Source organism: Balaenoptera ricei, chromosome 5, assembly GCF_028023285.1.
Source record: "Balaenoptera ricei isolate mBalRic1 chromosome 5, mBalRic1.hap2, whole genome shotgun sequence".
Lineage (NCBI taxonomy): Eukaryota > Metazoa > Chordata > Mammalia > Artiodactyla > Balaenopteridae > Balaenoptera > Balaenoptera ricei.
Window position 1 is genome coordinate 38,049,590 of NC_082643.1, and position 144,179 is coordinate 38,193,768.

General features: G+C 37.6%; 2 protein-coding genes across 2 annotated transcripts; both read left to right on the forward strand.

Moving 5' to 3' along the window:
* The first annotated feature begins 29,574 nt into the window (after positions 1-29,574).
* Positions 29,575-35,021, forward strand: LRAT (lecithin retinol acyltransferase). Its single transcript, XM_059923962.1, has 2 exons — positions 29,575-30,413; positions 34,496-35,021. The coding sequence occupies exons 1-2, from the start codon at positions 29,874-29,876 to the stop codon at positions 34,646-34,648; spliced, it is 693 nt and encodes a 230-aa protein (XP_059779945.1). The 5' UTR covers positions 29,575-29,873; the 3' UTR covers positions 34,649-35,021.
* On the forward strand, positions 30,399-108,664 carry RBM46 (RNA binding motif protein 46). Its single transcript, XM_059923961.1, has 5 exons — positions 30,399-30,413; positions 75,632-75,793; positions 76,623-77,090; positions 77,606-78,388; positions 108,465-108,664. The coding sequence occupies exons 2-5, from the start codon at positions 75,643-75,645 to the stop codon at positions 108,662-108,664; spliced, it is 1,602 nt and encodes a 533-aa protein (XP_059779944.1). The 5' UTR covers positions 30,399-30,413; positions 75,632-75,642.
* Positions 108,665-144,179: the final 35,515 nt, after the last annotated feature.

The following is a 144,179-nucleotide window of genomic DNA, read 5'->3' on the forward strand; positions in this document are numbered from 1 at the left end:
TGTGTGCCATGGGCTAGGGAAAAACATGATGGAAATGGTATATTGGCCCTTTAAATGTTGCCTCAGTTTCAGAATCTTAATATAATTGAATCATATGCCAGAGAATATTTATTAATGAAATGTAAATTTCTTTTGGTTGCTCAATCTAAGTGAAATGTAAATAGTCTAACTTTTTTAAAATTACAGTTTTTAAAGACATAAGAAATATATTAAAAATATGGGATAGTATATACACTTTAAAACTCTAAATTATATATGTATTGTTTGACATGATTATGTTGTTTTCTTTAAAGATAATATTTGCAATGAAAATATAAACTATACAATTTTTCTTTTAATCAGATTATGAGTTCATTATTATTTAACTTCATTTTCTGATAGCTGACTTTTAGAAATTCATATATCTTAGTTTAATCTAAGACTAGAGGATTGAAGTCTATATAATAGAAGAATAATAGATGAAATAATTAGATGAGTTTATTTACCATCTATGATCAACCATTAGAACATTCAAAGCTAAAGGTAGTATAATAGATGGTACTACTTCTATATAAATAATCTTTTCTGTAGTCTTTGATTTTGGAATGTGGCCCTACTTAAAAACATTGCAAGTCTTCTTTATTTTAGTTCATTAGTGTTTTATGCCTGACTAAAAGCAACAGGGAGGCTCTATATTATTTTTGGCACTGCTTCACCCCAAAATAAAGCTTGTTGGCACTCCTTCACAATCTAGGTGGGTTTTATGAAGTGCTCTGGCTTATATTAGATGTCTGAAAATGTCAGATAATTAGCTCTTGGGGCTGAAAAGTGCTGTTGCAGTTTGATAAACAAAATTAGAAGGCAGTTTATGCAAGAGTTTTGGGAAGATAGACAGGGACCAAAACCAGACAGGTCACCATCAGTGTTTTTGAGTGGGAGGAGAGTTTGAAATGGGCTGGGATTGAAGAATCACTGGGGCAAGTCTCAGTAGAGGACCATGACCCAGTAGACCGGGTCAAAACAGGGCAAAGCTGTTCACAGGTTGAAACCTATTGTCTTAGCCAAACAGCACAGGCTCAGGAAGGCTGAGGTCATGATCGGATGAGTTAGGAGGCCTACCAAGAATTTCTTAAGGAACATAAGACAGCCAGATAAGCAGAAGCTGAGGTCTAGCCTTGAGCTAGTACTAAGTATCAGTTCCTCTAAGTTGTTTCAGTGAGCTCTGTTAAACTTAGACCTTTCCTCTGTCTGGGCAAGGTCAAGTCTTCCATAGATGGCTCTGCTACTATGTCTATTTCCAGGACATGTTTGTTGGGGCAAATCAGCAGCTATATTTTCACCCCCAAACCCTGAGCTGGGTTTGTGTGGGATAGCAGTGTTCTGCCCGGAGGCCTCAGCAGGGATCCTCTTCCAGGCTGAGTCCTCTGATTTCCTTTAAGCCTCCTTTGTGGGACTTTTACTGTGGTCGCTCCCCACCCCCAAATCCGGGGCCAAAGGCCACACTTCTAAATCCAGGATTTGAATCAGGGCTTAGACATACGTTGCCTATAAAAATGTTTCTGAATTGGCAATAATTAATCTCCCGTGCAACTGTATTTGGCTCTAAAATGCTGTGTGTGTTTAGCAATTGCTCTAACTGGAAACAGATCTATGGCAGTTGGTCAGGGATGATATAAATATCCTCAATCAATGGGGGAAAAAGTCTAGGAGTAACTCTGCTACTGTCTCCTTATCAAAGCTTTTAAAACTACTGAACTCTGGGCTTCTCTGGTGGCGCAGTGGTTAAGAATCCGCCTGCCAATGCAGGGGACAAGTGTTCGAGCCCTGGTCCGGGAACATCCCACATGCCACGGAGCAACTAAGCCCATATGCCACAACTACTGAGCCTGTGCTCTAGAGCCTGTGAGCCACAACTACTGAGCCCACGTGCCACAACTACTGAAGCCCGCGTGCCTAGAGCCTATGCTCCACAACGAGAAGCCACCACAATGAGAAGCCCGCGCACCGCAACGAAGAGTAGCCCCCACTCGCTGCAAACAGAGAAAGCCCACGCACAGCAAAGAAGACCCAATGCAGCCAAAAATAAAATAATAAAATTTAAATAAAAAAATTAAAAACAACAAACAAAAAAAAACTACTGAATTCTGATCTTAGGTTTCTAAGTGTTACTGGGGAAGGCTGTATCCAGTGTGATTTGATTCTCCTGTAGTGTCAGGCCAGCTAATGTCAGATAAGGGATTCTCAACTCAGGGCATTAAGAAATTAATGGGAGTTTTTTCAGTTATCACAATGACAGGGGAACAATCCTGGCATTGAGTGGACAGGAGCCAGTGATGCTAAACTTTCTGTAATACACAGGACAGTCCTGCAAAACCAAGAGTTACCTCACATAGAATTCCCACAGCACACCCATGGTTGACAATACTTGTAGAGATCTCTGGTTGACTCCCAGCCGCATGCCCACTAGTAACTGTCCCAAACTTTTTCTCTTCTCAGAACCACTTAGTTACTGCCATAATTTCACATTCTTGTTTCCTCAGACTTTTTATATTATTCAACAAAACTTAGTCAAATTCCCCCCCTCTTCCTCTTACTATTCTCCATCTGTACCCACCCTGTTCTCCTGCTTGCCCTCTCAGAGGAAGAAATCTTTCCAAGGATAGCAACAGTTCCACCCAAGGTGTTGGTCCCACCCTACCCCATGCCATCCCAGTTCTGTCTCTTGCATCTTCAATGCCTTGCCAGTCCCTTCTTCCCCTTAGAAAAGTGCTTGAGTTTTCCTATCCCAAATGTCAAATAAAAGCAAAAACAAAAACTCTTAAACCTGCTACTTACCCCCTCAAATTAACATTCCATTTCATTTTTTCATCATCCACTGGCTCCCAAAACCCTCATAATCTGTTTTCCACTCCCCAGTTCTGCTCTCTTGAAGGTTACCTAAATAACCAGTTGCCAGACCACTCACTCTTCAAATTCCTTGCATTTCTCTGAAAAACTGCATCCTTGATAAACCCCTGACTAAAGATCATTCCTCCTCCCATTGCTTCAGTTGCCTCTCGATGTTCCCAAGAAGACTAGGGCCAACCACACCATACGAGCATCTTCATTTTCCTGAGCTCCATTTTAGTATTTCCCTGTCTATACATGGGCAGGATTCTGGCTGTTCCATCTTCAGGGCTCCTTTTCCTCATCCTTTTTCCATACACTGGATACAAGTGTTGGCTGCACTCACTGTCCTAAGCCTTCTTCTCAACTAAGTGAAGGATCTTGAAACCTACACATATAACTAATCATAACCCCCTCTCTTGAACTCTAGACTAGGCTGCCAGCTACCTGACAGATAATTCCATCCAATGGTTCATTACCACTCTTTAAATTTAACAAAATAAAATCTAAAACATTCTAGTGTGTTTCTTTTATAGCACCTTAAGTTTGGTGATTATTTTTATAGGTGACTGTCTCCACTACCAGCCTAAGGACTCCTTGAAGACAAGGATGGAATCTTATTTAATTTTTGCTCTAGTATCTAGTGTTTTAAAAATGTTATTCGATAGTAAAGAAATTGATGAGTGAGTGAATACTTAAAATTCTTTTAAAAAATAGATTATGTACTTCATATCTGTGGTCCAATGCCTAGCACAGTGCTTGGCACATTATAGGTACCACACAGATATTTTTTGAGTGAATTTGTCTCCTCTTCTTCCAAGCCAGCTTCTGCTATTTTCTTTCCTACCAATGCCAATGATACTACTATTTTCCTAGGAAGCCAAGGTGAAAACCTCAATCTTTTTGATCCTTCTGTGGTCATCAAATCCAATGAGTCAACAAGTTTGATAAGTCTCCCTCAAATATTTTATTTTTTAAAAATTTTTTAATACATCTTTCTTAAAATTCTTTTTTAAAAATTAATTAATTTTTTTTTTGGCCACACCACACGGCATGCAGGATCTTAGTTCCCCGACCAGGGATCGAACCCGTGCCCCCTGCCGTAGAAGCGTGGAGTCCTAGCCACTGGATCGCCAGGGAATTCCCTCCCTCAAAGATTTTAATTATCCCCTTTTATTTCATTTTCACTGTCACCATGCTAGTATGTGCTTCCACTTAGACCAGTATTTTCCAGTCTGCTATCAAATAGTCTGTCAGGGGTTGATAGAGGGTATGCTAAATAAACAAACACACAAATAACTAGCTCAACAGGAGCAAATGAGTTTAGGAGGGATCAGAATAAGTTAAGAACCCCCTTCTACTTAGCAGCCTCTCCGAACCTTTAATTGGCTAAAATATATTGTATCTTTAAAAAGCAATATAATTTATTATATAGAGTTTTGCAGATTTATTTTACCATGGAAACATCTTTCTGATGTTACATCAATTTACATCTCCTGAAGGAGAGTTCCATAGAGCATAAGTTTGGAAAATATAGACCCAAACTACCAAAATAGCATCCTAGTTGCTTTCCTTGACTTTAGCTCATCTTTTTTCCAAATCTATCATTAAAAAGAATGGTTAAACTAGTTTTCCTGAAATCCAGCTCTGATACATTATTCTCTTGTTTACTGCACCAACCCGCCCCCCCCAAAAAATGGTAATTCTTAATGGCTCCCAGTGATTTACCTCATAAACTTTCCAAACATCCAATTCTGTAGCATGGTGCAATGGACAGGATAAATTAGACAATGCTGCGTTAGCAAAGAGTTCACAAATCTCAGTGGGTTAAAACAACAAATGTTTATTTTTGTTCATGTTGTGTGTCCATCACATGTCAGCAGGGAGACACTGCTCATCTTTAGTGGCTCAGGGACTCACTGATGGACTCTTGCCAGAGGGAAGAGAGTGCTCTGGAGTGTCTTGTAATGGCAATTAAATACTTTGACCAGGAAATTACACATGTCATTTCTGCTTAACTTAGTGGCCAGAACTAGTCACATGGTCCCATCCCAACACAAGAGGGACAGGAAGTGCAATTATATGCCTGAAAGAGGGTAAAACCAGAAATATTTGTCAAACAACACTGACTACCACACATAGCATTCTTGCTCTTTATGATTTTCTCTAATCTATCTTTTTTAGTTTACTTATTTTATCATTCACCCTACATTTCAGTCAACCTAGGTCATTTCTGCCATTCATTCAATAACCAGTAAATGTTTATTGTGTACCTACTGTGTGTCAGGCACTGTGATAAGACTGGGAAGACAACAGTGAACAAGCTCCAGGGAGGGAGACAGACAATGAACAGTCAATTCCGTTACTGAGTGATGAGGGCCACCTGGGACTGGGGGATCCCAGAGGATAAATTGGCAACTGACCCCAGCCTTGTGTGTATGGGGACAAAGGGCTTGGGAGCAGGTGGAAGCAAAAGTGAGAGAGACCTGATTGACTCTTGAAGAACAAATAAGTGTCAATTTGCTGAGATGGAAGAAAGGAGGTGGCTTGGGTAGGAGGAGGAAATGAGAGAAAGGCATTCCAAGCTCAGGGAGTAGAGAGGAATTTGCAAGTAAGATATAGAAACAGATGAGGCTGAGGATGGGGGCCTTGGTCAGGACATGGAGGGCCTCTTTGCCACACTACAGAGCCTGGACTTTATCTTCCCCAAAGTGTAACTGGGGTTTTCCCAGCTCTGTGTCTTGGATCTCACTGTTTCTAACAACCTGCCCTTTTCCATCCATCTTCTCACAGCCAAATACATATACCTATCCTAACAAACCCTAGCTCAAATGATCCTTCCCCTGTGAATGGTCCTTAATTCTCTCAGACAGAAGCAATCTGCACCTTTTACTGTTTAATCGTTTTCTGCTTTGCTTTACTTGCCTGTCCATCTTGTAGTAAAATTGTTGGATCATCACCTTCTTGAAGGATTGGGAGTATGTTTTGTTCTTCCTCTACCCTGTTCTTACATTCTTTCCTTCTGGGCACCAAGCACATAGTAGATGCTCTACAAATATTTGTGATCACTTTTTCATCGATTTTTAGTTATCAATTTGTAAGCTAGTATTTAGTAGTGAAGAGAAAATATCTTTTTCAATAAGAAAATATCCTTAGGAAGGAAATTATTAAATGTACTTACTTCTTTTTTGACAGTTTTTTGGGGGGTATTTTAAAATACTTTGAATTATTAAATTGTATCATTTGGGGAATGAATTTTTGAAAATAGAAAGTAAAGTTATTGGAGGAAAGGTTAGAAACTTTAATTTGTGGAAGAGAATTATAAGGAATATGTTAAGATGTTTTAGTTCCTAAAGGTTTACTTTTTAAGATTTATTTTTATGTAGGTGGAAAGATTCATTCCACTTTTTTTCACACACATTGTGAATGTCTTTTATGAATAGTTATGTAATAAAATAAAAGCATTTTAGGAAAATTTACATTTTTCATGTTTCTAAACTTTTCAGGTTTCTGTCTTTAAAGAAAAACACTTCTGCCTCCAGGGAGATTAGTTTGCATCATAATGGAGGTATTCTGTCAGAAAAAGCAAGCCTTATACATTCTATTGCTCTTCAGTTTGTTTCAGTGACTATTCAGTATTGTAATAAAGTACACTCCCGAAGAATGTAATAGTTTCTTAAATATTCAGCATTAAATGAAGTTTAATCTTGTGTGTGTAGATTTATGCCCACATGGGGGTTTCTGCAAGAGACAGTTTACTAAAACACACTGTGTCCTGAAGTCGGAGTCACCTAAACCCACCCACTCTTTACCTTAAATATTTAAGCAGATCAATATTCATTGATCTCTAAGGATGTTGATAAGGTTTCTACTGGTTCATCCCCACCCTCTCACACTGCCTCCTTTCTTATTTGTAAGAGGTCCTGAGATTAGAGCCATTTGCACTAGGGACTGAAAAAATAATTACCCTGTGTAATTCCAACTTTGTGTTCATTAACAACTTTCCCTAATCAGGTCGGCAGTTGGGCTAAAGAGCACCAACAGCATAGGGTGTTGAATGTAAATATTAGTCCAGAATACACTAATTTAAAAATAGTATGGCCATTATTGGTATTTGGATAATCTTGGAATCTATACTTTGAAGAACCAAATTCTGGGAAACGTGTAGAGCTAGAAAAGCCATTTCTGATTTTGTTACCTAGACAAGCATGTGGCTACCACATGGCTTACCTTCTGGCCAACAATACCACAACCCACCCACCTCCCTCACCACACAGAAACACACACACACACACACACACACATGCAGTGCTGAAATTTTCCTGAGAACAAAAGACTTCGTTTGTCATTCTTCCTAATAAACTCACCATAGTAGAGTAATTTGGACATACCATACAAAACATCTCTTTGAATATATTTGAATAACTTAATGTTTAGACTGATTTCTAAAGGGCTGGGATTTTCTTTGTGTAATATCATTTCCTAGGTGTGCTCAATCATGATGAAATTGTGAAAGTTGAAATATATTTAAATTTAAGATTTTTATTTTTTGTATAAATAAAATTGGAGAAATACTGTATACTTTCCGTGGGGCCATCTGGTAACTTCACTAAGAAGAAGTAAATTGTTTCTAGTTGCTTTGAGCAAACCCATATGGTGCCAATTATTACTTACACTGGTCAGTGAGAGAGCTGACTTTCACTGCTGTGTTCTGAGATTCAGTCTGATCATCTGTTATTGCTATTCTAATTCTATGCAGGGACATTTTCTTTCTTGTGTTTTTATTTAATACTTTCCAGAAAGTAGCTATAATCAATTGATATATTCTATTTTTCCATATAACTCACCAATAATAATTTAGCCAAAACTAACAGGAAATTGACCTGGAAGTCTGATCTCTAATGAATACTGAAACCAAGCTCAGCACATTAAAGGAAGTAATTAAGAAGGCACCCCATTGTGTTTAGGTATGCTGGGTCAAGCCAACACAGAGGATTTTTCTATTTTTATGAGCTTTTGTCAAATTTAAAGTATGTTACATTTTAAGACAAAAATTTTAAAGAATTTGTTAGTAGCAATGCTACTCTATAAATATTTATTTTAAAAATTATCCTCATGTAACTTAAAGAGAATTTTTTGAAGCAAATGGCCTAGACATGCCAATAGAAGTACCTATTCAATTTGCAAAAATAAAAAGTAATAAGTACCACAGGTATTTCTAGCTAATTATATATACACACACTATAGTAAGTGTGTGTGTGTGTGTGTGTGTACATGCTGTATAACATACCAGTCCTATAATGACCATTAATTGTGAAAGACAGCAGAGGTCATCTGGTTCATCACCGTACTTCACAACAGGCTGCCCTCTATCCCCCCAGAACGCGGTGAGCTCATGTGGTTTCTTATCTCTTGCTCACCCACCTTGTTTCTCTTTGCCGCAGTCACGGTCATGACTAGCCTTTGACAGTGTCCACCATTTACCAAGCACCTGTGCTTCCACACGCTGACTCCTGTCACCCTGGAAGCAACTCTCTCACAAATCCCCCACTCCTTCTCCTTTTCCCTCTTATTGAAACCAGCTCTGACTTGATGTAGAATCTCCTCTCTTGCTTCCTATGTTCTCATGTTCATACTTCTTTCTTTTTTTTTTTTTAATAAATTTATTTATTTTATTTATTTATTTTTGGCCGCGTTGGGTCTTCGTTGCTGCGCGCGGCTTTCTCTAGCTGTGGTGAGTGGGGGCTCCTCTTCGTTGCGGTATGTGGGCTTCTCATTTCAGTGGCTTCTCTTGTTGCGGAGCACGGGCCCTAGGCACGCGGGCTCAGAAGTGGTGGCTCTCGGGCTCAGTAGTTGTGGCTCCTGGGCTCTAGAGCGCAGGCTCAGTAGTTGTGGCGCACGGGCTTAGCTGCTCCATGGCATGTGGGATCTTCCAGGTCCAGGGCTCGAACGCTTGTCCCCTGCATTGGCAGGCAGATTCTTAACCACTGCACCACCAGGGAAGCCCCATACTTATTTTTTATTCTGACTTTTTTTGAACTATTTCCCTATTTGGGTCACCACTTTATCTTCTTGCCATTTTTCCCTAATCTCTCTATCACATTTTTTTCAGTACTTTCGCTTTTCCCCAAACCCTTTCCTGGGCAGTGAGCTTTCAGGGTGAGTGCTGGGTGCTGGCGAGCTTGCTTGTGTCACGTTGCGGGGGTGGGGAAGCTGGATCAGGGGAGGCAGAGAAGTCTGAAGGGCTTGGTGAGCAGCACTCACAGTGACAGGCACAGTGCTGGGGTGGAGGTGTGGGACCCGAAAGACCCCTCAGTTAGTCAGATCGCTCTTCAGGTTAGCAATCTCCGGGGGAATAAAAGCCCACCTTCTCTGAGTATTTAAAGTACACACCCTTCCTAGTGAAGATCTTAAGAGACTTGAGCTCGCATCAGAGTCACAGAATCGTCTAGGGGCTTGTTAAAACAGATTGCTGGCCCCGCCCACACCCCACCCCCATCCTGATTCTGTAGGTCTGGGGCAAGGATTGGAACATGCAATTCTAATAGCTTCCAGGCTATGCAGGGACTGCCTGCCCACAGACCACTATTTGAGTAACACTACTGTGTAATGCTTTCCATTTTTCTGATCTCTAATTTAAATAATTCTGGATACACTTTACAGCAAGTCACCTGTATCCTTCTTTCTGTGGAAATGATCAGCAGGCAATCCCTGCTGAGTGACACTAACTCATTAGATTATTTTCTCATGGTTAAATAACATGAATTTCCTTAGCTTTTTTATAAAATCTATTCTATAAATCTTTCTTCAGTCTATTGCTCTCTTCATTTGTTCTACCAGTTGTCTACATCATCCTCCAGTTGTAGAAATGCAAACTGAATTTAATAATCTATATAGTATTGAAACCAACAGGACCCTGTGGGGCTCCTGGGCATGGAAGCCTTTCTGTGTGCCCCCATTCTTGTTTGTAGGGAATAGACTCCTCCATGACCTTCCCTGAGCTCCAAAGGGGAGGTTCAAACAGTTGCTAATCAGGGAAGGGAGGGGATGTAGAAACAAAGGAGGATCAGTCAAGAAACAATAGGGCAGCCTTGAGACAGGACCCTGGTTCCGCCTCAAGGGATACACATAACAGTATTTTTGAGCTCTTCTGCAGAATAAAACCCCCAACAAGTGGAAGATGTTAACTACTTGATGAAGCATTCTTCATTCCAGAGAGAAGGTCACAGTTTGATAACCTTGAGTCGCACAGAAACTCATCAGGAGACCACCTGAGGTCAGATTAAAGGAATGCAGGCCCTGCACACACCCTGATCCTTATCAGCAACCCCAAACTTGAACCACTGCTATAAAACTCCTCACCAAACCCTCCCAGGTTGGGACACACAGTTTTGAGGGCATTAGCCTGCTGTGTCCCCCTTTGCCTGGCAAAACAGTAAAGCTGTTCTTTTCTACTTCACCTAAAACTCTGTCTCCAAAATATAATTTGGCACTGGTACACAGAGACTGAGTTTTCGGCATCATTGTTTAAATTGAAAAGAGACTTGTCTAATTCACACTTTAGTGTGTGATTAACCTTTTTTGGGTTTCCATATATATTTATTAAATTTAAAAAATATATATATATTTAGCACCCACATATACTGTACTGTACAAAATGAACTAGGGACACACAAAAAATTAACATATGGACCCAGCATTCAAGTTACTTTGAAACTCTCTAGGAATTTAAAACAAAACAAACTCACAGAGAAATAGAACTTTTGGAACTGGAGTGGCCCATTTAAACATTAAGCCTTGAGTAGCAATATGAAATTGAAACAGCAATCCAAGAGAAAATAATTGTCAATCATGCTGAAATGAAAAAGAATGACCCTGATAATAACTGTTCATTTGTGTATTTGTACCCATACAAATGTATTTTCTGTCACTTGATACATGCCACCTTTTTGTAATCATTTGCTGTGTAAGTCCTATCTACTCTACTACCACTTAAAACCCTCTAAGGTGGAGTTGACCTGACATCTCTTCATAGTGTTAGCAAACCCAAGTTTGTGTGCCTGATGCACTGTGAGGCCAAACAAATGGAAACATTGGAGTTTGGAGCAGAGAAAGGTTTACTGCAGGGCCGAGCAAGGAGAATGGGTTGCTTGTGCTCCAAAACACTGAACTCCATGGTGGTTTTCGGGGAGAAGTTTTTAATAGGCAAAATTCGGGGTGAGGGCTGCAGGGTGTGTGACTTTCTTCTGATTGGTTGGTGTGAGCACAGGGCAGTGTTCCCAGAATCTTGTGCTCAGCCTGAAGTCACCATCCTCCACCTGGGTGGGGGCCTTAGCCTCTGCTGAAGAACTGGAATATATTGTTATGTATATTCCTTGTGGAGGAACCAGAACCCTGCCCCAGGGCTGCACTGTTGTTTCTCTGCTGCTCCTCCTTTGTCTCTGCATCCCCTCCCTTCCCTGATTAGCAACTGTTTGAACCTGCCCTTTAGAACATCATGAGCTTAGTTTGGTGCTAGTTTGAACAAGATGCTGGAATTTATGTTTTTCAAGTCTCTGGTAAAATATTTTTACAGTTTTTAAATATTAAGGTTAGTATCATGATTCATAGTTATCTGAAGTATGATTATCTGTTTTTGTAGATAAATTGTTGATCTCATTCACAGTTTCCCTCTCTGTAAGTAGGTGTCCCTCTCTTGCATTAGTTGGACATTGATGCTTCTAAAGCATGATGGCTTGTGTGGCACATGTGGATTTGGGGCTTTGCCCTGACCTAGCACTGATGTGCTTAAAGTGATTCAGCTTTGTATAATATGAATCAATCTTGGCCAACATTTCATCCTTCTTTGAGCTCATAAAGGACCTTATATTATTCTCTTGTCACATGCTGCCCTGGATTGTTATGGAAGACTAGCATACATCCTGCATAGAAATACTTGTCCAGTAAATCAAGAAATGAATGAAAAAAGTCTGGGGAGAATTCTGTATCACCTGAAATTCACTAGCAGACTTTTTTGTGAATATAATTTTAGTAATTATAGAAGTATGATTAATAACAGTTCTCATATAATTTTCAATCTCCTCATTAAGCCCACATTCCACCTGGTGTGTGTACATATATATTTTCCCCATGCTGTAAGGGCAATGAACACTGGACAGAAGATACAATGTAACTTTGTCTTGTGGTCATTAATAAATCTTCCCTGGAACACTCTCATGAACTGCCTCTTGAGATATTCTGACTTCAGCATATACTTCATGGTACCTGGTTTAGTCCATGATCAAAAGCTTGAAGGCAAAAAATTTCAGAGGAAAAATAATTCATCCTGATACCAGACTCATGATTAACACAAGATACGCTATATGTGTAGACTTCTTTTTTTCTACCACCAACTTTGTGTCCTGGTAAACAGTTTTCAGTTCTAAGGCTGAGAGCAGTATGCTATTGCTGGTGCTGAAACTGTAGTAAAGAAACTGGAAGGAAGTTTGTATATGTTAAAATGCAAGTTTTTCCATGGGCTTAAGCCTTCTTCAAACTAATTTTCAATGAAACAGTGGGAAAAAATCAATTTAAGATTGATGGAAGCCCGTTGCTGATATGAAGGTCACCATTACCATTGCTGAGACTTGGGAAGACTAACCAATAACTGTAGGGCAGTGGCTGGAAGAAACTATCACTTGACTTTCATCAGGGCTTTAGGCAGAGGGATTGCTAAACTCAGCACTGGACATTCATGTCCATAAGGACCATAGCATCCCTATCCTGTAAATGCCTCCTTGATTACAGTTGCCATTTTTGAGGGCATGCTCTGTACTCTTATCCATGATGCTTGAGTGTACTTAAAATGCAGTCTGACTCTAGAAGGACCCCTGCAGGATTAGATTGGAGGTATCAGGATAAACTCATGGTTTTTAATATATAAAGAGAAAGGAAATAGATGTAGAGTACAACATATGTGTGCATGAACCTATGCACGTGTGTGTATATACATGTATTGTGTATACATGTATGTGTATGTATATATAGCTGTTTCCTTTTTCTGTGGGCCAAGAGGGTCTAGAAGCAGTGACACTCCAGTAGCAATGAACATACCAAGTGTCCAAATTTTTATTTCTAAATATTATTCTACCCAGAAGTAGAACAAGGGCTGTGAGAAATGGTGATTGTAGGACTGGGATGGGGAAGAAAAAGATGAGCTTGGAACATCTTGCGGTGGCAGAGAGTAGAGAAATGCTCAAAGAATGACGGAGACAAAGCAAAAGAAGACCCGGGCCATTATGAAGGAGCTCCCACAAGACCAACTTGCAATAATTTGACCATCAAAATAAATTAAATGTTTATGGACTGTAATCCATTGAATAAAATAAAAATACAATGAAGTCAAAAACAACATTAATATGTAGGGGAGATTGGAAAGTTTTCCTTATGATAGAAATCTAACTCCTTACTATAGAAAGAATGATGAAAATAGTAATATTACTATTTGACAATATTTGGGGTTCCTGGACCCAATTTCAACTTGGGAGGGTGTTCCCACACCACCACCAATTCTCTGGACAACTGAGTGTCCTACAATTTGACTTAGTTCTGACACTATCCGCCCGCCCCTTCAGACTCCAGTCAGAAGTCCAGATTTTCACCTGTGCTTCTGACCAACCGGCTATAAATCAAAGGTTCCCACAACCCCCTCACTGAGTTCAATTAATTTGTTAGAGCAGCTCACAGAACTCAGGAAACCCATTTACTCACTAGATTACTGATTTATTATAAAAGGATACAACTTGGGAACAGCCAGATGGGAGAGATGCATAATGGAAGGGACACAGAGCTTCCCTGCCCTTTCCAGGTGTCCATTCTCCCCACATCTCCATGTGTTCACCAACCTGGAAGCTCTCTTGAACCCTGTCCTTTTGAGTTTTTAAGGAGGCTTCATTACATAGGCATGTTGATTAAATCATTGGCCATTTGGCAGTTGATTCCATGTCCAACCAACCCCTCTCCAATCCCTGAAGGTCAGGGAGATGGGACTGAAAGTTTCAACTCTCTAATCATGTGGTTATTTCCTCTAGTGACCAACCCCCATCTTTAGGCGATCTAGGAACATTCCAAAAGTCACCTTATTAACATAACAAAAGACACCTTTGTCCCTCTCAGCACTTCTTAAGAAATTCCAAGTGTTTTAGAAGCTTTGTGCCTGAAATGGAGAGGAAGACCAAGTATATATTTCTTACTGAAACAGAGCAGGATCCTGTGGGGCCCTCCCAGGTACAAATCCTTTCTGTGTCTTCTGTTTCTTGTTTGTAGGAAATAGGCTTCATTCAACCTCCTTGACCTTCCCTGAGTTCCAAAGGGCAGATTCAAACAGTTGCTTATCAGGGAAGGGAAAGATTGCAGAAACAAAGGAGGAGCAGTCAAGAAACAATAGTGCAGCCTTGGGGCAGGGTCCTGGTTCCTCCTCAAGGAATATACATAACAATATCTTTGAGTTCTTCTGTAGGAACTAAGGCCCCCACCCAGGTGGAGGATGGTAACTTCAGGCTGGGCACAAGATTCCTGGAGCACTGCCCTTTTACCACCAACCAATCAAAGAAAGTCTGCACACAGTGGAAGGTAACAACTCTGACCCCTTCCTCAAATGATTCTCCCTTTAAAAACTTTCATGTTCAAGCAGAATCTTTGGAGTTGGTGGACATGAGCCCACCTTCTCCCCAGCTTGCTGGCTTCCTGAATAAAGTAACTTTTCCTTCCCAACCAACACTCGTCTCTCAAGTGGCGAGCAGCCAAACCTGAGTTGGATAACGTTGTAAGTCACAATATCACAGGCAAACACCTTAGTGATAATTGATTCAGGCAAGAATCATCAGTGCATGCAAAAACTATGAAAGAAAGTTGGATATTATTACCAGGATATATACATAGTCTCAAACTATCCCCCTATAAGATACATGTTAATTATAAAAGGAAAATAGTAACTTACAATGGATAAACCAGGCAGACATCCCTTAACCATTTGATCAAAGTTATCATCACTAGAGTCTGTGCCTTGCAGTCTAAGACTGCCAGGAACACTCCTGTAATTGAACAAGCAGTGAGGGCAAATGCACGCATGGGAAACCCTGGGGCCTCTCAGTAAGAGGGTGTGAATAAGGACTCAGGATGTGGGCTTGTTAAGTCAACCCTTGGGAGAAGGGTTAAGGAAGTGCCTGGGGATTGGAAGCTGTCAGGAAGCCGGGGTAATTCTGTCTTGGGTATCTCATTAAATCTTATACAGGAGGAAGGAAGACTAGACTGAAACTAGAGCTATAATTGATAAAGAAATCACAGGTGCACATATCAGCTAGGATAGAGGGATATTTGGCCATTTGTATAATGATGACAATATTCATTGTTTTGTCTGTGTTCAGGCATGATAATGGAAGGGCCTTGTCACAATGTCACAGAGTGGCCTTGACTAATATTGACATTCTGGGAAATAGTTTATGTGCGATAGATCACCAAGGCCCAGCTATGAGTGCCAGCCCAGCTCCTAGCAACACAAAGGCCTAGCTGGTGGCATCCTCAGCTCCCAGATGTCAGGCACTGCTTTTTTCATTCTCACTAGTAATGGGACAGATCAACATCACATGCATACTGATGAGAAGGAAAACATCATCGCTCTTGTGCATTCCTGCCAAAAATGCAGAACCTGAATCTAATCATGAGGAAACATCAAATACAATTTGGTGGATATAGCAGGCCTGTATTCCTTAAAAATGTCAGTGTCGAGAAGGAAAGAGACTGAGGAACTGTTCTAGATTAAAGAAGACAACCAAACATGAGTTGACTGCATTATGATTTGGAACTTTATTTCACTGTAACAGACTTTACTGGGGAGATTGGCAAATTCTGAATAAATCTGTAGTTTAGATAATTGTAGCAATGTTAATTTTCTGATTTTGATAATTATACTGTGATATATAAGAGAATGTCTTTACTTTTAGGAAACACATTGAAGGATTTAGGGGTAAAGAGGCATCATACTTACAGCTTATTCTCAAACAATTCAGAAAAAAAATGTACATATTTGTTTATGAATGTGTGTGTATGTGTGTGTGTGTGTGTGTGTGTACAGAAAGAAAGAAAAAGAAAGGATAAAGCAAGATTCAGAAAATCTGGGTGAAAAATATAGGGAATTCATATTTTTGCAACTGTTCTAGAAGTTTGTAATTAGGTACAAATTAAAAATTAAAAGAAAAAAATGCCTTTCTCTTCCCATTTACCAAGTGCTTTTCTTTTTTGAATGAAAATATCCTGGGTGAATAGCCTCAGTGTTTCACTCATTGCATTCTTGAGTAAAATATCTGTTTACATTCATATTTACATTTAAGTCTCCAACCTTAATTTTTCATGGCTATCCAAAGGCTGACTTGTAGAGTTTCCTTGGAAAGTGGATAATTCCTTCAGCAGTTCTTGTATTTGGTAAAATTTGTTATAATTCATCTTTTCTTTTTTTAACTCCATAGATGTGAATTGCCAGGAACATATGCATTAAACTTTGTTTTGAAAAATTGTGTTGGTGGTGGAGGCACTGCCTCACTGAGAAGTGACTCACAGGTAAGCATCTAAACAGTGAGCGCTTTCTCTTTTGTGTATTTTCCCACGTGTTGTTGACACCAGCCTGTATCAACAACATTCTATGAAACATATACACTAATACGACAGAGCTCTCAGTTCAGAATGAGGAATAAAACAGGAGTGAAGTTTTTTTGGATAACTTCTTAGTGAAACATAATTGTTTTCATTTTAGTGAGTGTCGCTTTAGGGGATTTGAAGACCATATAACAAGAGAAAAAACTTAGCATATCTTGACGTTTAAGAAAATAGTTCATATATGACTTAATCTTGAAACTGAAGAGTATTTAGTATTCTATAGGTTAAGAAGAGCCATTATTTGAAGTAAAGAAAATTGTTATCTTATAACCATGGCGCAGAATCAGCTGATGCCAGATACTATGGCATTGGGTTCAAATATGCCTGGGTCATCCCAGGAAGGAACAAAAGTCCATAACTTTAACTCAGTCCAGTGTATCACTTAGCCTTAAATTTTGCCTATTATTTTGTAACTTTGCTATGGGCAGATCTTCTTATTATTGACAACTGGTGGTGGCTGTGTAATTTTTAATAAATGCATTGTTACAATATCTTTTTAGTGGGCGTATCTCTTAGGTTCTCACATATGTGTGTGGGAGTGCCTAACCATTTGGAATCCACTGTCAAACTCATCTGGCCCCATGACCTTTCAGCGATGACCCAAGGTTTGGAAGAATTGTAAGGAAGAAAAACAAGCTTCAGTGATTCCCAAGGTGTGAGGACTCCCTGCCTCAGAATCACCTGGGGTGCTTGTTAGAATGAAGATTCTTAGCTCCACCCCAGACCCACTCACTTGGAAGCTCTTGATGTGGAGCTCAGGAATCTGCTTTGTAAATAGCTCCTGAAGTGATTCTGAGGCTTCGAATATAGGAAAAATATTCTCAGTAGAACTGGCCTGAAACGAAATTTTTAAAATTGAATGATCTTTATCCTCCTCTGTATCTCTTTCATATTTCTTTCCACAGCACTTACTTAATCGATATCTCAGATTAAAATACATAAGAAGTCATAGAAATAATTTTATTCAATCCAAAATTTAAAAGGCCAGAACTACATAAATTATCCTCAGTTCAGCTTCTCTGTAGTTCTGCTGTCATACTTTTTTCATTTGTGCTTCACCTAGAATTCAGCTACCAAGTAATATATTTTATTTGTAACTGTGTTCCCTTAGTATGTGTTTTTAAAATTTCTTAATTGTCATTATATCAAATAAAATCTTATTTATCCAAATCATTTAAATAGAGGTCACTTTTTTAAAATGTGTGGCATGAAAATTAGTAACTATAATAGAATCCTCTAAACATTCAGTACATTTCTGTTTGTTTTGTTCAACAAGGCAAAGCACTTGGACAAATGGTACTGGACTTCCAGATAAAAGGTGTTCCTGATTTAAAGTCATTAGTAGATAGATAAAGAGCTTTGGCATTGGGAAACTTATTGTTTCTTAGTACAAATGAAAAATTGAATCCAAGGTAAAAGGACATAGAAAATACACATTATAAGTAAACACCCACTTGGGTGGATTGAATACCAGCATTAATAACGTGGTCACTGGAAAGTAGAAGAGAGTAGGTGATTTTTAACACAGAACTATAAACAATAAAGGTTTGACATATGAGACAGACAAGAAGACTGATAGATATATTCCCTAGGCATTTGATAAAGGTGTTCTTTTATTCTGCAAAGCATATACTTTAAAACCTTAATAAACTGTGATTTGTTTAATAATATGTTCACTTTTAGTGTATCTCTCTGATACCCAAATCCAAGCTTGGCTAATCTTGTGATTTGTTTAAAGAGTATCTTCCTCTTCCTTGTTGTTTAAACATCTTATTACCTATTCTAAATCTTCATGCATAAGTGTACAGAGTAAGTTCAGGTTCAAAGAAGCAGTCTATCAATTACTTACACAATTTTAACACATTCGTAGTATCCTCACACTGATTTTGAGAAAATAGAAAATATTTGAATATTTTATCCTTCTCAGTAGGAAAGAGTTTGAAGGTTAATAGTACACTGACCTAATACCTTGAACTCAAATTAAGTTCAAGGTTGGCCATAAAACTATTTCTGCATTTTAGTCCAGGGGACAAACCACTTTTAACTTAACTATAAATATTTTCTATTTGTAAATAGTTTGGTGATAATTTTGAAGCGATTTGACATAATAAAAATGTGAGTAAGAATTTTAATGAATTATCCTGATGAGTCTGATTTTCTTTAGTGTCCGTCATGACTAGGATTCCCTCATCAGCACCCCGCCACTCCTCTAATTTAATACTAGAGATTGACATCACTAAGGAAGAGCTTAGTGTTACTTGACAAATGGGGAGAAAAAAGATCAAGCTCCTGGGAATATGCTTGTAAAATGTACTGTAAACAAATGCTCTGAATAGGAATGGAACTCAGAACTCTCTCATTTTTCATTAAGATCTGTGCCATAAGCAAATGGCCTGCTGTCACTGTGTCAACTTATTATACACCCATCAACTGGCATGAGTTCCCTCGTTGCATCAAATCTTGAGGCATCTATGCAGACTTTGCCAGCTTTGGGAGTTTTCTTCTTCAGAGTCTACAGCACAAACTAGAGTGAGTGGGTGAAGGCAATGCCGTCTTTTTGCTTCCACTTCCAGATGTTTCCAAAGCTACATTTCTTATCTGCTTCCTGCTCTCCTGACTCAGGGGAACAGCAGTCCTTACTCATCAACAGCTCTAAGTCTCCTACCTGGAGCTTTGGTCCCATCGAGTCCCACTTTCTCTGGGACTGACTTCCATCAGCTGTACATTTTTCCTCTCCCCTGATTTCCCTTCCTTTTATGTACAGATATCCTCATGTGTTCCCCCTTAAAACAAACAGAAAGAAACAAACAAGAGACCTTCCATTTGATCCTTTTTCCTTTTCTTCACTGCAGAATTTTTGGAAATGATCATCTCCGTTTTTTTGCCTGGCCCTCCCCCTTGCCTAACCCTACTGCGTCCACCCGCATTAGTCTGGCCCCCTCCCCAGCACTAGGGCCCTCCTTATTGCCTCATCCAGGGGCCCCTTGACCCCCTTGCTAGCTTGTCTGCCTTGGACACTTCTGAGCCCGCCCTCCTCCGCGACTTTCTTCAGCCTCTCCTCCTGCTTCAGACACCTTGGCGACTCCTCAGTGCCCCTTCCCTTTCTGCAGAGCTCTGTCCAGGACACCCCTCCCCCATGCCGAGTGCCGCCCCTGGCAGCTCCCCCTCCTCCAAAGACTTCACTTGCCACCTGCATGCTTCTGACTCCCATAGCTCTTTCTCTTGGCTAGACTCTTCTCCAGAGATCTTGCTTCACCATTTATCTGCCTATGAATGTCCCCAATTGAAAAGCTGTAGACTCTAGAAACAACAGATCCCAAGTTGAACTCATTTTCTTCCTCCCACAAACCTATTCCTGCTCCTCCCTTCTTCCTCTCTGTGAAGGGTTTCACTCTTGTCTACTTGCTCCAGCAAGAAACTTCAGAGTCCCCCCTGGGTCCCCGTATTCCTCTGAGCACTCTGGCCACCAGCACTACATCATGGTCACCAAACCTTGTCAGTCTATCTCCACAAATACCTTTCAACTTTTCCCCTGCCCCTCCATCTCCTGCTCCTTATTCTAGCTCCTTCCCCTTATTCTAGTTCTCTTCCCTGGACTGCTAAATGGCCTTCTGATTCCAGCTTCTCTCCCTTCTCCCTCCAACCCAGACCTTCTCTTTCCCCTTTTTGAAAGCCTCTCACAGCTCCCTACTGCCTGCAGAATAAAGTCTGAGCTCCTGGCGTGGTCTAGGGGGCCTCCACGGCCCCCTCAAACCTCCGGGGTGGGGCTCTAGCCTCTGCTCCTAGAGAAGCATACACCTTATATTCTGGTTGAGCTGCATTATTGCTCTTTGTAAAGCATACCAAACACTTTTAAAACATCTTGCCTTTATTCATGTTTCCTTAGCCTGCCTGGCCATTTGGCATTAACTTACCTCTACTGTGTGTGCCTAACAAACTCTAACTCCTCACGGTACAACTTCGGTGTTATCCCAGCTCCCACTTTCCCTGCCCCAGTTAGAATGAATTGCTCCTTCATCCATTTCCCAGCACCTGTAGTACATGCTCCCGTTTCAGTACATCACACTGAATTACGGAAGTTTATTTAGGCCTGTCTCCTCCTGGCCAGGTTCTATGTTCCATTAGGGAGGAGACTGCACCTCATTCACTGTTGTATTTCTGAGCCCACACAGAACCTGAGACGAAATATTCAACAAGTCCTTATGGAGGTAGATTAGAGATTAGAATTCTGCCATCCCCATTCACAGAATTTCCTACTACTGTATGGATCTTTGCCGCCTCTTGCAAATTTACATGAGAGCTATGGATAATCTGCAGATTGCTAAATGTGTTCCAGAATGAAAACTATTATGTAGCCATCATTTCTTGAATAAGAACTAAGTATTGCTCTTAAATAATATATGCATGTTCATTCTTTAATCCTTACAATAACCTTGTGAGGTAAGCATCATATTTATCATCATACTCATTTTAAAGAGCAGATAACTGAGACCAGAGGGGTTAAGTAAATTACCCAAGGTCACAGAGCTAAGTAAAAGAGCCAGGATTTGAACTCAGGTGACTTGGCTACAGAGTAGACATTCTTAACAACTGCCCCGGACCGTTTCTGCTCGTAGTGTGCTGACTCAGCCTACCCCTTGGTTTTTACTTATTTGGGAGGAACAAATGTATGTGACTTCAGGAATACACAGATATTATGACTCAGCACACTTCGTCTAATCTATTTGGCTATTTGGGAATATTTTACTGTTATAAATAATTTTTCGATATATAATCTGTAATTTTAAAATAGTTAAATAAAATGTAAATTATGCTAATATTTTATTATCATTATGACTTGCTTTATAAATTTGACATTTGGCTAGCGGGAAAATACTAAAATGTACTACTTCCGTTTTTCTCAAAGAAGTGTGGAAGTTTAGAATCAAAGGGACTTTGAAGGTCACTCAAAAAGATGACCCTTTACCCAAGGCAATACAATCTTAAACACAGGAATAATTTTGAAATATTAGCCAAAAGATTTAAGATTCTTAACTAATCCAAATATGAGTAACTTATAATTAAAATTTTAAATACAATGGTTAAGATAAAATTGTAAGTAGGAGTTTTTATTGAATGCCCACCATGAACTTGGAACATTTATGAATACTGTTTTAATCAAGGATGATACATTTCTAGATAATATTGCTGAAATGAATTTTATTTATTTGTTTATTTGTTTATTTATTTAATTTATTTTTGGCTGTGTTGGGTCTTTGTTGCTGTGTGCGGGCTTTCTCTAGCTGTGGCGAGCGGGGACTACTCTTCGTTGCAGTGCGCGGGTTTCTCATTGCGGTGGCTTCTCTTGTTGCAGAGCACAGGCTCTAGGCACGTGGGCTCAGTAGTTGTGGCACACGGGCTTTGTTGCTCTGTGGCATGTGGGATCTTCCCGGACCAGGGAACGAACCCGTGTCCTCTGCATTGGCAGGCGGATTCTCAACCACTGCGCCACCAGGGAAGCTCCTGAAATGAGTTTTAAAAAGTCACAGTTTTGGTCAAGTACATTTATTAAAATAGCTCCTTGGCAATACATCTTTTTTACAATATCAATAATCACTCTTTTTGTAGTTATTCTTCCTTAATTTGGTATTCTGAAAAAAGAATAAACCTCTGCTAGATATTCTACATTGGAGGCCTCACTTTATTTTTTTTAAAAGGACAAAAAGCAGAAATTGTTATTTGAAAAGCAAATGGTATAGCCATAAAAGACATATAAGAAAATCTGCTCCCTTTCAACAAAAGGAAACACAAATGCAGGAGGAACCGTAGTCTAAGGAAACAGAGTTTAGATTTTGTCATCTTATACTTGACTTGGTGGTGAGGTGTGAAGGACTGTCTAGAGCTATCGCTACTTTGAATTCCAGAAAGTTCAGGAGAGTCATCATCGCCAGTAACCGCCTCTGTAGATGAGTGGACCAGGGCATGAAATGTTTAACCAATATACTTAGAATAACAAAGTAAGTTGTGACAATATTCTTGAGTGTAGGAAATCTAATGCTGATGCTGAGGTGTCTAAGTCTGGCTAAACCTCTGGGCCCAGTGCCAAGGTCACCCTCCAGTGGCTTCCCTGTTGCTGAGTCCGGCCTGGCACTGGAGGTTCTTGCCTGGTTGGTTTGGTTACTTACTGTTCTATGGGAGGCAGGTCCCTAGAGGATGAGGCGAGTGATCTAAGGGCCCTGAGCCCACTTCTGTGCTAGCTGCGAGCCTGCATTCCCAGGTTCCAGAACACACTTAGGACCCTGATTTTCTGGATGCCATCTGTCCTCCAGTGGGAATAGTGCCCTTAGAGGATACCACGAAAAAATATCAGAACCATCCCTTCAGGAATTAAATAAGAGAGGTAAAAGAATGAAGATGGGAAAAGAGAAAGTGCAAGACACGTGTTAAAATGTGAAATAATTATGACCAAAGGACGGATATCCTGGTTTATTCTTTTTGAAAGTTAAACCAGTTGAACATTAAAATTACAGTGATTTCTGATTTAAACTCCTATGTGGATGAAAACAATTTCATAGATTTTTAATTCATCTTTAAGGAAAAAAGTTATTGAATTTATTTTCTGTATTAATTCTGTGTGATCCAATTTCCATTCTGCTCACATTCTTTACAGGTGAAGTCTGGGTGTAAATAAAATGAAAGTAACTTTATGTAATCCAACATAAAGGTAAGTCATTTTAGAGGGTAACCAGGGTAAAAATAAGTGAACTTAATTCAAGCACAAAGTTTTGTGCCTACACTGGAGAACACAGGCAGCCTGGTTCTTCATGAGAGAGCTGCCCACTTGGAGTTCTCCCAGTTACGAAGTATGAGACAATTTAAAATCCAGTTTCCCTTTTTTATAACTGCTTGAGCTGTTTAGGTATGAATCAGCTTTAGCTGAACTACATTGAATTTTCTTTTAGCATGGGGTGGATAAGAGTAAATGTAATTACAAAAATACCAGAACGGTACACTCACTTCCCTTCAAATTAACTTTAGAAATTAAAGACATTCATTTCAAAAATCAATGGTATATATTGCTACAAAATATTGATGAAACAGTGTGTTTACATTATTTAAAATTTCTGTACGATTGAACAGATGTTATCAAAAGAGTCATTGATTTCCAGCATGAACTGCTGCCAAACCCCTGCTCAGTCTTTTCTCTCCTCCTTGTGTAATTACTGCTTCACTGGAGTATGAGTGATTTCTTTCTTATTTATTTATTTTTTTAATTCAGGGAGGCATTGCACTTTTTAAAGCAGTTATTGTGAACACTATTTAGATTTTCTAATTAGTAGACAGTGATTTATCTTCTTTTTCTGTTAATTTCTCCTTGTGAAAATTCACCAAGGACAACAGCTAAGACTCTCTGAAGGGCCTGAGTAATTTGATTTTCATAGGTCCAGGGACCATTCACACTGTAGGGGTTTAGAGAGCATCTCATTCTAATCCAGCTCAGCACACTTCACAGATGAGGCCTCACGAGTCTCAGTGACCTCACAAACCATCAGATATGAGTAGCAAAAGGTAAAACTGATGTTAAGAAAGTTCTGTATTCAGTTACCTGCCATTTTACCCTTAGGGTGTCTATGTATTTAGAAAGGATTTTTGAAATATAAATAATAACATGGCATTCATCACCGTTCCTGGTACTTAGCATTACTGGTAATCTCCCGTGTTTTCCTGTTTGAAGTGTAACAGTACCTGATTTCTCTGTACAGTTCCTATATGAATACAGTGGTGTGGTAATTGTCTTTTGAATATGTAGCCAAAGGTTATTAATTGTCACATTTGCTTTTGTTAACAAATCTGGGTCCCCCAATATTCGTATTTACTATTGCCTCATAATGGTAAATTAGAATCAAAAGGAAAAAAAGATGAATTTATAAGATAGTTGCTTTCTGCTCCAAGTTATTAGGAAGTAACATTGCTTGCCATTTATTATTTGTATTTTAAAGTGAAATGTGCTTTACATGTCATGGGCATCTCAGATATTTTAGTCATTCTTTGGTATTATGTCCATTTCTAAAATGGACCTTTGGGGGTTTTTTGTATCCTGTGAGATGCACTTTCGAACAAATGGCGGGTTTTTATCTTCATTTTTATGAATTATGGAGGACTTCCTTGGCAGTGAGCAGTGGGAGGAGCAGAGCTCCAAACACTTATGTGCCTACTTTCCGCTCACCCTTGTGGCTCTGTACTGAGACATCGGAAGGGGCCTGTGAGGAAAAGCATGTCCTTTGTCTACTCTGCATTCTTGGATGACTGTGCTGTCCAGGCAGAAAGGGAAAAGCACCTCTGCCTTACTCTGCTTCACTGGTGAATAATACAGATGATATTAGAGATGGGACTTCACGGTATGAACCTTCATACAATGCTGCAATATGTGTGGTTCTGCTTAATCCTCAAAACTGCCCTCCTAAATATCACTGCCATTTTAGAGCAATGAAGTTGAGGCCTGTGGGTGGCAAACGACTTGTCAGAGTTCACGCGGGTGGAAAGGGTGGCACAAGCCTGAGGCTCAGGGTTTCTGCCCCCTTCCCCCACATCGCAGCCTCCCCCACCTGTGATCACTTCATAGTAAACTGTGTTCATCTACAGGGGCGTGATTCTCCACAACATCAACTGTCAATTCCTTGTTGTGCTCAGTGTTCTTATTTTATGGTTTCCAAAACAACAACAACAAAACAACTAAATCCTGTCTGGGTGGAGCTGCTGCCTTTAATCTTTCTAAAGACTCTAGGCAGGATTGAGGCCCTCATAATAAGGTGCTAGCCAGCTAGGAAGGAAGCTGGGGAATCTTCCTCCCAGGAGGTAATGGAATCCTGCCAGAAAACACTCCAGGAAGTCCTGGGTTCCGAGGCTCCATGAAAAGGTGTCTGCCCTTTTTCCTCTGCCTCCAGAGGGAAGTTCACAAAAGCCTTTATTCTCCCTGTCTCCTTAGAGTCAGCTAGTTAAGGCCTGTTTGTGTCCATGGGGCCAGAGCTAAGCATATGTAAAGGAGCTGAAAGTAGATGGGCAGATAGTTCAGAAGAAAAACGTGTTAAGACCATCATTATTTATGTGTCCAATGATGTAATAATCTAAAAAAAATCTAAGAAAAACAACAAAATAATCCTGAAGGATGATAATTCAAAAACAGGAGGTTTAGAAAGCCAGATTTATCAGGTTTAGGGGAAAGAAGTTCTAAGAGGTAAGAAGTCTGGGACACTGCACTTAGGTTCTGCTCTGACTCGGTGTCCTTGGGCAAGATACACAACAACTACCCCGCTCCTATTTCTGTTTCTAAGGAGGGCATAGGACTACTGGCCACTCCAGTGCTGGTGCCTGCCTGGTGAGGGTATACTATTAACCAGCACCGTAACCAGATCTTTCTCTATGGCAATAAAATAACTGATGTTAAAAATTGGAATCCGTGGTACTAGAGAAGCAGGGAAATGAAGTCCAAATTAAAAAGAAAAGCTGTGGGATCTAAGTTTAGGGTTGGGTTTTTCATTGAGTTTCCAGGACTGGGCACAGTGCCAGGCATATAGCAGGCACTCAGTAAGTGAATGGATGACAGGTGGATGAACTGATGGGAGGTCAGACCTTCCCCAGTGGTGGTGGACCTGGGAGCAAAGAACCTGTGGTTCAGTCCTGATCCACACTAACACAGTGACAGAGACTGAGCTATAACACCAATTTCTTCCTGTGTAAAATGGAGAGGACACCTCATAGGGTTATGAGGACTAAGTGAGAAAATGCTTGTTAGTTCAGTGCCTAGCACATAGGAAGCACATGATACTGTGATCCTATTCTCCGCTCCAAAGACTTCTGAGGAAGAGGGTCTCCAGAGGTAAAACGTCTTTAGGTAGGAAATCCCTTAGCCTACCTGGCTTCTGCAGGACTCCGCCACCCCTTGTCCCCGAGAACAGGAGCTCTGTCTCCTGGGACCTTCAATGGGATCCATGGCGGGAAGGTGAAGCCTGAAAGTTAGGTGGGCACTGTGAGCCCTGATTCCAGGCTGCTCTGTGCAGAAAGCCAGTGGTATCTTGGCCTTCACCACTGGGAGACATGGACCTGGGCCTGAGCAGATGCTGTGGCTGTCTTGCGACTTTCCGTGGGAGGGCAGGAAGGGGTGGTCGAGGAGAGAGTCCACAGTGCATTGATGTCCACGTGTTGACCAGGACGGCCATGGCTCTTTCGCAATCCCCCGGCCAGACCCAGCAACCCAGTTGAGTGCATTTAAGGCATTTGCACATCAAAACTTGTTGAATGTAGCTGCCTTTCGTACAACTGGGGAACTAGGGGTCTCTCTACCAAGCCAGAATAAATGACCCCTTCTGATTTAGGAAGGAGAAAGTTCTGATGTTAGATTTCTCTTGGGCCTTTCCTTCTAATAGCAATTGTCTTCCCTTAGTTTGGCTCAAATTGATTCAGGCAGGAAAGTATTAGTGGGAATGTGAGCCTGTTAGTGTATATACATATTTTTATGAAGAGTGCCTCTAGGGAGCCATCAAAAAGTGACAGCTCACAGACATACTTATATGCAACTCTGAGAACGTTTAGTAGTTAGTTGCAAGGGAAGTTTTCCACGATTGCTGAATAGGGGAGGGCAATCAGTTCAGCCAACAAGAGCTCTTTTGACGCTGCATTTTCTCAGTTGAAAAGCAGCCTAATCCTCACTAACCCCTCCCAGCTTAATAAATCTGAGGAGACTTCAGAAATGGACAAATGAAGACCTTCCACTGTCTCCTTCGGGGTCCTCAAAGCCGAATTTCCGGCAGGCAAGCAAAGAGGGAAGCTTTAGGACAGTTTCAATGAGAAAAATTAATTTATTTAACGGCAGAACATTCAGGCAAAATATCCTTCAAGAAAGAAACTATGAGCACTCTCCACCACCATTCATTTCCCAAGACAGCAGAATTCCTACATCTTGAGCAAGGCACTCGGATGCATGCCTCATGTTAATCTCAATCTCCTTTTTTCTTTAAGTGACTCCCAAAAATTAACCTCACCGGGAAAGAAAGAAAAATCAAATGCAAATCAGCTTGGCTCTGCCTGCCTCTCACAAAACGCCCGTGGGGATGCGGCCATTGAGGAGGGTCTATAGGTGATTTCTCCTTAATATTTTTTTGCTCTAAAAGAGTTCTCTGTGGAGCCTTGAGGCAGTTCTCCATGCTTTTGTCTCCCGCAAATTCGCCGGGTGCAGACGGTCGTAGCGTTATAAGCCGGGTTAGTGACCACCAGGGACGGAAATCGCTAATTACCAAGTCCCCTTTGATCTCCCCGGGCAGTTTGGCTCTTGACCCTGGAGGCCCCGGTATCCGTGCTTTCCCAGAACTGGACCAGACCAGCGCGTGCAGCGCCTAAGAGTCGGACGTCTCTGGCCGGAAGGTGAAGCCTGAAACTTACGTCTGCAGTCCGACGTAACTGCAGTTACGGTGTACAGCAAGGTCTGGATCAGACTTGTAAAAATATCCAGAGACTGCCCAGAGTTCCCGTCCAGCCGCAGAGCTGGTGTGCTGGCCGGACGCTAACAAGCGCCTGTGTGCGGAGGAGTCTGATTAGTTTAAGCTACCTACTAATTGCACTTTTCTTTAAATTTTGGGGTAAGACTGGGGAAATGAATTTCTTAAAATTTCCTCATCCACTGCCTCTCCCCCCTTCCTCTTTCGATTCTTTTGTGGGAAATGGAGTTTTCTTCTCTTTGCCGGGACTATAAGGTGATTCGAAATCGTTTGTGAAATGAACAAAAGTCACCAGCAAGCGGGACGACTGGCAGATAGGGGGCGGGAGCGAAGGCCGGGTCTCGGAGGATAATGGGGAGCCGGACTCCTCCCCGTCTGGTCTCCATGGTCCCCTTCATCTTCCAGGTAAGATGAATGTCCCTTCATCCATCACCCGCCGGGAGGCCCCTCCCCCAGGCGAGCGGAGAATCTGCTCGCCGAGGAAACCTATTAGCCCCACACAGGGAGGCTTTGTGGAGCCATTCGAGGCTCTCCCTTGTGGCCTTTGTCCGAGGAATTCAAGCGTTTACTTAATGCGTTAGCACGGAACTCTGCGCAGGGTCGGGACACCGCGTGCCGAGCCTGGCGCGGACGCCGAGACCGCGGCTCCCTAGCCCGGGTGATCCCCAGGACCGCCTCGCCGGTGAGCCTGGGGCCCGCTGCGGGGCAGGACCTCTTCCTTACTTGGTCATCTCCCGGGGGCTGCGCTTTAAGAGAGCGGCAAAGTTTCGGTGGGTGAACCGAAGCTGGATCCATGTGACCCTGAAGCAGGAGAAATAAACTTGACATGAATCGGGCTTTCCAGGAGGACGTTGGGCGCTTCGCCGTTTTACGTGCTGACCGTTGGGAGCCGTACGCTCAACGGTCACTGATGCCTCTGAGCGCGGGGTCGCTTCCCACCCGCGCGGTAGCTTCCCACCCGCGCGCCAGCTGAAAGCTAGGGGCATTACTGGCATTTAAAGGGGAGGAGAGTGCGCGGTGTGCGGGGTCACGCCTCTACGGAGTTTAGGAAGGAGTCTGCAGGCTTACGAGGCGCGCACACTTCCCAGAGTATATGCAAATATTTTAGTAAGCCGCGGTCTCCGAGAACCCTTTAGAGGGAGGTGGTTCTGCTCAGAAATGTCGCCCGAGGGGACTTTCCACCGAAAACGTCCCCAACGTGCCCAGAACGCGCCCCAGTCTAGACAGGTGCAAGATGTTTTGTGCGGTCACGCCTCGGCCACCACTCTCCAAAAACGGCCGCTTAAAGGCGGTAAGTGCTAAGGTATCCAGCGCAAGAGGAAGCCTGCGTGTGGAAGGGGTTGCAGGGCGGAACTTAGAAGCCCAAGGCGGCCCACCCCTTCCAAAGAGCCTGCGGTCCCGCGCGACACCGCAGCGAGCGGCGTTTGCCGCCGGCGCCCAATCAGCTCTCTTCCTGGGTCTGTGACGGCGTTCGGCCCCGCCCCCTCGAGGGCGATAAAAGGCCACAGAAAAGGCGCAGCTGAGTGCACCGCGCGCGGCCCTGCTCCCCGGCACCGCCCCCACGTGCGCTTCCCGGCCTGGGGCTCGCAGGGCGGGTCCCACTGGTTCCGTGGCTAGCCGCCGCCAGCTCCTCAGTCGCCATTGCGGTGCGGCCAAGCCGATCTCCTGGCTTCTCCCCCTCCCCTTTTTCTCTCACTTCCTCCTGCGCAGACGGCGTGCCCCGTGGCACTGGGCGGCTGGCCTGCGGGTGAGCAGCGGCGCAGCGCCCCTGTCCGGCCAGCTCACCTTGCCCGGCCCGGCCGTGCCCGAGTGGCGACGGTCCCCCCAAGACACCCTTTTCCCTGCAGGATGAAGAACCCAATGCTGGAGGCGGTGTCACTAGTGCTGGAGAAGCTGCTCCTTATCTCCAACTTCAAGCTCTTCAGTTCAGGCGCCCCGGGCGAAGACAAGGCAAGGAACACTTTCTATGAGATCAACTCTTTTCTCCGCGGCGACGTTCTGGAGGTGCCTCGGACCCACCTGACACACTATGGCATCTACCTGGGCGACAACCGTGTCGCCCATATGATGCCCGACATCCTGTTGGCCCTGACTGACGACAAGGAGCTCACGCAGAAGGTGGTCTCCAACAAGCGTCTCATCCTGGGCGTCATTGGCAGGGTGGCCAGCATCCGCGTGGACACAGTGGAGGACTTCGCCTACGGAGCCGACATCCTGGTCAATCACCTGGATAGGTCCCTCAAGAAGAAGGCGCTGCTCAACGAAGAGGTGGCGCGGAGGGCGGAGAAGCTGCTGGGCATGACTCCCTACAGCCTGCTCTGGAACAACTGCGAGCACTTCGTCACCTACTGCAGGTTCGGCACCGCGATTAGCCCCCAGGCCAACAAGGTACCACGTGTGACTCCCCGGTGGGCTCGGTGGGGACGCCCCCTCCCATCCCTAACCTTTCCTATCCCCTGGGAGCAGAGATTGAGTTCTAGATTTAGTAACGAACCCTCTGGTGTTTGTCAGGGAAGCCAAAAAAATAAATAAACGGTGATGTGCCTTGCAGGATATCTCGAAATGCACGGTGAAAGAGTGTGGCAATGCAGTACCGCTGCCAGCGATGCCAGAGAGCTGCCCAGTTATTGCTGCAGAAGTCATCAGGGTGTCCATTCAGCGTAGTTGAAATGACAATGGGCAGGTGACTGAGAGGGTCACAGAAAATCTGTCGCCGTGTGCTTGCAACTTTACCCAAGAATTGCAGTTGGAAGGAAGGTGTCCAGAGTTTATATTTAATCCGTAACACTGTATAGTACAAATTGTTGTGCCTTTAAAACAAGGAAGCATGCTGTTTTCCCCATCTATAAGCTGCAGAGAGTGAATTCCCTTTGCTTAAGATAAACTGCCAAAATTTCCGTTAAGAAGACCTCCCTGGTAGATCCCTTACTCCGGTGGCTGAGCTTCAGAGAAGTCTTTTCCTTGGTATTCTGCATTCCTTCTGCGTTGGCTTTAATTCCCATCTAGACTTCACCATTGTTAAGCATCCTTTACACACTAGCCCCACAGGTGGGTTAGATTGTTTCTGGGTTCCCCAGAGATCAAAACAATTGGTTTTCAAGAAGAGCCATTAAATGTTGGAAGGTGATTTTATGGGTACTATAAAAAGGGGGGAAAAACTGTTAGAATTTAAGATGATTAAATTAGCTACAAACCCAAAGGAAAACAATGGATTTTTATTGCCTTTTGAAACCTCTTAACTTGTAAAAATCAAATTTTAAGCCTGCAACTTCATTTGCAATTGGAAGTCTTCTCTGCAGTTGCTGAAGAGGTATTGTTAGTGTGCACCCTTCACAATGAAAACCTGGGCAATCACGTAATAAGCTTCAGATTATACTCTTCATGTTTAGATATTTGGGTACCAAAAGAATCTAAGTCCATATAACCAATTTTTTATTGCTCCACATCTTAATTTTTTGACCCATATGTGAAAATCTTTCTCTCCTGTCGCAGAACATGAACGTATAGTGCTTGTATACATCTGTGTATAAAACTCCTTACAGATTGTTTATAAAGCCGCAACAGTCTCAATCTAGGGATTCTTTTCTAAGCAAAATAAAAATACAGTTAGAGCACTGTGCAGTGATTCAAGAATCACAGCTTCAGTCCATGCCTGTTTAGAAATGAACTTCACCACATTTACAAACACTGGCTCCAAAAGTGTTCAAAAGGAAACACGTCAGATTTACTTAGGACCCAAGCAAATCATTTCTCTAAGGAAAAACAGTATTTCCCTTCCATAATTAGGAGTTACCCTTTCATGGAACACATATAGCACTGTATTATACATTTCTCCAAAAAATCAAAAAGCAAAAAAGACAGTACAAGTGCTTTTTTAAGGTAGTAAAATATTAAATCAGCATAAATAACTAGTTGGAGTAGTTTTTCCTCTTTGGAAACTCTGTAGAGAAGTGCTTTAATTGCCGTTGCTGCATAGCACCTCTTGTGAAACTTGAGTTTTTGTCTTCACTTTGAATGGTCTAACAAACAATTTGACCACAGAGTAGATTTCCCGGGGGAAAAAAAAAATCCCCATCCCAAATTTTCCAATTCTAAGGACTGTGTTTTTTTTTGATTTATTTTATTTATTTATTTATGGCTGTGTTGGGTCTTCGTTTCTGTGCGAGGGCTTTCTCTAGTTGCGGCAAGTGGGGGCCGCTCTTCAGCGCGGTGCACGGGCCTCTCACTATCACGGCCTCTCTTGTTGCGGAGCACAGGCTCCAGACGTGCAGGCTCAGTAATTGTGGCTCACGGGCCTAGTTGCTCCACGGCATGTGGGATCTTCCCAGACCAGGGCTCGAACCCGTGTCCCCTGCATTGGTAGGCAGATTCTCAACCACTGCGCCACCAGGGAAGCCCTAAGGACTGTTTTTGAACATGCCCTGAGAGAAGTAGGTCATTAGTACTGAAGGAGGACTGGTTTCTATTTTTTGGAAACATAAGGAATGACAATTCTGGGACTGATTGTTGAGTTCTCCATATATACAACTATTATTAGCATAACATGAGAGTTGCAAAGTTGTCTCTCACTTAAATTTGTGTTTATAAAAGCTCTCAAGAGCACTTTCCCTCAGGAAAACACTGCAACTAATGTGAAAGTGAACTGGAAGAGAATCTTTTTTTTTTTTTTTCTTTGTAGTGATGCTCTTCTTTACAAGTTTAGAAATCATAAAATTAAACTTTTATATTACTGTTAACAATTTCAGTATTTCATAAACTATAAAGCCCTTTAATTAGTAACTGTTACTATTCCTTATGCTTTTTTTTCTTTGCTGATATTGGTTTGCATTGCCAAAATGAATACACATACCCCTTTTAATTTCCGGGGATTCAGTGCTCAAAAGTTCCCCTGTAGGCTTCTTAACAACTAGAACCTAGAGGACATTTCCTACTGTGGAGCAACACCAGCGGTACCTCCTGGACTGATGGCCAAATGAACCAGAACAGGACATTAGAAACAAGATGCTCCTTGTGCAAGTCTTCTTTTGGGGGAAAGAGAGTCCACAATGATTCTATGTTGGCCTTAATTAAAAATTATTTGAAAAAGATAAAAGAAGCATGACTGTATCAAGACAACATTCTTATTTACCTAAATGTATATCTCCCCATTATTTGCCAAGCAGCTTTTCTCATTGTCCTGAAAACTTCATTCAGTTTGATCCTCATCACTTTAAGATTGTGTATTTGTTACTCAATGTCTTGTTAGTTTAGTAAAAAGAGACAAATCATATGTTTGACATATAAAAAGAATGACATCTGGATAACCAACAGGAAATTTCATATTTGTTGAGATACTGTATAAAAATACAGACAGAGACAGCCTTGCAGTGAAGGTAGTGTGTTAAAATATATTGGACTTGTGCATTCATTCCATTAAGAATTTGGAAACCTAGCTCTCCAGTACTAAATACGCCACTGTAGGAGACCCTAAAAGCATATACAATGACACGTCTAGAAAAGGAGCTTAAAACCAGTATGAGTAGGAAACTCTTAGCAAAATGGAGCAATTAATTGCTAAATTCTGCCCCGACACTGATGAAGTAGAGATAATTGTCAACAGATCTAGCAGTGATAATAATCGTTGTAATACCTTACATTTATACAGCATGCAGACGAATACAAAGTACTCTTGCAAAAAACTCTCATCTGATCCTCACACAACCTCAGTATTTCCATGGAGGAGAAGAGGGTAGTCTGGACATGCTAAATGATTAAAAGGTGATCCAGGACTCAGACATAGGCCATTACTTCTAAGAAAAATTCGTTTTCTAAGGAAAAAAAATTATACATCTTAGAAAAATGCATTCCTCGGGGGGTAAGGATCCTGTTTAATTTATCTTTATTTCTAGCAGTCAATTTTGTGTCACATAATTGATTATGAATTTAATATATTTTGGCAGGGAATGGGATATGACAACAAAATTAGACTTTCTATGCCTTTAGATTTTGAGACATATCAGAATGTTATAATCAAAAGTATCACCAAATTTTAGAACGGTGAGTTGTAGGAATTGAATTCACCAATAATGATAGGCTAAATTCTATTTGTTTGAGATTAGAGATCCGTTTGCTCATTTTACGTTAGAATATGTTATTGTTATTGAGAGGCAGTTTAATGTTGTCTTTAACCTTTCATCCTGAATAACTTTTATGTGGTTACATTCTCTGTAGTTTTCTATAAATGTTGTGTATGTACAAAGGCAACTGTCAGTATTAACCTAGTTGCCTAAAGTATCATTTCAGCTACTATGGGATGTAGAATCAAGAAACTGAACTATTAACATCTTAAATTCTTTCCAAGGTCGTGAGAGAAATTCTAATTCTTCTGGTAGATAGAAAATAGCTGGGAAAGTTGTGCTCTACTATTTGGCATATGTGATTCTTCCTAGGTTTAGCCACCTTTTCTAATATTCTTAAATTTTATTTTCCAGTTTTGTGAGAATGTGAAGATAATTATTCGTGATCAGAGAAGTGTTCTTGCTTCGGCAGTCTTGGGATTGGCATCTATAGTCTGTCTGGGTTTGGCATCATATACTGCCCTTCCTGCAATTTTTATTCCATTCTGCTTATGGATGGCTGGCTAACTTCATACCCTCGTTTCAGTGTGTGTATTCTGTGTGTAGATATGTTTATATTTATAGAGCACAAATCAGTATAAGCATCGTTGAGAAAAATGTGACCTGTAATACTGCGTCCTGGATAAAAATGTGATTAAGAATCACACAAAGTGCTTACCGTGTAAGCCCAAGAACAATGGCTTTCTGAATCTTCCCAGGCAGTTCCATTTCAAAGCACTGCGAATCTTGGAAACATGACAGCTTGTGCTAGAATTCTCCATTACAAGAAAATCAGCCCCTAAGATGATGGCCGCAGGAGATTATTTGTGTTATTTTTTTTCTCTGTAATCATTGTTCTTCTCTGTTAAGCCTAAATTAGAAGATTGGAAAATTTACTGAACGAGACCACTAACTTTATTGTAAATTTATTCTGTTTCATTGAAAAATTATATTAAACTAAAAAAATTTCCCTTATCAAAACATGTTTGATGATTGGCCAAAAAAAAAAAATCACAATTTTTTCATGTATTATATATAATTTCCAATAGGTCAAGAATAACTTCATTACTTGAAACAATATTGGCAAAGGTAAGGTTTAATGATAAAGTAACTGACGAGAACTATAGAAATCTGTGTTTTCCTGCAGAAATAGCTACTAATGCTATAGTTTGATTTGATTTGGCTTTACTTAGTAGGAAACCTGGCATTCATTTTTTTTTCCTTTTATTTGTCACTAGTTACTGTAAACCACTCTGAGAGGAAAATGAACATAGGATTGAAGTAATTCGGGTACTTGGAGTGTGTATGTGCCAGTTAAATACACAGATATCCACATACACTCAGACTGATGAGAGACAAATTAAGTTAGTTCTTGATTGCTTTATTATCATACCAGTGTAGTTAGTATAGAGCATTGGTGGAGGTGAACGTAAAAGCATGTTCAATCCATTTTCTTATGCCCTTGCATCTGTGGTGTAACTTGCATGTATGTCGTCATTGGACAGTTTAATTTTAAAGCATTTACTAATGCACTGTATAATTTTTAAAAGCCCTGAGATTTGTTTCATTTGTTCCATTTCATTGCTAAGTCAGTATAGTTTACATCCTTAAAAGAATGATGCTTCAGCAATATATAAAACCCAAACAAGTAGGACCAAAGGAAATAACTGTTAGAAATCATTTTTAAGTGTCTTAGTACCACCAGGCATGTAAGTTGATTACACAGAGGCTGTTTTAATATCAGAGTTGAGATGTAGCAGTGTTAAAGCAAGCATGCAAGTACTTTTACAAAATTACCAAATTCTAAAAAGTAAGCTACAAGCTAGACTTGCATTTCAAGTATTAAAATTGCTTTATAAACTATCAAGAATCACAAAATAATGAGTCACATAATGAGTGGTACGAGGAGGGTGGGGTTAGTCACTCAAATCAAAACAAATTTAAGAGCAGATTTTAGTACATCACCACTAATTTACCTACAACAAATTCAGTTAGAGTTTAATAATAATTAAACTTTGTTTAATTATTTAAATGTCTTGAATAATTAAAGCATGAAATGACAAACACCACAGAATAAAGTGTTCTATGGGCCTATTCCAACCACTTAAAGTTATCTTAAGTGTGTATACATAAAAACAACCACTATGAGAACTCCATTGTATTAGTGGTTTTTCACTTACGGTATATTATTCATGTAGCAATTGTTTAAATAAATTCATTTAAAAAATATGGTGTCCTCATAAATAATTAACATCTTCTTCTGCAGACTTTGGTATTGCAGGTAGCAAAAACCACTGTGTGACGTTAAATCTGTGTTCAAAGATCATAATCCCTCATTAAAAGCCAAGGGAAGTACTTAAGGTTGGAATTAACATAATTAGTCTTGACTCATCCTTAAAGCAAGATTCAGTTCATCATTCGTGTGCTCATTATGTGCCAGACTCTGACCTATTACAATTTCATGCTCTAGAATTATTATTATTTGTTAACTACCTGTATTAGAGTATACACAGTGCTATGGGAAAACAGGGGTAGAAGAAATGAAATCTTCCTGAAGGGTCAGAGAAATCTGTGTGAAGGAGGAAGTGCCAGCATCAGGCAGAGAAATAGTAAGAGGGGGGTCTCATCATACCGACGTGTTCCACTACTTGTGGGAAGAAGGAACCAGAAGGAAGATTTATATTCCCTAGGATTTGTTGAACTACTAGAAGAAAAGGAGAGTTTTCGTTTTGTTGTGCTCGGTTTGATTAGTTGCTTAACAAGGTAGAAAGAGAAGCATATATCCTTGATTGTTGTTATGGAAGAAAGCCTGAGCCATTAATGTCTCTAGTGAATTCCTCTGGGCTTCATTAGTTAAGATTCATCCTTATGGTCCTGCAAATTTCTGTTCTAACTTGTGAAATGATAATCCAGTAGTGTCTGATGCAACTTTTGGTGGCTTATTTTGTTCTTTGCCATACCTCGCTAAAGGCTGAACAGGACTAGCCAGGGCTAAAATGAAATAATGCAAGTATCAGGTACTATGCAGGTGTTGGGGATGAAAAGATGAGACATTGACCTTCTCCTCAAAGCTGATGGTCTCATATACACAGAAGGATGTATTAAGACTTTCTGCAGTAGAGCTGATTGAAGGCACAGAAAGAGAAGTGGTTCGTTTTCACTGATAAGGTCAAAATTATAGGAACTGTATTGAGACTTGGAAAATCGGAGTGTTTTCCAAAAGGACAGATCTGGGGCAGGACATTCAACACACTGGGGACAGCATGAGCAAATGCACGAGAACTGCCCCCACCGTGCCTGGCACAGAAGAGTGAGGTACTTTCTAATTCAGGGACTGAAAGCCTGAAACTGCATGGGGCATTCAGGCAAGTGCAAGTGGTTCAGAGGCTAGAGCAGAGCAGGGCTGATGAGAGATGCCGGGAGAGTGATCAGGTGGTGCAAGTCTTGTGTAGACCAAGTTTGGACTTTATGAACGGGCAATGGAGACTTGGGGTTCAGAGAGGTAACTCCCAAAAGCATGTTGGAAGATGGAGGCATGGGGCAAGATGACAAGGGGATCTTAGGAGACTAGTTATGGTCCTCAATCTCTCAAGTAATGGCCTGTAATTGTAAGGGTGGAGAGCAAACATGTCAAGGAAATGTCAGCTGACTTTAGCCAAATCCTTATAATTGACTCATGAGTAACTCCTGGTGGGGTGTCAGGGAGGAGTCATGCATCCTTCTTTCCTGCCAGAAAGTTGGTTCCTGAAAAATAAATTAATGTGGTGACCGTGTGTAAATTGGATGCTCCACATCTTTGTTCTGCTAGATATGTTTCTTCCCAAGAACAAGCAAATAAGTATGGATTTGTTTTTTAAAAAATTATTTTTTTCAGAATATATATTTCATATTTTTCCATTTTATATTTCATACTGTTACTTTCAAGTATCAAAAATGTTTTCTGGCAATATCAAAGTTATGCCAATGGCAAAAGTCTTTTGTTATAGATGAGAAGACTGTAAGAAATGATGGCTGCTAATATTCTGTTTTATAGGATCTGTTTAGAGAGCTTTACCTAACTAGATCTGTCAGCTCAACTAGTTTTATATTTGGTATACATGCATGTTCAATAAAATCAATTTTACATACTGTCCCCTCTCATCTTTCAATTTGAAATACGTAAAAGTAGATAACAAAACACTTTTTTTGAACATGGTAGCCTGAAAGTTTTTGCCTCTCAAAGCTTCCTTTACTGAACATAGTTTTATATATTTGAAATTAAAATTTTTTGTGGATCTGCCTTCGGGTTGATATAATCTATGTTATCTACATCTTGAAGCCTACCTTGATTATGTAGAAAAGGGTTCTGTGTAATATTAAATAACAAATCCCTTCTCCATTCCACAAAATCAAGCAACAACAATCAGAGCCATGGGCATGAACTCTATAATCAGATGTGTAATGCTACCAAGGCAGCCTGCAGCTTTACACTGGCCATGGGTGTGGTGGGAATGAGGCATCAACGGGAACAAGTCCCAGGCCAGTCTTGAAATGCATTCACAGCATTGCAAGGACCACAGAAGTTACTGGGCTGAACCCTTAAACCTCTAACCAGATTTTAGAGGTGGAAAATCAGGTACAGAGGTTGAGATACTTTGTGATTATGCAAATAATTAGAGCCAGATCCCAACCTTGACTCCAGCTTTCTTTCCACTGTACCACATCAGTTCCCTGAGGCCCCCCATAAACTGGACAAGCTTTCCTCCAATGAATGTATTAATTTCTTGCAGACCTTCTGTGTACTCCAAGCAGGGCCACACAGAATGAACTAGTTAGAATCTTAGTTCTGTAGCTGCTCAGTCTAAGGAGAGAGAATGGCAAGTCAATAGATTTCAAAACGATAAGCTTGTAGAGGTGTCAGAACAGAGAGACGAGACCGGTCAGTAAAGGACAGGGATGATGGCAGAGAAGTCTTCACTGACACCTTAACTGAACTGTAAAGGATACAAATATTTAAAGTGAATGAGAACTCCCTTTTCCAGGCCATTGCAGGCACCTGGAGCAGTAAATACAAAGGCACAGTCATGAGGCCCCTCCTGCAGCTGGATTGCTGCTAGTCATTAAGAACAATCACCTGTGTTTATGTTGTTGCCTTGAGAAAAAGGTGCCCCAGTACTGTTACAAAGAACTCGCTGTTCCTTTGAGGAAGAACAGCTCCACTCAGGTGATGGTGGAGACAAGAGGCAAGACCATGGGGGACTTTACACTGTTAAAGTCCCGAGTACAGAGAAAATGTTTCCTAAACTTTCCAAGTGCCTCGGCTGAATCTAATAAGTGTGCAATTTTGTGAAACACATGATGAATGGGGGTGGGATCAGATTGTGAGGAAAAGAAACAACATTTTATGGACAGAGGTTTATTTAAGGTAGATGGAGAAGCAGGAAGTACAGGAATCTCCTCAAACAGGTGATGGGTCCCTTCTCCCCAGTCAGCTCACAGCTGCTCCCATGTCCCAGCAGCGACCCTGGTGCCATCATTTTCCTGACTCTAGATTCTGTCCCCAACATTTCTTCCCATTGAGCTTTTACCTGCTACTCCCATGGCTGCCTACCTGCTGCTACTAACACTAAGTGTGTCATTGCTTCTGATGCTTCATGGCTTTCCTTAAATCCTTTACTGTTTCTTTCACTTCTGCTTCACTCTACCAGGTCTCTGTCTCTCACTGAAAACTGCCAAAGGATCTAATTAGGCTGACTAATCATGGTGCAATATTGCTGCTTCCAGTGAACAAAGTTCTCGAACCAGGCTGCCTCATGGGCCCCTGGACCCTCATATCTTTTAGGTCAGATACCTTCAGATCAGGTGACACCCTTGGGCCAATCAGTTGTTGCCAAGTTGCACAACCATGGGCTCCAAGTCACGGTGGAGCTACTCTAAGGAGCTACTTGTAACTGATTTTCCTTTGCAGATGGCTATCAGCCAGGTTAGAGGGAGAGTAGTACCTGATCATCGCCTTCCAGAGCTCAGTCTGCAACAACATAGAGGATGGATTGCATGAGGAGATGTAACTCAAAGGACAGCCATTCTGTCACCAAGATATAGGAGAGAAATGATGAAGACTGGATAATGTAAGTCAGTGGCAGTGGGGATGGAGAGGAGAGAATGGAATGATTCGAGGAGTGTAAAAGGGGGAGGGTGTTTCATACAGTGTCCAACCAAGAACACAGAAACTTTTCTAAGTATTGTCTGGCAAGATGTGCATGTATGTGTGTGTGTGTGTGTGTGTGTGTGTGTGTGTGATACCTTGGTTTCTCTCTTCCACTCAGCCTCCAATCTCTTGTGAGGGGCTTACATTGGCCAACAAAGCCAGAAAGCAGCTGACAGGAGAGCCTGGGAAACAGCCTGCTGCGAAAGTCAAGAAACATATCTGAGGGCTAACAGGAACAATTGGGCACCCATCAACATAACTGGTTGTATCATGCCATACTGGCTAATTTAGGGGAGTGGGCCTTGGAAGAAGTAGGAAGAGCCTGGTTTGGTATATACAAAGTTTGAGTAGCCTAGGGTCCCATAGGTGGAAATATAAACAACTGGAAATTGGAATCTCACGCTCAAGACAGAGAGGTACTGGGAATTATAACAGTGGTAAATGTAGCCCAGGCTATGAATTAGACCATTTTGGGGTTTCTATGAAGATTTAAAATAAAATGTAATGATAGGAGACTAAAGTCACAAACAAGTAAGAGGGAGGAAGAAAGATCAAGAACATTTCCCGAAGGAGACTGAGGAATAATGGTACAAAGTTTAGAGCAGACCAGAAGAGACTGTGAGGAAGCCGTGGAAGGGTGAGCTTTAGAAGGAAGTGTATAAATAGCATCAAGATAGAGAAGAGAGAGAAGGGCTGAAGACTGTTCACATTGGACTTGACAAACAAGGAGACAGAGTGACCTTGATTGGTAAGCATCCCACTAACGCTAGATGCGGGGCGTTAGGAAGGTTAGGGGAGAAGGCAGATTGTAGGTCAGAATGTAAATGGGAAAGGAGCGTGGGCTTCTTTTTGTAGTAGTTTGGTGGGAAAAGGAAAGAAACAAAGCACAAACACTCAGAGAACAGTATAATATCTGACATGTCTTTTTTCACTTCATCCTTGCTTGGAATGAAACATACTGTGAACTGCTTTACGCCTCATTTAAGAACATAAATCAGAAGTTAATTTTCATAATTCTTTTCTAAGATACACCCTACTTGTAATATCATCAGAACAATACTTTTCTTTCAGAACAGTGATTAGTATCAGAGGGTCAGTCAAATCAATGAACGTTCCCATTTCTACTAGCTTCTTTGAAAAGAACACATATTCAGATAGAGATTCTAGCAGGGTCATCTTGAGATTATTATTCTGAGTGAAGTTAGACAGAGAAAGACAAATATTATATGATATCACTTATATGTGGAATCTTAAAAAAATGATACAAATGACCTTATTTACAAAACAGAAATAGACTCACACAGAAAACAAACTTATGGTCACCAAAGGGGAAAGGTGGGAGAGGGATAAATTTGGAATTTGGGATTAACAGATACACACTACTATATATAAAATAGAAAAACAACAAGGACCTACTGTATAGCACAGGGAACTATATTCAATATCTTGTAATGACCTATGATGGAAAAGAATCTGAAAAGAATATACATTTACATATATATTTATAACTGGATCACTTTGCTGTATACCTGAAACTTTGTAAATCAACTATACTTCATGTAAAAAAAATGAAAATAAAAATAAAAGAAATTCTAGGAGAGTCAGGAGAATTGGGAAGGAGTAGAAATATAAAACAGACTGCACAGGACTCTAGTCCTGGGCTCTTATTCCAACAACCTGTTGAGGGAAGTCCACTGCCATTTCTTCCCTTTCACAGAATGATGGAGCAGAGATCAAGACACAATACAAGACTCAGATTCAACTGCTTCTGGAAACTTTTTGAGCAGCATGACCTCATAAGTTCTTCAGATTCTCTACAATTAAATCTCCACAAATATTCATGAAAAAAATCATAATTGAAGGTTAAACAAATCCAAATGGCTAACATGTCCAACAAAATTTGTACAAAATAATGATTTCTTATCCCTTTGCCCTATGTTGACCCCAATACATGAAGAATTTTGAGACCATTTTATCTGGCACTTGACTGAGTCACCTATTCTTTGAAGAAGAATGTGTTAGCATTCTTGAGAAAGTCTCCTTGTTTATACTGAGTCAAACAATGAGCTGAACTTCCAAGATTTATCAGATAAACAGCTTTTGTTGGCTAAGCCTGGCTGGGCCTGCAGCTGCCTCCAAGGATCTGCTCAGGCTGAAGAACCTAAGCTCCACATTAGTTCAGACACCTGATCTGACCACGTGTCTCACTGCTGGGTGGAAACCAAAGCGGTAGCAATTGCTACATACTTGAGCGACATCAAGATTGATTTCCTCTCCAGCCTCCCTTAACGCGTCCTCCAAACTCCCACCTCTCCACACAAATCTTTCTCCACTTCACCTCTAGCAAGTCACAGACAAATGACTACCAGGGAATTCAACAACAGTAAATTCTTTTTGTTTTTTGTTTTGTTTTGGGTTTTTTTGTTTGTTTGTTTTTTTAATTGAAGTATAGTTGATTTACAATGTTGTGTTAATTTCTGCTGTACAGCAAAGTGATTCAGTTATACATATATATACATTCTTTTTTTAATATTCTTTTCCATTATGGTTTATTATAGGATACTGAATATAGTTCTCTGTGCTATACAGTAGGACCTTGTTGTTTATCCGTCCTATATATAATAGCTTACATCTGCTAACCCCAAACTCCTGGTCCATCCCTCCTCCAACCCCCTCCCCCTTGGCAACCACCAGTCTGTTCTCTATGTCCGTGATTCTGTTTCTGTTTCATAGATAGGTTCATTTGTGTCAAATTTTAGATTCCACATGTAAGTGATATCATATGATATTTGTCTTTCTCTTTCTGATTTACTTCACTTAGTATGATAATCTCTAGTTGCATCCATGTTTCTGCAAATGGCATTATTTCGAACAATGGTAAATTCTTTTCATTTCATACTACACCTAATTTTTCCTGTGTAAAAAAATTAATAAACAGAAACCTCAATTAAATAGAGTTGGGAGACCAGAAGGGGGAGCTCTCATGCCCTGTGAAGATAGCTGACCCCAATAGGAAGAAAGACTCCTCTTCTTTCCCGTGAAGGACTCAGCCACTGAAAAGCCATGGACCCTTGGTTTACTACAGCTCTCCCAACTTCCTTTCCTCTCTATAAAAGAGTCCTCTTCTGCACTTTTGCAGGGGACTTTCACATGGCTCACCATGGTTGCAGACCTCGAATTGCAATCCTGTGCTGATCCCAAATAAACCCATCTTTGCTGGAGAAATATCTGGGAATCTATTTGTTTCAGGTCAACACCTGGATGAGGATTGAAAGTGACAATAAAGTGACAAAAACGTTTGTGACAATTATTTTAAAAACTATAAAGGAATTGAAGACATAAGACAAGATGAGAGAAAATCTGAAAATGAAGCAAAGAAAGGAAATGGGTTTAGAGCACCACAGCAATCTGTTTGAGGGACAAGCTCCTCTGTAGGTGAACAGCTACACCTACGCTTCCCTTTGGTGCTCCTGCAGGGACTGTTACATCTCTTTCTGTAGTTCAGTCAGATTTCTTTACTTTGTAGTGCTCATTCTCATGACCACTCTGGAACCAAGTGCTATCCCTTTGATCCCAAAGTTATCTTCCCACCTAGATAGCAAGGCAGACTAAGAAAACTAGAAAAGGTCAACTTTTATCTGCTCCCCCCCTCACCGCCACCCCACCCTTGCTTGGCTCTTTCCCTGGGCAGGCTCAAGGAACTTTTACTGACGTATTCCTAAGTTGGCACGTTAGAATGTGCTCCTAAGCACACATTTTTTGCCTGGTATCAGGTAGACATGGTGGGGTCTGGGAGGTCTCTCCTAGGGACCCAGAATCTGTGAAAAAAATTAATAAACAGAAACCTAAATAAACAGAGTTGGGAGACCAGAAGGGGGAGATCTCATGCCCTGTGGTTACCAACCACGTTTGGCAATTTTTTTAAAAAATTATTTATTTATTTATTTATTTATTTATGGCTGTGTTGGGTCTTCGTTTCTGTGCGAGGGCTTTCTCTAGTTGCGGCAAGTGGGGGCCACTCTTCATTGCGGTGCGCGGGCCTCTCACTATCACGGCCTCTCTTGTTGCGGAGCACAGGCTCCAGATGCACAGGCTCAGCAATTGTGGCTCACGGGCCCAGTTGCTCCGCGGCATGTGGGATCTTCCCAGATCAGGGCTCGAACCCGTGTGCCCTGCATTGGCAGGCAGATTCTCAACCACTGTGCCACCAGGGAAGCCCCCACATTTGGCAATTTTACCAACCACTCCACATTTGTACTTTCAGGCTTAGGATACTAACTACTTCCTGAAGGCAGCCAACTCTTTCCCACAGCAAATGATTCAGATTCTGCTTCATTTCTTTCATGTGGCTCACATGTATTTAGTGTCCATGATATCCTAGGCACTGAACTTGGCAGGGGGGCTTCAGAGGTGGAAGATAAAAGTTTCTACTCTGAAGGAGCAGGTATGTTGCAACCATAGTATTGGAACTATCTGAGTTGAAAGTGACTTTAGAAAATAAAACATTTTTGCATTTGTTATTTTATAAAGGGCTTTCATATACATTCACTCATTTAATAATTATTACCCTATAATGAAGAAACTGAGCTTATAAATATTGAGCCTATAAATACTTATATATAAATAAAATATTGAGTGGTTTTTAACCACCAAGGTGTTATTCTTGTTTAACTGTCAAGGAATCTGAGGCTAAGCAGGTTAAATGCTCAAGAGACCATAGTCAGAATGTAGTATCAGGACTCAAACTACGGTATTTTTACTCTAAATTCTCTATTATTTCACACTGCCCTATTTGTGTGTAATCAAGCAAATGAAGTCATCAATTTCTTTCCAAGATCATACTGCTACATCTAGCCGGTGGTCACTCGACATGAGGAGGGGTTTATTTACTTTCCTAGTCCTTACCTGTGCTTTCTGGCCACAGAGATTGAACTTTAGTTCAATATGATGTAATAATTCTTAAGATTTTAAATCCTCACCCAAGGAAGTGAAACGGAAAGGTAGATTGGCCCCTGCCCCTGGAATCTGAAAGTTTAGCTGACACAGTTGATGTCTGGTTTTAGTTTTGTTAAGGTATCCATGCAAATTGCACCCAGTTACACCAGATGCTATTCAAGCTCAGCAGTTCTCTGATGGAGTTATGAGCTGACACCAGGGAACACTCTATATTCCACAGTGAACTGTTTACAAAGCAGCCTCCTTTTGTGAAGCAACGCCAAGATGGTATTAAGATGAAACAAAAGCCCGTCACAATAATAATAGGTGTGTCTGTCTACCATCTGCTTTTTGGTACACACACAGATGCACAGCAGCTTCCTAAGCTGGGCATCTTGGTGTTTGGGACTTATCCTCTGGGTATGTGAGGAGTCACTTCTGGGCAATGAAATTAACAATCTAAATCACAGCCCTGGAACTTAACTGGGTGAATACTGCAAAGCTGAGGCACAGGGGAGATGACAAGTGGACCATCCTGGCTCTCCACCAACAGGCAACCATGCAAATCCTCAAACAAAACTTGTAGGCCTATTGCAGGTGGTCGAATCACAAACAATGAGGGGCCTGGGTTACAGATCCAAGGGTATTATTTACATATGTGACATATGCAATATTTTTGATTCAGCAGAAATCCGTCTTGGCCATTTTCTGAGAACAGACAGGATTGATTATCCTCCTATATACAGTTCTAAACATTTTTCCTCTAGTCTCTATACCACTTGTGAACCAAGCCCTGAAATCCCTGTTGACAGGGGCCACTGAGAAACCAAGACAGAGCTGACAGTGGGGTCTGAAGGGTAAGGCCCTACAGCGGAAATTAGCCTAGGAGATGGGACAGAAGGCAGAGGTGGGAGCAGGCGGGGCAAGGGGCTCAGGATGGCCCTGTCCAAAGGCCAGGGGGTTGGCCTAGTCTCTGACAAGGACAGGACTCCCAGCTTCATGTGGACCCAGGAGTGCCTGTTAAGTGCCTGACAGAATTTTTGCAGCATTGTGAGGAAACAAAAACGAAGCTCACACCGGAGTGCCCCCTGCTGAGTGGGGGTGAACCGCTGGATGCAGGCCCAGCAGCTCCCTTTATCTGTGACCCTAAAATGGGGGCTGGGGCTGAGCACAAAGGCTGAGCCCACCCTGAAACACCTCACACTGTGGTTTGAGATCCTTGCACTGGCCTTGTTGACAGCGGGCTTGTCTCGCTCCCCAATTAACCTACAGCTCTTTTAAAGTGTTTCTAAGTGTGTGGGACAGTGCTCAATCAATTCTAAAGAATAAGTACAATTTCACTGTCCCACAGGTGGTTGTTTTTTGTTTTTTTTTCTATTGCCAGGCAGCCAAAGTAAGAAAGGTCTCTCGTTTCTAGTTCCTCGGCAGACTTACATTCAAACATCTAAACAGCCATCTAAACAACCCTTCGACAAGTATACACAGAGCACTTGGTGCCAGGGAGGCGCTGTGCCTCATTGGCTCCTACGTAGCCCTCAAGGCCGCAGAGATTCTCACCACCAGAGGGCGGCAGAGAGTGGCTCCGTGCTGTCTCCGTCCCCTGCTGGACAGTAGTGATGGTGACATTGTTCAGGCTGTGGTTTGTAAGCCACATGCGTAAACGTGGCACTTATCACTCTGCCTTGTTAATGTCCTTTTTAATCTTTTGCTTATCTCTACCATCGCATCTCATGGTTTAAAATCCTCATTCTTAGGACTTGGCTCTGGGTTTGTGATGCAAATGCTCTTTTCGGTCTTCCTAAATTTCTTCTGTTGCCCAGATAAATAACATATCCAAACATACATACCAAAAATTTGGTATGCACCAATTTGAGGTGTTTGTGACTGGCTCCGAGGGTAAAACGCTTTCCAGGGCTTGATCCCCCCAGGCCACCTGGCTGCCGGGCCGCACCCCGCCAGGGCTGCACATGGCTACATGACGTGCTGCCGGAAGTGCAAAGCAACCTGTTCTGTCTTGCAAGTTTTCCTCTTGCCCACCATTGTATTTTTTGTTTTGTTTTTGTTTTATTTATTTTTGGCTACGTTGCACGTGGGCTTTCTCTAGTTGCAGCCAGCGGGGGCTACTCTTTGTTGTGGTGCACGGGCTTCTCATGGCGGTGGCTTCTCTTGTTGCAGACCATGGGCTCTAGGTGCGTGGGCGTCAGTAGTTGTGGCTCGCAGGCTCAGTAGTTGTGGCTCACGGGCTCAGTAGTTGTGGCTCACGGGCTTAGTTGCTCCGTGGCATGTGGGTTCTTCCCGGACCAGGGCTCGAACCTGTGTCCCCTGCATTGGCAAGTGGATTCTTAACCATTGTGCCATCAGGGAAGCCCCTACCATCTGATTTAATGGGAGACTGTCAAAATCATTCTATTCCTTGATTTAATAGGAATAAAATCTATTTATATATATTGGAAATGTTACTCTTGTTTAATCCTCTAATTTTCTGTTGTTTCATAAACATTATCATATTGATTTGCTGTTCCTTATCATAATTTCACTTTTCCTCTACAAGTCTATTCAGTCTTCATTGGGGAACCTTTGTGATAAAATGAACACATCTAGCTTTGAATCTTGCTCTGGACCAGCTGGAGACTCTGGCAAAGTCTCACGCTTAATCTTCTCAAGTATAAATGAGGGAACATATTACTTACTCTCAAGATTATCATGGGGGCTTCCCTGGTGGCACAGTGGTTGAGAATCTGCCTGCCAATGCAGGGGACATGGGTTTGAGCCCTGGTCTGGGAGGATCCCACATGCCGCAGAGCAACTAGGCCCATGAGCCACACTACTGAGCCTGCACATCTGGAGCCTGTGCTCGGCAACAAGAGAGGCCGCGATAGTGACAGGCCCGCACACCGCGATGAAGAGTGGCCCCCACTTGCTGCAACTAGAGAAAGCCCTCGCACAGAAACGAAGACCCAACACAGCCAAAAATAAATATAAAAAAAACTAATAATTAATTAATTAACTTAAAAAAATTATCATGAAGGTTATAAAGTATGTTGAGCCCCCCAGTGGGTTGGCACATAGATATGCTTAATAAATGTTAACCAAGGGGCCGTATATTAGTATCACCTCTTGCATACTCTGAGCAGTATTTCTAGGAGGCTTACAGTTCCTTTGGTATCTACACATCAATACCTTCCGTTAATGTTTTTAAAGGGATTCTCTTGTCCTCCAGCTTCTGCACCACAACTTAGCTATCAGAAACAAGGCTGGTGCTTGGCCCTCCAGCTGCCACACGTTGTGGAGCATGGCCAGAGGGGGTCTGGGGCAGCCGCAGGGGGCCTTGATGCTGGTGGAGTGGAGGGCCCAAGGCCCAGTGGTGGTTTAGTCAGTCCACCCATTTGAATGATGTGCCCCAGCTGCTGACCTTTTGGAAATCCTAGTAGCAGCCACACTGGCCTGGCTCACAACAACTGGGTGTGCTGGCTCTTTTAAAGCAAGGACTTTATGAAGAGAAAGGGCCACGGGCAGTGAAGAGCTTTTCATGTAGAAGCTGGGTAACAGGAGGGTTTGTTTGGAAGCAGCCAGAGAAAGGAGGAGGGAGGGAAAATGGAAGTGTGGCCTTAGCACAGACGCCAGGAGTAGGAACCAGAGCTTGTATTGTAAATGAACCTCCTTTTCTGAAATTGGGAACTAAGAAAGCTAAGGTAACTGTACAGTTGTAATAGCAATCATATTGATAACTATGGGGTTTTACAGCATTCAAGATTCCACCTGAGGGGAAGATCCAATTGTGATCAATATGTGTGTGGGGAGGGGTGTGTGTGTGTGTGTGTGTGTGTGTGTGCACATGCTCAGTGTTTATCCTAAATATTTGGGAATAATAATCCATATATAATAATATGACAATACCTAGCCAACTAAAGTATTTTATTAATACCCACACGTCATTTTCTAGCATTCTTAATAAATAAATTTTCTTTTCAAGATATATATTTCATTAGCTTTGATTGCCTCCATCAAATGGACTGCTTTTTAAACCTTAATATCAGCCAATTATAATTTTCTCTTATTCTGACTTCCTATAGTATTGTTCCTTAATGTGAGCTCCATGGGTCACCTGCATCAGAATCACCTGGGAAACTTGTCAAAGTGGCAGGTTCCTGGGCAACATTCCACATGCAGTGTAGCAGAGATTACTAGTTACAACACCATTGTCTCTTTCCTCTTTAGTAACATGATCCTTATTTAGTTGGGGTTAGCAGTACACCTCAGAATACTACATTTCCTGGCCTTCTTTTCCACATGACAGTATTCTGACCAATGTAATGAAAGCAGAAGTGTTGTTGAGGAATTCCAGGAAGGCACCTTGCAAGCGAAGCAGTGCATTTTTTCTTTTCCTATTTCTCTTCTGCCAGCCTGAAAGTGAACACAATGGCTAGAGTGCCAGCAGCCATTCTGGAACATGAGATGACTTTGTGGATGGAACCCAGGTACCCAACCCAGGTACCTAAGGTGGTGAAGCAGGAAGAAAGAACCTTGGGTCCCTGTGGTAACACCTTATCAGATTTGGGCTGGCTTCCTCCTGAGGAAATAAGCTGCTACTTCACTTAGGCCATTGAGAATGTTCTGTTCTATGCAGCTGACCTAATTCCACTTGCTAAATCTGCTGATTCAAAATCTCTTGAAAAGCTGCATTTTTAAAAAAAATTTTAAGTCAGTTTTAATGAAATTCGATTCACAAACAGTACAATTTACCCATCTTTAGTGTGAAGCTTGGTCAGCTGTGACAAATATAAAGGATAATCACACCCCAATTGAGATAGAAAACCTTTCTATAACTTCAAAAATTAACTCCTTCAAAAAAAGAGTGGATATATGTATATGTATAACTGATTCACTTTGCTGTACAGCAGAAACTAACACAACATTATAAATCAACTACACTCCAATAGAAATTAATTAAAAAAAAAATTTACTCCTGCTCCTTTACAGTCAATCCCTCACCCCCAGGCTCTGGCAGCTACTGATCTCTGTATTTACAGATTTGTCTTTTTAGAATGTTTTATAAATGACCTGGCTTTTTTCACATACCAAAACACTTCTGAAATTAATCCTGTTATTCATCAGTAGTTCACTCCATTTTATTGCTCAACCCATATTTCTTTAGATCAATATGTCCCAATTTGTATATCTCTTTATAAATTGGTGGATAGTTGGGTTGTTTCCAGTATGTGGCTATAATGAATGAAGCTGTTATAAACATGCATGTTCAAATCTCTGTGCAGATATTTTTTACATTTCTGTTGGGTAAATATCTAAGACTATTCAAAGAGACTGCGCCATTGTACCCCATCAACAATGTAGAAGGGATCCAGCTCTGCACACTCAAGCATTTGGTGTTGCCAATTTTTCTTGTTGTTGTTGCTTAATTTTAGCTCTCCTAGTAGCTATGTAGTAGTATCTCATGGTGATTTTAATGTGAATTTTTCTGATGAATACTGATGGAAAGCATCTTTCTATGTGTTTGCTCTCCAAATCATTTCTTTTTGGTAATGCATCTGTTCAAATATTTTAATGAGTATGTTTAAGTTCTTTATGTATTATTGATACAGTCTCCCATCAGATATGTGTTTACAAACATTTTCTTTCTGGTCTGTGGTTTGTCTTTTTATTTTCTTTTCAGTGTCTTTCAAAGAGCAGGGAATTAAATTCAATTACCCAGTTTTTAGGGGTTCTGCTTTTTATATATGTTCTATAAAATATTTGCCTAACCTAAGATCTCAAAAATTTTCTCCTATGTTTTCTTTTATTTTAATCTTTGAATTTTATTTTATTTATTTTTTAATACATCAGGTTCTTATTAGTCATCAATTTTATACACATCAGTGTGTACATGTCAATCCCAATCGCCCAATTCAGCACACCACCATCCCCACACCCCCACAGCTTTCCCCCCTTGGTGTCCATATGTTTGTTCTCTACATCTGTGTCTCAACTTCTGCCCTGCAAACCGGTTCATCTGTACCATTTTTCAAGGTTCCACATACATGCATTAATATACAATATTTGTTTTTCTCTTTCTGACTTACTTCACTCTGTATGACAGTCTAGATCCATCCACGTCTCAACAAATGACTCAGTTTCGTTCCTTTTTATGGCTGAGTAATATTCCATTGCATATATGTACCACATCTCCTTTATCCAGTCGTCTGTTGATGGGCATTTAGGTTGCTTCCATGACCTGGCTATTGTAAATAGTGCTGCAATGAACACTGGGGTGCATGTGTCTTTTTGAATTATGGTTTTCTTTGGGTATATGCCCAATAGTGGGATTGCTGGATCATATGGTAATTCTATTTTTAGTTTTTTAAGGAACCTCCATACTGTTCTCCATAGTGGCTGTATCAATTTACATTCCCACCAACAGTGCAAGAGGGTTCCCTTTTCTCCACACCCTCTCCAGCATTTGTTGTTTGTAGGTTTGCTGATGATGCCCATTCTAACTGGTGTGAGGTGATACCTCATTGTAGTTTTGATTTGCATTTCTCTAATAATTAGTGACGTTGAGCAGCTTTTCATGTGCTTCTTGGCCATCTGTATGTCTTCTTTAGAGAAATGTCTATACACGTTTTCTGCCCATATTTTGATTGTTTTTTTTTTAATATTGAGCTGCATGAGCTGTTTATGTATTTTGGAGATTAATCCTTTGTCCGTTGATTCGTTTACAAATATTTTCTCCCATTCTGAGGGTTGTCTTTTCATCTTGTTTATAGTTTCCTTTGCTGTGCAAAAGCTTTTAAGTTTCATTAGGTCCCATTTGTTTATTTTTGTTTTTATTTTCATTACTCTAGGAGGTGGGTCAAAAAAAATCTTGCTGTGATTTATGTCAAAGAGTGCTCTTCCTATGTTTTCCTATAAGATTTTTATAGTGTCCAGTTTTACATTTAGGTCTTTAATCCATTTTGAGTTTATTTTTGTGTATGGTGTTAGGGAGTGTCCTAATTCCATTCTTTTACATGTAGCTGTCCAGTTTTCCCAGCACCACTTATTGAATAGGCTGTCTTTTCTCGACTGTATATGCTTGCTTCCTTTATCAAGGATAAGGTGACCATATGTGCGTGGGTTTATCTCTGGGCTTTCTATCCTGTTCCATTGATCTATATTTCTGTTTTTTGCCAGTACCATATTGTCTTGATTACTTTAGCTTTGTAGTATAGTCTGAAGTCAGGGAGTCTGATTCCTCCAGCTCCATTTTTTTCCCTCAAGATTGCTTTGGCTATTTGGGGTCTTTTTTGTCTCCATACAAATTTTAAAATTTTTTGTTCTAGTTCTGTAAAAACTGCCATTGGTAATTTGATAGGGATTGCATTGAATCTGTAGATTGCTTTGGGTAGTATAGTCATTTTCAAAACATTGTTCTTCCAATTCAAGAACATGGTATATCTCTCCATCTGTGTCATCCTTTATTTCTTTCAACAGTGTCTTATAATTTTCTGAGTACAGGTCTTTTACTACCTTAGGTAGGTTTATTTGTAGATATTTTATTCTTACGGTTGCAGTGGTGAATGGGATTGTTTCCTTAATTTCTCTTTCTTATTTTTCGTTGTTAGTGTATAGGAATTCAAGAGATCTCTGTGCATTAATTTTGTATCCTGCAACTTTACCAAATTCATTGATTAGCACTAGTAGTTTTCCGGTGGCATCTTTAGGATTCTCTATGTATAGTATCATGTCATGTGCAAACATGACAGTTTTACTTCTTCTTTTCCAATTTGAATTCTTTTTATTTCTTTTTCTTCTCTGATTGCCATGGCTAGGACTTCCAAAATTATGTTGAATCACAGTGGCAAGAGTGGACATCCTTGTCTTGTTCCTGATCTTAGAGGAAATGCTTTCAGTTTTTCACCATTGAGAATGATGCTTGCTATGGGTTTGTCATATATGACCTTTATAATGTTGAGGTAGGTTCCCTCTATGCCCACTTTCTGGAGAGTTTTTATCATAAATGGGTGTTGAATTTAGTCAAAAGCTTTTTCTGAATCTATTGAAATGATTATATGGTTTTTATTCTTCAATTTGTTAATATGGTGTATCACATTGATTGTTTTGCGTATATTGAAGAATCCTTGCATCCCTGGGATAAATGCTACTTGACCATGGTGTATGATCCTTTTAATGTGCTGTTGGATTCTGTTTGCTAGTATTTTGTTGAGGATTTTTGCATCTATGTTCATCAGTGATGTTGGCCTGTAATTTTCTTTTTCTGTAGTATCTTTTTCTGGTTTTGGTATCAGGGTGATGGTGGCCTCGTAGAATGAGTTTGGGAGTGTTCCTTCCCCTGCAATTTTTTGGAAGAGTTTGAGAAGGATGGGTGTTAGCTCGTCTCTAAATGTTTCATAGAATTCACCTGTGAAGCCATCTGGTCTTGGACTTTTGTTTGTTGGAAGATTTTTAATCACAGTTTCAATTTCATTACTTGTGATTGGTCTGTTCATATTTTCTTTTTCTTCGTGGTTCAGTCTTGGAAGGTTTTACCTTTCTAAGAATTTGTCCATTTCTTCCAGGTTGTCCATTTTATTGGCATAGAGTTGTTTTTAGTAGTCTCTTAGGATGCTTTGTATTTCAGCAGTGTCAGTTGTTACTTCTCCTTTTTCATTTGTAATTCTATTGAGTCTTCTCCCTTTTTTTCTTGATGAGTCTGGCTAATGGTTTATCAACTTTGTTTATCTTCTCAAAGAACCAGCTTTTAGTTTTATTGATCTTTGCTACTGTTTTCTTTGTTTCTATTTCATTTATTTCTGCTCTGATCTCTATGATTTCTTTCCTTCCAGTACCTTTGGGTTTTGTTTGTTCTTCTTTTTCTAGTTCCTTTAGGTGTAAGGTTAGATTGTTTATTTGAGATTTTTCTTGTTTTTGAGGTAGGCTTGTATTGCTATAAACTTCCCACTTAGAACTGCTTTTGCTGCATCCCATAGGTTTTGGATCATCATGTTTTCCTTGTAATTTGTCTTTAGGTATTTTTTGATTTCCTCTTTGATTTCTTCAGTGATCTCTTGGTTATTTAGTAACATATTGTTTAGCCTCCATGTGTTCATGTTTTGCATGTCTTCTTCTCTGTAATTTATTTCTAATCTCATAGTGTTGTGGTCAGAAAGGATGCTTGATATGATTTCAGTTTTCTTAAATGTACTAAGGTTTGATTTGTGACCCAAGATGTGATCTATACCAGAGACTGTTTTGTGTGCACTTGAGAAGAAAGTGTAATCTGTGGTTTTTGGATGGAATGTCCTATAAATATCAATTAAATCTATCTGGTCTATTGTCATTTAAAACTTGTGTTTCCTTACTAATTTTCTGTCTGGATGATCTGTCCATTGGTGTAAGTGAGGTATTAAAGTCTCCTACTATTATTGTGTTACTGTTGATTTCCTCTTTTATAGCTGTTAGCATTTGCATTATGTATTGAGGTGCTCCTATGTTGGGTGCATATATATTTATAATTGTTATATCTTCTTCTTGGATTGATCCCTTGATCATTATGTAGTGTTCTTCTTTGTCTCTTTTAACATTCTTTATTTTAAAGTCTATTTTATCTGATATGAATACTGCTACTACAGCTTTCTTTTGATTTCCATTTGCATGGAATATCTTTTTCCATCCCCTCACTTTCAGTTTGTATGTGTCCCTAGGTCTGAAGTGGGTCTCTTGTAGACAGCATACATATGGGTCTTGTTTCTGTATCCATTCAGTGAGCCTGTGTCTTTTGGTTGGAGCAATTAATCCATTCACATTTAAGGTAATTATCGATATGTATGATCCTATTACCATTTTCTTAATTGTTTTGGGTTTGTTTTTGTAGGTCCTTTTCTTCTCTTGCATTTCCCACTTAGAGAAGTTCCTTTAGCATTTGTTATAGAGCTGGTTTGGTGGTGTTGAATTCTCTTAGCTTTTGCTTGTCTGTAAAGCTTTTGATTTCTCCATTGAATCTGAATGAGATCCTTGCTGGGTAGATTAATCTTGATTGTAGGTTCTTCCCTTTCATCACTTTAAATATATCATGTGGCTACCTTCTGGCTTGTAGAGTTTCTGCTGAGAAATCAGCTGTTAACCTTATGGGAGTTCCCTTGTATGTTATTTGTCATCTTTCCCTTGTTGCTTTTAATAATTTTTCTTTGTGTTTAATTTTTGTCAAGTTGATTACTATGTGTCTCAGTGTGTTTCTCCTTCTCTTTATCCTGCCTGGGACTCTCTGTGCTTCCTGGACCTAGACGGCTATTTCCTTTCCCATGGTAGGGAAGTTTTTGACTATAATCTCTTCAAATATTTTCTCAGGTCCTTTCTCTCTCTCTTCTCCTTCTGGGACCCCTATAATGCAAATGTTGGTGTGCTTAATATTGCCCCCAAGGTTTCTTAGGCTGTCTTCATTTCTTTTCATTCGTTTTTCTTTATTCTGTTCTGTGTCAGTGAATTCCACCATTCTGTCTTCCAGGTCACTTATCCGTTCTTCTGCCTCAGTTATTCTGCTATTGATTCCTTCTAGTGTATTTTACATTTCAGTTATTGTATTGTTCATCTCTGTTTGTTTGTTCTTTAATTCTTCTAGGTGTTTTTTCTTTAATCTTCTAGGTCTTTGTTAAATATTTCTTACATCTTCTTGATCTTTGCCTCCATTCTTTTTCCGAAGTCCTGGATCATCTTCATTATCATTATTCTGAATTCTTTTTCTGGAAGTTTTCCTATCTCCACTTCATTTGTTTGTTTTTCTGGGGTTTTATCTTCTTCCTTCATCTGGTACATAGTCCTCTGCCTTTTCATTTTGTCTATCTTTCTGTGAATGTGGTTTTCATTCCACAGGCTGCAGGATTGTAGTTTTCCTTGCTTCTGCTGTCTGCCCTCTGGTGGATGAGGCTATCTAAGAGGCTTGTGCAAGCTTCATGATGGGAGGGACTGGGTAGAGCTGGGTGTTGCTCTGGTGGGCAGAGTTCGGTAAAACTTTAATCTGCTTGTCAGCTGATGGGTGGGTCTGGTTTCCCTCCTTGTTGGTTGTTTGGCCTGAGGTGACCCAGCACTGGAAACTACAGGCTCTTTCATGGGGCTAATGGGAGACTCTGGGAGGGTTCATGCCAAGAAGTACTTCCCAGAACTTCTGCTGCCAGTGTCCTTGTCCCCGCGGTGAGGCACAGCCACCCCCCACCTCTGCAGGGGATCCTCCAACACTAGCAGGTAGGTCTGGTTCAGTCTCCTATGGGGTCACTGCTCCTTTCCCCTGGGTTTGATGTGCAAACTACTTTGTGTGTGCCCTCCAAGAGTGGAGTCTCTGTTTCCCCCAGTCCTGTCTAAGTCCTGCAATCAAATCCCACTAGACTTCAAAGTCTGATTCTCTGGGAATTCCTCCTCCCATTACTGGACCCCGAGTTTGGGAAGCCTGCTGTGGGGCTCAGAACCTTCACCCCAGTGGGTGGTCTTCTGTGGTATAATTGTTCTCTATTTTGTGAGTCACTCACCCAGCACTTATTGGATTTGATTTTATTGTGATTGCGCCCCTCTTTCCATGTCATTGTGGCTTCTCCTTTGTCTTTGGCTGTGGGATATCTTTTTTGGTGAGTTCCAGTGTCTTCCTGTTGATGATTGTTCAGCAGTTAATTGTGATTCTGGTGCTCTTGCAAGAGAGAGTGAGCAGACGTCCTTCTACTCTGCTGTCTTGAACCAATCTCCTAATGTGTTGCTTAAGGCCTGTGTTTCCTTATTGATTTTCTGTCTGGATGATCTGCCCATTGATGTAAGTGAGGCGTTAAAGTCCCCTACTATTATTGTGTTACTGTCAATTTCTCCTTTTATGTCTGTTCAAAGTTGCCTTATATATTGAGGTGCTCCTGTGTTGGGTGCATATATATTTACAATTGTTATATCTTTTTGTATTGATTCCTTGATTATTATGTAGTGTCCTGCTTTGTCTCTTATAACAGTTTTTATTTTAAAGTCTTTTTTGTCTGAGATAAGTATTGCCACTCCAGCTTTCCTTTGATTTCCATTGATTTGGAATGGGAATCCCCTCACTTTCAGTCTGTATGGAAACAATTCCATTTGCCATTGTATCAAAAAGAATAAAATACATAGGAATAAACCTACCTGAGGAGGCAAAAGACCTATAATTCAAAAACTACAAGATGCTAATGAAAGAAATTGATGATGACACAAACATATGGAAAGAAATACCATGTTCTTGGATTGGAAGAATCAATATTGTTAAAATGACTATACTATCCAAGGCAATCTACAGATTCAGTGCAATTCCTATCCAATTACCAATGGCATTTTTCACAGAACTAGAACAAAAATTTTTTAAATTCATATGGAAACACAAAAGACCCAAATAGCCAAAACAATTTTGGGAAAGAAAAACAGTGCTGGAGGTATCACACTCCCTGATTTCAGACTATACTACAATGCTGTTGTAATCAAAACAGTATGGGTCTGGCACAAAAGCAGACACATACATCAATGGAATAGGGTAGAAAGCCCAGAAATAAACTTGCGCACTCATGGTCAATTAATCTACAACAAAGGAGGCAAGAATATACAATGGAGAAAAGGCAGTCTCTCCAATAAGTGGTGCTGGGAAAACTGGACAGCTACATGTAAAAGAATGAAATTAGAACACTTTCTAACACCATACACAAAAATAAACTCAAAATGGATTAAAGACCTAAATGGAAGGCCAGACACTATAAAACTGTTAGAAGAAAACATAGGCAGAACACTCTTTGATATAAATCACAGCAGGATCTTTTTTGACACACGTCCTAGAGTAGTGAGAATAAAACCAAAAATAAACAAATGGGACTGAATTAAACTTAAAAGCTTTTGCACAGCAAAGGAAACCATAAACAGGACAAAAAGACAACCCTCAGAATGGGAGAAAATATTTCCAAATGAAGCAACTGACAAAGGATTAATCTCCAAAATTTACAAGCAGCTTGTGCAGCTCAATATCAAAAAAAAACCAACCCAATCAAAAAATGTGCAGAATATCTAAATAGACATTTCTCCAAAGAAGACATACAGATGGCTAGTAAACACAGGAAAAGCTGCTCAACATCACTAATTATTAGAGAAATGCAAATCAAACCACAGTGGGGTATTACCTCACCAGTCAGAATGGTCATCATCAAAAAACCTACAAGCAATAAATGCTGGAGAGGGTGTGGAGAAAAGGGAACCTTCTTGGACTGTTGGTGGGAATATAAATTGATACAGCCACTATGGAGAACAATATGGAGGTTCCTTAAGAAACTAAAAATAGAAGTACCATGGGACCCAGCAATTCCACTACTGGGCATGTAGCCAGAGAATATCATAATTCAAAAAGACACATGCAACCCAATGTTCATTGAAGCACTATTTACAGTAGCCAGGACATGGAAACAACCTAAATGTCCATCAAAAGAGGAATGGATAAAGAAGAAGTGGTACATATATACAATGGAATATTACTCAGACATAAAAAGGAACAAAATTGGGTCATTTGTAGAGACGTGATCGATCTAGAGACTGTCATACAGAGTGAAGTTAGTCTGAAAGAGAAAAACAAATATCATATTTTAATGCATATATGTGGAATCTGAAAAAATTGGTATAGATGATCTTATTTACAAAGCAGAAATAGCTACCCAGATGCAGAGTACAAAGATATGGATATCAAGCGGGAAGCAGGGATAGGATGAATTGGGAGACTGGGATTGACATATATACACTATTGATACAATGTATAAAATAGATTAACTAATGAGAACCTACTGTATAGCACAGGGTACTCTACTCAATGCTCTGTGGTGACCTAAATGGGAAGGAAATGCAAGAAAGAGGGGTATATGTATATATATAGCTGATTTATTTTGCTGTACTGTAGAAACTAATACAACATTGTAAAGCAAGTATACTCTAATAAAAATTAAAAATAAAATAAAATTACCAGAAAGCTAAAAAAATAAAATAAAATAAAAAGGAATAATAAAGAAAACCCCCCAAACCCCAAATAAACAAACAAAAAAATGCAGACTGCATTGTGGATTATAATGGCATTCTATTTTCCCTTTAGAGTTCCATGGGCCCTGTATTCCCTGCATATGAGAAAATGCAAAATGTTCTTGGCACAAAGAAGGAGTCTCCTTCTGCTTCCTCTGCTGTGACAAGTGACAGAGTTGGATAGTCAGAGCTGTAGTCATCTAGGGAGGGCACCACCCATGGTGTGCAATAAAAGAAAAGTCATACCTGAGGTACTGCTTTGCTTCAGGAATCCTCCATGGCCAGGTTTACTAATGTCTCTGAGCCAAGCTGGCCTCAGCCAAAGTAATTTTCTTCATTGAACATATTTATCATGGCACTTTAAAAAAGTGCCATGATAAATATATAGAAGTTAAAAGTCAAATTTAAAAGTTTCTGTGAGAGCTAGTACATAAGATTGGAAGTCAGAGGTGAGGAGTTGGGGATCCAGTATTGCCGCTGACTGGCTCTGTGACGTGGGGCTGGCACTCCAGCCCCCCAGATGACTCTTAAGGTGTCAGTCAGCTCTGGTTCCATTGTACTTTGTTATCCAAGGAAGCACGCAAGTACACCAGTGAGCTAACACAGGAAAGAGTTCATCATGCTCTCTCCCCAACCAAGTGTTTACGTTTCTAATCTTGACTATCAGAAAATTATTTTTTACATGTGTCAGTTTTCTCATGTTATGAGTTAAGTCAGAGGGGGAAAATATTTTTTTTTCTGCATTACCTAACACTATTTCTAATATTGTAGTTGATTAAAAAATTAATTGGATGACTCGATTTTTTTAACTGAAAATGGGAAACCAGGGGCCAGATGATCAGCATAGCTCTACCATTATTGACAGACGATGTTACTGAAAGATGAGTTACTAGCATTCCATATTCTGAGGTTTATTGCAGTTTTTTTCTATACTAGAAAGGCCACATCAAATTAATTTGGTGATTCTAGCATAATGGTTCTCCATTCTTTTTTTAAATTATTTTAATTTTTAAAATTGAGGTATAATTGACATAACACTATGTTAATTTCAAGTGTACAACATAATGATTCAATATTTGTATATAATGCAACATGATCACCACAATAAGTCTAGTTAACATCTACCTATATATAGTTACACCTTTTTCCTTGTGATGAGCACTTTTAAGATCTGCTCTTAGCAACTTTCAAATATGCAATACAGTACTATTGACTCTAGTCATCATGCTGTACATTACATATTACATCCACATGACTTATTTATTCTATAGCTGGAAGTTTGTACCTTTTGACCCCCTTCACCTTTTGCCCTCCCCTCACTTCCTGCCTCTGGGAACCACTAATCTATTCTCTGTATCTGCAAGCTCCTTTCATCTTTTCTTTTCTTTTTTCTTTTCTTCTTTCTTCCATTTCCTCTTTCTTCTTTCCTTCCTTCCACATAGTTACTAGCATTGCATATTCTGAGGTTTATTGCAGTTTTTAAAAGTGAGATCATACAATATTTGTCTTTCTCTGTGTGACTTATTCACTTAGCATAATGCCTTCAGGTTCCAACCATGTTGTCACAAATGGCAAGATTTTATCCTTTCTTATGGTTGAGTAATATTCCATTATATAAATATATGAGCCACATATTCTTTATCCATTCACCCATTGATGAACAATTATGTTGTTTATGTGTCTCCAGGCCTTAGCTATGGGTTTACTCCCTGTGTAGACCATTAACCTATGTACAAAGATCCCAAAGATTTGCTGCCTTGGAAAGCTAGGTTGTTAATCATGGGAGGTACACTGAATGGATGTAAAGATGGCTTGGTGTAACCTATCACCAAAACTGGAAAAAGCGCTATTCTACTTTATAATCATCTTGGTACTGGCATTCACATCCCAGAGTCATGAAAAATTCAAATTAATCTGTCAGGCAGAAAGCAACAAGGGTGAGAAAGTAAGGGGCAGTGAGTTGAATTAAACATATTTAATGTAAGTATGGAAAAAGCTCCTATACTTCTGAAAGGGTTTTGAGATATCATTTAGATTTGAGAGTCACCAAATTAAAGGAGTTTCTCTAGCTCCCAAGCTATATTCATTATTTCTATAAACATGCAAGTAGTTGCCATGTTTTTGGTGGATCTGTGCCATCATGGCCAGATATGGATGAAGGAAGCTCCAACACATAGAAAACAAAGCAGACACAAGCCTCTTTTATATAAAACTGTTCACTTTTTACTCCTTTTATTAGGACCAAGCTGGATTTTAAACATTTATAAGGACTTCTCATTGCTTTTATTTCCCTTTTGGGGTTTTGTATTTTATAGAAGGTATGTGAAGATAACTTAATCCAAAAAGCTTGCATTTAATATGGGGAAAATACATTTACATGGTATCCAGATCCTTTATCCAATTATATTTTGCATACTCCTCCAGTTTTTTATTGGTAACTTTTTCTTTCCATGTTCCACAGTATTATTTATCTTTCTGGCATTTACAGAGCTCCCCTTCTATTTTCTCCCTCACCAATAAGTATCTTTCAACTTTTGGCTCCTTTTCAGTCAAAAACACCTCTACATAGCTTATCTTCTTTCTTCCATTCATTTGGATCACATTCCCCATAAACTTGCAAATAAACTTCTAATAAACCCTAATTTGGGATCTATTCCTGAAAAATAATTCAAGTTGGTATAAGTGTTTTAGATTCTCTTTTCTAGGAACCTTGAGAAATAAAGTTAAACGTCATTCCTTCAATTTTACATGTAAAGAATATAGTTCTAATAGCATTTGAGAAATATACCTATTTATAGGCTATGGATAATAAAAGATTTAGAAGGAATCTGACCAAAACGACATATAATATAAGCAGCAGAGGGGTCTTTAAGTAACACTGTCTTATCTAAAGCAAAGTTCTTTGGCCTGACTCTAATGCCTATTGAGGAATTTTTCTTTATTTGGTTTCCTTTATACTTGGAGTAGAAGAAAAAGGAAAAAAGAAAACTGGAAATGTAAAACAACCCTTCAGTCTACTTCCAAGAACATCTTGTGCAGCTCACAAGATAACATCTCCACCTAGTGTCATTTTAAGGATCCTACAGCAACTCCTTAAAAAATGATTAAACTTTTCAGACTAATATGTCTAACACAATTTTAGTTAGTTTAACCTTAAACATGTGTTATTTAGAATTAATTAATTGGAATTGAGGAGGCATCAGCATGAAAATTAAGAATGTAAGGAATCTTTTTCTTCAGAGAAATAAAAAGAGCAGCCACAAATAGTAATCAATATGATAGAACAATTATCATCCTTGTAGTTCCTGAAGTGGAGAAATGACATGTTTAAAAAAAAAAAAGCTAAGTAGGTGTATCCCATCAGTCTAGGTTTTCTGGTTGCTGTACTTTGAATGCATGCAGCCTATATAAATGAGATTGGTACTCATTGACTGAAAGGCAGAGAGTTTAGGGAAGAGTATTTGTTGAGCTTCTAGTATGCATTGAGTATTATGCCACTTGTTTCTGGACACACTTTGAGACAGTATAACATAGTGGTTTTGTCTGCAGGTTTCAGAGACAAACTGGGGCTACTTATCTGCTATATGACCTTGAGTAAACTACTTAAGCTCTGTGTGTCCCAGTTTCCCCAACTGAAACGTGGGGCTACAGGGGGCTAGCATGTTTGCCAAAGTTACTGGGAAAAATAAATGAACTAATATGTGAAAATCCCTTAAAGTTGTTTCTGGCACATAGTAAGTGCTCATTATTAACATCATCATTTAAACCTCATGAACCCCATTTTAAACTGGGGCTCAGAGAAGTTATTTCTCCAGGGTGTCATAATCACAAAATGGTAACATAGGGATATGAGCCCAGATCTGTATGACTCCAAAGTTCATTGCTCATTCCTCACTGTTGGAGTATGTTAAAAAAAAAAAAAAAAAATTCGTTAGTGCCTCGAATATATGGAGACAACAAATTGAAATCACAAATTAGTGTAGAAGAAAGCAACACGAGGTTGGGAATAAGGGGGCCTGTGTTACTGTGTTAACTCAGTGGATTATTCTGGGCATCAAGTTCCTCCTTTGTTAAAGGAGAAGCTACATGATCTAGGTTCTTTCCAGTTCTAATATTCCATGAATCTATGGAGTTGGTTCCTAAAGTCATCTTTTTCTTTCGTTGTCTGCCATATAAACCCACGCTCTATCTTTAAAGGAGGCAAAATTCAGGGTTATGCGTGCAGAATGCGACACAACCGTATCCATGAAAGCTGGTTTTACACGAGTACAACCTGGTTCTTCAGCTCCACCACCGCCAAATCACTCTCCCAACTGATTAGCGGTAGAGTCCGACCTGTTACTACTAAGTCTCCGATTCAGCCCAACCTCTTGCGCACTTAAACTACTCAATCTTTACAAGTCTAGTCTATTGCAAATCCTCCTTTTCGGCTTATACCTCCCCACCCCCACCCCCACCCCCAAGTCCTTATTTAAAGAGGTCCATAGTTAGTATATATGACTGTCTTGGGTCAGACTAGCAGTTTAAGACTTGAAAACGCTGAGAAAAAGAACCTTTACAATGCATCCACATTCCCCCCAAGTAAGAGAACTACGGAAGTTCAAATCACAGCCCTTGTTTTTAAACGTCTCAACAAAACACGCAGGACCCTTTATTGGTATCAGTCTCTGCCCAACTGCGCCGACAACTGGCTCTTCTCGCTCCAATTGGCTAAAGCGTCTGTCACTCCAAGAGTTTTTTTCTTCCCTTCCAAGAGCCACCTTCGGATTTAAACCTTGGTCCCGCCCGCTCCCCCGCCCTCCCTCCCTGGGGCTGGTCACTGATTGGTCGAGGCGTCATTCCGCGTGGGCTGCCAAGGCCACCAAGCGCTGCGCCAGCTAGGCGCGAGGACCGCGCGAGCTCCTCCACGTGGGCTCCCCTCCCCCCTGCGGCGACCACCGCTCCGACCGACTGGCTCCGAAACGGTGGCGGCGGTTTGTGGTCGTTGGTCCCAGGGATTTAGGACGAACATTTGAAGACTCGAGGGGTGAGGAAGGGATGGGGGCCGCGGGGACACTGCCAAACCGCTGGTAACGGCTGGAGACCCTGCCTCCTGGCTGCAGAAAGCCCTGTCTGACTCCCTGCCCCGGCAATTGCGCAGCGTGGACCCAAGCCCGGCGGGAGGCGGTGTTTGCGGGTTGCCCCAGCCCCGTCGAGCAGCGGGAGGGCAGGTGCCCTCGGCGTGGCTTCCCGCCCCAGGGGCATCTTTTGAGCAGACTAGTCCCGCCGTCGCCGCTCGCCCCGCGTGGCCCCGCAGGCAGTCCGGCCCCAGCCCCGCGGTCCCGTCGGGGCCCCTCTGCGGCTCCTTCCGTCCGCGGCGCCCTGCCCTCTCTCCGCCTTATTTCCGCTCTCCCCCGCCGCCTTCCGGCCGCTTCCCATCCGCTTACCTCCATGTTCTTCTCCTAACACTCTTCTGTCGATCGCCGCAGGTCCGGGCCGCCCGCCTGACCTCCCGGCCGTGCAGCCGTTGTCGCGCCCGCGCGTCCCCTCTGGAGGCTTTGGGACGACTCCCTGGGCGTCCGACTGCTGGGTGAGATTTGGCAATTACGTCGTTCTTTTCATCGAGTTGTAACAGGGATGAGCCTCGAAGTTTCTTCTCTGCCTTGGACTCTCTTCTGTTCCTCCCCAAGGGCTCTCTTGTGTGTCGCGTGTTGACAGTGGCGGGCTGCGGGTGGAGAGGGCGATACCGACCCCTCTCCCTCGCGACAAGCGGTGTGCAGCCATGGACGGTGTACACGCGCGAATACCCGCACAGTATCATCTTTGTTTCCTAACGCCAGATGATTTAAATTACTAAGTAAATAAAAATATTTTTTGGAGGTACCGGAAAGACCGCTGAACCTGGAGTCAGGAGACCTGGGGTTTCATCCTTGCATTGGTTTGAATTCTGAGATCCTTGTGAAGCTGCTTGGTTTATTTGGGCACCGTTGCTTCATATGTGAATTTAGTTTAGCTAATGTTGACGTTTCTTTAAGCTGTCTCTTTACATTCTTGATGAATACTCTATAGCCTTTATCGTATATGGTGATTCTAATATAGGCCAATATCATGGAACATCAGCAGGTGCTTTTAAAGACTTGCCTTTTACACATCTGTACCACTTTGTGTTTGAGTATGATGCTGTAGAACCAGGAAGCAGGATATGTTGCATGTATAAGTAGACTAACATATAAATAACATTCGCGTGTTAATAGAATTTTGCTAATTTAAATAATTAGAAGGTATTTTCCTTTGAAGAATCACTGCAGTGTATAGTTGAGGAGTTCGACAAACTTCCATTTAGAGCTTTTCAGAATTAAAGTTCATCATGGGCTCTAATGATGTATTCCTTTCCAGAGTACACATTAAAGATATTCTATTTTAAGAATAGCTTGTTTGCAATTATGTGCCATTATAGACATAAAGATTACTATTAGTGCTGCAGTTATTAAATATTAGCAGTGCCGTAATTAGCACTGCTTCAATTGCTAATTTTCACTTAAGAAGATGGAGTATTCAACTTGAACATAATTACCTAAGATTATAATACATATCAACACTTGAAATATAAAGTGAAATGTAAAGTATATTTTATTGAAAAATAAGATGTAGCATTACTAGATATATAATGAGGTAAAAATTATTAGTAACAAGAATATGCCCAATTTGTGGACAGAAATTAAGCCTTATATTTTTAAGCGTGTCATTTTTGTTGTTAGGAAACTTAGACATGCTAGTTTAAGGAGGGTTTGGTGTAAAATCTGTCCAGATATGCATATTAATGCTGGGTGTTGTTTCTCATTTTATTACCTGAGAGTTGGTGAAGCACGAAAATGAGGGAAGAAAATATGATCTCTGTGTTCAAACTGTAACAGATTTCAGGTGACAGATTATAGAAAACCTTATGTAAGCAATAGTAATGCATAATTTTGTAGTAGTGTACAAGAATTTTGGTCCTATCATGGATAGCTTTATCCGAAGTTCAAAGAGCATATTACACTTTTGTATCCAAAGCACTATTGTAAAAATTTATTTTTAGTTACAATTATTTTTTAAAGTAGTTCAATTTTTAAGTCTTTTCTGAATTTAAACCTGCCCTCCACAGTATTGCTAGAGGTTGTGAGACACCTAGTACTAAAACTTTTTATACTTTATGTATTTAGCTTCTAGGAATAAAAATGTGCTCTCATTCTTTTATAAAAGTAATGGAATTGAACTGATCCATTTATATACCCTTTTAATGTTAGACTTACACATCCATACATTTTTGACTAATCCTTCTCATTTTTCCAACCATGTTCCTATAGTGCAGTCTGTCACTAAAATGAGTTGTTGCTAAAAAACCTCCATTGACCTGCTAACCATGTACCATGTACCACACTCAGTAACAACTGAACAAGTGAGGAATTTAATGCCATGTAATTTAAGGGATGCCTTAAAGATCTAATGTGCTTTCTATAAATGTATTTTGTTATTTTCAAAATTAATACTTTTTCACTATTGCATTCAGTTTTTAAAAATCCAAATAAAATTTATAAAATGTTCATTTTCACAACTTCATAAATTTTTACAGTAATTCAGAAGATGAAGTTTCAATTTAAGTAGTTTGAACACAACTGACAAGTTCCTTTAGATGAATGATTAATTTTCATTTATATTTTGCTAAAATTGTGCTTGTTATTTTTTCATTAATATATTTTCTATTTTGAAAGGCAGTAGGAATTTGAAATTTTATATTTTTGTTAACTTATTAAGATGTTTAATATTAATGAAGATATAGTTAGCATTTCAAGCTAAAGGCTTGGTTCTTGAATATCTATCTTGAATATCTTGAATATCTATCCTGTGATTGCCTATGCTATCTTGGACTTTTGCTTTATAGCTTAGTGGATTTTTTTTTTTCTTTTTCTTCTACTTTTGAAACTGAGATGGAGAGGAATCTTTGAAAGTCCAAAGTTTAGGAAAAAAAGATTTAGCTGTGAAAGCTAGAGTTTATAGGGTACAACAACTTTTAATCTACCCTTCCCACTTTTTTTTTTTTTTTTTGCATAAACCATGTATGCCATTCTCATGCTCAGGACCCTCCTTCCTTTACTCAGATTCCTTGGGTCAGCAGGGTAGGAAGAAAGTTTGTAAAACACTTAGGACTATGAATACACAGCTGAAAGTGGCAGAGGACTAATTGAGCCTTGGAGGCTTCAGTTGGTATGTCAGCTTTGTCATAATGTATTGGACTGCTATGCTTCCTTGGAATTTTGGTAATTCTCAGATTGATTCTGGAACATTTTGGAATGAATATAAAGATATTGTATGCCTGTTTTAGATTTGATTTATAATTCTCTGGTTGAGGTTCTTGAATTCTGGCTCTTTTAGAAATGTATTTTGGTTAAATTAAGTATGGTCTTCATGTTAGATATTTTTAAACTTTCTTAATTGTGACTTAGATATGTGTATATGTTACTTGTGTTTTGGAGACTTTAAGATAAGAACATACTCCTTTTTAAAGAGAGGGTAGGATTGGTGACTTTCCAGTATATCTTATACTTCTGTAATTTCAAGTTTTTATATTTTGATTGAGATTTCTTGAAATGTACTGAATATAATGTACGTTTCTAGTATTTCTTTAGTGAAAAGAGTCTTTAATGTGGAGTCTGGCCTATTGGGGGCTTTAGATAATGTCTTTAAAAATATAACTTCAGTGACATGGATTAACCCAAAATATATGTCTATAAAGTAATTGGAGGGGTGAGGTGAGTTGCAGAAATCAGCCATTTAGAGCAGGCTATGTATTACAGTAAAAAAAAAAAAAAAAAAAAAGTCCAAGACTTCTTTGGATAAAATGGAAGCAGAAGCAGTATTTATCTATTATGTTTATAGGCAGTAAATTTCATGTGTAAGGTAGCATATTAAACTAGAGTCTTTTTTTCCTCATCCTTCTTCTTGCAGCCTGTTTTAAAAATGGAAATCTCACACTTTGCTTTTCTCCACATTGTATCAACATGATGTCTTTAGTGTAGTGGGCCAGTATGATGTCCTGTGGGATGTTTATTCCATTAAGGTTCCTGTAGACTAAATGATAGAAGAGAGCCAGAGTTTATAAATCTCTGAGGGCTTGAGCCTCAGGTCTTTTCAGTTACTAGTTTTGTGACCTTAAGCAAATTTCCTTACCTTACTTTTGATTTTCCAATGTATAAAATTGGAGGCGGTTTGAGGTCCACTTGCAATTATAATATTTTCTTACTGTAAAGTCTTCAGTGATGGTATAATGGCAGAACGTAGAATAAAAACCATCTTAAACGGAGAAAGGTAGTTATATCATTTAAAATGCTTTTGATTTTAAAGGAATGATAGTAGAAAAAAATTGTGTTTAAAGACAAAAGGTTGGTTAACTAATCTTTCTCTCATTAATGATTTTGATTGTCAAAGAGTAGCATCTCTTTTATAAGAATCTATTAATAATACATTGATTTATTTATTGGGATTTGATGTCACATTAATAAAATATATTCCTGAAGTGTAGTGTAAGGTACACAGCTGAATATACAGACTTAAGACTTTTCCCTTGATAAGACTTCTTTCCTACTTCTGCCATTTAGTAAATATATGAGGCCAGTAAATTAAAAGAATCTGAAAATTATATAAAGAGAAATGAGACGTTACTAGCCATGATGAAATGAACATGGAAGGAGGAATCGAGGAAAAGCTGAACAGCTTTTTACCTTTTCTGGAGATGGGCCTTTACAATGTAGCTTTATTATTTAAAACAAAAGTTCTTTAGGATATCACATATACCTGTTCTTCAAGTGTAAATACATTTTAAAAATGAATTATCAGTACCCAAATAATATTAATGGGTGGACATTCTGTTTTATTACAAGGATGACAGAATGTTGACTATTTAAGCCAATGTTGAATTCTGTTACTATTCACTGGTTAGACTAGGGCAGATTTAAGTTGTTTTTTTATTATATTTGGAAAGACAGCTCTTAATTAAGCTTGGACATATGTGAAAGTTGTGTCTTGGAAGAGGGGGATAAGTTAGGTCATTTCATGTATGGAGCACCAGTTGGATTAGAGAGGAGGGTGGGAAGAACTGGTGGGTTAAACCTAAGAAGATGAAATTCAGTATGACTCTAAAATCTGGTTACGTGATATAGTCTAGGACAGATTTGGGTTTTTTGGGTTTTGTTTGTTTTTTTGACAGTTTGCTTAATTTGAACTGTGAGTGTCATGCAGCTGTGTAAAACATGTAATCTTTCTCTGTACTGGTGGACTTTTCAGTCTTGGCCATCATGCTTTCAAAGGAAAAAGAGGATAGTGAGGGAACATGAAACTATACAAGAAGCAGTTAATACAACCATTTTTCCAAATGGCTCTATAGAAAGCTAATAGAGGTACTAAGGAAAGTTAGGGTATCATATTGAAATGTTTGGAAAACACTGAGTTAAACAAAGCTGAAAGGTTTGTTTAACTAAAACTTTTTGTGGGCTTAAATATGCTGGTGTTCCTTGTGATGCTCTTAAGAGGAAGGTATAGTGATTCTCAGATGTTTTTAGGCATTGAACACAATTTTGAGGCCTATTTGTTAATAACTCCTGGAATAATCATTTTAGGGACATCAATTTAGAAGATGTTGGGTTAAAGAAACTGATAATGTTTAGCCTAGAGAAGAGAAGAATCGTTTTTCAAATGCAGTTGTATGAAAGAGGCATGTTCAGTTTGGCCAGAAGAATAGAGTCAGAACCTATAGGTGAAAGTTACAAGGAAAGAGATTATGATCCATTAAAAGGAAGAACTTTCTTAAAGAGTTAGTTAGCCAAACTTACGTTGCTCTAGTGGATAGTGAGTCTGTTGTAAGAATTCAGGAATAAGATGGATGACTGCTCTGCAGCAATATTATAAAGAAGATGTAAACATCAGGTGGGTGGTTGAATTAGATGATTTTTAAGGTCTCTGGTAAGTTTGAAATTATTTTATTAGGGGTTTTCCAAAAAGTTTTTGTTGATGGATTTTTTTTCCCTCTAAGTTTGTACAGTGTTGTGGTTTTTTTTTTTTTTTTAATTGTATTGTAGTTTTTCAAAGAAGGCATGAATAATTGATTAGTTATTTTAACCTTTTTTTTTAAACTATTCTGAAAAAAGTCTGGATTCAGGTACTGGTATTGCAGTTTATAAGTTATATGATCTCCAGCAAATTATATCACTCTTTGGAGATCTCAAATTATTAAATAACTAAAATGAGGGTAATATAAAGTAGGGGTTTAGGAGTCCAGTATTTAGGCAGACGGGTCTCTAATTTGCATATCTACCCTACAAGTGCTATGACTTTTGTCTCTCTTAGTCTTAGTTTATTTATTTTTAAAATGGAAAAGAATACTTACCTCACAGGGTAAGTACTAAATGAGATAATGTGTATAAAGTGCCTGTCGTCATGCAGAGTATATAATGTGGTAAATAAATGAGTGCAGAAATAAGCATAAAATGGAATTTCAGAAATTAGTAAAAGTGTAAAGTGATTTGTCAAAGGTCTGTTGACTGAGAAGTAGAACCCAGGTCCATTACTTTTAGTTAAACCACAATGTCTCTCCCTCCCTGCCTCATTCATTGAGAATTAAACATATGCCAGGGAATGTACATTGTGGTAGAGATATGGAAATAAAAGACTAGACCCTTCTAAAACCCTGTCGGGGGTCGGAGAGGAGGAGCGGTAGGGGTTGACAGCCCAGCACTCTGAGATGGTAGCAGTACAAAGGAATACAGTACCTAATTTAGTGTTGAGAAGGGAAGGTCGACAGGGGTTTTTTTGGAAAATATTAAGAGTGGGAAAGGCAAAGAAAGTGAGGAAGGACTGTGGGAGTAGCCTATGCAAAGGCTGGTATATGAGAACATGGCACATTTGCGAAATTGCAACTAGATAAGTGTTGTTGTTGACATATAGTAAGAAATGAAGTTGGAGAGGGGTAGGTGGGCCAGGTTAGGAAAGGACCTTTATGACTTTTCTAAAAAAGGGTTTAGATTTTATCTTTACGGAAGAGTGGGAAATCCCTGAAAGGGCTTTCTGCTTTTAATAAAAGTAGCATACTCTTGATATTCACAGAAAAGTGACAAATTAAGGTCCCTTAACTCCTCATTCCTACTTACCAATGATAACTACTGTTAAAGTTCCTTGTAAATTTTTCCAAAATTGTATGCCTTAATTTTTGTATTCACAAGCATCTGTGAGTATATACATATATATCTTTAAACAAAACACACAGTTGATATATAGTAAAATGTATTGTTCTCCAACTTACTCTCATGTGATATTTCTTGAATATTTTTCCATATCAGCACACACAAATCTATGACATTCTTTAATAACTACATAACATTCCATTGTGTAGTTATACCATAATTTTTAAATCACTCCTCTATTGGTAGACAACTAGATAGTTTTTAGATTTTTTATTTTGCATACAATGTTTCAGTGAACATGCTTGTGCATATATCTTTATATACTTGTGCAACTATACCTGTAGGTTAATTTCTTAGTAATTGAATTACTGAGTATATGTACATTTTAGATTTTAATAAATATTAACAAATTTTCCTCAAAAAAATCATTACAATTTAATGCATACCTGCCCAAAGTGTATGAAGTTATGTTAAGAATTTTTTTGAATTTTCTGTTAGATTCTTCATCCAACAAATAATTACTGAGTACCTACTGTGTACCAAGCACTGTGGTGGGTAACAGGGAAAGTGTTCAAGGCAGGTGGGATCTCTGCTCTTATGCAGCCCAGAGTTTAAACCACAGAACGTCTGCAGGTATTTTGTTTGGTCTCTACAGTTTTTATTATTGTTTTTTAAATTGAATTTCCAGTTTTTTTTTAAACCCTGCAACATTTTGTTTTCAAGGAACTATGAATCTCTTGTAGAGATAATGCCCTCTGAAATGCAGGCTTAAAACATAGAAGGCACCTAACTGGATGATGATGATGATATTACTCTTTCCTGGATTGTAAGTCCTTTTAAGGCAGGGTCTACGCGTGAACTCTCTTTGTACTAAATTTTGGAAGGAACGTTAAAAGCCACATGGTCCAGCAATGCACCCTTTGTTTGAATCTCTCCATCATGTCCAACCTGTATTTGAATACTTCAATTTGGCGGGAAGATACCTTCTGTTCAGCCCTTTCCAACTTTGTGCAGTTCTCTCTGCTTAGTAGAACAATATAATAGCCAGGTGTTCCTTTTAAAATGAAAGATCATATTACCCTTGTGCTCAGAATCTCCAGTGGCTCCTCATTTACTCAGAATAAACCCTGAAGTCCTTCGGCACCTGACTTGCAAGGTCTGTGGGATGTGGCAGCTTGTTACCTCGCTGACTTCATCTCCCACTGTTCTTCTCTTGGCTTTACCATACTGGTCCCCTTGCTGTACCTTATATGAGCCATGCATACTTCTACTCTTGGGCCTCTGTCCTCATTTTTCCATTTGTGTTGAATGTTCTTCCCAAATAACTGCAATGGCTAGGTTCCTCAATGTTATAGGGAGGCCTATGCTGGTTATCTGTTTAAAATTACACCCTGTCTTCTGCAAACCTCTTCCCCACCCATGTGCCCTATCTCTGTTCTTTTTCCCCCTACTGTTATCTTTTAACATATATTATTTACATATTACTTGTATTATCATTTGTTTTCCTTACTGGAGTATAAGCTGTACAAGGGAGGAATTTTGGTCTTTTACTTACTGATGTATCCCAGACATAAGGAATAGTGCCTGGCACACAGTTGGTCCTTAATAAACATTTCTTGAATAAATGAATAAATTTGAGTTTGCAGTCCCTGGTCAGCAGTTTGTTTTTTTATTGTTTTATTAATTTATTATACAACAGTATTATTTTATTAGAAATTACTATTAATTATATATTGTATTATATTAATTAGATAGTAAATACATTTATAGTGCTTATATGCAAAATACTATTTTAAGCACTTTATGCTTAATCCTGACAATAACTCTATGAAGTAGAAACTGTTACTATCTACCTTTTAGAGACAAACTGAGGCCAAACTTCCCCAAAGTCATAGCTAGTAAAGGGGAGGAACCAGGGTTCACATTTAAGCAGTCGTTTAGGTACCTGAATTTGCTCTCAATTATGACACCATGCTGCTCTTTTTATGTGAAGGAAATTAGCCTTTTATTATGTTGTGTTGCAGATCATTTTCCCTCTTTGTGATTTTCCATCTTAGTTTTGTGGTATTTTTTGCCTTCAAAATAGTTAATACTTAGGTAGTATAAATAATCTAGTAATATTTTTCTTTGAGGCTTTTTGTTTATTTTTTAGCAGGGCCTTCTTGACTCTAAGATTTAAAAAATAAATTTACCCATTTTTCCCCTTAGTTTTGATTTGTAGGAGAAGCTTAAAGTAGTCATATACATATTTTATATCATCTTGACAGCATTGTGGAGATTTTGTTTGTAAGAGACAAGGCTAAAACCTGGAACAATGGTTAGGAACCTAGCATAGTTGGCCCTCCGTATCCATGGTTCCACAGCTGCAGAGTCAACCAATCTTTGATCAAAAACATTTGAAAAAAGAAATTTCAGAAAGTTCCCCAAACTTGAATTTGCCAGGAATGCTGGCAACTATTTATATAGCATTTGCATTGTATTTACAACTGTTCATATACCATTTACATTTTATTAGGTGTTCTAGTAATCTAGAGATGATTTAAAGTATGTGGGAAGAGGTACATAGGTTATAGGCAACTACTATGCTATTTTATGAGACTTGAGCGTACGTGGGTTTTGGTATCTTTGGGAATCCCCTATGGATACTGAGTAATGAGGAACGACTATGCTAATTCAAGTAAGCGATAATTGAGAACAGGCTGTGGGGATAGACAGGAAAAGACTGATTTCAAGAAATATTTAGGTGGACACAAAGCACCAAGCTGATCTCCCTATGCTATGCATCTGCTTCCCACTAGCTATCTATTTTACATTTGGTAGTGTATATGTGCTTGTAATCTCTATATGGCAGTTGCCTCTCGATGAGAACCAGTTCTTGCTGGTACATTTACCAAATGCATTTCATTTTTGAAAAGTAGAAATTAATTACGTGCTTCATCAGCTGAAGGAAAGGAGGTCAATTTATTTTGAAATGGTAGAATTTACATGGAAAAATTCAGCCAAAAGAAGTAAGAAATATGTATTGTAGGGTTACATTCAAGGTCTACAGTTGGTTCTACACGATGTTCATGTCTTTATTTTTACAGCATTCTTTTTTTTTAGATTTTAAAAATTTTATGTTGCACATAATAGAGTTATTTCAAAGTTATTGAGAACTGTTAAATGTGATAAAAAATAAAAATTCTTTCCTTCAAAAGAAAAGAAAAAAAATATTTAAAAGGGAAAATATGCAGGTCTTTGTGACTGATAGCTGTGAGTCAAAGGAAGGACTCAGGGTTAAGTCCCAAGTTTCTGGTTGTGACAGTTTGGAGAAGGAGTAATACATACTCCTTGTGGTGCCGTTTATTGGTTGGATGGATGAATTGACGGAAGTCAGGTAAAACAGGAAGGAACATGTTTGGAAGATAAAATGACATTCAGTTCTGGATCTCTTGAATTCAGGATGCCAAATGAAAATCTCATTCTCAGTGCTCGTTAGGCAAACTCAGTAGGCAGTTTGATAAATGACTTTAATAGTAGTTTAATAAAGTAGTAGTTTATTAAGTTACTTTATAGTAGTTTAATAAAGAACACTGGGCTACTAAATTTAAAGCAATGAGGTAGATGGCAGGTAGAAGCTGTATGGGTGCATGAGCTACTCTCCTGCTGTGTTCAGAATTACATCATTGGATGCAATAGGATTGCTTGGAAAGAAATTTAAAGACTGTAAAAAGATTGTGTGGGTGTGATATGTATGATATGGATGTGTTTGTAGCTGTATTCCTCATCACTCAGAAAAACTCAGATATTTTAAAACTAGGAAGGACTTTGGAGGTCACCTAATTTTAGCTCTATCACTTTATAATTTCTGAATACTTTGTTACTACTTCTGCTTGCTTTTTTCTCCTCTAACTCCCTTTCAGTTACTTATGTTTTCCCACTTTTGTTTTTGTTGTTCCCTTTCTCTTTTTCACTTTTGACTTCCTTTCTTTGTAGCTTAGGCCTTAAAAAGGTACTGCTTAATTGATCAGAGACATTAAGAGGTTTCCAGCTTCCACTGTAGCGAAGAACTTTGGGGGCAGGGCTACAGTGATAACCAAATGTAGCAGCCACAACTATCCTTGGTTTTTTGCTACTCAAAGAAATGCTTCATAGATTCCTCCTAGTGCTCCATGTCATAAACACTGCTTTTAAACTTTGCTTTAGGAGCTGCAACCATGAATGAAGAAAATACAGATGGAACAAATGGATACAGTAAAGTCCGAACTGGTACTCAGAATGAAGCAGCATTACTTGCTTTGATGGAAAAGACTGGATACAACATGGTTCAAGAAAATGGGCAAAGGAAGTTTGGTGGTCCGCCTCCAGGTGTGAATTTGTTTATGTTCAAAAAATTGAATCTTTAATGTAGTCATTTACATCAGGTATATATCTCCACAAGTATCCCAAACAATAGCTCTTTCCTTGTAACCGCTGTAAGACGTCAGCAATCATTTTTACTGTTGTGAGGGAAAAGAGGTAGATCATATGTGTTATGCATGTCTTTCCCTTACATTTTTTAACTCTCCTCTTGGTTTAAGAAGCAGTTGAGAAAGAAGTCAGGATTAGGTCAGTCAGGAAAGGGTACTCTAGCTATGAAAGGGGAGGTCATTTGGGGAGGAATGTGAGAGTAGTGAGTAGAGGAGTGCTGTTTATACTAGATGCAAACAGGTTATTGGATATAATGTTTTGCCTTTCTACCAATAGCCAGTACAATTTCCTTGCTCAAACCCTCCAATTAACTTTCTGTCAGACTTTAAAGAAAATCTTGGCCTCTGACTGCATTGATGGCTACCATTTTACTCCTCCCTCAAGTATGCATTTCCTATACAGACCTGCATGCTCTGGTTGTTCTAATATAACTAATATAAAAAGCACTTGCTTTTCTTTTTTCTGATATATCCTCAAGGCTCATTCCCTCATTTCATTCAGGCTTTATTTTTCTCCATAGCACTTATTACTCGTCTCCTTTCTCTGCTGAATATAAGCTTCATGAGGGAAGGGGGCTTCTAGTTTGTTCACTGTTGTATCCCCAACACCTGTAATAGTGCATAGCACATAGAAGGCTCACAGTAAATTTGTGGAATGAATTACTGAATAGTGAACATAAATATCTTATTAGAATTTATTTGTCTGTTTATTTATTTTTGTCTTTCAGGTTGGGAAGGTCCACCTCCACCTAGAGGCTGTGAAGTTTTTGTAGGAAAAATACCTCGTGATATGTATGAAGATGAGTTAGTTCCTGTATTTGAAAGAGCTGGGAAGATATATGAATTTCGACTTATGATGGAATTTAGTGGTGAAAATCGAGGTTATGCTTTTGTGATGTATACTACAAAAGAAGAAGCCCAGTTAGCCATCAGAATTCTTAATAATTATGAGATTAGACCAGGGAAGTTTATTGGTGTGTGCGTAAGCCTGGATAATTGCAGATTATTTATTGGAGCTATTCCAAAGGAAAAGAAGAAGGAAGAAATCTTGGATGAAATGAAGAAAGTTACAGAAGGAGTTGTAGATGTCATTGTTTACCCAAGCGCAACTGATAAGACAAAAAATCGCGGTTTTGCATTTGTTGAATATGAATCTCACAGAGCTGCTGCTATGGCTAGGCGAAAACTAATTCCAGGTAAACTTATACTTTTTCAAAGGTTATTTTTCTGTGTTAACCTTACTATACATATGGACAGACAACAGTACCTCATAGATCAATTTATGAAAATATGTAGTGCCCTTAAAGAGGAATGGAGATTGTTTAAGGAAGTAAAATAAATCAAGTGATTCCAAAAGACATGAAGCTGATCTTATGAGTCATTATTTATAATAATTTACTGATTTACTGAATGTATACATTTTAATTTAGCTGTTAATTGTTGTTGGATAAAAATACAAAGGACAGTACCTAATTCTTCTAATAAAGGTCCATCTTTGAAGTGGTTTTGTTCTTTTGACTCTTAAAATTAATTTCACCATAAGTTCTGGCTAGGTTTGCCTTAGTAAAAACTATTTTGTGAGTAGGAAACTAATGCTGACCAATTATATCGATATGTATTTGAGTTTCTGCTTCTTTGGAGAAACAGTTTTACTTAATTTTGACTTTTATTTGTTTTAATTGTCTTCAAATTAATTTATTCTTTTTTACAGGAACCTTCCAACTGTGGGGCCATACCATTCAGGTAGATTGGGCTGACCCAGAGAAAGAGGTTGATGAGGAAACCATGCAGAGAGTTAAAGTTCTCTATGTACGAAATTTAATGATCTCAACTACAGAGGAAACAATTAAAGTAGAATTCAGTAAATTCAAACCTGGTGCAGTTGAACGAGTAAAGAAACTTAGAGATTATGCTTTTGTTCACTTTTTCAACCGAGAAGATGCAGTGGCTGCTATGTCTTTTATGAATGGAAAATGCATTGATGGAGCAAGTATTGAGGTAACACTGGCAAAACCTGTAAATAAAGAAAACACTTGGAGACAGCATCTTAATGGTCAGATTAGCCCCAATTCAGAAAACCTGATTGTGTTTGCTAACAAAGAAGAGAGCCACCCCAAAACTCTAGGCAAGCCACCAACTCTTCCAGCTCGTCTCAATGGCCAGCATAGCCCAAGCCCCCCTGAAATTGAAAGATGCACTTATCCATTTTTTCCTGGAACAAAGCTTACTCCAATTAGTATGTATTCTTTAAAATCCAGTCATTTCAATTCTGCAGTAATGCATTTGGATTATTACTGCAACAAAAATAATTGGGCACCACCAGAATATTATTTATATTCAACAACAAGTCAAGATGGGAAAGTACTCTTGGTATATAAAATCATTATTCCTGCTATTGCAAATGGATCCCAGAGTTACTTCATGCCAGACAAACTCTGTACTACTCTGGAAGATGCAAAGGAACTGGCAGCCCAGTTTACATTACTTCATTTGGGTAAGTTTAAAAGAACTTTAAACAATATTGTAGAATATGAAATTAGGAAGTATTATTATAGATTATTTATAAATTCATTTCGTTTGAACTCAACATTAGTGGTGAGTATTTAACATAAATTTTACCTCAATTTTGTGAATTCATGGTAAATTTTGTTGAGACTTTTCTTTTGTATAAACTTCCTATATTTAGCTATTTAAACATTACTTACTTGGGGGAATCATTTAGTTTTGATTTACTTTAGAGTTCATGATCCTGTTTCATCAGTTTACTGTTTTTGTAATGACTAATCCTCATTTGAAATGATTTCTATATAAGTTACAAGATTTGTTACTTAAACCAATTTATAAGAGTGTTACTGCATCTTTGGTGAAGTCTACACAATAATCTTTTTTTGAGGGCAGGGATAGGGAGTTGGTAAAATCAGAGGCATTTCAGATGGGTCATGTGTAGACACAACCTTATGCTCACCAATCTGGAAATCTGTCATTATTACTCATGAAAGGCAAAAAGCATCATTAAGAGATGTTTATGACCATTCTCTTTAATTTCATGCTTTAAAAAAAGTAAGTTTCTCTAATGCATTTGAGGGATAATTAAGACAAGCTTTGGGCCATATGCTAACTAAATATTTGGCATTGTGAAGGAGGAGATGTAATATCACTCTGGTGTTTTCCTACTGCCTGTTTGTTACTGTGTTAACCTCTCCCCTCCCCCCGCACCAGTTTGTTTCATTTTTTAATGCAGCTATAGATTTCAGTTGGTTATTACTTCATGCTCAAAATAATATTTATTAGAAGAATATTGGCTTATTGAAAATTCCAATAGAAAGAAAAGGTCTCCTACTAAGGATTATACTTGATTCTTGATTATAATTGTCAAAGTCATAGCTTAAATTGATTTGTTATATAGTTGCAGAATCATACTACTGAAGCTTATATCTATTTAAAATTGATATTCTCAAATTTGTTAAGAAAAGGAAATTGAAAAGGAAAAACATTGTCAAAAGGGAGAGTAATTTTTATACACTATATAGACTTGCTTATCCATCATGGCCACTCCCATGGTATTATGATGAATATTTTTAGGAGATTCTGATTAAGAGGTGGAGTCAGAATTTTAGAGCTGAAGGGAGGGTTCCCTACAAGAAACTTTTCAGCAGTGTCCTCAATTATTAGTTTGGAATTTGGGAATTTTACAATCATCTAAGTTAATAAAGTCTTAGGTATGATTTCTGTTAATTTACAAAATAGAAATCCTTCCATTTTTCTTTTAATAAAGACAACTGAGTTAAAGATAAAATTAGGTGGATAGCAAATGATTAACATTAGGGTTCTTAGAGCAAATTGGATTAAATTATTCTTTTGGAGTGGAATATTAGGCATTCAGTTGCTGAGCAAGATACTTGTGTCTGATTTAACATGGTAATGCTGAAACATTTTATTTCTATATCCATTCATTTCCCTTACAAATTTAACATAAATTTCCGAGATTCTTAAAACTGTTTTTAGTTTGTCAGATTTTCTATTTAAACATGGTTTACCCATTTGCTTTTTTATTTGTTTATTTATTTATTTATTGGCTGTGTTGGGTCTTTGTTTCTGTGCGAGGGCTTTCTCTAGTTGCGGCGAGCGGGGGCCACTCTTCATCGCGGTGCGCGGGCCTCTCACTATCGTGGCCTCTCTTGTTGCGGAGCACAGGCTCCAGACGCGCAGGCTCAGTAGCTGTGGCTCACGGGCTTAGTTGCTCCGCGGCATGTGGGATCTTCCCAGACCAGGGCTCGAACCCGTGTGCCCTGCATTGGCAGGCAGATTCTCAACCACTGCGCCACGAGGGAAGCCTTTACCCATCTGCTTTTAATTCGATTTTTAAGATGTTTTTTACTTGAGTCGTAGGGCCATAGTTAACTCCTATTCACTTGTAGTTCCCAAAGAAAACCCCTGTTCAGTTATAGCATTTCCAACTTGATTATGTTCATTAGGGATACAGTTAGCTTCAAGAATTGAAATTCTTAGAGGGCACAGACAGTTTGCTTTAGTCATTCTATTTCAGATTTTATAAACTTTATATCAGAAGTGCTTATAATAAAAAATTGAACAATTTGTGTCCTATATATTTTTTCAGTTTTAGTTCATCATCAGAGGCAAAAGCTAAGATCCACATATAAGCCAAAAATTTCAATTAAATACTAGGGCTTGTAAACACAAGGCTCGAGGCCTTGTCTACAGACAGTACCACAAAAATCGTTATTGTGATTGACTAGAAATATGAGTGAAGCTTGAGTTAAGAGGCAACTAAGCAGGAAAAGAGAGAGAATTCAAGGAAGTGGAAGAATCAGAGATCAGGGGTCTAGGAATCTTTGATAAGAAAGCAAATATCAGATCTTCAGAGGTCATTAAAGTAGGGGCAGGAGCTATAGACAGCCAGGAAGTTACATATTGCCACAGGGCAGGTTAAGAATAGATTGAATATTGTTGGCAGTGTTTGGGCTTACCTTTTCCTTTTAATATTGGATCCTCTGGGTTTTAAAGAGCTGATGCCTTTTTATGTGCAGTTTCCTTTAGATAAAGGTTGTAGGGTTTCGCTGGATGGCTCAGGGTTGAGATCATTTGGTGGTAGTGATGTGTTTTTAGAGGGGAAGGGGTACTGTGTTACTGATATATCCTGCATGTTTCAAGCATTGGATTGTTTTGAGATCTTGAGAGGTTGCTACTGGTTCCTAGAGTCCCTTAAATGCAGTTCATTAGATCATCCTTTGCCTCTGTTTTCTTGAAGAATTTGAATCTAATTTTCTAGATAGTGAATTTAACTGCTATTTTAAGATGTTTTCTTTGGGTGTAGTATTTTTTTTTTTTTAATTTGCTTTGACACTCTTCTATTACCCTTTCAGTTTTGATGCTATTTCGAGCATTACTATCAAATCTTACCTTAATGATCTTTTGCTATTGTATGTGATATAAACAGTCATTTACCTTTTTATTTCAGAGCTCTTTAAGAATGTGCTTTTACTTTCCACATTGTTTTGGCATTACCACGGCCATTTTTCAAGTCTGAAAAATAAAAGAGAAAAAAATTAGACTTTATTTAGATAAATGACGATCATTGGTGTTGAGGAAAATAGAAGTTTTTTCCAAGGGAGAGCCGACATCTATATAAGTACTTAAACCCAGAGTACTTCTGGTGACCATTTAGTGCTCTTACTAGAATCCCAAATGTTCTCATTGCATAGTTCCTTAAAATAAATTTTAAAAATATTTTTTTTTTGGTTCCATTTATAGCAAGCTTTATTTTAAGCAAAATATTTTAAGAAAAGGTGAAAACTGGGGTTAATGCCAAAATTACCCCCCCACACACACCTTTTTTTACTTCAAAGATAGAGACTGTCTCCATCTTCAAAATGTCAGAGAATAACCTCCCTAACCTCACTGGGAACTCAGCACCCAACCAGCAGGGTAAGAAATTATCTATCACCTGGTTATATTAGGAAGCTGTAATAAATGGGATACTTACTGGGTTTAATGGGTAGAGTACAGGCTTGGGGGCTAGGAGATAGGTTCTATACTAAATATTTGATGTATGGAAACATCTTAGGTCATTCAGTATCACGTCTTTTTAAATAAGCCTTTTCTATCTCATAATTTTGTATCTGTTTAATAATGGAGCAAACTATCAGTGTGAATAATCCTGCTTTTGCTAAAATTTTGCCTCTGTTTTGAATCTGGGCCTTCTAATATTGCCACTGCTTTCCCCTGGAGGATTCTTCACCATCTAGGAGATCAAAATCAAGGAGATAAAGGAAAGTCTTAGTTTTGAAGAAGAAAGTCCTGGAAAATATTTAGTAGAAGGAGGGAGGTAGCCTCAGTGTGTGATCATAATTCATTTTGTTAAATAATTTATTAACAAATAACTGTAGGCAAGGCATTTCTTGTCTCATTTCTGTGTTTGTGTAATCCTGTTGCAAGTGGTAGTTTTTTACTTGAATGACCAGCTAAAACTTTTAAAACAGAGGTGAAGAACCTCTGTCACAAACGAGCTTGTGCCATTGATTTAATTTCATCTGACTTTTGTACTGTTGTTTTGGCCATGACTGATAAAATTTAATTAAAGAACAAATCTGTTTTGAATGCCTCTCATGTGTTAATTGTACTTTCCTAAGCAATCTGGAGCTAAAGATAAATAAAACATTGTTTTGGCTCTTAAGGAGTCACAGTCTGCTGAAGAAGGCAAAGACACAAACTCTAAGCATAGGTTATTTGGGGAGTACAGAGGAAGGGGACACCTCCCACCTGATCTGGGTTGTAAATCTTGAGGAGAGTTTATGGGCAGAAAGGGGCACAATATGAGCAAACACCTATTAGAAAAACGGCGTGATGGTGACTAAATGGCAAACAGTTCTGTATAGCATTTGCTTTGGTGATTTCAGTGAGATTTTAAGAATTAGAAATTGAGAAGATGTGGACTTTTAGTTAACTGAAATTTTATCAGTCCTGCTTTTTGAGACTTTGCAGATTTTTTTTTTTTTTTAGGACAACTGTGTTGACTGTGCTTACTTTTTCTCTAAGTAATTTTTTTCTTAGATGAATCCATTCTGATTTGTGTGGACCATTTTATGTGTGAATATTCATTTTTTTATATCTTCTGTACTTTCTTCAGTATTCATTTTGTGTCTGACTTGCATATTGCTTCTCATATTTTGACTTTGTAATGACAAACATCATCAGAAACTTTAATTTTTTTCTCGTCATTGAGTGCTAAAATATTTAATATATATATATATATATATATATATATTCTAAGCATGATAGCCATTGTGTTTGCTATCCCTTTAATATCATTTAAAGATTAGGGGATTAGGTTTTGATTTCTGTTATCACTTGTAAGTTGGTTGAAAGTTATTGAAATAGAAGACACAGCAGGATGAAGGTATACTATTCTGAGAAGTTTTAATCTGAAAAATAATTGGTGCTTTTTTCTTATGAGCTATCATTATTTCCAGATTGATGGGCAGAAATGCAAAAATAAAATTTTGATTTAAAAAATTTGCCAATAAATTGCTTTGAAACAAAGAGAAACCTCTAGTTTTTTTTAAATTTAAGGAATAATTTTAGAAGACACTTAAGCTAAGTATAATATAATGGTTATAGTGAAATTTTATTGTAAATAATTAGAAGAAAAATAATACTTTTAGAAAGTTATTCTTTTCTTTCCAGTTTTAATTATAGATCTAACTTTTATATTGTTTCAAACTTACATTTTAAAGAACAAAAATAATTTGCTGAATTTGCTTTAAAATTCACCTAGTTATGTAGGATGAGCACGAGCATTTTATACATTGATTTGTTTTCATATGACCAAGTGGTGAGATGAAAATTCCATTAACTCAACTATGTTTCTTTGACCCTCTGAGAGGGCCCAGTGTTCATGAAAATGTGTTTCTATTCCTCTTGAAACTTACAGGTTTTTTTTCTGAAAGATCATCATCTGGTATTACTCATAATTCTTATCTTACTAGCACTTGTATTAACGGACCGTAATTGTTACGGAGTTGCTGCTGTGAGAAGCGAAGCTTAACAGAGTAATGAGTAGTCAAGTAAAAGTAAAAGAAGCTGTAGTCTCAGCTGCCAACAAATTGTGACCTTGAAATGGGCAATGAATCATTTACTCTTTGTGGACCTCAGTGCCTTCATCTCTAAAGTATCAGGGTTTTACTTGGTGACCTCTAAGGACATTTTTATCCCCCAAATTATGGTTTTGTTTAAAATATGATAAAAACTCTATGAAGTACCAAAAATAATACTTGAATTTTTTTTGTGTGTGTACTGAGATAGATATTTGAATTAAAAATAGTTTAAAATCAAGAGCTACTTTTGTAGGAATTAACTCTTCTCAGTTTAATATTCCTTTCTTCATATATAATAATTCAAAGCTTATATTTGTCCACTTCATAGCAGAACAACTAGATAAAAAAAAATGAATCAGTTACCTGTTTCATTTTCATGATGACAAGTATTACTTTTTATTTCTTTCCCTGAATTTATCAATTAATTATAATCAAAACCAAGATTTTATAAAACAACCTAATTACTTAACAGTTCGGAAATTAGTTTTCTTTTTGTAAGAGAAAATCTAGGAAAATAATGATGCATATTAAAACATATCATGTGACCAGTATTTGTTCCATAGTTATGTTATTAACTGATGAATGTGATCATGTGATTTCATTTACTTTATACATTTATTTAGTCATGCTTGATCCTCTGTCCTACAATTTCTTAGTATCTTTGGTTAATACATTCCTAAAATATTTGTTCTAATACCCTAGTTTTAATAGTTGCTACTGCTGTTTAATTTATAAATTTAATGTATGATATTTTTATTTAATATTTTAAAAAATCATGGTTTGTAAATTTTCACCTATTGTATCAAAGGCCACACAATAAATTTTGCATGTGCATTCTTAGATGTCAGCAGCAATTCATAATTTGCCACATGATGTCCCCTAAAATATTTTTCAGTGTGGCTTTAAAAGGAATTTCAATGTTGTATTGATTTTTCTCTCCTCTAAGGCTTACTTATTTTGGGGGGTTTAGAATAGTGAAAATCTATGTAGAGGTTGCACTGTTGTGCCTTTATTTCTGTTTCCTGTTATATTATTTAGTAGACAGCAATTGCTTGTGCTATAGAATGAATGGACTAGTGAATGGAGACAGAAAATGTTTTGGAAAGATGGTTTTACTGTGATGAATTTATTCAAGTGATCATCTGTGCTTTTAACCATTTTAAGATTATTCAATGTGAGTTGCTTCCAGGCCTTTTGGTTAAGATTAAATATAGTATCTACTTTTATTAGTTAATTTCAGATATATTATCTATCCTAGAGCAATTCATCCTCTATCCTAGAAGGATACATCCTCTATCTAAGATCTGGTAGTGGGTTACCTCTAAGAGGAGTGCACGTCCCTCTGGAGATTCAAAACAAAAGCAAACAAAATTTAAAAAACTCTAATTAGAATCTCTAAATTGACAAAATGTTAATAACAACTTGGATTTTCTTGCCCTTAAATTTGTAATATTTGGTTAAAGATCTATTAGTTACATGTGGGCCATTCCTTACAGCAAGTGACATTTGAGCTGTAAAAATGGCCTGTATATTGATTTTTATATGTATATAATAATTAATATTTTAAGAAAATGATTTATTTGGCTAGCTGTATACCTTCCTGCATTGCTTTTAATAAATATAATCTTACATACCACCCTGATAATGATTTCTACTATTTATAACTTTATGTTAAAAAGCATATAGGAATGCAGTCATTAGAAAACATGTCTGTTGTAATTGTATTGCCTGATAATTTGATGAGTATATTCTGAACTCCCTCATTTCTTACATGTTTAAACAGTATAGCTTGATTTTTTTTTTTTAACTGATAGTTTTGAAGAAGGGAGTGCTTTTTTTTTTTTAATTTTTATTTATTTATTTATGGCTGTGTTGGGTCTTCGTTTCTGTGCGAGGGCTTTCTCCAGTTGTGGCAAGTGGGGGCCACTCTTCATCGCGATGCGCGGGCCTCTCACCATCGCGGCCTCTCTTGTTGCAGAGCACAGGCTCCAGACGCGCAGGCTCAGTAGCTGTGGCTCACGGGCCTAGTTGCTCCGCGGCACGTGGGATCTTCCCAGACCAGGGCTCGAACCCGTGTCCCCTGCATTGGCAGGCAGATTCTCAACCACTGCGCCACCAGGGAAGCCCTAGCTTGATTTTTATACACAGATTAATCAAGAATAAACGTGAATAGATAAACATTGTAAACTAGGATGTACAACTCCAGCTTCTTTTATACAGTAGTTATGTTGACCTTCACTTTTTCTTTTGCATATTTGATTTCCTTTCGTTATATTTTCTAAGGATGTTATTTCTAGAGATACTTCACGCTTTTTTTTGTAATCCTGTTTTATAGGTGGATTGTTGTAAGACTACAAGCCCATGAAATTAATTTTTTTCTTGTTACCTTTGTTTCAGCATACATGTTCCAGTCTGCTTGTTTACTGGCCAGATTAGGGGGTAAACAGATTTACAGCAGATGTGCCGTATGTGTCTATGGCTTTTTCTTCTTCTGCTGCTATGTCAATTTTTGGTCCAAAGGTGACCAAATATGTAGTTCTAGATTTGTGAAAGTACAATTTCCCCCCAGTATCCAAGTTAGAGCGTTCCTGTGAAATCTTTTGTAGGCTGCAATGGCATAAAGCGAAGAAGCAGTTACCTTAGGACACATCTTGCTAACAGATGGACAAAATAAATCAAGGTAAAGCACAAATGCTCACAGACACAGTTCAAAGCTATGAAGGCTTGATGCTGAGGCACTGATGTAGTTCTTGGGGAAGGATCTTGGCCATGCCAGTCTGGATGTTCAGGCTGCATGCTGCCTTTATAACGAATTTGCTACAAAACAAACCCTGAACGCTATTTTTGCTTTTTACCTTTTTTCATAGAAGGGAAAATCCTCTTTGGATTTCTTTTGGTTAGCAAAAACAGATACTAATGTATGGTGTAAAGTGAACTTTTGAAAAGTGGGGGATACCTGTATTGGATAATTTGGGGCACAGAATTTAAAAGGTTCCAAGTGAGCCATTATGATTCTTTGAAAAACAGGTTTAAAATTGTATTCTGCACTATAAAGTTATAATTTTTACCAAAAGCAAAATAATTCAAACAGAAATGTTTACTCATTTAAATGTCTCACTTGTGTGTATTAGGTGTCTACATATATTTCTTTGAGAGATCACAAATCAAGTTTCCTTGAGGGATTCCTAGGTGTAAAATTTAGATACATCAAGTATAGAAATAATGAAGATATCAAAGCATTGGAAAGTTAATTTCTTTTCTCTTAAGAACTAGAGGGAAAGAGGAGGTACTGAGCAAAAATAGGATTACTTACCCTGTGAAAGCACTCTTTTGGCTTCTGAGGGGGATTTACAAATATGATGAGATAGCTGTGATTGTTTTCCTTCTTTATTTCTTAAGTCTATGATTTACTGACTTAAGATTTTTAAGTACTTGTATTGAAATGTGTCTAGGATATCTGTGACTCTGTAGGATATCTGCTCTTTTTTACAATCATCTATTTCTCATTTGTGCACCAGTGTCTTTTTTAAACCTCACTTTTCCTGATTTTTAAAAATATTTGCATTTTTATTTATTTACTTGCTTATTTATTTTTATTTATTGTGGTTTATCACAAGCAGGGAGTGGCTTGTTACTGAACATGACTTGTGAAGGAGGATGAACAGCCTTTTTCCATCAGTCGTATTAGGTTTTGGCAAGTAGACTGATGTCAGCCAGTCTTTGATTTAAATTGGTAAATAAGGCAAATTTCATTGCCTTGAGATTTTATCTGAATTTTTAGGCAGGAATAATTTTTATTTTCAGTTCTTTTAGTCTGATGTTCTATTTTTAAAGTTTTTATATGAGAAGAAAAATTTCTATAGTCAACTAACAAATATTTATGTTTAGATATGAGGTATAAATAAATTGAAACTAAATAATTCAAATGTCGTTGCCTCATTTATCTAATTATATTTATCCTGGGATGCTCTTTAAATATGTAGTTCATTAATTCAGGGAATTTACATACATTCTAAAGCCCTATTATAAAATCCAGGTTAGGAGTAAGATTGAAAGATGTTCAACTTCCCCTCAGCTCAGTTTCTTTTTGGGGAGAGATAGCATTGTCTCATATTGATGGGGCAGGCTGACATAAGCAAAATATTAATCTTACCTTTATCTTTTTTTTTTGCTTGTGATGGGCTATCCACTGTAGTCCCTGCTTCACTCCCTGAAAGATATGAGGTGGCTTATTAAAAATAAGTAAAATACGAAAAGATTCAAATCTTACATTGAAGGAATTGAGGCAATGGGAAATTATGAGTAGGAAAATAAAGCCAAGCAAAACTAAACAATATATTGTTTAGGGATGAAGGAATATATGACAAAACTATAAAGGAAATTAAGAGAATGGTTAACACTTAAAAATTAGGATCATGATTACTTTAAGGACTAAAAGGAGAAGTTGGAAAGGATACAAGAGAGACTTCTAAAGTATTGATAATCTTCTGTTTCTACACCTGAGTGGTGTGTGCATGTTTTTATTTTTAAAATTACGTTGACTGTACATCTATATTTTATACATTCCTCTGTTTGTATAACATACTTTTATAATAAAATAAATAAGGTGAAAAAGAATGAAAGTCAGCCAACCAACCAATAGTAAAAACCTGAATTATTTTGTCAAAACCAGAATGAGAGTCATTCTACTCTAGAGATTGTCAGATTAACATACATACCCTGGAAACAATATGGGTTTAAATTGTGCTGCTCTACTAATTTGTGGAGTTTTTTCAGCAGTAAATGCTACAGTACTATGAGATCCAAGGTTGGTTGAATCTGCAGGTGCAGAGGGCTGACTATAAGTTATATGCGAATTTTCAACTGCTCAGAGGCTCAGCACCCAACCTCTGCATTGTTCAAGGGTCAACTGTAACTCAAGGCAAAATTGGAAAGTTATGTAGTATTCAGACCAAATAATTTTATTCTGCTCAGCCTATATCTGGAATGTTTTGTTTGCTTTTGGGCACCAGCATTTAATTAAACATTGACAACTAAGGAAGACTTAGAAACTCTGTAATAAGAAGTTGGGACAGTGAACAACTGAAGTTTGTAGGTCTGTTTGGTCTGTAAATATTAATGCAGTATTTACACGAGGAATATGATTGCTGTCTTCAAATGCTTGAAGAGCTGTCACATAGAAGAGAGACTTCAATATGAAGCTCCAGGGGTTGGAATTAAGTCTAATAGAGGAAAGTTTCAGGGAGGTAGATTATGATTGAATATAATGCAGAACCATGTAAGCTTTTAAACTACTAAAAGCTCTGTACAAAAAGAAAAAAACCTTTACTTTTTTAACATTTATTTTAAAATTTTAATTTTTTAATTGAAGTATAGTTGACTTACAATATTATATTAGTTTCAGGTGTACAGCATAGTAATTTGATATTTTTATAGATTATACTCCATGCTAAACTGTTAGAAAATGCTGCTATATTCCCTGTGCTATGCATTACACTTTTTTAAACATTTGTTTTATACCTAGTAGTTTGCGCCTCTTAAACCTGTTTACATTGTTAAGTAAATGTATGGAGGCAAAGCAAGATTCTTTACTAGACTATTTTAACTCAGAATTATCTTCTTTAACACCACGTGGAGTGTATTAGCCTTGTTATTTTGATGCCCTCTGAAAAATTTGCCCTTTTGCACACTTTGATTTTAGAAAGTTTATTTTTAGAATCCTTATTCTTATCATATGAATAATCTTTTTGTTATTATTCAGTCCTGTAGGCTTAATTATTTTCATTTTCAGTTTATTAGCTGGCTGATGGTTAATCCTTGTTAGCATATATGTTCATGCAACAAATATGTATTGAACACTGTGCTTTATATGAAGTCCTGAGGATCACTGTAGTGAATCAGACACAGTTGCTGCCTTCATAGAGTTTACATTGTATTGAAGGAGACAGTTATTCAGTTACAGTTCTGATAAACACTCTAAAGAAGTATGAGGTGTTATGAGAAAATATAATTGCATGACCTGACCTAATCTGAGATGAGAGGGTCAGGAAATAGTACATTGCATTTTAGAAAGAATTACAGCAAAAGGAAGTTCAGTACTTTAAATTTAGTATAGAGTACAGGCCACATTGAATAAAAGAGCATGGCATTCAGAGCCAGATTTCCTGGATTCACATCCCAGCTTCATTACCTACTTGGAAAAGTTACTTTAACCTGTCAGTACTTCAGTTTCCTCATCTGAATGTTAACAGTATTTATCTCATAGGGTAATTATATATATTAAATGAGTTAAAATTGTAAAGGGCCTACAGCAGTACCTTTTATATTAAAATATGCTATATAAGTATCGAAGAATAATACTTATTCAGAAAACAAATCCAAGACAACAGATTTTTCCAATTATTTATAATAATGAATTTTATTAGTAATAATAATAGTTAAGATTCTTTGAGCACTTACTGTATATTAGGTACTGTGCTAAATGCCTTTACATGATACTACATTATTCTGTCAATTCTTTGAGGTACTATAGATATTATTTTAATGTCTTCACTTTCTTTTTTCTAACAAATGAAGAAACCAAGGCTTCAGTAGATTGAATAATTTGCCTAGGATCCCCCAGTTGGCTAAGAGGCTGTGCTCTTAACTGCTCTTCTTTGTTAACTTCACATGATCCCAGTGAAAAACTGACCTTGGCTAGTGTTAAACATTTGATAACAGACTGTGAACTTGTGGAATATTATTGGCAAGTTATTCTTCTAAAACTCAAAATATAGTGTAATGGGCTTTTGTTTCATACTTTATCTCCTTTTCAGAGACAGTTTTATCTCCACTAGTCCAACAAGCCCATATACCAGACCACTCCAGGTAGTGTGGACCTAGGACATCTGTCTGAATCCTGGAAGAATCATTCTGAGCTACAAAGACCTTGCAAACATATCTTGTTTACATTGTAGCTTTGAGATTTTTAAGTTTACTCTAGGATTAGCATTGCCAGCTGATGGTATATATGTCAGGGTGGCAGAAGATATGTGTCTTTTTCCTCCATCAGATGCTAGACAGAATTTCAAATAGGCAAAGTTTGTTTACATCTATTTCATGGTCTCTTGTTGCTTGGTATTCTCATTTTACTTTTTGATTATGCTCCAAACGTCTTATTTTGTAATTCAGCTACATAATTTATCACTCCAGTTATGTCTGATTATTCTTTTTCATTGTTATTTCCTTGCTCAGGAACCTACAGTGGCTTGCTATTGTAATGTAATAAAGTCCTCTCAACTCCACATTCTCCTGTTCAGGATGCTCTATTGTTTGGCCCCATCTTACCTAACCATAGATAATACCTCTTGCTTTGATTATCTGAACTTGCCATGCTCATTGGTGTTTCCAAGCTTTTCCTAGTGCTGCTCACTCTACTTGGAATATTATTCTACTTTTATCTACTTTATCTGTTATACAAAGCTTTTCTTGGACATTGTAACTGAGAATGATTTGTTCTTTATAATATTACTCAACAGTTTAGTAATTTTTATATTACTGTTTATTTACTATTATAAAGTTTTGATCCATTAGGATTATAAAGCCAGGGGACTTTGTACATATATTTTTTTTAATTGTTGTTATTATGTCCTTCATTTATTATAGGTCAGTACTATCTCCTCCTTTAATACTCAGCATGTGGTGCTTTTCAAATAATTGAGAGTGATCTACATTCTGTAAGATTAAAAGATAAAATTCTGAGGAAAGATTAAGTTTGGCTGTGCTTTGAGCAGAAAGAAGAAAGGATTAAAAAAGAAATATCTGAGATATAGAGTTGGTAGGTGCAGACACACAATCAAATTATGAATGGTGCTTAACAGGATGATATATATTTATATCTCACTGAAGTAGAAATGAACAGTAAATAATTTTTAAAAGGCTGATAAAGTTTTAAAATAGTGAAACCTTTGAAATATAGACTGAGTCGTGGGTTATTTTGAATATGTTATGTGTTATGAACATATTGAATATGTAGATATGTATTGTGTGTGTGTGTGTGTATGTATATATATGAATGAAATTTGGATATTGGAAGAACAGGAGAGTATGGTTGTAGTAGTTGCTTTTAAACTATCTGAGAAAAACTTCATGTTTTTATCTCTGTCAACAAAATGTAGTATAGAATATAATGGATTGTATTATGTACAATATTATTATTATTTTAATGAACATTATGATAGCTTCCTAAGTTCATTATGTAATCCACAGTTCTATTTAGTGCCATTTGTTAGGACTTCACAAGTGGAAAATAATTGGCAATAGCTTATTGTGTATTATTTCTAAACTTAGTTTATATTAGCATTGCATTTCTTCATTCTTCTACACAGGTATAGACCTAGGAGATGGAGTTGTTTCAGTTTAGTTTCCTAAAGGCAGGAAAAGCCCTGAAAATTCAGGATGCTAATATAGCAGTCTTATTTGGAATATACTGGAATCCTGTGCATTTAGTCATTTTCTATTTTCAGAAGAAGAAATAGCAGTATGACACATCCGAGAGTCTGAAAAACAGCTTTTCATCTTCATACCATTTACTATAAAATGTATATGGAAATCTTCTTCAAACTGAAACCAGTAAAATCTTCAAAGATACAGAATATACTTGTAACATTTAGTTTTAAGTGACTTTTTAAAATAAATTTATTTATTTATTTATTTTATTTATTTTATGGCTGTGTTGGGTTTTTGTTGCTGTGCGCGGGCTTCTCATTGTCGTGGCTTCTCTTGTTGCGGAGCACGGGCTTTAGGTGCGCAGGCTTCAGTAGTTGTGGCACGTGGGCTCAGTAGTTGTGGCTTGTGGGCTCTAGAGCGCAGGCTCAGTAGTTGTGGCACACGGGCTTAGTTGCTCCGTGGCATGTGGGATCTTCCCGGACCAGGGCTCGAACCCGTGTCCCCTGCACTGGCAGGTGGATTCTTAACCACTGCGCCACCAGGGAAGCCCTTAAGTGACTTTTAAAACTTTTCATCACATCTTTATAGAACAAGTCATAGTTCTACAGTGTCATGTCTTCATGAGTATAATGAAAATTAGAATCCTAATTAGTGGAAATTATACGTAGTTTATCTTTCTTTTGACTCTTATTCCTACATAGCAGAAGAGTAAAATAACATATCCAATTATTTCAGTTTTCAGAAAACAAGATCCTGTCTCTGACCTTTGAAGTTTAATGTATCCTGTTCTTATTCTTGACTTTCAATATACCTTTTCTTTTCCTGGCCCCTTTCTGTGCCTTGATTACTGAATAATCTCATTCAAAATAATTTATCAGAATATATCAGTCTTTTTTTTAAAGGAACGACACTAATAAATGGCAAATTAAACTGGACTAAAGCACCAGTAGTAACCTTGTGTTTGATATTAAATTGAGGTTCTGCTGATAGGTTTTCACCATCTCTTCTGTGTATTTATTAACAGAGGTGTAATTGTCCTATATCAGTAATTGAAATCCCAGCATTTTTTTCCTGTTGAACTTGATTTCATTTAACTTAAAGATTAACAGAAAACTAATTCTTAAAACTCCAGGTCCAGGTGGTAGTCTGTGAAGGCATTTTGGAAGGAAGACTTGTTCCATATTTAATAGTAATTCCATTTAACATCTCTACTGAAAATCACCATTATAGTTTTTTAAAATTACTTTGAATCATTTTTCTTTTATATGTTATTCTGTATTGATTGTAACTTTATTAAGTGGTTTAATTTTTTATAATTATAAATGATCAACTTCTCTTTATGTGTATGTTCTAATTCCTCTTTTTTATAACTTACTACATTACATACAAACAGAAAAGTGCACAATTCATAACTGAAAACTTTGTGAATTGCCACAGAGGGACCACATCAGTGTAACCACTAGGTGAAGACATAAAATATCAATACCCTAGAAGCCTCCTTTGTACTCCCGCTCAGATATTACTCTCTCTGTTCCCAAGGAAACCAGTCTTCTGACTACTTCTGTTTTTGAAATTTGTACAAAATTTTGTAAACTTTTGTCTGGCTTATTTTGACATTATGTTTATGAGATTGGCCCATGTTGTTGCATGTAGCAGTACTGTTCATTCACTCTTATCAATGTAAGGATTCAATCGAAATCATAGAATTTATTGCTATTTCTGTTGTTAGAAATTTGAGTACTTTCGGTTTGGGCTGTTTGAGATAATGATGCTGTGAAGATTCTTGTACATGGTGTTTTTGCATGTATTTCTGTTGAATACATAAGAGTGAAAGTGGTAGGTCATATTTTTAAAACTTGAGTAGATAATGCCAAACAGTTTTCCAAAGTGATTATACCAATTTACACTTTATTAGCAGCACATGGGTTTCAGTTGTTGCATACATATCCCTGCCAATACCTTGGGTATTATCAGTCTTTTAATATTGAATATTCTGGTTAGTATATATTGCTGTCTCGTTCAGATAATAACTTCTGTATCACTATTTAGTAATGATAGTGAGCATCTTTTAATAGGGTTATAGGGCATTAAGATATCCTCTTGATGAAGTGTCTCTTGATTTAAGTCTCTTGTCCCTTTATTGTATTGGGTCATCTGGTTTTTTTCTTTATTACTTAAGATACAAGCCCTTTGTTGGAGATATACTTTAACAGATACCTTCTTCCACTTGTGGCTTACCTTTTACTCTCTTCATGATACTCTTTGAAAAAAACAGAAGTTGTTAATTTTAGTGTGGTTCAATTTATCAGTCTTTAAAGTTAGTACTGTTTGTACCCTGCTTAAGAAATCTTCGCTTACCTTGAAGTGATAAAATAGTCTCCTGTATTATCTTTTGGAAACTTTTTTTTATCTTTCAAATTTAGTGAGGTTGTGAAGTATATATTGTATGTATGTGTGTGCACACACATACACATACCTATATACACATACCTGTGTATAAGTCTTACTATACATTCAGTATTCTCTTCCATTGATCGATTTTATTACAGTGTGTTAATTATGAAAATCTTAATATTTGGTAGAGAATATCTTCCCAACTTTTTTCTCCATAATTGTCTTGACTCATCATAGCCCTTATATTTCCACATGAATTTTAGAATCAGATTGTAAATTTTTACCAAAAAAATCCTACTGAGAATTTGATTGGAATTGAATTGAACCTGTGGCTCAATTTGTGAAGAAATGACATTTTTATAGTATTGGGCCTTCTGATCCATGAAAATTATAGATCTATCCATTTATTTAGACTTTCTTTAATTTCTCTAAACATTCAGTAGCTTGTAAATATTTGTGTAAATATCTCCTACATTTTTTATTAGATTTATTCCTAGGTATTTAATGTTTTTCAATGCCATTGTAAAAGGTGCCTTTTCTATTTTTGATTGTTCCTGATTATATAAATACAATTTATTTTTTATGTATTGAATAAAACATTTGAGTATAATGGTTTGTTTTGGCTCTACATTATTTAAAATTTTTCTACATACACAGTCATGTCAATTGCAAATAATGAGAAATTTTTTCTTCCTTTCTACCCTTATACTTTTCTTTTTTCTCTTGCCTTATTGCACTGGCTAGAACCACTTGTCCAGTCTTGAATACAAATAATGATAGAAGGCATCCTTGTATACTTTCAATATTTCTCCATTAAGGTATGATGTTTGCTGTGGTTTTTATTATAGAAGCCCTTTATCACAGTAAGAATAGTCCCTTCGAGTCCCTTCCTAGTTTTTTAAGAGGTTTTATCACAAGTGGGTGATGAATTTTTTCTGTATCTATTTAGATAATTATATCATTTTGTCTATTATTCTTTTAATGTGGTGAATTGCATTGATTGATGTTTGAATGTGACATCAGTCTTGCATTTCTGAAATAAACCCAGTTTGGTCATGGTACATTATCCTTTTTATGTACTATTGATGAATTTGATTTTTGATACTTTCTTTAGGATTTTATGTCTATGTTCATTCATAAGATTGGCCCATACTTTTCCTCATAGAAACATTAGGAAGTTTTTTCTCTTTTACCATTCTATGGGAGAGTTTGTTTAAGATTGGTGTTGTATATTTTTTGGATATGTGGAATATCATTTAAGAAGCCATCTTAGTTTAGAGTTTTCAGCCTTTCTTTTATTACATTGTATGCATTTCCAGGCTACAAATTGATCTCTTAAGTATGGTTATAGCTGCATCACATACGTTTTGATGTACTTTATTTTTATCATCATCTTTTTGAAAATATTTGGATTTCTTCTCACGAGTATAAATTTCTAAACATATGAAGATTCTTGTAGTTATATTTTTTTTATTTTACTATGATTGGAAAGTATATTATGTATCATTTCAGTCCTTTGTCTTGTTTTTTAATGACCAATTAAAGTAAATATTTCATGCCTGCTTAAAAAGGATGTGTTTGCAGTTGTTAATTGCTGTGTATTAGTTTGCTAGGGTTGCTGTGGCAAAGTACCACAATCTGGATGGCTTCAGCAACAGAAATTTATTTTCCCACAGTTCTGGAGGCTAGAAATCAGAAATCAAGGTGTTGATGGGGCCATGTTCCCTCTGAAGCTGGTAGCGGAGAATTTCCTTGCCACTTTTAGCTTCTAGTGTTTGCCAGTAGCCCTTTAGTTCATTGGCTTATAGATGCATTATTCCAATCTCTGCCTGTGTTGGATATGGTTATCTTCTCCCTGTGTGTCTCTGTGTCTTTACGTGGCATTCTCTTCTCTGCGTTTCTCTATTCCTATAAGGATATCAATCATAGTAGAATTAGGGTCCGCCCTACTCCAGTATGACCTCATCTTAACTAATTACATTTTGCAGTTACCCTATTTCCAAATAAGGTCACATTCTGAGGTACTAGGGGTTAGGACTTCAATATATCTTTCTGGGCACACAGTTCAACTCTTAATATAAATTAGGCCAAGTTTACTAATTGTATGTAAATTTCTTTATCTTTCATGATTTTTGGCCTGCTTATTCTATTACTATGAGAGGCTCATGAAAATCACCTACTATGACTACAAATTTATCTTTTCCTCCTTTTGGTTCTGTCAGTTTTTGCTTTTTATATTTTGAGGTTGTGTATTAGGTGCATAGAAATCTAGAATTGTTACATTTTTCTGGTGAAGTGTACCTTTTATTATTATACTGTGTCATTCTGTCTCTATCATGCATTCCTGCCTTAAAGAATACTTTTTCTGATATTAACATAGACTTACAAGCTTTCTTTTGATTAGGGTTGCATGCATATATTTTTCTATATTTTAACTTTTACTTTCCCTGTATCTTAGTCTTAAGATGAGCCCAATATATGGTTAGGTTTTGTTGTTGTTGCTGAAGTTTGTTTTTGTTGAAAGTCTGTGTTTTGAGTTTGCTCAGCTTGAACTGAATATACTTATTGAAATGCATAGAATTAAGTCTGTTGTCTTGCCATTTGCTTTCTATTCCTTATTCTGTGTCCCTATTCTATTTCCCTTTTCTCCTTTCTTGCCTTCTTTTGATGGATTATTTATTTGCCCTTTTCTCTCTTCTTCTTTTAGCTGTATTAGTCATAGAGTCTTTATTATCCTTTTAGTTATTACCCTGTAGACTCCAACATGTATTCTTAACTCACTGAAATCTAATATTAATTAGTGCTTTTATTCCATTCCAGACAATGCAAGGACCTTAGTACACTCTAACTTTTTAAATTTTCTCTTCCAGTTTTGTGTAGTGTCTTGATATTTCTGTATGTCTTTAACTTATATGTTTTAACTCCCCACATACCTAATTATAATTTTTAGTTAATATAGATTAGTATTCATTTACCATTTATATATCATTTCCTTTGCTCTTTATTTCCTCCTATGCGTCAGCTATGATTATTTCTTTATTCTGCTCAAAGAACATTCATTTGTGTTTTCTTTGGTATGAATACACCTATGACAGGTTACCTCAGTTTTGTTTGCCTGAATATGTCTTTAATTTACCTGCCTTTTGAAAGGGTATTTTTACTAGATCAGCAGTTACTTTCCTTTAATTCTTTGAGGTTATTAATTCCACTCACTGTCTTCTGGCTTCTGTTGTTTCTGTTGAGCAGTCAGCTATAATTTGCTTATTACTCCTTTATTGTAAACCTCCCCACCCCCCAGCTACTTTTAATATTTTCTCTTGTGATTTTCACAAGTGTTACTGTGATAGACTTATGTGTAGTTTTCTTAGTTTTTATCTTAACTGGGACTTTCACCACTTCTAAAATCTGTGGATCAGTGTTTTTCACTTGTTTTAGAAAGTTCTAAGTGGTTCTGTTTTCATATATTGCTTTTGTCCCATTTTGTCTATCCTTTCTATATGGTACTCCAGTTATACATTTCTTAGACCGTTTTACTGTATCCCGTTTATCTACTATGTTCTTTCTGTTCTTTTCCATTCTTTTGTATGTTTAGTTTGCATATTTTCTTCAGACCTGTCTTTTGGTTCATGAATTCTTTTTTTCATCTGTGTCTAACATGATAAAACCATTATTTGAATTTATTTCTCAGTTCTAAAATTTCATTTGACTTTTTTTTATGATTTTCACTTTCCCTCCAAAATTTTCAGGTTTGTTTTTTATTTCCTTGAGTATATTAGTCATAATTATTTTATTATCTAGTTCTGAAAACTTTATCTACATTTCCTGTAGATCTGTTACTGTTGACTTCTGTTTCTTGTGCTTTTAGGTCACATTGTTTTATCTCTTTATTTGATTGGTTCTTTTCTGAATTCCAGATATTGTATATGAAAAAATGTGGAGATAATTTGAAAGCGAACATGCTGTTAACTTTATTCAGAGAGGATTTATTTTTGCTTCAGAAAGGTGACCAAAGGACTGGCAATCCCAGATTGTCTTAATCCAGGCAGGGATTGAGAAGATTTGAATTTAGTCATCATTAAAGTTGGTCTACTTCTGGTTCAGTTTTATTCACGGTTCCAGACTTGCCTCATCAGTAGCTCCTCAGTTCCAGTTTTTGTCCTCTTATCCTCAGAAATTTGTCTGTCTCTTGCCATCTTCCCTTGCCTTTCAGATTCTTTAGAATTGGCCAATCCTCCTAGGCAAAACACACCTCCAGAAGATGTGCACACCTCTTTGGGTTTCTTGTCTAAGATCACAGTCCCACAGTTCTTCAGTCTTGGCCATTCTCAGTGCTTTCATGTAGGTAGTTTTGCTTTTAATAATTGTCTAGGTGTTCTAGTTCTCACTGGGGGGAGTTGATTAAATTACCTGTTTTGTTATGTAAAAATCAGAAAATATTGTGACTCTTTTTTCTGCTGAGTTATCTTCAAGATGGGTATTTAAAAATCTGTAGTTTTATGTGGATCATCAAACATTTTTCATTTGTTCATACTCTAATGCAGTTTCTTAGCATAGCTTTGGATATACATTCCTATGAAGAGAGATCCACCAAAATGGATGGATGTCCAGAGTTGTACTATATATGGCTAAACTAGGCTTCTAAAGTTTAGCTGTTAATAAGCCAAATATTTTTTATGGTTTGTATTATTTTGACCATTTATTTCTTTTTAAGGTGAAAAGAAAGGATATTGATATTTTTCAAATTCACTTAGATTCTTTGGCTATCTTCTTATCAAAAATTGGGCAATCTCAGTTGTTTTTAAAATTCTTTTCTTATTTTATTGGTAGAGTAGTACTTCTTGGAAAAACCAACTAATAAGGACTTAATTTGTATAGAAAGATATGTTTTTTCTGTTAATGTATTAACTCATAATTTTCATTCCAAAATCAAAGTACTGTTCTCTTTGTTCATCTTTGCAGAACTTCAGAAATAACTATCACTTTTTTCTTTTCCTCTAAATTTATTTTCATATTTACTGATCAAATAGTTTTTACCTAAAGTTATCAAGGATTCCATGCACTTCCAAGATAAGGGGTAACAACAATCTAAAGACTCAATTATTTTCTGTCTTCACTGCTTACAGACAGGGAACACAACCTCTTCAGCCTGGACCTATGTAGAAGAATTTGGAGAAAATAAACAGGTAAGAAAAAGTCTCTTAGGAATATTAAGTGATATATTTAATTTCCAGAAAGCCAGTTATAAATTATTCTTCTTATGGTTTTAAGAAGAAATATTTAAAATTGTTCAATGAAACCTTGTGAAAATTTTTAATTATTATAGCTTTGTTAATTATAGATGCATTAAGCAAAGTTTTAAAAAGTTAAACTGACTTCTATGTTTCAGGTCTTCTGAAAACTTTTAACATGCTAGTGTGTACATTGTGAACCACCAGGATGGCAAACAGTATTAAGGTAGATGTAGTTGGAATGAGTGTATTATAAAGTAGATTACCCAGAATTTCTCAAACTTATTTGAAAATGAAACTCTAGTTTTTTCAAACTTACTAAACCAAAATTATTATTGATACAATTTAGAATAAAAGTTATGTTTATTAGGATTCACTGTTTAGTTTTTCCTACATGGTACTGAGAAGGATAAGTTTTAGTAGGAAGCTAAAGGTAGTTTATAGTTTGAGTAAAGATTATTACTATCCAAACTCCTTTTTACATGTAGAGGCAAAAAGAATGTTGTAGTTCCCTGGGTAGTAATCCATGTGTTCTTGAGTAGGTTACAATCCTAGTTTGCTATAGCTTGGATCATAATTTTCCCTCTCATAGGCTGCTCTTTTATTCCTCTTTCCAAAATGGTATAGAAACTAGCATTAAAAGGAATTTGACATAATTCAATCTCTTAATACAAAGGTAGCAAACTGGAAGCTCTTGATATGATTTGTTTGGTCTCTTCAGTTTTTTGAAAGGAAAGCAACTGGGTTTCATTTCAGTACAAATAGCTGGACAGCATTTGTTTTATATTTGGTCCTTTTTGAGTTCTTCTTTTGTTTGTTACATCTTGGCCTCTGAAGGCATTTGAGTTTGTAATTGCTGTGTTTAATGTATTTTAAGAATTTTTCTGATTTGTTTTTAATGTTTTCCCATTATATAGTATCCCTATTAAAAGTTCTTCCCAAACTGATTTGCCAACTTGTTGAGTGAAATAACTGTTTCTATGGTCAAGTTTGGGAAGAACCATGTACTATATATACTCCCCTTGGAAATCATAATGCATGTTAGCATCCTGAATAATTGTAGTAGCAATTTGTTTAGCTGTTAAACCCATCTTTCCTAAAATTTTCCCAATGTTTTTTGGCCTAAGGGATTCTTGTTTTGACAGGGTACTTGAATTGTGTGGGATGTCGTTTGAGAAACATTTAAACTAACCTACAGAAACACTTGGGATTTCTTTATAACTTTTTTGAGGTATAATTGAAATACAATGAAATGCACATATTTAAAGTGTACACTTTGGTCAGTTTTGCTTTATGTATAAGTCTGTGAAATGACACCATAATCAAGAAAATAAACATTTCTATCACCTCTACTATAATCCATTCCTCCTTCTACTGTCTTTCCCAGGCAACCACTGAACTGATTACTGTCACTATAGTGACATTAGTTTGCATTTTCTAGGATTTCAAACCCTTGTTTTTGAAGGTTTAAATTATAATCTTTAGAGATAATTTAGAATGAAACGGCTGTAATTTCTTAAAAATAAAAGTACTGATATCTGACAAAGTATATGTTTATGATTGTTATACAATATCAAAGTTTCAGAGTAAGAATTTAAAATCCAAATCACTCTTTCAAAATTATATGGGAAAATACGTTGTAAATTAAAAAAATAATTTAGTTGAAAACAGAAATAGATGATTTTTCCCCCAAAATTGAATCTGAAAAATATAATCATCTAGTAAAATCAGAGAACTAATTAATTAGAACCTTATAAGGAAACAGTTATAGACAATAATTTTCTTATCCAGCCACCTGTTACTAAGATTATCATACTCAAACCCTCCTATAAATCATCTTAAAACAGAAATAGTGGCCTGAGTTACCCTGTGGGCCTAGTCTTAGAAAAAATATTGGTCATTGCACGTCTACTTTTTGCCCTTTGCTGTCAGTCACCTGATAGGAAAAATTAAGTAGACAATAAAAATACTTTTTAAAAATTGAATTGAAGTAGGGAAAGTAAATGAAGTAAGAATGCCAGTAAATTTGATAATACTAGTGTATTCCAGCCAAAAGTATCACTTAAAAATTTATAGTTAATGATTTTTAAATATTTCATAGGTTATAAGTTGCTTAATAATTACCAACTCTGAAAATTCTTTCCTCTGCCTTATAGTTAGCTCTTGGTCTTCTGTACTAGGAGAAAGTACAAAATAATAAATGATAAATGTTAATATTCTAATACAGATGATTTTTGTAAATCTCTGTCTTTGTATGTATAATAAATACTGTTACCAAAAACTTGTTTTGCAGATGAAATTCAGTGGTTCAGTAAAAGAAGGTTATTGAGTTATTATAGTTATGGCTCTTGGAATGTTAGAAATTGAAATAGTAAATAGTAAATAGTAAAATGAAATAGTAAAATAGTAAAATGAAATTTTACTATTTTAGTAGTAAAATGTAGTAAAATAGTAAAATAGTAAAATGAATTTTTTTCAAAAATTTTAATAAAGATCTCATAGAAATCTAAAGAAATGCTTAAAATATGTATTAAGGTGGGAAATGTATTTCATAGGTCAAAATATCAGGTGCTTCACCCTTATCCATTGCTGTTGGGAGTGTTAAAATGGTACAGCTGCCTTGGAAAATATTTGGCAATACCTCAGAAAGTTAAACATAGAGTTTACCATATGACCCAGCAATTCCATTCCTAGTTATTTACTCAAGAGAATTGAAGACATATGTCCACACAAAATCTTGTGCGTATTATTCCTTAGCGACATTATTCCTAACGGCCAAACGGTGGAAGCAACCTGGATGTCCATTGACTAATGAATGGATAAACAAAATGCAGTATCTCCATACAGTGGTTATAAAAAGGAATGAAGTTCTGATACATACTACATGGATGAACCTTGAAAACATTATGCTAAGAAGCCAGTTAAAAAAGACCACATAAATTATGTGATTCCTTTTATATGAAAAATCCAGAATAGGCAAATCTATAGAAACAGAAAAATTAGTGGTTGCTGGGTCTGGCAGAGAGGGAATGGGGGGCGATTGCTAGATTGTGCAGAGTTTCTGTTGAGGGTGACGAAAATGTTCTGGATAGTGGAGTTTGGTTGCACAACTTTGTGAATATACTAAAAACCACTGAATTGTACACTTTAAAAAGGTGCATCAAAAAGAGAGGGGGTGGGTGTGAAGGTAGAACTCAGAGCTAACAAGGAAAAGTAAAAAAACCAATTATGAAGAATTTACTTTCTAATGGAAAATCAGTTTAAAGAATATCTGGTCAGAAACAAACTAAAAGAAAAAGATTAGTATGAGAAGACACTTTCAACTGAACTCACTTTAAAGTCTCTATTAAGGGTTTCCCTCTCCATATGAAACAAAAGCAGCTAGAGAATCTGTGATGTTCGGTCAAGAGGTGTAAGAGAATTAGAAACAAAAAAGGGACAAACAAGAAGAGAGTAAATCAGTATATATCTATTGCTTAGTTTTCACTGAGGAACATATTGGTGGTATTCGTCTCTTGTGCTGGACAGAGAAAGGTAGGAGACCAAATTATAATCGCTGCAGAGGCGGGACTGGCAAGCAGGTGATGAATGTGCTGCCAGGCTCTGCTCTTGCGCCCATGTCAGATGTGGCGCTACAGTTACTACTCACTTTCTTGCTCATTCCAGACACAGCTTCAGAATCTTTTGGAACCCACAGTCCTTTTAGCGATTACTGCTTAATTAGAATTGTCACTTAAGGTTAAGCCTATTTACTAGTCTTAATATAGGTCAAAGTTATTCTGTAAAAATGTATCCATTCAACATATAAATGTGAAATTTTAGAGGATTTGATCAAAATGTTATCTCTAATAATTATATTAAAGCGTTATATTAGAGCAAGTTACTCTCATACGTTTTTTATTTTTGTGCAGAAGGGTCTTTTCTTCAAATGAAGTGTTACATAAAAGTTTAGCACATAAAGCAAGGGAATGCAGAGCTGTGTGAGTTGAAGTGGGAAGTGTGGGCGTGGGTAGGCTCAAGCAGAAGCCAGGTAGCTTAGAGCGCCCTCTACTTTATTTCTCTCCCCCTACGCACAACAACCTTTTTTTTTTTTTTTTTTTTTTGGCTGTGTTGGGTCCTCGTTTCTGTGCGAGGGCTTTCTCTAGTTGTGGCAAGTGGGGGCCACTCTTCATCGCGGTGCGCGGGCCTCGCACTATCGTGGCCTCTCTTCTTGCGGAGCACAGGCTCCAGACGTGCAGGCTCAGTAATTGTGGCTCACGGGCCCAGTTGCTCTGCGGCATGTGGGATCTTCCCAGACCAGGGCTTGAACCCATGTCCCCTGCATTGGCAGGCAGATTCTCAACCACTGCGCCACCAGAGAAGCACCACAACAACCTTTTGAAACGCTTTCTCTCAACCCAGTTTTGAGAAGATTGCCAGAGTAAAAAAGCTTGATCAAGTGGAAATAATACTTTCCTAGGAACTGGGAAGCCTAATTTTTAATTTGTTTTTTTCTCCATTTAACTGTGGGAATATGGAACAGTCACTTAATCAACCATCTTTTGTCTGTAATATTCTTCAGTGAAAGAGGTGGTTTGAATTAGAGATTTCCGAGGACTCAACCTATTGCTATTTAATATTTTGATTTAGAGAATCTAATTAGTCAAAAACTTTATTGATATCAACGGTAAAAAGACAAAGCTAGTAAGAATGATCAAAAGGCTTGAACAGGGCTTCCCTGGTGGCGCAGTGGTTGAGAATCTGCCTGCTAATGCAGGGGACACGGGTTCGAGCCCTGGTCTGGGAAGATCCCACATGCCGCGGAGCAGCTGGGCCCATGAGCCACAGCTACTGAACCTGCACATCTGGAGCCTGTGCTCCGCAACAAGAGAGGCCACGATAGTGAGAGGCCCGCGCACCGCGATGAAGAGTGGCCCCCGCTTGCCGCAACTAGTGAAAGCCCTCGCACAGAAACGAAGACCAAACACAGCCAAATAAATAAATAAATAAAATTAAAAAAAAAAAAGGCTTGAGCAGATACTTTACTAAAGATGTTCAAATGGTCACTAAACACATTATTAGTCATAAGGGAAATCCAAATTAAAGCCAAAATGAGATACCATTCATATCACTGGAATAGCGATGATTAAAAACACTGGCAATAACAAATGTTGGTGAGTGTTTGGAGCAACTGGAGCTCTCATATTTTATTGATGTGAGTGTAAAAATGGTCAGAGTGCACTGTTCGGCAGTATCTATCTCTAACCTACCACCCAGCAATTCTACTCTTACTTATTTACCGCAAAGAAATGAAAATATGTATCCACAAAAGGACTTGTATAAGAATGTGCATAACAGCTTTATCCATAATAGTCAAAATTTAGAAACAACCTAAATCTTTATCAACAGGTGAGTGTGAGCAGATAAAGAAATTGTGGTATATTCATTCAATAGAATACTACTGAACAATAAAAAGGAACAAGCTACTGATATATACAATATGAATGAATCTTAGAAATTATGTTGAGAGAAGACTTAAAAAAATACTTTAAGAATACATTTTATCTGAAGTCCAAGAACAGTCAAAACGAAGCTATAGTGATAGAAATCAGAAAGTGGTTGCCTCCAACAGAAGGGCTCTTTTTTTTTTTTTTTTTTTTTTTATTGTTAGCATTTAACAAGTTAGCACTTTTTTTACCCCCAAATTGTAATGCCTAATAGTCGTATTTTTCAGGATATATATAATTACTGGATTTATTTATTTATGGCTACATTGGGTCTTCGTTGCTGCGCTCCAGCTTTTTTTTTTTTTTTTTTTTTTTTTTTTATGGCTGTGTTGGGTCTTCGTTTCTGTGCGAGGGCTTTCTCTAGTTGCGGCAACCAGAAGGGCTCTTGACTGGAATGGATAATGGGAGCTTCTAGATTGATGGACATGTTTTATATCTTGCTTTGGGTGTTGGTTACATAGGTTTATACAGTTATCAGAACTCACTGAAATGAACACATAGGATGTATGCATTTTATTGTATGTAAATTGTACCTCAGTTTAAAAAGTGTTAATTAAGACAGTTGAATAATTCTCAGTGTAAAACTTAAATTCTGAAATTGGCTCTGTATCATTCCCTTAAGAAGAGGGGGAAAGGGGAGTAATATCCCAGTCTGAGGCAGAAACAGTGGGATTGAAGAGCTAAGGATGTTCATTGGGAAGAAAAAGCAGGGGTGGGCAAGTAAGTATATGTTAGGAATATTAATTCATTTGTTAATTTGTTAATCAGTGATGTTTTCTGATTTTTATTGTCTGTGATATGTAAGTTGTATGTTAGGGGAAAACATGGTTCATCTAGGTTTATCTCACAGTTATTGTCTCAAGTTTGACATGTATTATATTTTCTAATCACCCAGATTTTTCCCAAATATATTTAGATTCTTAAATTGTAAAAATTTATTTTTGAAATGCTTATAAACATCTGAAGCTTTTCATTTCCTAATCTTTGTAGTATTAGGGGGAAATTTTTTTTCTTGATTTATCCTCTATGAATAAAGTCATCAAAGTGAACTTTTAATATGATACTTTAGTCTCCTTAAAAATGTGAGAATAAAACAGTCCGTTAGGGTATTTGTAAATTGAAGGTTTACATCAGGGGAATATCAGAAATACAAATTTTCAGACCTGATAAGCACTCTGCTAGTAGCCAGTTGTCTGTCTATCTTCTTTGTGAAATCTTCTCCTGAAGATCTCTTTTTTATCCACATTTCATGAATGAGCTGCATTAGATCTTAAATGGATATAAACCCAAAGTGAAAGTGATTTCTCTGAAAACTACATTTCCCCACATACAGAAGTATAACTATTTAAAGATCTGTTCTTCTAAATCATGTTGTCTATACCACACTGTTAAAATTTGAAAGAGCTAGTTATATATACCTGCTTAATAAGGAATTTATTGTATTTGCGTGATAACGTTTAGAAGGAGAGAATCAGAACTTTTTTTTTTTTAGCAGTTATTTGAATTATCAGGAACACTAAGGTTTTTGTTTATACTCAATGCCATAACGCTTCAGGCAAAGTGGATCCATTAAGAGAAGAAAAAAGTTCTCTAATACCTAGAGTTATCCTACTTTTGGATATTAGAAAAGCAAATGGTGTCAAAGTCATTCCTTATCCAGTTTCAAAATACTGAAAATATTTTGAACTGTATGCCTTGAATGTATTTATGTCTTCTTGGAACAAACTGCTTTTATTGATCTTATGGTACCATTAATAAAAATAAAAAGGTTATAAAATTATTCTAATTAGAGTTTTACAGGCTAGAAATTAAACCTATATTTAACTGATTTTTATTTTTTCCATTTTTTTTCTTAACTAGGTCCTTTCTGATGTTGCTTGAACTTATTCTCCTGCAGTTGATCTCATTCCTGTTGGCTTAATATTAAGTCCCATGACAATACTAAGTTAACATTCATTTTTAGGCCTCATTTATAGCACCAGGAAAATATAGAAAAAACTTTACCTGTGCATTAGATGACCTAATTTCTTCTGTTCCTAGAAACACCATACCTTTTATAAATAATCACTTCATAGTCATTTTCACACCCTTGGCTTACTCTACACCAAAGAACATAGTTGAGTTTTTGGAAAGTACAGGATTTACAAATTTGGTCTTTAGTACTCACACACATCTATAAACATTATAACTAATGAAGCAGGAAATTATTGATATATAAGATGAATGTTTATTGTGGAACAGTAGTATTTCAAATGTTGGTTTCTAAAGAAATAATTTGGTTTAATTTTTGGATTTTTCTGTACTGTAAGTTGATAATGGTTTCTTGAAGTTTATTTTATAAAGGTGATTCATTTTACTGTTTTATGGTACCAGTAGGATTCTAATGTTAAATTGGTTTGTGGGGTTGTATAAATGTTTACATTAGTATTTAAATAATGAAATATTAGACAGTTTTTGCAGTCCAGGGGTAAATATGTCTGCTGGTTTGATACCTAATACAGTTTCAAAAAAGAAGCAAATATGAATTCACTGTTTTATGTCTTTTCTTCTTGGACGATCCCGTAGTGTCAGTACCAGATTTAAAAGGAGCTTCCTTGTGGATAGAGCAAGAGAAATCAGAGGTTCTCTTTTTCGGTGATCATAAAGACACAAAACAATTAATAGATATCCAAGAATGCATTCTAGTAAGATCTCTGAAGCATAGTGTCAGTGAAAGTTTACGTAATACTGACTGATGAAATTACCAGGATTTGCAATGCAGTGAATGCTGAAACAGTCTTTACCAGCAATATAAGATTATCAGGATTTTGAATGTTAGAACATTATGTTAAACTGTGATTATAGTTTTAATGCTTTGTTTCTTTGAATTAAATTTGTAACCATAAAGATGTGAAGCATAATTGTTACGTATTTATTTACAGACTACAATTTCCGTCGCAGCTCAATAAATAGTCTTTCCCCTGTTAGTGCTACCCTCTCTTCTGGGCCTCCCAGCCTGCTTCCTTACACTTCAAGGCCTTATTCTTATCCAAGCTATCCCTTGTCACCAACAGTATCACTTGCTAATGGCAGCCATGTTGGACAGCGGCTATATATCTCCAATCAGGCCTCATTCTTCTGAAGAAAATATTATAAACAGGGGTATGAAAGTTTCCTTGTAAAACATGCAAATTAAAATACTGTTTTATTTTAGAATCGGGTTTGTACATTTGGTTTTAAAATGATAATTATATATTTATTTCAACATAGTAAATATCAGTCACAATTCAGAATAACCTCCCATTGTAAAACTTTTAAAAATGCTAAGTTTAAAAAGTTACTTAGTGATTTCTCTTGATAAAGTTATAACAAACTGCTGTTCTTTTTAAACTTTTGGGATTTTAAATAACTTCTGATTCCTGAGTGGTCAGTAGAACCCAGAAGTTTACATTAAATTTTTTCATTATAACTTTGCTAAATAGAGTTTCTCAAGTATTAAAGCACTTGCAGACAATGGTTACACTAGATTTGATTACCAAGGATCACTATCTGTATTAGCGATTAGAACAATTATATAAACAGAAGCATCTAACTATTATGTAGAAAGAAATGAAGGGCAAAAAGATTAAGACGCAGATTTTGTGCAGTACTAAAGAAAAAGCAATCTACCATTGTGGTCCTTGAAAATAACTATAAATATTTTAGTTAATTGTTTGTTGTAGAAATACATTATAATTTTGCTGTTAATGTATTTAAGGTTTTTATAGTTATGCTCCATTTGTGTTTTTGATATTCACTGTATAGTTCTTTGAGTAATAAGTGTTACGGTTTTTAATGTTGAAATCATGTGTTAATTTTTGTACTTGAATTCAAGTTCTTTGACATTAAATATACGATGCTTCTAATATGCACGTGTTTCACTTTTGTTTATTAGTATGGACAAAAAAATTAGCTCTCACAATCGCCTTGACCTTCTGAGAACGATTTCCCCTACTTGGTATACATAGGCTCAGTGTCTTCATTGGGACCAAAGCAAAGGATACTGCAGAAAGAAAATTAATAGTTTTGTGAAACGTAACCAAAGTCCTTTTCAGGGACCAATAGAAATACTTTGTTCATGAACCCAGTGACGTTTCCTTCACTTTTTAATGAATAATTAATGAATCCAGGTCATTTGGACTGTTTAATAGTTTATTAGCATCTATTTTACATCTGTAATCAGTTTCTAATGGCGGTTTGCATAATTTATAGAGACAAAAATCTTTCCTCTTAGAATACCAGACATTAACTTTATTGATCAACTCATTGTATGGGGTATAGGGTTTTCATTAATAGAATATGAAATAGTTGCATATATTTCTTCTACTAAAGTTTTTTCTAGCAGAAGTTATTGGAGAGTAAATTAGTTTCTTTTTTCATCCTCTAAAGAAAGTTCATTCCATCTAACTATACGTAATACTTTCCAGGTTACTGCCTTAGATCTTCTAATTTAAATGAGCATAGACATTATACTTAACTAGCATTAATTTTTTTCTGACATCTGATTTTACAGTTTTAACTCCTGTGACTCACATGTTCATATCACTCCTTCAGCAAGCATAACGAGTATTTATTTCATTAGCTACTGTGGAAATACCTTTGGGATGCAGAGGTGACTCAGATTGCAAACCAGAAGATAAACAGACAACTTAGTTTTTCATAGAAACATTTGGAATGGCCCAAATAATAATAATTACAAGTTCCCACATAACTTTTTCACTTAAAATACTACACAGTTGACCCTTGAACAATATGGGTTTGAACTGCACAGGTCCACTTAATACATGGATTATTTTTTCAATAAATATGTACTGCAGTAGTACACCATCCATGGTTGGTTGAATCAGCCAGTATGGAACCATGGGTGCTAGAGGGTGGGAACCCCCAACCCCTGCATTCTTCAAGGGTCAATTGTATATCGCAAACAATTCAGAGAGCTTACTGACCACATAGTGTATTTGGAGGTCCATAGTTATATGGTGGGAAACGTATAAGCTTTGGCATCAGGTTTGATTACCACTTCTGCCAAGTAACAGCTCTTTGAACTTGTACACATTTTTTAATCTCTCTGAGCCATACTTTCAAATCTGTATAATCACGATATAAATAAACCTTATAATGTTAAAGGTAAAACACTTGCTAAGTAGAAGGCACTCAAATGGTAGACTATATTGTTTAGGTATAATTATATAAAGAATATAGTAGTCATTTATTTGTACTGGTTTTTCATTCCTTCTGCCACCTTCAACCAGAAATATATAAATCAGTGCATTCATATCAAGCACTGTCTCTTTCTATGATGTTATGGTTGAGCAGTTTTATTCATACTGCATATGAAATTTCATTTGACTTGTGAACATAGCTACTAATTATTTGCTGCATTAATTCTTGTAGCACAGGCTCTATAATAAGCTATCGACCACAGCCATTATTGGTAAGTTTCTTAGCTTGCAGCTCATTGGGCAGGGAAACACTTCTAAAGACAGCTCTTTATCAAATTCTTTGTACAATTTTGTGCCAGGGGCTGTGGCTGAGATGTTCTACTAAGTAGCCATGATCCCTTGGCTTGCATAAAATCCCTTGTAAGCAGAAAGAAAGGTTATGCAGAAAGTTTAACCTTACCTCTCTTTAGTTTTTCTTTTACAATATTGGAGTGGGAAAGTTTTCCCTAACTATGACTCAAAATCTAGAGGCCATAATAGAAAAATTTGGTAAGTCCAATTTAAAAAGGAAAGCCTGTGTGGCAAGAAAGTGCCGTGGGTCGTGTCAAAAGACAAATGATGAACTTGAACAATAATGGCGAATTGTTTCACAAAGGGCTAATCTCTAATGTTTCTAAATTTCAATAAGATCATCCACTCAAGAGGAAAATGCACAAAATGTATGAAGGCAGATGACAGATGGCCCTTAAATGTATGAAAAGGTGCTTTATCTCACTCATAAGAAAAATGCAAACTAAAAACTCAGATTTGCAGAAATTCAAAAGGTTGTTAAACCTTTGGAGGCATTGAAGGAAATGAGCATTCTCATACATTGCTGGTGGGATTATAAACTGGTGTAGAGAACAATTTGGCAGCTATCATCCAAAATTACAAATACTTAAATCTTTTGATCCAGCAATCCTACTTCTGGGATATACTTGCATATGTGTGCGAAATGGTATGTGTAAAACACTATTCATTGAAATAGTTTTTTAACCCAAATACCCATCATTAGGGGACTGATTAAGTAAAATAATAAATTTATTGGTGCATAATAAAAGGTTGTACAAAAGAATAACAATACTCTTTATTCCTAATATAGAACGAGAGATGTGAAAAAAGCAAGTTTCCGAAATATGTGTGTAAGATCCTATGATGTATTTTGGGTAAAGAGGGAGAAAACATTTGTATGTGCTTATATATTTGCACACCAAACTGTGGAAGGATTACAAAAATCTAAATGATTATGAGGAAAGCATACAAGATCACACTTTAAAAGTTTCCTTTACTTCAGACACAGTGCTATGATAATCTATCTATCTATCTATCTATCTATCTATCTATCTATCTATCCTATATTTTATCTAAATTTCTTTTAGCTAAAAAGACATATCTGTTCTCAGAAACAAAATGAAGATCTTTAGTGAACCATATCCAAACAAAAACACATTAGGAAAAACTACACTGATGTATTTACTGAGTGACCAGAAGTTAATGGGTTTTGAGTAGGGATTTAGGGCAAAATAAACACATGTGGTAAATGCAGCAATGCAATCAGCTATTCACTTCACCAATTTTGACTCAATGGGTTCAACGTACTTGAAATGTGTCAATTATTATGTGTGCGTGAAGCATGTATAATCTGATAGTAAAAACAATGAAGACCTCTAAGATTTGAAACAAAGTTGTGTTATTTTAGGCAAATAATTCTCCTCCTTCTGAAAAACAGGTCTTAGCTCTTGATTTGGCTTAATAGAGACTGACCCGCATGAACTGGGTGTTACTTTATCACCACGTACAAGTCCAGCAGCACCACCATCAAGTGGAAATGGCATATCACAGTCTAAAGAACTTTGTGCTATACTGCCGTCCTTTGCTCAATCTTTTGTATTATGGGGATTCCTGAAGTCAGTTGGCTAAGGGGAAACATTTTGGAAATAATGGAACTCACCAAAACCCAAATCTCTTTACACATCCTCTGTAAACTATACAGAACAACCAAAAGCAAATAAAGCCACACATGATCCACACCTTTCGCACAGCTAGAGAACACTACAATTTGCAAACTACTCATAAGTAAAAATAAATATGGATAACAAATTCCAGAAGTGTTTTATTTTATTATTGAGATGTATTTTACATATAACACTATATTAGTTTCAGGTTTATAACAATGATTAAATATTTGTATATAAAAATAAATCTTAACGTCCATCACCACACATACTTACAAGTTTTTCTTGTAATGAGAACTTTTAAGATCTATTCTTTTAGCAATTTTCAATGTACAATACAGTATTATTAACTATAGTCACCATGCTGTACATTACATCTCATGACTTATTTTTTCCTTTTTTAAATTTTTTATTTTTTACATCTTTAAAGGAGTATAATTGCTTTATAGTGTTGTGTTTCTGCTATACAACAAAGTGAGTCAGCTATATGTATACATATATCCGTGTATCCCCTCCCTCTTGAGACTCCCTCCCACCCTCCCTACCACTCTAGGTCATCACAAAGCTTTGAGCTGATCCCCCTATGCTATGCAGCAACTTCCCACTAGCCATCCATTTTACATTTGGTAGTGTATATATGTCAATGCTCCTCTCTCACTTCGTCCCAGCTTCCCCTTCCCCACGTGTGTCCTCAAGTCCGTTCTCTACGTCTGTGTCTTTATTCCTGCATGCCACTAGGTTCATCAGTACCATTTTTTTAGATTCCACATATATGCGTTAGCATAAGGTATTTGTTTTTCTTTTTCTGACTTCACTCTGTATGACAGACTCTAGGTCCATCCACCTCACTACAAATAACTCAATTTCGTTCCTTTTTATGGCTGAATAATATTCCATTGTATATATGTGGCACATCTTCTATATCCATTCATCTGTTGATGGGCATTTAGGTTGCTTCCATGTCCTGGCGATTGTAAATAGTGCTGCAGTGAACATTGTGATACATGACTTTTTGAATTATGGTTTTCTCAGGGTATATGCCCAGCAGTGGGATTGCTGGGTCGTATGGTAGTTCTATTTTTAGTTTTTTACAGAACTTCCATAGTGTTCTCCATAGTGGCTGTATCAATTTACATTCCCACCAACAGTGCAGGAGCATTCCATTTTCTGCACACCCTCTCCAGCATTTATTGTTTCTAGATTAATTGATGATGACCATTCTGACCAGTGTGAGGTGATAGCTCATTGTGGTTTGATTTGCATTGCTCTAATGATTAGTGATGTTGAGCATCTTTTCATGTATTGGTTGGCAAACTGTATGTCTTCTTTGGAGAAATGTCTATTTAGGTCTTCTGCCCATTTTTGGATTGGGTTGTTTGTTTTTTTGATATTGAGCTGCATGAACTGCTTGTAAATTTTGGAGATTAATCCATTGTCAGTTGCTTCATCTGCAAATATTTTCTCCCATTCTGAGGGCTTTTTGTCTTGTTATGGTTTCCTTTGCTGTGCAAAAGTTTTAAGTTTAATTAGATCCCATTTGTTTATTTTTCTTTTTATTTCCATTACTCTAGGAAGTGGGTCAGAAGGATATTGCTGTGATTTATCATAGAGTGTTCTGCCTATGTTCTCCTCTAAGAGTTTTATAGTGTCTGGCCTTCCATTTAGGTCTTTAATCCATTTTGATTTTATTTTTGTGTATGGTGTTAGGGAGTGTTCTAATTTCATTCTTTTACATGTAGCTGTCCAGTTTTCCCAGCACCAATTATTGAAGAGGCTGTCTTTTCTCCACTGTATATTCTTGCCTCCTTTATCAAAGATAAGGTGACCATATGTGTGTGGGTTTATCTCTGGGCTTTCTATCCTGTTCCATTGATCTATATTTCTGTTTTTGTGCCAGTACCATGCTGTCTTGATTACTGTAACTTTGTAGTACAGTCTGAAGTCAGGGAGCCTGATTCCTCCAGCTCCATTTTTCTTTCTCAAGATTCCTTTGGCTATTCGGGGTCTTTTGTGTTTCCATACAAAGTGTGAAATTTTTTGTTCTAATTCTGTGAAAAATGCCAGTGGTAATTTGAGAGGGATTGCGTTGAATCTGTAGATTGCTTTGGGTAGTAGAGTCATTTTCACAATGTTTTTTCTTCCCATCCAAGATCATGGTGTATCTCTCCATCTACTTGTATCATCTTTATTTTCTTTCATAAGTGTCTTATAATTTTCTGCATACAGGTCTTTTGTCTCCCTAGGTACGTTTATTCCTAGATATTTTATTCTTTTTGTTGCAATGGTAAATGGGAGTGTTTTCTTAATTTCATTTTCAAGTGTTTCATCATTAGTATATAGGAATGCAAGAGATTTCTGTGCATTAATTCTGTATTCTGCTACTTTACCAAATTCATTGATTAGCTCTAGTAGTTTTCTGGTAGCATCTTTAGGATTCTCTATGTATATTATCATGTCATCTGCAAACAGTGACAGCTTTACTTCTTCTTTTCTGATTTGGATTCCTTTTATTTGTTTTTCTTCTCTGATTGCTGTGGCTAAAGCTTCCAAAACTATGTTGAATAATAGTGGTGAGAGTGGGCAACCTTGTGTTGTTCCTTATCGTGGAAATGGTTTCAGTTTTTCACCATTGAGGATGATGTTTGCTTTGGGTTTGTCATATATGGCCTTTATTATGTTGAGGAAAGTTCCCTGTATGCCTACCTTCTGGAGAGTTTTTCTCATAACTGGGTGTTGAATTTTGTCAAAAGCTTTCTCTTCATCTATTGAGATGATCATATGGTTTTCTCCTTCAATTTGTTAACATGGTGTATCACATTGATTGATTTGCGTATATTGAAGAATCCTTGCATTCCTGGCATAAACCCCACTTGATCATGGTGTATAATCCTTTTAATGTGCTGTTGGATTCTGTTTGCTAGTATTTTGTTGAGCATTTTTGCATCTATGTTCATCAGTGATATTGGCCTGTAGTTTTCTTTCTTTGTGACATCTTTGTCTGGTTTTGGTATCAGGGTGATGGTGACCTCGTAGAATGAGTTTGGAAATGTTCCTGCCTCTGCTATGTTTTGGAAGAGTGTGAGAAGGAAAGGTGTTAGCTCTTCTCTAAATGTTTGATAGAATTCACTTGTGAAGCTATCTGGCTCTGGGCTTTTGTCTGTTGGAAGATTTTTAATCACAGTTTCAATTTTAGGACTTGTGATTGGTCTTTCATATTTTCTATTTCTTCCTGGTTCAGTCTTGGAAGGTTGTACTTTTCTAAGAATTTGTCCATTTCTTCTAGGTTGTCCTTTTTATTGACATATAGTTGCTTGTAGTAGTCTCTCATGATTCTTTGTATTTCTGTGGTGTCAGTTGTTTCTTCTCCTTTTTCATTTCTAATTCTATTGATTTGAGTCTTCTTCCCTTTTTTGCTGATGAATCTGGCTAATGGTTATCAATTTTATCTTCTCAAAGAACCAGCTTTTAGTTTTATTGGTCTTTGCTATTGTTTTCTTCACTTCTTTTTTCATTTGTTTCTGATCTGATCTTTGTGGTTTCTTTCCTTCTGCTAACTTTGGGTTTTGTTGTTGTTTTTCTTCTTCTTTCTCTAATGCTTTAGGTATCAGGTTAGGTTGGTTATTGGAGATTTTTCTTGTTTCTTGAGGTAGGATTGTATTGCTATAAACTTCCCTCTTAAAACTGCTTTCCCTGCATCCCATAGGTTTTGGGTTGTCATGTTTTCATTGTCATTTGTTTCTAGGTATTTTTTGATTTCCTCTTTGATTTCTTCAGTGATCTCTTGATTGTTTAGTGGCGTATTGTTTAGCCTCCATGTGTTTGTATTTTTTACAGGTTTTTTTTTCCTGTAATTGATATGTAGCCTCAGAGAGTTGTGGTCAGAAAAGATTCTTGATATGATTTCAATTTTCTTAAATTTACTGAGGCTAGATTTGTGACCCAAGATATGATCTATCCTGGAGAATGTTCCGTGTGCACTTAAGAAGAAAGTGTATTCTGTTGTTTTTGGATGGAATGTCTATAAATATCAATTAAGTCCATCTGGTCTAATGTGTCATTTAAAGCTTGTTTTTCCTTGTTTATTTTCTGTCTGGATGATCTGTCCATTGGTGTAAGTGGGGTGTTAAAGTCCCCTACTATTATTGTGTTGCTGTTGCTTTCCCCTTTTATGGCTGTTAGCGTTTGCCTTATGTATTTATTAACCTGCTCCTATGTTGGGTGCATAGATATTTACAATTGTTACATCTTCTTGGATTTATTCCTTGATCATTATGTAGTGTCCTTTCTTGTCTCTTGTCTTTATTTTAAAGTCTATTTTGTTTGATATGAGTATTGCTACTCCAGCTTTCTTTTGATTTCCATTTTCATGGAATATCTTTTTCCATCCCCTAACTTTCAGTCTGTATGTGTCCCTATGTCCCTGTGTCTGAAGTGGGTCTCTTGTAGACATCATATATATTGGTCTTGTTTTTGCATCCATTCAGCCAGTCTGTGTCTTTTGGTTGGAGCATTCAATCCATTTACATTTAAGGTAATTATTGATATGTATGTTCCTATTACCATTTTCTTAATTGTTTGGGGTTTGTTTTTGTAGGTCTTTTGTTTCCTGCCTAGAGAAGTTCCTTGAGCATTTGTTGTAAAGCTGGTTTGATGGTGCTGAATTCTCTTAACTTTTGCTTGTCTATAAAGCCTTTGATTCCTCCATTGAATCTGAATGAGATCCTTGCTGGGTAGAGTAATCATGGTTGTAGATTTTTCCCTTTCATCACTTTAAATATATCTTGCCACTCCCTTGTGGCCTGTAGAGTTTCTGTTGAAAGGTCAGTTTATCACCCTGTGTGGATTCCCTTGTATGTTATTTGTTGCTTTTTCCTTGCTGCTTTTAATATTTTTTCTTTGTGTTTAATTTTTGTTAGTTTGATTAATACGTGTCTGTGCATGTTTCTCCTTGGGTTTATCCTGTATGGGACTCTTTGAGTTTCCTGGACTTGATTGACTATTTCCTTTCCCATGTTAGGGGAAGTTTTCAACTATAATCTCTTTAAATATTTTCTCAGACACTTTCTTTTTTTCTTATCCTTCTGGGATGCCTATAATTCGAGTGTCAGTGTGCTTAATGTTGTCCCAGAGGTCTCTGATATTGTCCTCCATTCTTCTCATTCTTTTTTCTTTATTCTGCTCTGAAGCAGTTATTTCCACCATTCTATCTTTCAGCTCACTTATCCGTTTTTCTGCCTCAGTTATTCTGCTATTGATTCCTTCTAGAATATTTTTAATTTCAGTTATTGTGTTGTTCATTACTGTTTGTTTGCTCTTTAGTTCTTCTAGGTCCTTGTTAAACATTTCTTGTATTTTCTCCATTCTATTTCCGAGATTTTGGATCATCTTTACTATCAATACTCTGAATTCTTTTTCAGGTGGTTTGCCTATTTCCTCTTCATTTATTTTGTCTTGTGGTTTTTTATCTTGCTCCTTTGCCTGCAAGATATTTCTCTGTCTTCTCATTTTGTCTAACTTACAGTATTTGAGGTCTCCTTTCCCTAGGCTTTGGGGTCATAGTTCCTCTTGCTTCTGTTCTCTGCCCTCGGTGGTGAGCGTTGTCCAGTGGATTGCATAGGCTTCCTGATGGGAGAGACTGGTGCCTGTGTTCTGTTGGGTGGAGCTGAGTCTTTTTTTTTTTTTTAAAGATTTATTTATTGATTGATTGATTACTATGTTGGGTCTTCGTTTCTGTGCTAGGGCTTCCTGTAGTTGCGGCAAGCGGGGGCTACTCTTCATCGCGGTGCGCGGGCCTCTCACTATTGTGGCCTCTTTTTGTTGCGGAGCACAGGCTCCAGACGCGCAGGCTCAGAGAGCTGAGTCTTTTACCTCTGATGAGCAGGGCTATTTCAGGTGGTGTGTTTTGGGGTGTCTGTGAGCTTAGTATGACTTTAGGTAGTCTGTGTGCTGATGGGTTGTTTTGTGTTCCTGTCTTGTTTGTCATTTGGTGTGAGGCGTCCAGCACTGGGGTTGCTGGCAGTTGGGTGGAGCCAGGTCTTGGATTCAGAAAGAGGCCTTTGTGAGAGCTCTCAGTGATTAACCTTCCCTTGGGCCGGGAATTCTCTAGTGGTCCAGCATCCTGGACTCGGTGCTCCCACCCCAGAGCCTCAGGCCCGATTTCCTGTCAAGGAACTAAGACCCCGTGAATTGCTCATCCCAGCAGTAGAGGGTATTAAAAAAAAAAAAAAGTCTAACAAAACCCCAGACAAATGGTAAAAAGTAAAATCAAACAAATAAAAACAGAAACAAGGAAACACACACAGAAGAAACAAAAACAGAACCAAATAAAACAAAAATCAAGAGAACAACCAGACAAAGTAAAGAACCACAGAACGAAATCAAACAATTAAAAAGAAAACTGACAGAAACAAAAAACCGAAAAACAAAACCAAAGCAGAGTGCCAACTGAAGAATGAAGCAAAGAAACAAAACAAACCAACAAAAATGATTTAAAAAAAGAAAGAGAAAACGAGAAAGGGGAAAGAAGACAGATCAACAGAAAAGCAATGTAGAAAAAGAAATATAAAAAAATAAAATAGAAAATATATTCAAGAAAAATAAAAGACAAACAAAACCCCAGAGAAATGGTAAAAACAAAGTCAAACAAACAAAAACAGAAACAAGGAAACACACACACATGCAAAAGAAACAAAAACAGAACCAGATAAAACAAAAAGCAAGAGAACAACAAGACAAATTGAAGAACTCAAAAATTAAATCAAACAATTAGGATCAAAACTAACAAATATATAAAACGTAAAAACAAAACCAAAGCAGTGTGCCAACTGAAGAATAAAGCAAGGAAACAGAACAAACCGATAAAAATGATTTAAAAGAATAATAGTAAAATAAAATAGAAAGGTAAAAAACACAGGACAACAGAAAAGTAGAAATGGAAATATAAAAAAATAAATAAAAGATATATTAAAGAAAGAAGAAAAAAATAAGGAAAAGAACACAGAACAACAGAAAAGCAAAGTAAAAATTGAAAGATATAAAAAAATAAAATAAAAAATTTGTTATAAAACACGAAGATCCCAAAAGACTAAAAAAAAAAACTAAAACAACTACAAACAAACAAACAAAAGAAAGAAAAAAAACCCCAAACAAGCCAGAACCAATGACAGAATGAATCAAAACATAATAAAATTAAAAGTAATAATTATGTTTCCCTGGGGTCTCAGCTGTAAGTGTCCTGGCACATGCTATGAGACACAGCCCCCCTCTGCCTCCCCAAGAACCCCTCCTCTGCCTCTGGGCTGGTCTCTGGACCTGCTGTGGGCATTGTGGGGACCACTTAGACTCTGATCTGGCCCAATTCCTGCATGTGTTTGCCCCCAAAGTCCACAGCTGCCAGAGCTAGACTGCTTTCATTTGTGGGAACACTCATTGTCTACTCAGATATTCCATAGATGCAGGGTCTACCTAGCTGATTGTGAGGATTAAATCTGCAGCTTGTACAGCTTATGGAAATATTTTTGATCTCCTTCCTCAGTCGCCCCGTCCCTGGGGTTCTGCTTGGTTTTATCCCCACCTCTGCATGTGGTCCACCCACAGGAGTCTTGTCCTGAGGCTTCCTTGGAGCTCTTGGATCTGCCCCAGTGAGGACTGGGTGCAGAGGTGGTATGACTGCTTGGATTGCAGCAGCCCTGCTGGCACCAAATGCGCAGGGAATCTGGCTGCCAGGGGTGCAAGAGATATGGCCCTAGTGAGGGCCTTTTCTGGCGCCTGACATATGGTGCATGAGGGCCGGCCCTGGGAGGGTTTTTTTTTTTAATTGCCCTGCAGCCAGAGCGTGAGTGCCAGCCTTGAGGGGGCTTTTATTATTGCTTGTCAGCCATCACACAAGAGCCTGCCCTGAGATGGCTTCTTGTATTGTCCATCAGCAGGCGCCGGCAAGTGGAGAAAGAGAGGCTACAATAGTGGTTCCTCCCCCTGCATGTGACTCAGCAATAGTGCCCTGCTTCCATGGCTATCTGGTCTTCCTCTGTAGGAATTCCCTGCTGCAGATTTCCTCCCTCCCATCCCCTCAGTCCATCTTCCCACAGCCAACAACAGTTCTTGCTCCAGGCCTGTTCTCCAATCCCCATGCTCCAGCTCTCAGCCCCCTTGCACACCTGTGAACACACGTCCCAGTCTGGAGCATGTACAGCTGCAGTACGGACCGTCTGTGTATTTCTCACTCTGTCTCGTCTGCCATAGATCGGCCACTTCACCCTCTTCCAACAGCCTCAAATGCTTCCCTTCTGTCCCCGGAGAGGGTGTTTCCCCTTCAGAGAGGGGTTTTCCCCAAATTCGGGAATCTCTCCTCTGCTTCAGCTCCCCCATGCCAGGGTGCAGGTTCTGTCCTGCTTCCTCTCCTCCTCCTTATCCCTTCTTTTTTTTTTTTTTTTTTTTTGTCCTACCCAGTTATGCAGGGATGTTTATAGTCCTTTCTGGTGTCCAAGATCTTCTGCTAGTTTTCAGCCAGTGTCCTGTGAGAATTGTTGCATCTATAGATACTTCTGATGCATCTGTGGAGAGAGATGAATTCCATGTCCTCCTACTCCTCCACCATCTTAACTCCTCTGACTTATTTATTTTATAGCTGGAATTTTGTATTTTTTTACCCCCTTTACCCATTTTGCCAACTCCCAGCCCCTCGGATTTGCACTCTGTACCTATGAGTTCAGATTTTTTGTTTTTTGCTCTTAGGTTTCACACATGAGATCATACAGTATTTGTCTTTCTGTTTAACTTACTTCACTTAGCATAATGCCCTCAATGTCCATCCATGTGGTCACAAATGGCAAAATTTCCTTTTTTATGGCTGAATAATTTTCCATTGTATATATATACCATATTTCTTATCCATTCATCCATTGTAGGACACTTAGATTGTTTTTCTGTCTTGGCTTTTTAAATAATGCTACAGTGAACATAGGGTGCAGATATCTTTTTCAGATAGTGATTTTGTTTCCTTCAGATAAATACCCAGAAGTGGACTTGCTGGATCATATGGTAGTTCTATTTTTAATTTTTTGAGGAACCTCCGTACTGTGTTGCATAGTGGCTGCATCAATCTACACTCACACCAACAATGCACAAGTGTTTCCTTTTCTCCACATCCTTGGCAACACTTGTTATTTCTTGTCTTTTTGATAATAGCCATTTTAACAGGATGAGGTGATACTTCATTGTGGTTTTCATTTGTTCTTCCCTCATGATTGGTTATATTAAGCATCTTTTCATGTGCTTGTTGAAAATATGTATGTGTTCCTTGGGAAAAACGGCTATTTTGCCCATTTTTAATTGGATTGTTTTTTTGCAGTTGAGTTATGTGTGTTCTTTATATATTTTGGATATTAACCACTTATTAGATATATGATTTGCAAATATTTTCTCCCATTTTGTAGGTTGCTTTTTCATTTTGTTGATGATTTCCTTTGCTGTGCAGATGCTTTTTACTTTGATGTAATCCCACTGTTTATTTTTGCTTTTGTTGCCTTTGCTTTTTTTTTTTTTTTTTAATAAATTTATTTATTTTATTTTTAGCTATGTTGGGTCTTCATTTCTGTGCGAGGGCTTTCCCTAGTTGCGGCGAGCGGGGGCCACTCTTCATCGCGGTGCGCGGGCCTCTCACTGTCGCGGCCTCTCTTGTTGCGGAGCACAGGCTCCAGACGCGCAGGCTCAGTAATTGTGGCTCACAGGCCCAGTTGCTCTGCGGCACGTGGGATCTTCCCAGACCAGGGCTCGAACCCGTGTCCCCTGCATAGGCAAGCAGATTCTCAACCACTGCGCCACCAGGGAAGCCCGCCTTTGCTTTTTAAACAGTCATCACCAAGACTGATATCAAGAAGCCTACTGCCTATAATTCCTTCTAGGGGTTTTAGAGTTTCAGGTCTTACATTCAAGTCTTTAATTCATTTTGATTTAATTTTTTTGTATGGTGTAAGATAGGGGTCCAGTTTTATTCTTTTGCATGTAGCTCTCCAGTTTTCCCAACAACATTTATTGAAGAGACTGTCCTTCCCCCATTGTATATTCTTGGCTCTTTTGTTGTAAATTGATTGTCCATATATTTGTGGGTTTACTTCCAGGCTCTTTATTCTGTTCCATTGGTCTACGTGTCTATTTTTTTACCAGTGCCATATTGTTTTGATCATTATAGTTTTGTAATATAGTTTGAAATCAGGAAGCCTGATGCCTCCAGCTTTGTTCTTCCAGTAGAGTTATTTTTTGAGTTCTTGATGCAAACCTTTGTGGAGGACAAGGGATGTGTTAAGGGGTCTAGAAAACTGTAGAAAAGGAAATGGGAGAAGAAAGCTTAATGTAAGCTAACAGTCCACCTCAACTGTGAAAATAGTGGGGAAAAAGTCCTGGTATATACAAGCAGTCTCTTCTTGGAGAAGAAAGTCAAAAGGAACTGGGACATGCCCTTTGGATTCTGGATAGTGAAGGGGAAAAAATGCAAAAGGTGAGATTCAGGATTCTGCAAGACAAATGAGAACCACAAGAGAAAAGGGAGCATACAACCCTTATCACCCACAAAAAAAATCCATTTAAAAAATTGTACTTTACTACACTGAGAGCAGACAGCATTTTTGAACATAGAATCTTATGAACCATTCCAAATTGCCAAGCCTATCTGGTGAAATGAGTAGACAAAAGCAGTCTACTTCTTTACAAAGCCACTATAAAAAGAAGACAGAAATGAGAACACATCTCAACTGATGAAAATTTCCTGAAAAAAAAAAACACTAAATAGCAGAAAACAATGACACAATACACTAAACTGAAATATCCTCAAACAAGAATTTGGCAATGTGAGAAAAAACAAAACCAAAAAGCACCTTAGGCACTCGTGAAATATCCTTCTGAGGCTTCTTGAGGAATCTACTAAAGAGTGATCTTTCAACAAAGATATGACTAGGGAAACTTTAGGAAAAGAAATGATGGTGAGCATTTCATTAATTGTAGATCTAAGACTAAAAGGTGGGGCTAAGGGTGGGAATATACATAAATGTTGTTATAACAAAGTAGAAATAATGCAACTAAAAGTGGGAGAAGGGAAAGATGAAGGTGGAATAAGCTCTTTGTTTTGTAATTGGTCGGTAGCACTCAAAGGATTCCCTTAATGACTGACAAACCAGATTGTAAAATGTCAAATAAGAAAACAGGGACTAAAAAGCTTTATAAAAGATATAAGTAAAAAGGTTACCACAAGGGACTGGCCAAGATAGAAGAGTGGAAAGACCCTGAGCTCAACTCCCCTCATAAGCACACCAAAATCACAACTATTTGCAGGAGAACCATAGATGAAAAAGACCAGAACCTAACAGAAAAGATCTTCTACAACTAAAGACATAAAGAAGGAACCACAATGAGACCAGTAGGCAGGGTGGACTCGTGATATAGTCAAGTCTCACAACCCTGGGTGGGTGACCCAAAAACTGGAGAACAATTATATTGTAGAGGCTCTCCCACAGGAGTGAAAGTTCTGGATCCCACGTCAGGCTTCCCAGACTGGGGATCCAACACTGAGTAGATGAGCCCTCAGACATTTGGCTTTGAAGGCCAGTGGGGCTTAATTTCAAGAGTTCCACAGGACTGGAGGAAATAGAGACTTCACTCTTAAAGGTGCACACAAAATCTCACATGCTCTGGGACCCGGGTCAAAAGCAATAATTTGATAGGAGGCTGGACCAGACCTACCTGCTGGTCTTGGAGAGTCTCCAAGAGAGGTGGGGGGGGTGACTGCAGCTCACTCCAAGGGCACAGACATTGACAGCAGCCATTCACAGGAGTTCCTTCTACTGTGTGGATGATGGTGCAGGTGGGTGTCATTGCAGAATCCTCCCTCTAGCTCATTAACTCCATCCAATAGCCTGTAGGCAGCAGTGCTGGGACACCTCAGGGCAAGCAACTAACTGGGAGAGGACACAGCCCTACCCATCAGCACACAGGCTGTCTTAAGACCACCTGAGCCCACAGCTGCCTCTGGACATGGCCCTACCAGCCAGAGAGCCCAGGACCTAGCTCCACCCATCAGGGGGCAGAAACCAGATACAAGGAAACCAAAAGCCCACAGCAGGTGAGACCCTGCCCTTGGGCCAACTGGGCCCCAGCCCTGCCCAATAGCAGGCCAACACAAGCTTCAGGACACCCTGGACCCTGTACCCAATGGTGTCAGGAATGGTCCCCCAACCAACCAGTGATCTGACACCAGCTCTGGGATTCCTAGGCCCTGGAGCCAGACTCCATGAGCCTGTTCTGCCTGCCAGTAGTCCAACACTAAACCTGGGGTCCCCTGGGGTTCTGCAGTCTGCTGCCTTGTGACCCAGCCCCACCAAAAAGCACCTGGCAGCTTCTGCACAAAGCAGGATCTGGCAGTCAACCAGACCAGGGACCAGTCAAGCCTACAAGACTGCCACAACAGAAGAACCCGCTTAGCCCTCATAAGAGGAACCCCTAAAGCATATAGCTTGGGTGACAAGAGGGGAGTGTGCTGCTGGGATGCATAGGATGTCTCCTACAGAAAACCACTTTTCCAGAGTTGGGAAACATAACTAACCTACCAGATACATAAAACTACAAACACCAACTTAGGCAAAATGAGGCAACAGAGGAGTATGTTCCAGGTGAAGGAACAAGATAAAACCTCAGAAGAAGAACTAAGTGAAGTGGAAATAGTCAATCTACCTGAGTAGAGTTCAGGGTAGTGATCATAAAGATGATCAAAGGACTCGTGAGAAGAATGGATGCACAGAGCAAGAAGTTAGTAGTTTTTAACAAAGAATTAGAAAATATAAAGAACAACCAAACAGAGATGAAGAATACAATTAGTGAAATGAAAAATACACAAGAAGGAATCAACAGTAGACTAAATGATTATAGAAGAATGGATCAGCAAACTGGAAGACTGAGTAGTGGAAATCACTGATGCTGGACAGAAAAAAAGGAAAAAGAATGAGAACAGTTTAAGAGACCTCTGGGACAACATCAAACTCACTAATATTCGCATTATAGGGGTCCCAGGAGCAGAGAGAGAGAAAGGGCCTGATCAAAAGAAAGAAAGGGCCTGATCAAAACCAAAAGAAAGCTGGAGTAGCAATACTTATATCAGACAAAACAGACTTTAAAATAAAGACTGTTACAAGAGACAAAGAAGGACACTACATAATGATCAAAGGGTCAATCCAAGAAGATATAACAATTGCAAATATATATGCACCCAACATAGGAGCACCGAAATACATAAATAAAATATTAACAGATATAAAGGGAGAAATCAACAGTAACACAATAATAGTAGGAGAATTTAACACCCCACTTAAATCAATGGACAGATCATCCAGAGAGAAAATTAATAAGGAAACACTGACCTTCAATGACACATTAGACTAGATGGACTTGATATTTGTAGAGCATTCCATCTGAAAGCAGCAGAATAAGCATTCTTTTCACTTGCACATGGAACATTCTCTAGGTGAGATCACATACTGGGCCACAAAACAAACCTCAGTCAATTTAAGAAAACTGAAATCATATCAAGCATCTTTCTTGACCACAACACCATGAGACTAGAAATCAACTATTAAAAAAAAAAAAAAACTGCAAAAAACACAAACATGTGGAGGCTAAAGAATATGCTACTAAACAACCAATGGCTCATTGAAGAAATCAAAGAGGAAATCAAAAAATACCTAGAGACAAATGAAAACAAAAACACTATGATCTAAAACCTATGGGATTTATTCCCTAATATTTCTACATAGCAGTTATCACCACCTGACATTTTATGTATTTGTTTGTTCAACTGCCTTTCTGTCCCCATGAAAATGTGAGCTTCATGATAGCATCATTTTTTTTTCTATTTTGTTCCCTATTTATCTGAAGTATCTAAAATAGTTCCTGGCATATATTCACTCTCAACATATCTTTTAATGGATTTAATGATTAAGTTCACAAAAGTAGGAAACACTGAAAGAGAAAACACAAAAGTGGTCTAAGAAAACCCACACTTGCCTCTATTTCTAACGCTTTGGTTCAGAAGCTCCTTTGTTTTTCAGTCAATGAAAAAGTAAGACATACAGAAATGTGCACAAATCAGACATGTATAGCTCAATGAATTATAACAAAATGAATATACCATCTTACCAGCACACAGGGCAAGAAATAGAACATCATCAGAGTTTGCAATATGGCCCTCCCAATCACTCACCCCCTTCTTCCTCCTCAAAGGTAACCAGAAAACTGACTTCTAACCCCATCAATAGTTTTACCTGTTCTTGAACTATGCATAAATGGAATAATTTCATTTGTATTCTTTGTGTCTTGCCCCTTTCACTTAATATTAGATTTGTGAGATTCATCCATGTTGTTATATGGAACAACACTTCCTTCTTTTTTGTAGCTGTATGGGATTCCACTTTATGAATGGTCCACAACTTACTTTCTACTGTTGATGAACATCTGGGCGTTTCCAATTTGGAGCCATTGCTACTGACACTGTTATGAACATTCCAGTACATACCTTTAGGTGAACATATGTATTTGGGAGGGTGGGCTGTATATCTAGGAAAATAATAGCTGAGTCTTAGCGTATGTATATGTTCAATTTTAATAAATACTACCAAAAAGTTTTCAAAAAACAAAAAAAAAAAACCCATGGGATGCAGCAAAAGCAGTTCTAAGAGGGAAATTTATAGCAATACAATCTTACCACAGGAAACAAGAAAAATCTTAAATAAACAACATAACCTTACACCTAAAGCAACTAGAGAAAGAAGAACAAACAAAACACAAAGTTAGTAGAAGGAAAGAAATCATAAAGATCAGAGAAGAAGTAAAAGAGAGACTACAAAAAAAAAAGAGAAAAGATCAATGAAACTGAAGGCTGGTTCTTTGAAAAGATAAACAGAATTAATCAACCTTTAGTCAGACTCATCAAAAGAAAAAAAAGGGAGATGGCCCAATCAGAAATGAAAAAGAAGTTACATCCAACACCACAGAAATAGAAAAGCTCATAAGAGACCACTACAAACAATAATATGCCAATAAAATGGACTACCTAGAAAAAAAGGGCAAATTATTAGAAATGTACAATCTACCAAGACTGAACTGGAAAGAAATAGAAAATAAGAACAGACCAATTACCAGTACTGAAATTGAATCTGTGATTTAAAAACTTCCAACAAACAGAAGTCCAGGACCAGATGGCTTCACAGATGAATTCCACCAAACATTTAGAGAAGAGTTAACGCATATACTTCTCAAATTATTCCAAAAAAACTGCAGATAAAGAAATCCTTCTGAACTCATTCTATGAGGCCACCATCACCCTGATATCATAAACCAGACAAAGATATCACAAAAAAGAAAATTACAGGCCAATATCACTGATGAACATAGACACAAAAATCCTCAACAAAATACTAGCAAACCAAATTCAACAATACATTAAAAGGATAACACACAATGATCAAGTGTGATTTATCCCAGGGATGCAAGCATTTTTCAATATCTGCAAATCAATCAATTAACAAATCAAAGAATAAAAACTATATGATCATCTCAACAGATGCAGAAAAATCTTCTGACAAAATTCAACATCTATTTATGATAAAAAACTCTCCAGAAAATGGGCATAGAGGAAGCATAACTCAGCATAATAAAGGCCATATATGACAAACCCACAGCTAACATCACACTCAATGGTGTAAAGCTTAAAGCCTTTACTCTAAGATCAGGAATAAAATAAGGATGCCCACTCTTTCCACTTTTATTCAGCATAGTATTGCTGATAGCCACAGCAATGAGACTAAATAAATAAATAAATAAATAAATAAATAAATAAATAATAAATGGAATCCAAATTGGGAAGGAAGAAGAAAAACTGTCATTGTTTTCAGGTGACATGATACTATACATAGAAAATCCTAAAGGTGCCACCAGAAAACTACTAGAGCTTATCAATCAATTTAGTAAAGTTGCAGGGTACAAAATTAATATGCGGAAATCAGATGAATTTCTATACATCAACAACAAATTTTCAGAAAAAAGAAATTAAGGCAACAATCCCATTTATCACTGCATCAAAAAGAATAAAATACGTAGAAATAGACCTACCTAAGGAGGTAAAAATCTGTTTTCAGAAAAATTTAAGACATTGATGAAAGAAATTGAAGACCACACAAACAGATGGAAAAATAGATTGTATTCTTGGACTGGAAGAATTAATATTGTTAAAATAACCATACTACCCAAGGCAATCTACAGAGTCAATGCAATACCTATCAAAATACCAATGGCATTTTTCACAGAACTAAAACAATTTTAAAATTTGTATAGAAACACAAAAGACCCTGAATAGCCAAAACAATCTTGAGAAAAAAGAACAGAACTGGAGGAATCATGCTCCCTGACTTCAGACTATATTACAAAGCTACAGTAATCAAAACAGTATGGTACTGGCACAAAAACAACACCGACATCAATGGAACAGAATAGAGCGGCCAAAAATATACCCACACACTAAAGGTCAGTTAATCTATGACAAAGGAGGGAAGAATATACAATGGAGAAAAGACAGTCTCTTCAGTAAGTGGTGCTGTGAAAACTGTACAACTACATGTCAAAGAATACAATTAGAACATTCTCTAACATCATATACAAAAATAAACTCAAAATGGATTGAAGACCAAAATGTAAGACAGGAGTTCATAAAACTCTTAGAAGAAAACTCAGGCAGCACACTCTTTGACATAAATCATAGCAATATTTTTTTTGAATCTATCCCCTAAAGCAAAGGAAATAAAAGTAAAAATAAACAAATGAGACCTAACTAAACTTAAAAGCTTTTGCATAGCAAAGGAAACCATTGACAAATCAAAAAGACAACCTACTAAATGGCAGAAAATATTTGCAAATGATATAACCAATAAGGAGTTAATATCCAAAATATAGAAACAGCTCATACAACTCAACATCAAATAAACAAACCACCCAATTAAAAAATGGGCAGAAGACTTGAATAGATGTTTCTCCAAAGAGGACATGCAGATGGCCAACAGGCACTGAAAATATGCGCAACATTGCTAATCATTAGGGAAATGCAAATAAAACCACAATGAAATATCACCTCACATCTGTCAGAATGGCTATCATCAAAAAGAACACAAAGGATGTGGCAAAAAGGAAATCCTTGTACACTGTTGGTTGAATGTAAGAGAACACAAATGACAAATGTCGGCAAGGATGTGGCAAAAAGGAAATCCTTGTACACTGTTGGTTGAATGTAAGTTGGTGCCGCAATTGTTGAAAACAGTATGCAAGTTTCTCAAAAAACTAAAAATAGAACTACTATATGACCCAACAATTCTACTCCTGGGTATATATCAATAAAAACCCCACTTATTAGAAAAGATATGCACCCCAATGTTCATAGCAGCATTGTTTACAATAGACAAGCTGTGGAAGCAACCTAAGTGTCCATCAACAGAAGAATGTGTAAAAAAGATGTATATATGGATATATATACCAATAAAATACACGGCTATAAAAAAATAATAAAATTTTGCCATTTGCAAAACAACAACATGGATGCAACTGGAGGGCATTATGCTAAGTGAAATAAGTCAGACTGGGAAAGACAAATACTGTATGATACCATTTATATGTGGAACCTAAAAAATACAACAAACTAGTGAATATAACAAAAAAGAGCAGACTCACAGATATAGAGATCAAACTAATGGGTACCAGTGGGGAGAGGCTAGAGGGGAGGTGCCAAACAGGGGTAGGGGATTAAGAGGTACAAACTAGTATGTATAAAATAAGCTACAAAGATATGTTGCACAACACAGGGAATATGGCCTATATTTTATAATATATATAAATGAAGTATAACCTTTAAAAATTGTGAATCACTATATTATATACCTGTAACATACAATATTGTACATCAACTGTACTTCAATAAAAAAATGTGACTGCCAGAGCACAAATGCAAGCCTTCTACAATATTAAAAGAATCAAAAAAGAAGAAGGAAAAGCTACCTGTAGAGACAAAAACAATAAATATAACAATACACATAGTAATTATATCATAAAATAATAAGGTAGTTGTGAATGGGTTTGCTTCAGATTGGCTCACAAAACAGGTTTCAACTCTATGATCTATATAAGAGACAGACATAAAACAAAGCAATTACAGAGGCAGAATACAAAGGGACGGCAAGTGTATACCAGGCAAATGGAAATAAAAGTACATATGTACAACTCTATTCATTGCAGCACAATTTGTAATTGCAAAATGTGGCAAACAACTTAAATAGTCATAATAAGAAATTGGTTGAATACATTGGCACTTCCACACCATGGAGTACTATGCAATTATAAAGAAAAAAATGCTATGAACTGGTATGGAGTGATTTCCAGGATATACTGTAGGTGAAATAAACAAATTATGAGAGTATAACACATGCTACCTTTTGAGGATGATGAAAGAAATGGCCTCTATGTGAACCAGTGATTCATATCCACACCTGAATTCACTTTCTGTAAGCATTTCAACCCCAGCTCCTGCTTAGCCAAGACATGGTGTTAAATAAGGTTGGAGAGAATTATACCAAGGTCAAAGCCAAGCCAAGTAATCACCTGCTGTGTCAAGTCCTTAGGCCAAAAAAGGCTCTTATAGATAAAACACAAATTTCAGTTGCTTCATTATTTCAGTAGAGGTCTCATGACTAGCTGGAAAGAGGATCACCAGGGATAATAACCCAGGGAGAATTAGTTATATTCAATTAAACAAACATTTATGGAACACATCCTGTGTGCTGAATTCTAGAAAGATGCCCATGAATATTGTCCCTGACCTGAAGGAAATCTCAATATTGTAGAGGAGATAAACATATAAAGAAATAAAATATGACATGGTGTGGCCAGATAATTTTAAGAAGCATCTGGGTAGATGTTACTGGAACTGAATTCTAGGGTCATGTAGTAAAAACACAAGGTTAGTCTGGTGTCCAGAATAATAGGAAACTTTATGGTTCTTCTGTTGTCCAATATGTCATAGGTGTAGGTGATAAGGTATTTCAGATCAACATAAAGTTTTAAAAATGTTTATATAGCTTAGTCTCTCCACATTTAAACATTCTTCACAGTCACCTTTTATACCATGATACTGACATTCCAAAATAATAGAAGGCATTCTCAGGAAAGATTGGAGCAGTAGGCTTCAAGTCACCTTTCACCCCTAATTTGAGGATCTCATGTATTCAATATGTAGACCCTTTATATTCATTCATTCAGCAGCTATTTATTTTATGCCTACTTTTTCCTGTTGTAATTAGTGTTGGGTTTACAGTAATTACTTGTACATTGTCCCTCTTCTCTTGGAGCTGATATAATTAGGCAATACTGATCAACCAAATATATAAAAGCCCCCTCTAGGTCAAAACTTCTAGATTACTTGATAACAGAGATATTACTAAGAACCACAAGTGTACAGGCCAATATTCAGTCCTCAATAAATAAAACAAACATCGGGATGTCATGAAATCCTGCAAAGCACACATGTTAAGGTAAAACACCTCAGCTCTGATTACGTAACCATGGACAATACAAAAGGGCTCTTCAGAATGTTCTTCAACAATAGGTAATGCTTAAAAGGCAACATTCATAGGCTCCTCAAGGAAAGGGTGGCTTGCCTTTTGCCACTTCTCCAGGATTCAGAAAGGGCTTGGCTCATAACAGGCAATAGATTGACAAAAAAATGACTTAAAGAAAACCAACGGTAAAAAAAATTAGAAGAACTATACTTGATGTAAGCAGACAGGGAGGCAGAGACTGCTGGATTTTTTTAAAGAACTCAAACATACTGAAAGGCTTGTAACAATGTCCACTTACTATTCTGAAAAAAAATAATTACAAAATCTTATGTAAAGCTCTAAGGATGAGCATACTGTTTGGTCATGATCAGTTGTGAGATACATTGCAAGTCACTTGTTATTACTAATAAAGTAATGAAGTAAATAGTTCATTTCTTCAAAAAAAAGGCAACATTCAGACAACTTTGGAGAGAGGAATGCAAACCAAATTGTCATCCACTGAAGGCTCTTTGACTTTTGAACTAGTATCTTATGCCAATTTCTCTTGAGTTGCTTCTTTCTGGCCTTTTAAATTCTCCAATACAGTCACTGAAATAGTACATAATGATTAATGATCTTGGGTGCCACACAGATAATTCTGGATAATATGCTGTGTGAACTAAGGAAAATTGTTCTCTAAGCAGAGAAGAGGGCACGGTCTTCCAGGGAGAAAAATAGTATATACAAAGATGCATTGTGAGGCAGCATTATGTATGTAGAGAATTTCCTGTATTAAATTCCTTTTCACTTGAAATATCTAGAATGGTTTCTATGTCCTGTACTGGCAGGATGGGAAGTATATCTCTTGCTGTCCTTAGTATGGAGCACCCATTTCTACTAAGTTGCTGGTTACCTTAATCACTTACTTAGTATCTGAAATTTTAATTTTGGGGGAGGAGTAAGCTGTCAGATTGAAACCTGCATAGGTCAATGTAGGTGAAATGTCAAATATATCTAGGAAAAATGCTTAAAAATTTGGAAAAGAAATATCATTAGATCCTACCTCACATGATTCATTAAAACAAAAAACTAAGTGGATGAAGAAATAAAATGTTAAAAGTTTAATACATAAATAGGTTCACTCTGATATGGGAGAATAACCCCAGGCATAAAATCTTCCTCAAATCATCACGGCATCATATGAATCACTCATAAGCTACCTCACCTTTTCAGCCATCTCCTTAGATAGTCCTGCTCTGTAACAATCAGAGAATCCACGGCTATTCTAAGGGCAGAACAGAAGGGGGAAATGTTATACTCTGTGCTTCTTTTTGTTTGAGGTGTATGGGAAGGAGTAAACAAATGAGCACGTCCTCCTCACCCACATTTGTCAAAATTTATGCAAAAGAATGCGCTTCAGTGGCTATTTCCTCCAAACTGCCTTTTCTCAGTAGCTCTTTTCAGGTGGGGCCTACGTTTTCTCCCAACCAAAATAATGACTGTTCCAGATGTATCTTTCTGTAACAGTTTGTGAACTTATCTGAATTTTCTTTCAGGGGGAAACATCCTCCAGTTTATGAGGAAAAAAAATTAAAACCTGTAATAACAGCAAACTGGCTTTAGTAAAGATTGTAAGCACTTTTTAAAAATAAAAGTTGAAAATGTGTCTGCTTGATTCCTGTTCTATTTTCCTTGGGTGAAGGATAATTCTATTCTCATATTTTTTAATAAAAAGAAGGACTTTAAAAGAATGTGTACTATCTTAAATAAATCTTAGCTGACCATATTTATTGCATATACAGTTCTTGGATGGTCCATGTAATCTAAAAGCATACCTGTCCACCTATTCTATTTAGTTTGTTTATGTGCAAAGCTAGAAAATGCTACCAGGTCACAGGTAAAAGCTAAAGGAACAAGTGAGATATTCAGGAATGAATAGAATGGGGACTGCCATTCCCTCAATTTACTGACAGCCTTTCTTATATGAGACACTGTGCTATGTGCTAGGGATACAAAAGTGAAAACAGTCATGTTTTTGAGTTTGAGTTCAATGAGAAAAAACATAACTTTTGGTACTAAGCATTTGAAGAATTTTTTCAATCTGATTTTTAAGATGTTTGTTTTTCAGGGACATAAATAAGACATGTTGTTGTCATCTTGCTTTATTTTTTGGCCTAGAGAGAAATTACTTTTACTTTCTCCATTTTTCACCCGGTCCTCAACCACCTTAATAGCAGCACCCAGAGGCCTTTGCCAGATCCTCACTTTCTTTGACTTTCCTTCATCATTTGATGCCCTTTCTTAGAAAGCTTTACTTGTATGTGATTTGGCAAGTACTTTCACACATATTATTTTCTTTAATCCTCCTTCAAACCCTGTAATGTTAGTGGTGCAGTGAAGCTGAGCTACAGTAAAATTAAGTGAATTGATAAGGATCTTTCCTTTCTCCCCAAATCTAAGTGTATAACCAAACACTTATGTTTATTATCATTATTATTATTTAGATATTATTTTTCTTTATAATCTCCCTCTAGATATCCTGTGCATATCTAAAATTCAACATACCTGTAATCCAATTAACCAGGTCTCTTATTTCCTAAGCCTATTACAGTATTCTTTTTCCAGACTTCTTTATTACCATGGAAATACTTTCATTCTTTAGGTCACTGAGGTTTAAAATACTGATCCCCTTACTCCCATCAGTTACAAAATCTTCCCTTTGTATTTACAAATGTATCTTGCTTTATTTCTATCCTGCTCACCGGCCACCAACACTCCCTAGAGCCTGAATGAAGATTTTTTTTCTTGTTTGGACTGTTGCAGTAGCCTTCAAGTCAAGCTCTGTATTAAAGACTTTCTCCCGCTGTCAAAGTTTGTCACTATATATTATCAGCACTTGTATTGGTTTATTGTCTATTTCCTTGAGAACAAGGACCCAATTATGCACAACACTTAGAATAATATATTGAAGTTTCTAAATAACTGTTAATTGAATGAGTGTTGGATTGATGATGATGCTATAATGATCTTCCCAGAGCTCACTCTGATTATATCATCCTTGTTGCACGGCTTCCATGGTGCACCCAGGTCTAAACTCCACTGTAACTGTCTGGCTTATACCTATTTTCCCAATTGTCTTTTACAGGGTTCCTTTGCTTGCAAGACAATTAAATTTGTGAAAACAAGCTTAAATAAAGAGAGGATATTTATTTTGGAAGAATACAGGTGTATGCATCTCACAGAATGCAAAGGCATATAATACAATCTGGCCTCATGAGGGATTATAACCAGAAGTAAAGAACCCATCCAAAATCAAGTACCATCTCTCGTTCTCACGGTCCCTCATCTATGCTTTACTTTCATATCTAATTCATTCTTTACCTTCTCTGTGGACTGGCTTTCATTGGTTAATAAATTCAGTAAATTCTTATAGAGTGATACTATATGTGTGCTGGGTATTGTTCTACAGTGTTCTAGATATAGGTAAATGGCAAACATCTCTGCCCTCCTGGAGCTTATGTTCTAGCTGGGGAGAGAGATCATTAACAACAATACAAATGTACTGCTTGGTAAGTGCTATGAAGAAAAACGAGATAAGGGAAAGTGACTGATGGGCTTTTTTGGGGGGGGTTGAGGAGCCATGGTGACTTGGGATATTAGTTCCTCCACCAGGGATTGAACATAGGCCCTGGGCAGTGAAAGTGCAGAGTCCTAACCACTTGACCGCCAGAAAATTCCCCAGATGGGCCATTTTATATAGGGAGGAGAGTGACATCCGAGAAGATAATTGACATTGCAGACACGTGCTGCCCTGACCCGCCCCTCTGTTTCCCCGGCTTGGCCCAGGCCCCCAGGCTCTAAGCCTGTGCGCTTCCCACCTCGCCAGGAATCCCTCAACTCCTCCAGCTCATCTTTTGGTCTGTGCAACCTCTGGGTCATTATGCCTGTTATCACTTTGGTTTTGTCAGCTAAAAATAGAGACCCAATGCTCAGCTTTAACAACGGCCTCACGGGTACAGGGAGCAGGTCTGCCGCTTCCACACCCCATCCACAATTCCTTAACACAGGCTATTAAAAGGTTATCTAATTAATAAATGTTATCTAGAAATATATTATATATTAAACACATGATATAAATGTATAATATAAATTCTATCTGTTAAGGCTCAAGTCAGATATCACTTTCTTCAGAAGCCCTTCCTGATTCCAAGTGGAATTGATTGCTCTCTTGTTTTCATTGTGTGCATGTCTGTTTCACTGCTGAACTCTTCCTATTGGTGTGGAGCCAGCTGTGAACACACCAGTCTTCTCCACTGGATTGTAAACGGGAATCACCTTATAAGCTGTGCGTCTTCCATTGCTGAGCACAGCCCCTAACGCATAGAAAGTACTCAAGAGGGATTTGTTAATTTAGCTGGAAAGTGACTCAAATCCCAGGCTGAAGAATGAGGGTAATTAACAGGTAGTCTGGAGAGCAGACTCGGGGTCCCTCTTAGTGCTTCGTGGAGCACTGGCTAACCCGACCGTACACTTTGCAGGTCATTTATTACTGTCTGTGTGACTGCATTTTCCTCCTGGCCTTGATTTTCTATTTTTATTTTTATCTTATCTGATTGTAATAAATCTATTTTTGGTAAATTTTCTCAACCTTCGTGGGACAAGGTAAAATACAAACAAATTTTGAAAAAAAAATCTACTTACAATAAGTAATATGCACAACTTTTCTGTTAAATATGTAGCACTGTGAAAAGGGCCATTATGAATGAAAATGATTGGTACTAGATTCTCCACATTATAGGAATAGGCTCTCAGTGTTCAGAATGGGCCTTGAGACATCTTCAGAAGAAAAGGAAGCCTGCTGTATACGTTTTGAAGTTTGGGAAACTGTGAGGATGGTGCTAAGCAGCATTTGGCAGAACTCTTCTTTCATGTTTATGCTGCTTAAGTTTCGGAACATGCCATCTTGAGACTTGTTCTTCTTAGATCTGTGGATGGGACAGAAACCCATGAATCCAATACAGACAAGCAATGAAGGAATTAAACTCAACTGATTTCCATAACAAGTAAAACTAAAGTTAATCTAAGCAAAAGAATAGATATTTAAAGAAGTTCAAGTTCACATATAAGTTTAGTGATATCATCGGGCTTCAGTAGGCATAAAAATTTTCATTGAATTGACATTTGATTAACATGTGTTTCTTTTATACATCTTCTTCAGTTGAATTTTTCTTCAAGAAAGCAGAAGAAATCCTGACAGTTGGTCTGAAATTGCAAACCAACAGCCATTTTTCACAGATGTGAGTGAAGCTTTAGTTACCTAATGGTAATTAATAATGTCAATTCAAGCAGATGCTTGGCTTCAGAGAAAATCATCCTCTCGCCAGCCCATGTTTGTGCATATGCAATTTCAAAAATCGACTTTACTTTGTGTTTTTTTGGTAAAATCTGCTTTGGTGAACTTCTCACTCTTCAAAACATTTAACTTGTAAATATTTAGCTGCACTGGCTTTCTTTTTACTGAAGGTGTGTATATAAGCAGGTCTCCAAAGCACAGTGTCAAAACTGTGACAATAAAGTCATGAGTGATAATTGTAAACAAATATTTTGAAAGTTTTATTCAGATCTGAAAGGGACGTACAAGAAAAATTCATCTCATTATTTTAGTCACTTCTTCTTTTAGCCTCAAACATCCTATTCAAATTTGTTCAACATATCCATTCCATTGCTTCCAAATGACTTTTGGACTTTTAAAAAATTGCATCCCTTCTCAGTGGATTAATGCCATCACTGAGACTACCTTGAAGGCTGGCTCTGTTTCTGACTCATCTTGTTGTACAATATATTGTCTGGCTTATGGTAGATGCTCAACAAGTGAATAACTGTGCATCTGAAGAAAGTCCTCAGGAATTCCTAAACTTCTCCAGTTCAGGGAATTTATCTCCAATTTCGGAGATGTCACATAACTCAGTACTTATGCCCCACAACTGAATATTATACCCAAGAAACCACATTCCATTTTGAGCCGGAAAGGAAAACCCATTTATGGAAGTCTTCCTACCACATGTGAAAAATTTAGGTGGAAACGAGTCATAGTCAAAACAATAAAACACCAAAACTTTTCAGTACTACAGTAATTTTTACTGTTCCAAGTTCTTTAAAAGGCATTATTTTATTTTGTGTAATTCATATTGCATTATCCTCATCACAATCATGTCAATCAAACAAAAAGTTCAAACATAGAAGGATCCAGGTTTTATGATGAAGACCGAAGTTAATGTAATTTGTAGGATGCTTAATAAGAAAAAGAACATAAAATTATATAAGAAAGAATATTTATTTGGAATGAAGAAAGAAATCACAGTAAATTACAAACTTAAAAGGATGATAAATACCCTAATCATCCACAAAATCCAGAAAAATAGTTATATTTTTATTAATAAACTATCTGACACATATCTGTATGACATTTTCCCTATATTTCTGACAGTATAATCTTTGATTTCCTATTCATATGACAACAATTTAATGTAATTTTATAGAGGTATTGGAGAGATAATTCAATCTTTCTTTTAGCCTGTTTGATTATTGTCTTTTATGATGGTAGTTGGGATGCATAAAACATGTGACTTCACACACAGTTGCATTCATGACTTGCAGACTGCTACAAGACTGTGCCTTAAAAACCCAAGAATTCTGACAAATTCTATTTTGCATGATTCTTAACATGAAAAATATTTATGGCTCATTGATAATTATATACATTGGATTATAGAATAAATTCCTAAAATATTACTATATTTTATAGTAACTAAAGCCATTTAAATACAGTTATTATGGAAATTACACATAAGTTAAACATTAAAGGCTTCACATCACATAAAGATATAGAATCTGAGTGACTATTTAACTTTTATACATCTTTCTTAGTTCTAAAGAAGTTAAGACAGCCCTTATTTATACAGACTGTGTACTCTTATGAAATACACCTTAAATAGATGAGAAAATGAGACAAAGGGAAGATAAGGTTATGTGGAAGCCAAATGAGATCAAGCAGTGACTACAAAGAAGGATGATATACTAACAATCTAGGCCTAGGACACTTGAATACTGTATTAGCTGAGCAAGTTACTCAACCCCTCTGAGTCTTTGTTTTCTTATCTGTAAAATGAGGACGTTAGTAATATCTACCCATAGAGTTTTTGTGGGAGGATTGAATCACTTATATGTGAGGTCCTTAACACATAATTAGTGCTTCATAGTTTTAGGCAATATTGTTACTTAGATTGTGAACTTCAAATGTTATTAAAGTTTATTAATAGTTACTCCTTAAAGTAATGATCAGCAGACAACTGATTTTTTACAGTGTAATTTATTCTTCTCTAATATTTGAGTTTCTTCAGAATAGTAGAACCAGAACAAACTACCACAGTGATAATTTTTCTTTGTGCTGCAGCAATAACTATGTGATATCTTTTTGAAATCAGCCGGAGGATTTTATTTAGTTTGAAGTTGAGTTCTGTCCTATATCCAGCAAATACTTTAAAATATACTCTTTAGTGGTTACCTGAATTCATAGCCAAATTTCAGAGACAAGGGAGAAAGTAGAGACAGACATAGAGGGAAAAATGTGTGTCGGTGTCTGTCTTATTCATTATTGTTATGGGGTCACTGTCTGTCTTACTGGTTATTGTTTCCTAGGACCTCTTACAATGTCTAGTACAAGCAATAGTATAGGCCTGCAATAAATGTTTGTTAGGCTTGCATTTAGTGGTTGAGAATGTAAAACAAGAAAATGCTTGAACAGTTGGTTTAGTTTTTAAAAATCTATTTCCAGCCATCTTTTCCTAGACAGTTGAACACTTTATTACCTTCTAATGGAGATACAGAAATAGGAAATTTCACAATTAATTTTTAAACTCTTATTTTATTGACTGATAATAAAATGTCTTTTCCAAAAGGTGTTTATGCTAAGGGAGTAGATACGATATCACTTATATGTGGAATCTAAAATATGACACAAATGAACTTATCTGTGAAACAGAAACAGACTCACAGACATAGAGAACAGACTTGTGGTTGCAAAGGGGAAGGGGGTTGGGGGAGGGATGAAGTGAGAGTTTGGGGTGAGAAGATGCAAACTATTATATATAGGATGGATAAACAACTAGGTCCTACTGTATAGCACAGGGAGCTATATTCAATATCTTGTGATAAACCATAATGGAAAAGAATATAAAAAAGAATGTATATATAGGTATAGCTGAATCACTTTGCTGTACGGCAGAAATTAACACAACATTGTAAATCAACTACATTTCAATTAAAAAAAAAAAAGGAATATGTCAAGTTTCTGCCAGTTGCCCTGCCACTCTCAATCATCATCTTCATCTGCTGGTTCAAAACTGGATTGCTGGTGTATCTGCCTTCTAGTTTGCAGGAAAGAATAAAGAGCCAAGGTCCTGGAAAGGCAGCTTGTCCATAAAAAGGAGATATCTGGAAGTTGTCCGCCTTCCTTTCCCTCTCTTCCCACTGGCCCACTGAGTCACGTGGCCTCACCTGGCTGCAAAGGAGGTTCAGAACTGTCATCCTTAGCTGGGCAGCCGTGTAAGAGGGAACAAGGAAGAATAGACTTTGAAGGGACATTTAGTACAGTCTGTCACATTACATATGACCATTTTAAGCAGTGATTTTTGTGTTGGAATTCCTCAAAACACTATTACACTTTTTCTCTTCCTTAGTTAGTAAAGCTTTAGTGTGTTCAAAAGAATCTCAAGTGAATGATGACATAGAACAGAGCACCCCTGTGAGAGTAGACAGACAGACTGCTATGTAAGAAAGAAAGGAATCATCTCATTTCAACTATGTGTCCAGGGATATCTTTGTTAGAATAGTTTAACAAATTCAGAAATGGGTACCTGGAGATGGTGTCCTGTCATAACAAAAAATGATGATGTGTTGCATACTATGTGTTGTGTAAGTGGCTTGTGATGAGAAATATATGGCAGCTTGGAATGCCCTTGAACATTTGTCATCACATAATAAAACATTTGGTAAAATGGTCTATTTTTTGACAAAATCTCTTAGCAAACTAGGAATAAAGAGAAGGTAGCATTCTTATTTTCCAAAATAACTATAGCTAACATCACACTTAATGGTGAGATATTGAGTTCTTTCCCTTCATGATCAAGAAAAGGACAAGCATGTTCACTATCACCACTTCCATCCAACACTTTACTCAAGGTTTCAGTGAGCTCAATAAGGTGAGAAAAAGAAATAAAAGGTACAAGGATTAGAAGGAAGAAACACAACTGTCATTATTTACAGAAAGTCTTGCAAGAGTTTGCAAAGACAATATACATAAATTGTACAAAGATACCATTCACAAAAGTGTTAAAAATATGAAGCATTTTAGAATAAATCCAACAAAATATGTGGCAGGCTTCTAAGATTATTTAAATAATTTAAAAATATTTTTATTGAAAGGATGCTACAAAAATGGAGAGCGATGCACTATATTCACAAATTGGAAGACTAAGCACTATCTGTGCCAATTCATTTAGAGTCAATGCCATTGAAATCCCCAGAGTGCTTTGTGTGTGACTTAGCAGGCTGAGTCTAAAATGTATACAGTATACAAAAGGCCAAGCTCACCCAGAAGTAGAGCAAGTTGGGAAGATTTGCTCACTAGCTATCAAAACTTTTTTTGACAATATAGTAACTAAGGCATCTTGTATTGGTGTGGAGAGAAACAAGCAAGTGGAATTGACTAGAGAGCCCAGAATCATATCCACACAAGTATGAGTACTTGATATTTGAAAGAGACAGCACTACAGGTCAAGGAAGAAGAAATGTAATATTTTTTGTAATAGATCGTGCTGAGACAATTGTATCCATGTGGAAAAATATGAAACCCGATCCTACTTCATCTCATACACAAAAAACAATTCCAAATAGATTAACTCTTTCCATATGATTCTAAAAGACACATTTTAAACATTCAAATATCTCTGAAATCCGAATGTTTTAACAATCAATGACATACCATAGTTTACCTAGCAATAGTCTTTCTTTTTGTGTGTTGAAAAAATTGATGGTAGGTCTTATATTTGATGATGACTTAGGTTTGATGAAATATGGTGTAACAGTTTGGATTTGCTTAGGAAAATAAAAGTCAAAGTTCCAAGAATAAAACGTTTTAATACAGGAAGTTAGAAGCTTCCACAACTAATGGAACGACTAAGGGAGTGAAGAGCAGAGAATTGCCATTGCTGATCTTACCAATCAGTGCTTGAGAGCTCACCTGTAGGCAGCTGTAAATCTCAGGAACCTCCAAGAAGCTACTGACAACTCCCTCAGCTCAGGAAGCCACTCCCAGTGATCTCAGAGACCTAGAGCACCCAAACTGCTTAATTTGAAGATTTGCTTTCCTATGACCCTTTGACACTGTTAGCAAAGTGTTATAAGGAAGTGATATTCTCAGGCTAGTATTTGGTCCTCATTGTGTGTTGTGTGTCTACTTGGAAGTAAGTAGATACATATCTAACCTGCTTTCTAGGTTATACATTTTCTGGGCCTGAGGAGCCACTCTGGACAAGATGGAGAAGCTGCTCATCACTCAGGCATCCTGAATTTTGAGCTGGCTGCAGTAACCGGATGGAATTTTTAGTATTTTCCCTTGGGAGAAAGGTGGTATGTTGTATTGCAGGTAGAATGGTGTGTAGGATACTTGGGTGGACAGAGGGGCAGACTATAGCCAACTGCAAGTTGCCTCTTTCTTCCTGGGTATGTGTCAATCCAGGTAGAGACAATATTTCCCAGTCTTCCGTGCAATTAGGTGTGGCCATGTGACTAACCCTGGACCAGGGAGACATGAGGGGTAGTGATGTATTCAACTTACATCTCTTCTCCAACTTAAGGACTAGTCACTATTCTCAGACATCAGTTCTTTTCCTCTTGCAGGAACTGGAATACAGATGTGCCAGAGACCTGACCATGACCATGAAGACAAGGATGATGCCTTTGGGCATGGCCAAGAACAAGGTGGAGACACGTGTGTCTCAGAATGTCCATATGGGGTAGAAAGGCCCTGCCAATATTTACTCTGTTTCACTAAAGGATTTATTGCTGTTTTCCACCTGCTGTGTCAGTGGTGATTTACTTTTTAAATCCTTCATCAGAGATGGTGTGGTATGGAGGAGTGTATTAATTAGCTTTAATCCACATTGGCAGCGGTGAGTTGCCTGAGGAGGGAATATACACCACAGGGGTGGTGCTGTGGCATTTAATCAAAAGGGCCCTGGAGAGAGTTCCTATGAGCTCTTCAACTACTTTTAGCTCTAATCAACAGTATATGCTTTGTTGATTAGCAAAACGAAGGTTAGAAATTAGTTTTTGCTGGTGAAATTAATTGTGTTGAAGACATGTGGATTGGCCAGAAATATAGAGTATAAGAGTCGAGCAGACCAGTAGTCTGTACCCTGTAGTATGGTGCCTATGGCTTAATTCCAAACTGTTACCTCTGGGCAGCCTCCTATTCTGAAAAGTCCTGGTGCCTAATACTGAACACAAGGTCAGCTGACCCTGCCTTTGTAATGTTATAAGTTTTGTCTTCAGTGAACCTTTCATGTCAGTTACGTTCAGAGCACCTAAAAAGATAGAGCTGGGATTTGACCTCGTGAAACAGATGTCTATTTATTTATTTGTCTGCTTGCTAATAGATGTTTGTAGGTGTAGACACGTTCAGTCTGAGAGTTATTTTTATAGGGCACTGATAGATTGTGGAGAGTCTCCCTAGGGCCTTACTTATGTCTAATAGATGTTACATATTGGTGGCTACTGGTATCCATATA

Coding starts and splice junctions, on each gene's coding strand:
- LRAT (XM_059923962.1), top strand. CDS start 29,874: ATGAAGAACCCAATGCTGGAGGCGGTGTCACTAGTGCTGGAGAAGCTG. Junction 30,414..34,495: donor TTAGCCCCCAGGCCAACAAG/GTACCACGTGTG, acceptor TTTATTTTCCAG/TTTTGTGAGAATGTGAAGAT.
- RBM46 (XM_059923961.1), top strand. CDS start 75,643: ATGAATGAAGAAAATACAGATGGAACAAATGGATACAGTAAAGTCCGA. Junction 75,794..76,622: donor GTTTGGTGGTCCGCCTCCAG/GTGTGAATTTGT, acceptor TTTGTCTTTCAG/GTTGGGAAGGTCCACCTCCA. Junction 77,091..77,605: donor TAGGCGAAAACTAATTCCAG/GTAAACTTATAC, acceptor TCTTTTTTACAG/GAACCTTCCAACTGTGGGGC.